This window comes from Melozone crissalis, unplaced genomic scaffold, assembly GCF_028551555.1.
Source record: "Melozone crissalis strain CALT ecotype California unplaced genomic scaffold, PUWL_Pcris_2 ptg000018l_1, whole genome shotgun sequence".
NCBI lineage: Eukaryota > Metazoa > Chordata > Aves > Passeriformes > Passerellidae > Melozone > Melozone crissalis.
The window spans coordinates 11,416,352-11,538,247 of record NW_026535796.1 but is presented as its reverse complement, the minus strand read 5'-3'; the positions used below and the strand labels follow the sequence as shown (position 1 = coordinate 11,538,247).

General features: G+C 40.3%; 2 protein-coding genes across 5 annotated transcripts; one reads left to right on the top strand and one right to left on the bottom strand.

Moving 5' to 3' along the window:
• The first annotated feature begins 3,607 nt into the window (after nt 1-3,607).
• Nucleotides 3,608-48,404, top strand: AP2A2 (adaptor related protein complex 2 subunit alpha 2). Of its 4 annotated transcripts, none has more exons than XM_054276475.1 (23): nt 3,608-3,787; nt 17,189-17,257; nt 24,752-24,894; nt 25,517-25,710; nt 27,615-27,744; nt 28,742-28,843; nt 30,200-30,308; nt 30,786-30,933; nt 31,345-31,513; nt 32,637-32,774; nt 34,027-34,209; nt 34,546-34,643; nt 34,814-35,045; nt 35,824-35,997; nt 37,895-38,058; nt 39,763-39,840; nt 40,727-40,809; nt 41,542-41,631; nt 42,403-42,526; nt 43,267-43,383; nt 43,562-43,631; nt 44,831-44,965; nt 45,723-48,404. In XM_054276475.1, exons 1-23 carry the CDS (start codon nt 3,721-3,723, stop codon nt 45,798-45,800), a joined length of 2,895 nt encoding a protein of 964 aa, XP_054132450.1. In that variant the 5' UTR covers nt 3,608-3,720; the 3' UTR covers nt 45,801-48,404. The 4 variants fall into 4 exon arrangements, with proteins under 4 accessions (XP_054132450.1, XP_054132449.1, XP_054132452.1 ...); XM_054276474.1 differs by having other exon boundaries at nt 30,783-30,933; XM_054276477.1 differs by lacking the exon at nt 39,763-39,840.
• An 88-nt stretch (nt 48,405-48,492) lies between these two features.
• On the bottom strand, nt 48,493-95,322 carry MUC6 (mucin 6, oligomeric mucus/gel-forming). The gene is made up of 43 exons (XM_054276473.1): nt 95,271-95,322; nt 89,959-90,021; nt 86,432-86,672; nt 85,682-85,808; nt 84,487-84,574; nt 83,980-84,089; nt 82,808-83,015; nt 81,905-82,027; nt 81,119-81,239; nt 80,663-80,801; nt 80,400-80,504; nt 79,988-80,060; nt 79,584-79,721; nt 78,581-78,742; nt 78,007-78,101; nt 77,218-77,350; nt 76,324-76,573; nt 75,140-75,192; nt 74,905-75,017; nt 74,002-74,153; nt 73,088-73,229; nt 72,513-72,623; nt 71,959-72,144; nt 71,304-71,543; nt 70,711-70,867; nt 69,835-69,978; nt 69,250-69,312; nt 66,871-67,044; nt 64,853-64,894; nt 64,391-64,624; nt 63,646-63,693; nt 61,992-62,280; nt 61,834-61,919; nt 59,970-60,416; nt 59,053-59,464; nt 58,328-58,540; nt 57,180-57,418; nt 55,282-55,731; nt 55,208-55,210; nt 54,505-54,772; nt 53,004-53,350; nt 51,658-51,760; nt 48,493-49,878 (listed from the first exon to the last, which is right to left on the bottom strand). The coding sequence occupies exons 1-43, from the start codon at nt 95,320-95,322 to the stop codon at nt 49,701-49,703; spliced, it is 7,122 nt and encodes a 2,373-aa protein (XP_054132448.1). The 3' UTR covers nt 48,493-49,700.
• Nucleotides 95,323-121,896: the final 26,574 nt, after the last annotated feature.

The window sequence follows — 121,896 nt, the reverse complement described above, 5'->3', positions numbered from 1 at the left end:
ATTGAGTTTTTTATTTTCTTCTGCTTTGACCTTCTACAATTTGTGTTTTTGCATGCAGCATGGCTTGTGTTACCGCTATTTACTACAGCAGAAGTTTTAGTATAACCCTGTTATTTCACAGGCTGCTTACAGGGACTAAATACCCTATCAAAAGACTTGGTAAAAAAATGGATGTGTTATATCATGATGTAGAGGCAAGGCCAGCATATCCTAGCAGTGCACTTCCCACAGAAGCCTTCCTGTGGCCTGCTTTCTCTCTTGGTTACAGTTTGGTGCAACTTGCTAGAAGCTGAACTGGAAGGTTGCCTTATTCTGCTGAACTGCCCTCTTCTTTCATTCCCTCTTGTGTAATGAAGATCTTCATGAGCATTCTTCAGCACTGAAAAGAAAAATGGAAATATTTTTCCTCTGAACAAAAGTCTTGTCAGTGAAGCAGATGCATGGTCTTCTATGCCCAGATCCATCGCAAATTTCTGTAAATTTAGAGTTTCATGCAGCCTAACTTTGTGTTTTCTAGTGTTGAAAGCAGCCCATCTGATACTCTGGCATGGCAGAAAGCATTGTGCTCTGTGTTAAGGGATAATGAATGTTCAATGTCAAGTACAGAAACACGGTTGTGTGTGTGTGGTGGAACCACGGATTCTGTTTAGTCCTGAGTTTGTTTTGGTTCCAGTAATGGCTGGAATGATCATAAGGAGCAGAAGAAAACAATAACTGGTGAGACAAATGTGAGAGAAGTAACAAAGGGAAAGGAACAATTCCTTTTTTGTAGTTTCCACAACTGGATCCTCACCAGCTGAAAACACTCAGATGAATGGTGATAGTTTTATGAAGGTCAGTGCAATTATTAAAGCCTTTGTACCAAAGTGCAATGAAATTCTTAAAAAAAATTCAACGTAACTCCCATATAAAATGGGAAGGGGGGGACAAACATTGTGGATTTGTTGGCAAACAAATGTGATGCCAAATGTTTTATGTAATAGGAAAATATTTCTTGGTACCATCTCCCCTTTAATGCTAATTTTACAATAATTATAAATGTCTTAGATAATCATGACATCTTGGGATGGATACCACTTATGGTTTTTTTTGGGCAGCCTGGTGTTTTATAGATGTTAGGCTCAAACCAAAATTGTACAGAATTACCAACTCAGTGTGTTTGCAAAGGGTTGTGCCTGGTGCAAGCTCTGTGCTTAGTAACAGCTGGGATCATATTACAATGTTTCTTTCAGCCAGGATGCATCTAGAGACCATTACAGACTCTCCTTCCTCTAGATACCTATTATTCACATAAAATTTAAAAGGATAGATATGCCTACACATTTGTCCTGATTGCAAGCCTTTATTGAGGCAAAAAGAGAACAGGGTGAATATAGTGAAGCCTCAAAAGCCAGTCAAAGGAGGTTGACATAAAATAATCAGGGTATGTGTACTGCACACTGAGCCCCTTCAAAGGAAACATTTAGCTGTATGCAGCAAAACTGGAGTCATCCACATGCGTTAACCACTTGGATATTTTCCCAGTTCTCAAGAAGAATTTGCAGCTCATGCTTAGCTTGTACTGCCACAACTATTCTGCTGGCACTATTTAAGCCACTGCTGCAAAGGCAGTTGGATACCTGCATGACTTGCAGTATTGACAGGAATACAGCCAGACAGGACTGACAGACTGAGCCTTTAGGTGTCACTGTGCTCTTAGGAGTAGAAAATAGCTCAACATTTTGGCTAGCTCAAAAAAGATTTCTTTTTTTTCTGATCACAGAAAAAGCCTCATTTGGTGACATGGGAAGTTTTCATCTTCAAAGGTGCATGGAAATTATTATTAAGCACCAAAATCTATTTGTAAAGCTGTGAAAAAGGAAAGTGGTCTTTGTGAAAGCCTACAAATAATCTGAGTTGAATAATAGACTAATTGGGCACGACTGCCTGTAGTTGCACTTGGTCTACAAAATGGATCCAGGGACAAAGGGATAATTGCGTGACTACCACATGCTGTCATCCTGCCTTTCCATAGAGACTTGCACAACTAAAAGTACTCATGTAACCATGTATCCTGAAAACACCCAGAATAGACCCTTGAGGGATGCAGCCACTGTCATACAGATGGCATCAAGTGTGTAGATCTTTATGAGAGAAAAATGTATCATGAAATTAAAGGTACTGGAGCTTGATGAATCTAAAGATGCAAGGCCTAGACAAGGAGAATTGACCATGGGAGCAAACTATCCAGGGCAACAGTGAATTTGATTATATCAGAGCAAGACTCAGTGCCTTTCTGGAAGATAGACTGTAGCTAAAAGCTAGATATTGGGCTACATTCACTGGTGTAAAAAAAAAAACAAAACAAAAAACCCAGATGAAATGGCTTGAAGTATGCTGAAATAGAGGCGAAATGACTGATTGATCTCCAGTGGCCATAAGTAGAATCCCATGATTCTACAAGTCATTATTCTCCACTAAGCATACTAATCCCTTGCATCATGACTGAAGCCCCCAGCACACTTGTGGCTAGGCAGTCTAGGCCAGCTTTGAGAACATTTGAACCTATTTTCAGCTGAAGATATTAAATCCTCTGCACAGTCCCACCTCTTTGGCATGTTTAAGACAGTTTAACTTTGAAATGTTTTCAGTCTCGGGAGTAGATGTGGTGTGGGACTGTGTCACTCTGCATGTTTACAGCCATCAGGAGGAACATGTGGCGCTGGATGTGTATGCCTGCATGCCCAGGGAGTCAGGCAGTGGGAATCTCTACATGAACACAGAGCAACCGTGCCACTCACAGAGCCGATGGCAGGCTCACAAGGGGGATGTGCCTAAGGATGGAGCTGCACACAGCAGCCTCCGGCCTTGTCAGTGCTCACAGGGACTGTGCAGGGTACGTGCAGGAGATCCAGTCCACTGTTTTGGGGTCCCTTTTGAGGAGGACCAAGGCACAGCCTCCTGCAGTCCACCCTGTGGAAAGCATGTTGTTACGGTCTATACCACTGAGAGTCTGTACCTTGCTCTTCACATTTGAAAATTAAGATTGCAGATCAATAGCCTGCTCAAAGCTTAAGTGAAGAAGTGAAATTTTCCGGTATCTTGATCGGCCGTCCCTCTCCTTCTCCCTCAGCAGTTCCATCCTCTGAGGTGCCTGAGAAGCCCGGTATTTCACCTTCAAAAATCATCAAACTTCTCGGCCATTAGGGTCACGATGGAAGGGAAGGGATTATGCTGTTTCTGAGCAGGGAGCGTGCAGTGAATTCACCCACGGACACAGCGGCTGACGCTGCCCTGCCGCCCCTCACCTCGGTCCGGGCCCGTTTGCCCTCACGGGCGGTGACTGGAAATTGCATCCCAGCAGCGGCACGGCCGATCCCTGGGGCCCAGCCTCCAGCTAGCCAGTCCTTTCGGGCCGCAGGGTCGCACGGGGGATGCCCGGGAGCGGGGGCACACCTCGGGGCACATCCCGGGGGCCGGGCAGTGACCGCGCCCGCCGCGGCTGCGGCACCGGGAGGCGCAGGGGGCCCGGCGCACCCGCGGCGCTCCCGCCTCCGCACGGCAGGTGGCGCCCGAGCAGCGCCCGCCCGGCGGCTGCGGGGGCGCGGGAGCCCCGGCGGCGCCTGCGCGCTGCGGAGGCGGCGGCGGCGGAGCGGCCTGAAGCAGCCCGCGGGGAGAGCGGGCGGCGGCTGCGGGGGTTCGGTGTGTCGCGTCCCAGGGCGGCCGTGATCGTGCGCCACGATGCCTGCGGTATCGAAGGGCGATGGCATGCGAGGCCTGGCGGTCTTCATCTCCGATATCCGCAACTGTGAGTGGCGCCGGAGCCGGGGCCTGGGCTGGGCCGCGCCGGCCGTCGCCATGGGCTGGTGCTCCGTGGGGCCGGGGCTTCACCCCTCGATCCCCTTCCCAGTGCTCCCCTCTTGCCCGTGATCCCCGCAGCGGGCAGCTCGGAGCGCTCCTGTCTCACGAAATGGCGACGCGCTCGGGGGGGCGGCGCGGCGGGGAGGGGGGGCAGCATAAAGCATTTGCCCGTGGGTTTGTGCGTTTTGGGTGGGTGGGTTGGGGTGTTTCCCTCCCCCTTCACCGCCCCTGTCACCCCCCTCGCCCGTCCTTGAGTGTCGCGGTGGCCGCCCCGGCCGAGGGGGTGCCGGGGGTCGGTACCGCCGTTGTTCGCGATGCGCCGGAGCGGTGCCGGGGCGCGGGTGGGTGTGCGGCGGGGCAGGGAGAGGCGTCCTGGGCTCCTTCCAGATCCCTGAGCGGCTCTCGGTTCATCACGTCACTGATGGAAAACAGGCCTCTGTAGGCGCCTGAGAGCAGGGCCCTCAGTGCGTATGCCTAGGCTTGGCTTAAATTGGCTTGAAGATTCTGCTTTAGTGGAAATCGGCGCTTGGGATCACTGTAATTTAAAATGGGATGGAGGGGGGTGTGAGGAGTTGCCCCCCGCCCCCCCCCGAGAGATGTGGGGGAGCGTGTCCGTGAGTGTGCAGTGGGAGAGGAGGAGTACAGATCTGCTGCTGCTTGGTGTGGGGGTTGAGGGGCATGTGTGGGGGCACACCTCAGTGCTCAGTCTTCCTTTTGTCCGAGAACTGCATACAATAGTTTAATATTAATCAGAGTTAGAGATCTAAGTGTATGATGTGGCAGGAATTGCCTGGGGAAGGGCTAAGGTCGCTGTGGTTGGTGTGATGAAACAGCTCTATTTTGTCCACCTGTGTGTCTCTGTAGATCACTTGAGGCTATTTTAAAAGCAGTGGAGGAATGGTATTAAGGTCTTCTCTCTAAAGGTATAAACTGGGTTTGGGAATTTTTTAATGTGAATTATGTTGTTCTGACTGGGCTTGCATTGGGATTATTTAGTCACACTGGCTTGAAAAACTTCAAACTGATGATTTCTAATAAAAAAAACCTGGCAAAGAAATTATACAGGTAAAATGAGACCATTTAAATGCAGCGTCTTTATAATCAGGTGATTTGGACATCGAGACGTGAACAAATTCAAGGTTGATAATCTTCCTTAGAGCAGAAGCTGTTTGAATGAGGGGGTTTTTCTTTTTCAAAACAGAGTTGCTGGTCCTTAGGTTGCTTTAGGCTTCACTCTGTTTGTAGAAGAAGAAGACCTATAAAATGTGTAGTGTAGCAGTTCCAGGTTACACAAGTGCTCTTGTGCTTTTTCTAGTTGGCCTTGCTATTTAGTGAGCATTTTCAGTGTCCTGGTGTTCTGTGCAAGCTTCGTGTGTAACATAGTTCCACTTGGTGTCATAGCAATTAAGACTTGTTAAGCTGTTCTATCTACCCAATACAATTCACAGTGATTTTTTAATCATTGTTTTCATTGATTTAGCTAGAAACAGTAGGACTTGATTCATTAGTGTTTAATGTCTTGCAGTTGGTTAAATTTGTCCATGCTTGTTTTTAGCGGAATTTACTAGAAGTAAATTCAAGAGAAGCATTTGGGCTCTTAGGTTTGTAACATGTGTTCAGGGATGTGAAATAACCAAATTTAATGTGATAGGATATAACAAATTAGGTACTTATTTCCCCACGAAGCTGTGTGGGATCAAAGCTGAAGCTACCTTCGTCCATATGGGACAACAAACCTCTCATGCTCTAGTTATCTTCAGGAGACACAAAGATGTAACCTACTGGTGATACAAATAGAATGTTAACTTTGACTCTTTACACAAATACTGGTATATCTCTCATGTTTTGTCTCTGTCCAGACAGATGTTTGGGAGCTGTAATTACTTGGGTATCTTTTTTGTCTTCATAATGAAAAAAGTAGCAGCATCTTCTAAACAACTGCAGAAGAGCTGGTATTCCCACTAGTAGGTGATGTATGAAGCTTCCAAGTAGCTGTGAATGGCATTTGAGCCTTCCCTTTAGTGGAGCTCTGAGTGCTGCCAGCTAACCCTGGGCTAGCGTACACAGAGTAAGATTCACAAAAGTGCTTCCTGGAGTATTCACAGAAGTACTCTCTGGAGACTCTGGGCTCTGCAGGTACTGCTGTTGGCTAAAGCTCCCTCTTTGCTTCTTCAGGGAGGAGCTAGATGTTGTCAGGAACAAAAAGTAGCAGCTGTGAAGGTGAACAGCATCTTTTGACTAAGGAAAGAAAGCAAGTCTTCCTTTTCTGGGAAGGGAGGGGAGCTAAACCATGTGCAGCTCATGACCTCTATTTCTAGCCTTACAATTGGACTAAATATCTGATAGTTGCAGTAACACAGAAAGTTCTGCTGGCATTCTTAATTTCAACCCAAATTTTGGCTTTGCTGAACTCCTGTATCTGTTTTGAATACTGCCACAAAGGCTTGGCAGTTTTAGTTTGCCAGTAGCCTTTCCAGATGATATGTAATGGTGAAACGTGGTGTGTATGGGGGGGGGTGTTTGCACAGATAAGGATTCTACATTGTGGATGTTGCTGAAAAAGGAAAGTGCAGTTGTGTGCTGGCTGTGCTCAGAGGGATGCACAGCATGTGATTTCAAATAATTCAAGGAACCTAAACTTCTGGGGGGTACTTCTGTAAATTTTGACTGTTTACCTTTGGAAATGCTTGATCTCCTTACATCAAGATTTATTTTTTGAATATTGTATCTACAATGTCTGCAGCATTAAATAATGCAGGATTCTCATACAGGTTGGATATATTGCTGATTTGGGAGTGATGCCTGTCTTGCCTATCTTTATACCAGTCTGCTACAGGCTTTACATAAGTCTCACTTGATAGCAGTTTTCAGTGTTTACAACTGTAGCTGATTGTGAACAAGCAGCTCGCACTACCAGCCTGTCTTTAATACTAAAAAGCTTGGTTGTCACTTCTGTGTTGTTTAGACATATTTTTGGCACATGATTTATCTATTAAACTTCTTGGTTTTTGTCTTAAATACTTCTATGTCAGATGTATTTTTTAGAGCAGACTATTTTAAAGTACACTGATTTCTCAAAAGTCTGTGATGTTTTTCATTAAAAGCAGTTGGAATACTACTTGCAGCAGCAATTGTAAAATATTTCAAGGCTAAGAGAGGCTTCTTAGCACTTTGACTTTGCTCTAGTCTCTCTGAAGCTGTCATATTGTCTTCTTTCAAAATGAAATGTTCTTTATTCATACAAAGATCAAGTGAATTTTTGAAGTATGGTAATGCAAGAAAATGAATTATCCTTCAGTTCCTTATAGCTCTCCAGAATTTTGTTTCAGGGCAGCTTCTTATTGTAGGCTCTGCATTTTGCATATGGAGGTCCTAGTGCAGATGGCAGATAAAAATGTTTTTTAGGAAATAACCCTTTTACATATCTGTCGCTTTGCCAGTAGATGCATGAACTTTTCTAGAGACTTGTTCATTTGGATTGTTTTGTAACATATATGAATTACTACAGTAAGTAGGTTTTTAGCTTATCTTTCATAGACAGCAGAGAAGAGACAAGAAAACTACAGGTTGAAAGCCAAACTGCAGTACTTGATTAGGATGGCCCAGTTAATGAGTGCTTGCTTGGTGTGACTGAGAAAATAGTCAGGTGTGGCTATGCTGTACAAAAGATTGTGGTGGAGTGGAGCTGAAAGTTCTGAACCCTGTGGTTTGGTGAAGTGCTATCCAAACTTAGGAGTTCAGGTCAGGAGGAGTCCTTATCACTGCATGGATTATGTGCCTCATGAACTAAAACCTAACAAGATCTGCATGTGTTACAAGCATATGGACTCCTGCAAGAAATATTTATTCTTAAATAGTATGTTAAGTCTTTTCTTGTGTATGTACTGCAGAGCTGCTGAAGCAATTTGCTTATGTGAGATGGTGCTTTATAAATTCTCCAGCTGTTTTAGCTGACACATAGAGCATCAGGAGTCTGTTTTCATTTTTTTTGAGTACAGCTTTATGCTTATCTCACAATGAAATACTTTTAAGTCATTTGTCACTCAACCTATTCTACTGCAGCAACAGTGCTCTCTGCTATTCACCCTGAAAACCAGGAAAGCTTGCTTTTCTCCTTTCATTTGCAGCCTGTAATGTAGAAATAGTTTGTATTACAGTAGTAAGTGTATTACTGGTAACCCTCTGCTCCACATTAAAATTGGGAAGCCAGTTCCTCTTAGGTTGATGAGATGTGTCTACACAGAGGCAAAAGCTGCTTTTGTCACAGGTTTGGAGGACAAGACAGTTCTTAGTTTCCCTTGCTAGGTAACTGTCTTAACTTTTCAGTTTTGCCCCAGAAGTTGCACAGGCAGAGGAAGGATTCCTGAGTTTGTTCTTCAAATGTTTCTTTGTATGTTTTCTTCCAAGTTACTGTTTCTTTTTCCTCAGGCCAAATTTTTTTCTTAAATAAAATCCAACAAATATAATAAACAAAGGTCCATCTCTTCTCATAGGACTTAATGCATTAAATTTTCATTGTACTGGACAAGGGATAGTGTCCTGAAGCTGAACCTCCCAAAATGTGTCTTTGCTTCACTGCATTGGGACTGGTGCATCATGTTACAGATCAGCAAGTGGGGATTGAAAAAAGATGGTTCATTAAATTCATCATATGATGATCACCTGTTTGAATGGATGGTAGGTTATGAAGTGCATTGCAGGTGTAGGTAGGAGGGGCATGTACATGGATTAAATGAATACATGGGTATGTATAGAGTTATTTTTCTCTGTGGGAACAGCCACCCAGTGAAACAAACTTCACATAGAGTGAGTTGAGCACATACAGCTGGATTTCGTTATCTGTAAGTAATTATATGTCAGTAATAAGCTGTCACTGTATAGGCTAAAGCTACTGCATTGCTCCTCTGAGGTGTGGGTTCTTGTTTGCATTGCATGTAGTGTTAAAGCAGGACTTGAAACACTTCTCTAGACAGTCAGAGACTTTTTTTACATGTATTCTTAGATTACTTACCTTTTGAAGAAATTGGAAGCAAAGCATGTTGGTTTGCTCTCCTGTCGCTTCTTCAAGGCTGTGGCAGTGCATCTAATATGGTCGGTTTCTGGCCTGAACCAACAGCCCTAAGGATGTGCTATAATAAGCACTAAGTCTTGCATCACTTGCTACTATTGCAGGAGAGTGCTTTAAGGAAAACACAATTAGCATGAGATTAGTCTGAGGAGGATCTCTAAAGCAAAACTGATGCTCTTCCCATGGCTTCTCTGTCTTGGCTTGCTCCTGGTCATTTCAAAGAGCTCTGAGGGGCTGGGATTTTTTTGTTAGTGGTTTTTTTTAATGTTTGTTTAATTTGTGCATGTTTGGCTTAGAGGAGAGTAATGGAGGAGAGATAGTAAAGAGTTAGAATCTTTCATGTGACATCCAACCTCTCTATTAGGTACCCTGGATTGCTTAATTTGAAATCCTTTGTATAAAGACTGCCCATCAGGACTGATAAGAGGAAGCTAAGGACTATTGCAGAGATTATTACATATCTGCAATAGTTAATGAGCTCAAAAGTATTTTAGGGTCCCTGAAGCAGTAGTTTAGAAGTGATAGCTAAACTAGGGTAGGCCTCAAACTGTTCTTCTTTTTGAACATGAGCTAAGGAGGTAGAAGAGAGTCCACAGTGACTTGCAGTAAATCAGTGCTAATACTGCCTTATCTTGTTGAAGGGAGTGTAGCTCTATGCTGTGAAAAGACTGGTCAAGGAAATGACTGCTTGGATGCTGCTCAGTCAAGGAAGGAGGAAGAACTCCTTTTGTACAAGCCTGACCCTGCACCTACTGTTTGCATATCGTCTTGGCCTAAAGCTTCTCTTTTGATAGGAGTCAATGTTGTTTTGCCACCTGAGCTGACAGATAGATGTTCTGTATGTCACAAAGTCACTTGGATATGAACTTCCAATACACTTTCAGTTATTCTAGGGAAAGCTCTGGTCTTAAGCTAGACCCTGTTACCTGGTTACTTCTCAAATTTTCTCATAACTTGTGGTGCTTAGTTAGGAAAAAAAAGCAATGGTAAGCATCCAAAATCATTAAACTTGTATTAAATTGTTGCAGTTTATTACATCTGGATTGAAAAGCTGCTTTTGTGCTCTTATTTCTCTTCTCTTATGAGGACAAGGAGTTAATGGATTAGTGGATTACAGTAAAGCCTGTGACTCCCTTCTGTTTCCTGAGAAGTGTTGTTACAGGGGCAAATCTCTAGTGCCACAGTGGAGGAAGAAGTCAGTTCTGTGGATAGTAGTTCCCTTACTGTGCAGAATATTAGAAATGCCCTCTACATAAAGTTCTAAAATATCTGTAGGTCACTGGTCCCTGTCTTTAGATATCTAATCACAGCAGGATGTCCCAAGACACAACGCTCCTAAACTGTCTTTGTGCCATTTGTGATCTTCAGCATGACAGGCACTTCTTCTGATCAAACAGATCTTGTGGAAGGACAGCATGCACTCCTGTTTCTATTCATAACAGGATGTTAGCACGTCAGTAAACAAAAAGCTTCTTGTTCTGCAGACTTGAACAGGTTCATTTGTGAGCAAAAGTGAAGCTATACTAACTTTTTTTTTTAAAGGTGTCCAGTATTTTATTGTAGTCTCTCTGGATTAGTTGTGCAGTGAGTTTGTAAACAATTGCACCAGCAAGCTCCTTCAGACTCAGACGGAGGTGGAGCTTGCACCTCTATTGTAGTAGCCTAGAGAGTTTAACCAAATGAAGGAATTTATGTAGACAATGTGAGGATGGGCAAGCAGACCACTCTAATGTATTGCTGTGCAACCTGTCTGCCTTTCTTTTGCCCTCTTCCCTGCTGTGCTGAAGAGCCAGCTGAGAGATTAGGGAGAGCTGGAGGATGGATTTGGTGGTTTACTTCATGAAGATCATGATCTGCATAGCAAATGGCTAATCTATCCTCTAGAGCTGTAATAGGAGTATCTGTCCTGCTGGCAGGTAAAAGTAATGGTTTAATTTACTGATATGAGCAAGTAAAAAAGCTCTCTCACAGAGGCAAAAATGGAGGCACTGATTACCTTTACATGCATATTTTCCTCTATCTCTACCATTTTTACAGTGGAGACACTATTATTTGTTTTCCCTGTCTTTCAACCAGTTTCTTTCTCTGTTCCCTGACAGCAGGGTTCAACAATGCAGTTTAGTCTTTGCATCATGCTTGCAGGCTGTTTTAGCAGTAGAAAAGGCAAGTGGGTCATTTGATTGCTTTATGCCAACTGAAGTGTGTTTAGACAGTGAATGGGTGAACTTGTTCTATACCTGGTCATGTCTTCTGCTGTCACTGTCACTTGTGGTAAAGCTGGCATGATGTAGCCTTAGCCTAGACTTTGCCATCTTGCTTTTTTGTTGTTAGGCTCCCAAACTGACCTGCAGCAATACAAGGTAGTGGCAGGAATGTGTGTGCCAGGATGAGAGCAGTTTTTAGGAACTGTCTGTAGCTGTCTCTTAAGAAGCACAGCCTTGAATCCAACTGACTCTCAAACTATCAATGTTTGTTCAAGGGAAGCTGGGTAGCAGTTTGGCAGTGCTGTCTCTCCCACCAAAGTAGCCCATCAGCTTAGATGCTCCAAATGTAGAGGCTAAGGAAAACATAACCAGAAACATTCTTATGTTTAGAAAACACTGACTCACAGCTCTCAGGGAAAATGTCTAACATCACCTTTGAAATTGAGAATTTATCATTTGTGTGAGAACTTAAGTGTTTTTCCTAAGTAAGTTTTCCTAGCCATTAAGGAATTCAGAGAAGTTCCTGCTCTTAACCTTGGTAATATTTGTATTCTCTCTCCTAAACAGAGAAGTATACTTGTCCTCTCTTCAAGGCCTGTTTGATAATTGAATGTGAACAGAGTTCATGTTATATTAGACCTATGACAGTGCCACAAAAAGTCACTTACACTACTGCTGGCCTTCAAGAAGCATGACAGAAGTGTGGCAGGCTTTTTCCATGTGCAAAAAGAGCTCCTATCCTCTGCTTTATAGTTCATGCCAGCTGACCTATAGCTGTGCATCTGTAATCATAAATTGTCAGATGGCCATAGGGCAGGTAAGGCTAAGAGTGTATCAGTTCTCACCTGTGTGTAAATTCAAAACAAGTTATTGGCTGGGCTTAATTACACTGACTGCTGGCCTAAAGCAGATTGGAGCCAGATGAATACTGGGAACAACTAAAGTTTTGTGAAGTGATTTATTTATTTGTTGCTTCAGATGTTGACAGTGTGCCTGTGTTTCAAGGCCTTGCCTGCAGAAGTCTACTCTGCTCAGTATTTGTGTAGCTGCTTATAGAAAAAATGTTTCTCTCTTCCTTTGGGAAATAAATGTATAGGCTTGGTCCGAAGTGTATCAAGTGGTTTGTATGAAAGTTAAGAACTAGTAGCAGTTCTGGTTAGCACAGGTGGGTTGTATGCCTCAAACTTACCTTTAACAGTCTGCAGTTAGTATAGCAACAAGTTAATCCTGATGGAGCAGGTCACTCTGAGTAAGCCAAAGCTGCCCACTAATTCTAACCTTGAAGCACTTCCTTAAGCTTGCAGCCCTGCTGCCAGGCTACTGTTAAGATATGTCAGGTTTTTTTCAAATGAATGGACTCAACAAATTCCTTTTCTGTAACCTCTGTTTTCTCATTCTTTAGGTTGTAATGCAGAGCTCTGAACAGAGGAAAGGAGGTGTATTTGTGCAGTACTGAAGTGCTGACTGTAGCTTGGATTACTGGGAAATACAAGAATACTAGTTGGCTCTTTGATGAGCTGCGTGACTTACGATGTTCCCTACTCTATCTTTGTTAAACAAGATGGTAATTAAAGATAATACTGCTCTGCAGACTAAATTTACCTTCTCTAATGAAGGCAGTAGGCAGCATGATGGAGTCTGAAGCCTGACAAACTGCCAGATAAGAAGTAATCACCCATAAGCACCTTGGACTGTGTGGTGGCTGGGTACCTGTGTGCTCAGTGCCCATCTTGGAGATGATGAGCAGCACTCGTACAGTGGGGCTGTAAGGCTACAAACACTACATGTCTTTGTTGTAAAACAGCAACCAAAGCTTACTGACTTGCAGATATTTAATGGTAGTCTGTTAAAATGGTAAAAGTCTGAATAAGTGAAAGTGAGAAGGATACGGCCTGAACTCATGGAACATAATCTTCTTGTGCTCTGGCTTAAATACTGTCCTACCCAGCAGTCTGTATACATGACATGACCTTTATTAAAGCCTCTCCCAGCTGAATGTGTGGTTACAGAACATTTTGTTAGTGTACAGCTCTGATAATTTCATGATACTGGGGCTGGGTAAGAGCCTGAAAGTGTGGCAGAGCAATTTCCTTTGCTAGCTCTGAAATGTAAGCCTTTATTCCTGCAGCATAGCACTCCTTCAGCTGTCATCATCTTGTTTTTACTGTCCTAAGGACTACTTGAGTGTTTCTAGTGATGGTAAAAATAAAAGATGCATATAGAAATTATTCAGTGAGTGCTGGCAAGTCAGAGTAATGTGATGAAAACTTCAGTTAATCAAACACATTTTAACAGTGCCCTTCCACACTTAGTGGGACAGAAGATCTAGCTAGAAATTTGTTCTTGTTTTATGATACTTCTATTTTCTTTTGTCCTTTATAATGGAAGCTGCCTTCCACTGTGAGGTTTTGTTTTGCTTTGTCATCCTCTAATATAAGCAGTTAATTGTGTTTGAATAAGGTTACCATACAATATAAACTGCTGGAGTTGAGGAAATTTGGGGTTAGATACTTCAGCCTGGTTTTAACTTGTCATTTGTCCTCAGCATTGTGTGATTGCCCTCAGTGACATTTAACACTTGGTGTGCTAGTGCTGTTCTTTAAAACTACAATTTCAGGCTTGCATAGACTTTAATTAGTAATAAGATGAAAACTTAATTGTTCAACGAGAACTCCAATATATGAGTTAAACTTTTTATCACCTGCTAACTACTATGCTGTTGATATTTGGTCATAGTCTGGATGAGATCATATACTGCCTTCAAAATAGAACAGTCTGAAGAAATTATTTGAAAAAGACTTTTGTTCATATGCTAAGTGATATGATAAACCTTCAGATATGAGTCTGGGTGTTCCTGTCATCTCACTGCTACAGCTGTGTGCATGGGGGTGGGATTTCCATGTTTGTGTTGCTGAGCCTGCAGACTATTTCTACGAAAGGTGCTGACTTCACAAATTCCTGAAGTATTTTAGTCAGGCTTTGCTTAATGCTCTGTTGCTTGCTTAGGACACAAAGAACCCAATTCCTAGCAGTAACTGATAATCTGTGAGTGTAGCAGGTAAATAATGCTGCTTGAAAGGTTTGCCAGGAGGTTTTGGTGGTTTTAAAAAAGTAAAAGATGGCCTTGATTTCATCTTGGGGTAAGAAAATCTAGCAAATATGTTTCTCTTTCATCACCCTATTTTTAACATTTTAAAATTATGAATATTACCACACTTGCTGAGGTTAGAAAAACAATTGCTAATAATTCAAAGTAAATATTGCAGTTCGCTTCCCTTACAAACATAGGTTAAAGATACAGAGTAAAGACCTAGTTTCTAAATTTAAAAACTCAGGTTAGCGATGTCCCAGACTGAGCTCTATATTCTCTGCCCTGTTAATGTAAATGAAGTACAAAATCTCCACACTCTGTAGTTATGTCGTAATGAGATGTGTTGTTCCCATGGTAAAAGGGAAAATAAACTCATAGCTTTAGGAGATTAAATTTTTCATCAGAAGCAGATGTATGGCTGAAAATAGGGGAAGTGTTCTAAAGTCTTTAAAAAGAAATACCTTACAAAATTGAAAATTGGGTGTTGTTTATTTACATAAACATTTGCACCCTTTTGGGGTATGTTACTGGGGCCCCTGTTCTCAGAGAGTGGGACCCCAGAGCAAAGATTTGCTTCAGTGTAGTAATGAACTCCTCATGCTGGCAAGTGCCCTAGAAGCAAACATTTGAGTATCTCTGCTGTGTGCTCAGGACAAATAATCCAATTAAGACAAATCTGAAATCTATAAAGGAAGACACTTCAGGTCTTAGATTGTACGACTTGCTGCTCATTTATACAATAAATACTGTTACTGCTTTAAAACCAGCTTTCTTTAGATTGACAAGTTAAATTAGAACAAAACTCATGTTGCATAATATATTAGTGAAAACTGGTTAGACTTTGTGATTCCAGCAGATGCATCTTTATAAATGGAGGGAACTGTACTGTGTTCTCTAGCTTTGTCATTCTAGAAGTTAATTGGAATTTCTAGGTCAAATTAAAACTGTGGACATGATCTTCTGCTTTATCTGGAAATCATGGTGCATACAGATAGCAACTACAGTTTGTTTCAGAACGGGAATTGTAAATGATTGAGCTCTGAAACTGTGGGTTGTTTTTTGTCCTGTGGAGTGCCTACCAAGGCACCCTGCCCTTAAATCTTTTGAGCAGCAGCCTTTACAAAACACTGTAGTAGAATGGAAAAATGCATTTGAAGTGAATATGTGGGGTCTGTAGGTATTTTGTTAAAAGGACAAGGCAAACTGAAGTAGTTGCTTCTGTAGTGGGCTTAACATTTCTGTTTGTACAGTGTGCTGTGGCTGCTCTGTGTCTGTTCTCTTGTGGCTGTTGTTAGAGGCAGATGAATACAAACCTATTTTCTGCATCTTATGCAAGAGTTGGTTTCAGAAGTCCTAACTTCAGTTTATTTTTTTTGAGTCTAAGTCTAGAAATTGCAAAATCTAGATTCATTTGTACGTGGCAAGGAATTCCTTTATACTTTGCTCTTAAACTATCCTAAGGCACTTGTTTCCTTGAGTTACTTAGTCACCTTTTATAGGGCCTGCTGTAAATTCCCCAAAGGAGTAGTAAAGCGAGGATTAACAATCCTAGGATGACACAGGCTTTTGGACATGCAAATGTAGGGGAATATTTAAATACTGTGAGATGTTTCTGTTGAAGAAAGGGCTGAGATTGGAGGTGCTTTGGAATCTTGGTCATGATCTGCTCTTCAAGCCTCCTTACATCCCCTACTTGTACATTCACAGCTGTAGCTGTGATCCCAGTGGTGTGGGGAAGTGTGTGGTGTGAACACAGGCATGTGATCCCCACGACTCAAAAGGTTGGACCAATTTGAATCAGGGCTAGGACACACTTACTCATAACCTTGTAGCAAATATATGTGATGAAGAGGGAAGGAAGCTGTCATTTTCTGCTGCTAGTTGATGTTTGGCACACTTGAAACTGCCTGAAACTTTTGGGAAATGGACAAAAGTTTTAGACTTGTTGACATTTTGAATAGGTACAGGTCTGAATTAACTGTAGAACTAAACGGCCAGATCTGCATTGCTGAAGTGTACTTCACTTGCTTCCCTCAAGTGGCAGGCAGCTGATCACAATGCCTGAGCTGGCTGGTTTACCCTTCTGTGCTTCTGCTCACGTAGGATACAATGGACCCAGATGTCTGTGCAATCTCAGACACCAAAAACTAAAATGGTAAAGAGTAATAAGCTGTTTTGGTTTGGACAATGCAAATATTACTTGAGTAAGTTTGCATTATCATAATTTAAACTGCAGCTGTTTCTCTATGTTACTTGAATTGGTACTAGAAATCCCAATATCTATTCTTGAAATCAAAAATTGATATGAAATACTAATGGTGCTGAGAAGCATAAGCCATCTAATAAAGTGTGAATTTTAAATATTTCTGGTTTTCAAATGACTTCCATGAGGTACATTGAAAGTCTGAACTTGTATCCTAACTGTGTGAGGTCTTGAGCCTTTGGATTCCTTGTGAGTTTACTGCGTTTCCTCTTCAGTCTGTGAAGAATGTTTTTAAAGCTGTTGAACTGGATGACTGTTCAACAGAAATAATAAATTGGCTTCTCCTTAAGGTGAGAAATAATCTGAGCTGCTTGTTTATAGGATTGTGCTTAGGAGACTCACTTCTTCAAAGCACTGTCAACTTAGTAATCACATAGGAAGTAAAATTCACTTTTCTCTGGGCAGTTTCAGGAATAGAAAAACTGGAGCATTTGTGAAAGTCAGTTGCAGTGGCATCTCAGGTTATATGCAAGTGACACTGTCTAAAGTCTGCAAAGCTTCTTGAAACTGGGAGGTCCTTAGAACTTCTCAAATTCCTGTACAAAGTGATGCTTAAGTTACCTCTGTTTGTATTTGGTTCCAGTGATGGAAATGGAGAGTTGTAACTCCTCCTGTTGTTTGTATGTTCACCACTGAATGTTTCTGTTTGGGTGAAAAGATGCTTCAGGTGGCAGAGGGATGTCCAAAGCATTGTGTCCTGATACGTGTTCTTTTCATTTCAGGCAAAAGTAAAGAGGCAGAAATAAAGAGGATAAATAAAGAACTAGCAAATATTCGGTCAAAATTTAAAGGTAAGTGGCTTGATCATACTATACTATATGTATTTCCATAAGACTTTCTTTTATGGGGTATTGCTTTTACATGCTTGGACATCTTTTGTCAACTGCTGACTCAAGCAAAATGCTGAAGCAGTCTGTTAGAATTACTGTTGGAAATGTTCTTTTAACTCTAGAACCTCCTGACAGTCCTGTGATTTTTGGCCGTAACAGAAGCAAACTCCCTCCTCTGTCAGGGAATTGGGCTACTTGTCACAAACTGTTTCTAATACTTGCCCTCCTAACCATGTGGCTGCTCAGCTTGTTTGTTTCCAGAAAGCTGCGAGGCTGTTAATAGTTTGAAGTAAGTGGGTGGACATTATTATTTCCAGTAAAACAGCATCTGTTTAAACTTTTCTTCCTTCCTCCCTCTTCAGCTCTGAGCCCTTTATGGAAGTAATGGATTAGGCTGACTTCTGGCAGAATTAAATTAAAATATGTAGTTGCTGAAGCTATACATCATGACCACAAGCAACAGCAGTACAAATTATTCATATGAAACAAAGGATATGCAGTAACTAATTTCAAGAGGCAGCAATTAACTTTTAAACAACGCAAGATAAAACTCGTGCTGTTAGCTGTATTCAAGTTGTCTATGTGGTTTCAAAGTTTAAAGATTCTGAGGGATAGTTGGGATGTTTTAAAATAGAATTATAACAGTTGTGGCTGTGGCAACTTTTGTTTAAATAGTTCTGGAGCAGTGTGTGTAGTTAGATAAGATATTGCAATGTGGAGATCATATATGTGCCTTCAGAATCTGCTGGATTTGTAGTAATTCATTTACCACAAATGAATTGGCTATCCTGGCTTAGAGTAGCATATCTGCTTGGAATACTTGATGTAGTAACAAATAACTTTTCCTGAACTTTGTATGATCTGTGGCTATATTTTAAGTAGTATGTCTCTTAAAGGTGTATGAAGACCTTTAGAAGCCTGAGTGTCATCAACAGCTTAGAAGGGAATAAACCACGATGCAAGACACTCAAGAAATTCTTCAAAATTAAAAGCCATCACATGCCTCTTTGTTTACATTTTTTTCTTAGAAAAATAGGTAAAAGTGCGTGAACAGTTAATTCTTCTCTGCTTACTCATGATCAGGGAGAAATTATCATAGGAATCTCTGGCTATGTGGAACCATAAATCAGGCAGTGGTCAGAGAGTAGAGGTGCTTTCAGCAAAGTAGTGTCATAACTTTAGCCTGCATACCTTATGTAGCATCCTTTAAGCACTATTTAAATAGTTTTGAATAAAGATGGGTATTTGCTCATTCAGTAGCTTGAGTGGAAGATGGCTAAACCTTCTTGTAGCTGATCCTCATTATGGTTTATTACTAAATCTGTATGGATTTTGAGTGGAAAATTTTAATTACCTGAAGACAATAACTTCCTGAAGCCTGAGCAAAAACATGTATGTCACAATTTAGAAAAAGTTGTGTTTAGACAACTTGTGTAACTGCTTGAGGCTGTGAGAGTGTGAGGAGCTGATAGCTGTGTTATCTTTCTGCTTCAGGAATCCCACATGGACTTCATGCTGTGTGGTTCTTCCTTGCAGAAGGGTTATGTGAAAATTAAGAGACCTTCATATGCATTTTATTCTCGGTTTAAGTGGCGATTACTCAGTTTAGCCTAGTTTCTTTTGATGCAGCTCTGACCTGAAAACATTTTTAAATAGTTTGGATTAAGACAAATGAAAAACTTAAGAAGATGTCCCTTGTTAAATAACTGTGGTGAATGCTGGTGCCCTGAGTTACTGATCCTTCCTGGCCAAAGATGCAGCTTTTGGACTGGCTCCATGGTTGTAATCAGGGAAAGGTCCAAGAAACAAGACCTTTTGGCAGAGAAGTTCTGGTGTGACACTAGTGTAGGAGTCTGGTCTGCCTCTGGGCCTTCAGCACACACTGTTGCATTACCTGGATGCTGATCCCATGTAACCTGTGAGGTGTATTCTTACACTGTTGCAGACAGAGCCTCAATATTTCTACCTTTGTTTTAGCATGCAAGTAACTGTCAGGCCTGATACCTGCCTTATGTTTGGGTAACATGGTGTTGAAAGTACCCTTGTATTTAACAAGTTGGGATAAGGTTTCACACCTCTGCACAAGCAATACTTTCCTTCAGCTGATGGAATTTGTGCTATGGCTTTGGGTTATGATCCAGCTTTTGTGCACCGAGCTCAGCAGAAATTTAGAATCTCTGTACTTAAGGTAACTGTGTCTCTTGTCATGAGGAAGCTCCATTGCTGAGGTCACTGTGTCCTTGACAGTTGCTTTAAATGCTTCTGCATTAACTGAGATAAGAAGAATGTACCAGAGAGAAGCTACACCAGTGTGATAAAGGAGAAGCTGTAGGAGTAGGGTGTGCCGAGATGCTATTCCTTCTGTTTTACACGTTCAGCCTGTAAACTGATTTTGCTCCCATGCTTGAACCAAACTGGAAGTCCCAGCATTAGAGCAGTAACTGCTTCGGGAGTGAAAAAATATCCAGTTTATTAAATTGTTGTGTCATTTTGCTCTCTCAAAGCAGAATTTGTGTTTTAATGAAGCTGCCCACAAATCTGTAAGCTGTTTCTGCGGTCAGAGGAACTTTGTTCTCTGCCTGATTCAGACTTGTTCTTTTTTTCCTGCATTAGAATTTAGTTTTATTCTGATTGCTTAGTAGGGTTTGTGTTACAAGAGTGGCTGCTAGATTTCAGACATGCTTGTATATCTTCTTTTCGGCTCATGCAAAAGTACCCCAGTGTGACTTGTTTATTGTTGGTTTTTTTCCTTTTTTTTTCCCTTTTGCTGACTTGGTTTGTCATATTCGAGCAAATTCTCTCTATTTTCCCAAAATACATGGTAACCCTTTGGAGGAAGTTAAGATAAGGCTCTAAATATCTGTTTTAAACTGAAGCTGTGTAACTGTGAACTCAGTAAATTGCTTTCCTGGCAGGCTGTGAAAGCATAGGCTTTATATTTAAGATGGTCCTGCTTAGTCATGCTGTCTTTGATCACGTGTGAAGGCAATCACACAGTAAAATCATAAAGTGTCTTCAGTGACAAACTGAATTGTTGGAAGTGAAATATGACAAGTATCAGTTGTAGGGCTGATCTTTTTTCTGGTGCTAGTAGTATGGTAAATAAATACTAGTTTATGGATTTGTATGGATTGTTTGGCACAATTATTCAGCATTTGATGTAGAGGGCTTGGACTGTCACCCCTACAGAAATACAGATCTTGTCTCAAAGTATAGCTACATTCATAAAAATCAAATTCAGTTCTCTTAGCTTCTAAGCTAGTAGTGGCCTTCTGATACAGTATATCCCTGGATTGCTGCCAACTGCATGAACGGAGGTCAGTGTAGGAAGGAAGCAAAGAAACAGTGTTGTCCATTCTGTTTTGCAAAAGCCATTATTGTGGTTTTAAAAGCTAAGATTTTAAGGCCATGTGAAAGCTAGTGAGATTAGACTTGTCAGGCTTCCTTATCTACCCCCAGTGAACATCTCAAGGACTAAACTGTTTTCCTGACCCCTCTTGCTGGTAGCAGGCTCAGAATAGTGCAGCTTTTAAGTACACTGAGTTAGATTGGGAACCAGGTGCTGTTCTTTAACTTATGTTCCAATCTAGAGCTGGAAGCTGTTGCCTGAGAACCAAACAGTCTTAAAATACTTTCTTGCCTTACTTCTTTTCAGAGGTCTCTGTGGTAGTTATGTTTGAGCAAGGAACACCAAAACATCTGTGTTCAAATGCTAGGGAGTTGATACACAGAAATTTGGAAATAGTAATTATTTCTTAGTAGTACTCATTGTTAATCAGCTGTTAATAATTTCTTTCTTAGCCAAATAACTAATAAATTTTTCAGGAAAAGCAAGTAGCCTTTGAAATGCCCACTGTGCTGAAAACCTGCTGACATGTATTGTGAATCCTTCCTGTTTCTGCTGACTTGATTTGCAGCACTTGCAAATGTTCCCAGAAGCATTTGAAAATGAGCTGAGTTAAAAGAAATGATTGTGTATTGCAATAAAGATAACAGAACATGTGACATTTCCTTCTGCTCTTGTTCGGATGTTTGCTTGGGACTGGGGGAAGCTGTACTATTTTGGCACATACTTAAGCAATGAGACTTGTTAGTAATGTTTAAAATAGAACCTTTAGAACTCTCCATAAATGCAACATGGAAGGGAGTCGAATAGTTAAAATTTCAATAAGAATCAGTCACAGACTTCTTCAAAAGACAGCTGGATTTAGACAACTACTGTGAGATCATTGACTGAAGTACTCTTTTTTTCAAATGGCTCAGATAATTAAATAATAAAAATTTTAAAAACCCCTGATATTCTGTTATTGCTGGGAACTAATAAGACTTTGAAGAAGAGTTGTAGAATTCTAATTTGGCCTAGTTTATAAACCTGCCTGAGAACTCTCACATTGCCTTCACTTCTGTGTACAAGGAACTGGAGCTTTTGAAAGCAAGCAGTGTAGCATTTTTTCTGTCTTTGGAAAAGGTGTTTCAGGTACTGATTTCTCAATATTTTTCTTTGATACCACATGGTGGAGAAGGAAGCTGCTTGTTAGTAGGATGGTGATCTGTTTTGTGCTTGATTCCATGGCGTAGCTTCTATGAAAAATTCTTCAAATACCCTGAGATCCAAGGACCTTGCTAATCTGAGCTCTTAAAATACTGGGATCTTGGAAGGATGTAATGTTTTAAATAGCTGGGTCCTAAACCTAAAAAAGGAATTGCTAAACTCTGACAAATAGTTTGTTGTGAAAGTTGATGTGGTTCATAGTATACATATTTTCATCCCTTATGTTCTTCGTTAAGCAATTGGATTGCAGCATTCTGTACTCCCCTTTCCTTTCTGGTATCGCAAAGTCACCACCAGTCATTTGAGAATATAAGAGTTTAGAATTAATACTTGTAACCATTTTATATTGCTGATGGATTGTACACTAACAGACAGCTACAGTTCAGCCTCTTGGCCTGCTGGGAATTTGGTCTTGGGGATTGGTTGGGGTGTCATCACTTGTGGTGATGTTGATGTTAAAGCTACTTTGATGTCTTTTGGTGTATCTGAATCTCAGAGAAGCAACTCATGCTATTAATGCTATCCAGTAACTATAGTAAGTCCTCATTTATGTAGAGGATGGCCACTAGAGTTAGACTGACTAAAATGGATTCAGCTTATTTAGTGCCCCCTTCTGTGAGTCACAATAGTACCTGCTAATGGCAAGGAGCATCACCTGTTCCTGTCATCTGTCTCCTAGAATAGCTGGCTTGTCACGAGGTAGAGTGTTTTTTGTAAAGACCTACTGGTTTGTTCACTGATTTTTTTCCTTTTGGATCTCATGTAGATGACCAATTAAAATCAAATCTTAAGAGTTTGTAGAAACTCTTCTTAAGCAGCTGAAAATATACTAGAAAACTAAAGCTGTCACTACCTTTCCTGTGTTTTGTTTTTGGGGGTTTTTCCTTACTTCTCCTAAGGAAAGGTATCTTTGATCTGCATTTCTCTGCCATGGTGGGATAGGAAGAAGGTTCTGCTCTTGAGTGCCATTTTATTGAGAAAATAGTACAACAGGAAGTATTTGTGCAGAATACTCCATAGTTGCTACACCATAGTTTGGAGGTCACAGCAGATAAGCAGACATGGTTGAGTATCTTCTCTTTCCTCTGGCCATATTGCTTCCAAAGAAGGGGGGGAAATATATTTCCCACTGAATGTTTCGCTCTGGTTCTTCTGACAGTAATTCCAATGTCTAGGAGAACAAAATTCCCTACATTTGTTTGCTGACTCAGCAGGAAAAGAGCCTTATGGCAGCAAACTGTAAAAGTGGCTTGAAGAAAACATGTCTGTAGAGAGCTTTCTGCAGAGCTGGCTGTTGTCAGAGGATGCTCACAGGATCCAGTACAGCAGAATTTCACTACCATGGGTATCTTCACTGGTGCTGCCTCCTGTATTGAAGTAAAATGTGACATATATTGGCTTCTGTAGTATGGCCCTGAAGATGACTCCTCTTTGCACAATGTAAAAATAGCTTTAAGGTGGAGTTTTTTGTTGGCAACTGATGCAGTGTCTGTGCCAGTTTAAAAAAATCAATGGGTGCCTAAAAACCCAAATTAGAAGGGTATCATTGTCTGCATTAAAATAGCAGTGTTTGCTTAAATTGATCTCAGTTGAAATAAGATTAAATAGAAGAATTTTTAAGGTTCAAAATAGAAAGCAACCACCAAAATGCAGCCTGTAAACATAACCTTTTAGCATTTTGTACTTCAGTGGGCCAGTGTGCTTTCTGTTGGTTCACTGTTACATGTCTTCACACCTAGATGGTAGTCTTCATTCCTTCACTAACTGTAAGTTTAGTAGTGGTAAAGTTTCCTTGGTGTTTATCCAGTGTGTGGATGTAGTGTCTAATCCAGGGGAGCTGTAGATTCATGTGGCCTGGCAAATTTAATATGCCTCTGTGTCAGTTCATGAGAAGGAAGAAGGAGCAACTTCTGTACTATTAAGATTCTTTTTTAACTTCAGATTTATGTAATAGATAGCTAAATATAAAATAAAAAGGCAGCTTAGAGCTTTTATTGGCAAGGGCAATGAGTAAGGGATATCTTATTGAAGCTTTAGTGTATGCAGTGCTGTTCCTGGCTGAGCTTGCCTGTCACCAAGAAATACGCATTTGATGTGACAGATCAGTTATTCCAGGCCCAGAATGCTGAGGTGAAGGAGCTTATATAGCCTGTTAGGCAGCAGTATATATCAGAGTTTTGCTACCCAGCAGTCAGTCTTGCCTGATTTACTGGATATCCCTTTATTTCCTGATTTGAGGTAGGGAGGGAATGTAACACAGAAAGTGTTATGTTCATAGGTAGCTCTTCCCTTCAGGAAAAGCAATGGTCTCCTGATGAACTGGAAGCTGCACTGCTCCATGTTGCTTCTACTAGCTTCTAAAATCAGCAGTACTGCAACATATGGACAAACCTATTTAGAGTGCATTTTTCTTCTGAAACTGGAACACTTGTGAAAACTCTCATTTTACAAAAGCTTTAAAATTCTCATGATACTCTCATTTCATGTATTTCTTCCAGTCTTTGGAATAGACCATTGTCACATGATCTTTGTAAAACAACTTGCTGGGGTTTTTTTTGTTGCTACTGAGTTCTCTACAGTGGTGAACTAGGAAGAGTACATTAACACTTTTACTGAGATAAGGGTTTGATAATTGGTTTAAGAGGAGACCATGTATGGAAAACAGAAATGTTCTTAACCAAAGCGGGAAAATCAAAATGGAGCGAGCATGGATGTGCTGCCTCTTAGTAAGAACATACTCTAAGGACACTGAGGATAATTCAAGGACTAGATGACAGCATTTTTTCCTGACCATCCTTTCATCACCATCCTTTAGGATATAGATAATGATAGATGGAATTATCACTAAGTAACCAAGGTAAAAGCTCAACATAGACTTAATTGTTTGTTTCCCTGCTTTTCAGGTGACAAGGCTCTGGATGGTTACAGTAAGAAAAAATATGTCTGCAAACTGCTGTTCATCTTTCTGCTGGGGCATGACATTGACTTTGGTCACATGGAAGCTGTAAACCTGCTCAGTTCCAATAGATATACAGAGAAACAAATTGTGAGTAACTTGAGCTCTAAAAAAGATAAACTGGTCTGTCTGATATCCTGCCTTAGCTGTGGAGTCTATAAAGAATTTTGCTTCATTCCCCTTGCCCTGGCTTAAAGCCTTATTTTGGCTCTAGGAATGATTCTGAAATCTAAACATCTTTGTACACAGGGAGTCTTGAACTAGTTGCAAAAAATGTGCATTCTGCATAAAATTATTACTCTTATTAAGAAACTGCCTTGAGTTTTGCATTAAAAGGTAAGTAACCTTTTAATTTTCCAAATGTCTCTTTCCATCTCCCTAGGTAAGGCTGTGTTTATCAGTTGCATGTAACTTATTAGTATTTGAATAATAAGCCAAAATCTTGATTGGTCCCCATCCATCTAAAATGATCTTTTGAGTATATGCCAGAATAGGCTGAGAAAACACTTAAAAACCAGATAATTAGGGTAACAGTGAACTTACTCAGTTTTGTTTAATTCACTTAATCTTTCTAGCCTTCACTCTGTCTAAATGCCCATTTCTGCCCATATGGAATTGGAGAGAAGTGTATGTGTCAAAGAAATCATATTTCCTGTTAATGCCACAATAAATGAAGCCAGCTCAAATAGATTTTCTATGTTGTGACTCACAGGGCTATCTGTTCATCTCCGTGCTGGTGAACTCCAACAGCGAGCTCATCCGCCTGATCAACAATGCCATCAAGAACGACCTGGCCAGCCGCAACCCCACCTTCATGGGCCTCGCCCTGCACTGCATTGCCAACGTGGGCAGCCGAGAGATGGCCGAAGCGTTTGCTGGAGAAATTCCCAAAATTCTTGTGGCTGGGTAGGTGTGACATGTCTCTTTCAAATACAACATCTATAAACTTTTCAGCAACTCGGTTCCATTGCAGCACCTTAAGCTTGGGCTCTACAGCCCTGGGCTTGCAGTGATAATGACAGTTCAAATACCTGCAGGTGCTTTCGCTTGCCTGCATGTGGAGTTGCTTGTAGGAGTGTAAGACTACAGTGAAAATTAAGAGTTTTGGTATCTTGGATAGGCTTTTATCAGCCTTGTTCTGATCTGGTTTTTGTTTTGGATAAATCTGTGGTATTTAATACCCCTGAAATGCATATGTTTTACTTTCCTTACCTCTCCTGATGAAAAATAAATGAACCTAAATAGATGTTTATACTACAAATCTTGTTATAAACTGAAGTTCTTAGGAAAATGTACTGATCTCATAAGGAACACGATAATTATGATTTGTGAGTTTTCTTACTTCCTCTACTAACCATGTAAAGAGCAATTTGTGTAAATGGCAAATAGTCACCAGCAACTTTGTTACTTTGGTATAGCTGAAAGTTTCTAAACAGACCTGGCAAATGTCTGAAACTATAGTTAAGTCAATCCAAAGTTGGACCTGTGATTGTAGGGCTAATTTATTTTGAAACTTAAAATGTCCAAGTGCAAACAGTGCATTTAAATTCTAGGGATGTGAAATGTTTTAGAATATGCATGGATCTTTTTATAACAAGTCCTATACCACATGCCACTTTTTGTATTAATGTAAGAACTGTATTCTAAATGTCAGGCCACTGCCATTGCTAGGTGCTGTTCTCCATGTAGCATACTGGAGACAATACTGCAGTGATGAGTCATGGGGTTTTAATAAGATAGCCTTAAAAAATTCTGAGAATATCACTTGGGGTCACTAATCGCAAACAGAGCACTGCACCTTCAGGTCAGTGTTTAAACTTTGAGCTGTGTTTATGTTTTCTGAGATCACTCTTCAGGGTCTCATTCCCTCTGCATTTCTAAGATAATAGATATGAAACATGTTTCTGTGCCTGTCCTGTCTAAGTGACCTGGGCAGAATGAGCATTGTCAGTTACATCTGCCAATTCAATGTAGCTCTCTTGGCTTAAATAGAAATTAGAGACAGGGGAGGAATAGGTTTGTGGTTTTTAACTGAGATTCAGCTTGATCTCGTGGAAAACTGATAAATTTATGAAGAATAGCGGGGATGAACTTCTGGGAATATAGAGGTTTCTGAACATTTAACCAAGACTGCACTTTATAAGCTGCCTCTTAAAACTCTTACTGGTAGTGCTCTGTACATTTTATAGCTGTTGTCTGTGCATCACACAAAATGCTTAATCAACAACTTTGTGAAAAGGAGTTCACTGAACTAGAATAGCTCCTTGCTTGCCACTCTTAAAATAGTCCATTTCTGTGCCAGCAGCAGGGATGGCAAGGTGAATAGATTTGTGGGTTGTGTGCTTGTTGACAGCCACCTTACATTCTAGCTGTAGGTGCTGACGCTGTTGAGTAGTTCATGATTTCTAGCTGACATGCAGGACCTATCAGTAGATCCAGCTTTGGTCACATTCATAAGGTAGTATATCTGAACTGTCTGACTTCAGTCAGCCTGGAAGAGGCTTGTTCTTGTGATCAGATGAGATGAACTTTCAGTTCTCATAAATGATGTGAAATGTCACTCCACTTTGTAAAGAATCATTACATATGTCTTGTAGCCTCTATAATAGTTGAAAACTTGACTAAGTAAACTTAGTGGAAAAATTAAGAAGAAGAAATACTTCAGCATAAGAAAACTTCAGTGACCTTCTGTTGAAAAGATGCAGCCTGGCCAGGGATGCTGAGTCAGTGTGAGATCTGGCATAAAGCTGTCCTGCAGGTATTGCTGTGCCCTAACCACTGTATTTTAAATCAGTATGTATGTCTTGCAGAGACACTATGGATAGTGTGAAGCAAAGTGCTGCTTTATGCTTGCTGCGTTTGTACAGAACTTCTCCTGACCTTGTTCCCATGGGAGACTGGACATCTCGAGTGGTGCACCTCCTCAATGACCAGCACTTGGTAAATCAGCCTCATTATGCTTCTTGGGCCTTGTGTGTAAAGAGAATGATGTGACTTCTGCTGTGTTAAATACACAATTTATTTCTTCTTGAGTCTTTCGAGCAAGTGGCTTGCTGTTGTCTTCAGGCTTTGGCAGGAAAATGGAAGGAGTTGTCCTTTTTTATTTGCTGTATTTATTAATTTTTAATAAAGCTTTGTTTACCTTTCCACTGTAGATATGAAAATAGTATGTTAAAGTTCTTTTCCTCTGGCTGTAAATTAATTAATCCTATGCCTTATTACACTAAGTTACATTGCATAGGTGTAATATTAATTGCCCTTGGCCTTTTAAGAATAGATGTGCACTAAAGATTCAAGACTTGATTGGTCATTGCTTAGACTTCCTTGTCATGTGATGTCCATGTCATTCTTACTTTGATGCTTAAAAAACCCTCTTGCTTTAGAAAGGAGACCCTGGTTTTTCCTTCAGTCCTGTTACTTTATGGAAATAAGGCTATTAATACCTGTGCTTCAGCAGTAATGAGTGCTTTAATCTGCAGTAGTAACATCCAGTACTTGTGTTATACAAAGCCCTCTCCTCATGTTGGGTTGTAAGAATTATGTCCTGGATGATCTGCTGCATTGAATTTCTTCTGCTCATGCTTCTCTTGTATAGTAAGACAATTAATTATTAATGTATTAATTTTAATACAGCTCTCTTATTTTAGATGTACTATCCAAACATGAGACAAAGCTAACACAAAAAATAGCATAAAATGCTCTGCAAGCATGGCAGTATCATGTTGTTGAAAATTCTGTTGGATTATGCAGGTGTGTAATTAGTCTAGCTGCTAGCCAAATAAGAGTTTTTTTAATGTAGGGCTTTGTAATGCGGATAAACAAATTTTTTGTGTATTAAAAACCAGTTGAATTGAAAGATGTTAATGGGCAGGGTCATAAACTGATTCAAAATTGAACATGGGTTTTTTTTGTGTTTTGTTTTGGTTTTTTTTCCTAGGGTGTGGTTACTGCAGCTACAAGTCTGATTACCACTTTGGCACAGAAGAACCCAGAAGAGTTTAAGACTTCAGTCTCCTTGGCAGTGTCTAGATTAAGCAGAGTAAGTCCAATGATGACCCTGATAATACTTCACTGTTGATTAATTTACTCAGCTTTCTAGATCAGGTTAGCTTCCTGTTCAGCTTCCTAGGGTCAGATTAGTTTACTGCACTATGAAATGTGAAGATGATTCAGTGTCACTTCGTGTGGGTGCTTCAGGTAACCTCTAAATGCTTGTTGCTTACCAGGACAGAAAGCTGTATTGGCTTGCCCAAACTTTCTTGGTTTAATCCCTGCTGTGCTCCAAGTAGTAATCGTCACTTTGTTGCTGTAATAGCAAAAAATAGTTGGATCAAAGACTGATTCTACAGACTTCACACAAACCCTTCAAAAATACAAACTGTAGCTTTAACTTTATCTAAGCTTCTTACAAGGCTAATTGCCTTTCTATTCCTTTTTTGAGCTGCTGCTAACTTAATAATAAGCATCTGATATTCTGTAAATGATGTAGGGAGTTAAGCAGGAACAGGGAGGAGTGGGGAGAAATGTCTGTAAGGTAACATTTCTGTGCTGGAAAACTGATGTCACTGTTCTGTTTGATTTTGTTTTCCCCCTCCTTTTGGAAGGTGTACAAGACTAGGGAGGCTACTACTTCACAAATGTGTTTTACACCCAGTTTTATGCAGTCTTATACCCAAATTACTTGTTTACTTTCTTTTCAAATATGAGGATTTTTTTCTAATACTTAAAAGCAAGGGAGTGCTAAGGGAAGTGAAAGGCTGTTCTGTAATAGAGCAGTAAGAATTAGGTACAATTATTTTGAGCAAAGCTAGTGCCAAACTCATGGTTACCCTAGAATAAAAGGGGTAAAATAAATCTACAAAGAGGGGCAATCTAATCTAATCCTTACCACATTTCATTAGGTATATAAACCTCTTCTGTGAGTGCTATCTCTTTTTTTGCTTTGCTGTATGGATGCTACTGAAGGTGTTAGTTGATCCTTCTGCTTTAGGTCAGACTGTCATAGCATCTTGTACTTGAATTGCAGGCTCACCTGTCAGCAGCCACCAGGCTGTTGGCTGAATCTGTGAATTGCTAGAACAGAGAAAGTCAAACTTTAGTTAAACATTTTGATGTTACAAGATGGTTGTCTTCTTTCTTTAAAAATGCAAGTAGGCTTTCAGAAGAGATTTTCTAGACTACTGTATCTACAGAACTGGATTTCCATTACTAGCATTTACTGTGGTGTACTCATAGTATGACAGCTTGCACCTAATTAATCTACTGAACTAGACATTGCTAGTGACACAATTTTTTAAGCTTCTGTCAGAGGTGACCTACAGTCTTCTTTGAGTCCTTTTGAAGCTTGTGAATCAATTAACTTCGGCAGCTGACATGCTGGCTGTTTGTTTTACAGATTGTAACTTCTGCATCAACAGACCTTCAGGACTACACATATTACTTTGTTCCTGCTCCCTGGCTATCTGTGAAACTTCTGAGGCTGTTACAGTGCTATCCACCTCCAGGTAATGCACACATCACAGCACTGGTCATCTCTCTTGCACAGTACACTGGCTCCAAAGAGCTACTGCACTGCAGTGTTACCATAGCTTGGAGTACAAGCACATTGTCTTAAGGCAAAGATACTGAAGTTTGTACTCCTGAGTGTTTCTGGTAGCTCTAAGCTACTTGGCCTTTTGAGTTATGTTGTGTTTCATTTTAACCAAATGTCTAACTGGCAGCTGCCATTTTAAACATTGATTAATACTATCGACTGTATTAAAGCCTCCAAGTAGTTGTAGTACAGATTGTTTGGCTTTTGTTCTCACCCAGATAGATCTGTAGCTTGGAATTCTTTTCCCATGTGTGTGTTGGGGATTTTAAATGTTTTTAACGTCTCAGAATAATTTAGTTAATTCGGATTGAGCTAGGGGAATACCTAAGGTAGGGATTAGGGTTTAGAGCACAGCGAAGTTGTCCAACGGCTCATTGTTCTCCAGAAGACCCTGCGGTACGTGGCCGTCTGACAGAATGCCTGGAAACCATCCTCAACAAAGCACAGGAGCCACCAAAGTCAAAGAAGGTTCAACACTCGAATGCAAAGAATGCTGTCCTGTTTGAGGCAATAAGTTTAATTATACATCATGACAGGTGAGCTGGGACAACACTTCTGTTATCAGAGAGGCTTTTAAAGTGAAAGTATGGGGCTATGTCTTGAACAGTTAATTGGATTTTAATGGGGGAGGGAGTGAAGGGGCAAAGAACACAAAGTTGCTTGCTAGATTGGAACACAACCACAGCAATGTAACTGAACAGCGTTAATGAGCTGTGTAGCTTTGGGTTTTTCTGCTTCTTTATTTGATGTTTTGTTTTGACCCCACTGCTCTAATCCAACAGAGATTATTTGCTCACAGTATCTGAATTTGCATTTCACTAGCAAAGCATTCTAGCAGACACTTTGAAGCATTTTAAGAAATCTCCACTGCAGAAATAGTATTCTGAATTGAGTGTTCTCAAACCTGTTGCTTTTAACCCTTTCACTTTCTCTCCTGTTCTGTGCAGTGAGCCAAACCTGCTAGTCCGTGCCTGTAACCAGCTAGGTCAGTTCTTGCAGCACCGAGAAACTAATTTGCGTTACCTAGCACTGGAAAGCATGTGCACGCTTGCCAGCTCTGAATTCTCACATGAGGCTGTGAAAACACACATAGAAACAGTTATCAATGCATTGAAGGTAAATATTGAAGTGTGTGGTCTGGTTTTGAGTGTTGTCTTCTCCCCTCCCTCAGTGCCCTCTCCCCCACTGTCCCAAGCTCCCTGTCCCCAATTAAGTTAATAATACTTAATAATCAAATGAGTTATTCTTTGAAGTCTGCCTCAGTTTACCTCAATCCAGCAAAATCTTGCTGTGCTGGCAATCACAGTGATCAGCTTTTGTTGACTTTTGCACCTGCTGGTAAATCTGATACCTGGAGCTGTGTCCCCTGTAACACTGGTATCTGCTCAAGTGTAGGCTGAAGATGAATGATTGTTTAAAGATGTGGAATTTCAAAATTGAGAATGCTGAGAAAACAGTTTTATTATTACCTTGCTGGTATTGCACACTGTTCCTTTGCTGTAATAGCTATGGGGAGTGGTAGAGCAGATCAGCTTGCACTAGAATTGTAAAGACCAGAAAGAAACCAGAAAGACACAATCCCAGGCCATGTTTATGTGGCAAAGCAGAAGTCAAAAGAGTAAGACTGATTTGCGTGTAAATTTACTTACATACTTGGATGTTTAAATGCTTTATTTTCTTCCAAGTTTGTGCTGTAGCATATTTATAAATTTGTCTAAGTTCAAAATATGTATTTGTTCTAGCTGGACTACATTTGTTACAAGGCATGCCTGACACTAAACCTGAGGTAACAATTAAGAATTTCAGCCAGTTATTGGTGCATTTATGGCCACTGGTACCAGTTACTCAGTGCATAGTGGACCACAAATTCACCCACCCTATTTTGTGTAATGCTGAAGTGTTCTATACAAACTCCTCCATTCTTTTAGCACCTGCACAGATTTGAATAAGTATGCTACAGAAACAAAACTTGATGATTTGAATTTTTGTGATAGTATTTAAAAGCAGGGATCTGTCTGAGTCTCCACTGAGCTTTTCCTAGATGACTGAAAGTGAGAAATAAGAAACTCACAGCTTTTATAAAGGGTATATCTGAGTTAATTCTGCATCTGAAAAATTATGCAAATTCATTTGTTTTAAATTTCACTGTGTATTATACTAAATTTCATCTCTTAAGTTGCATGTACTTTCCAAACAAAGATGAAATCATCTTGACCTTTGACTCTGTGTCTTTTTGCAGACTGAGAGAGATGTGAGTGTACGACAAAGAGCTGTGGATCTCCTGTATGCAATGTGTGACCGAAGCAATGCCCAGCAGATTGTGGCTGAAATGCTCAATTACCTGGAGACTGCTGATTATTCCATTAGAGAAGAAATTGTAAGCTATTGGTGTTTTTCTGAAGTATTTGTTTTGTAGCTGGATTTGGTACCATAAGTGTCATTTATTGATTAGGATGCTGCATAGTCTGTGATAGAGATTACTTTTCACGGTGGCTTAAAAAAAAAAACACTAGAGATTACTACTAAAACAAACAAACAAAAACCTCCTAACTTTGTAGCCTAACAGCAAAGAATTTAGATTCAGCTAATCCAGGAGACAGGGAGGAACCTTGGAAACTTAAGAAGCTGATCTTGGTCTCAGGACAGTGTATATAGAAAGCAAAATGAATTTTATATGTGAGCCACCAACACATTCTCTACATCTGAGTGTTAGGTCCTACTCTAGCCAGTTGTCCAGTAGCTTCAAAAGTTAGTGGTGAATGCTTATTTGTAGGTAGAACTTTGTATGCTCTGAGAATGTTCAGTCTAAGGGTTCCCAAAACCAATACCTTCTAATCAGCTAAGAGGCCTGATATTTGTCCCCTTCTTACCAGTAGAATAAAAGTTGAAATACTCAACTTCCAACCTTTTTAGGATGGTAAACAAAACTTGTACTTACAGTAGTTATTTAGCTTAGGTGCTGAAGTCCCTTGGTTGGAGAAGTGAATGTGGAATATACTGTTTGTTGATTTACTTCTTGTGCTGTCTGGTTGTCTCTTGTTGCTGTTGTTGGCAATGTCCCCTGACTTGGCAGATAGTGAGAATTTCATTCTGTTCCCTTATACTGATCTGTTCTTTTAAGAGTAGTAAATGCAACTGATAATAAAAGTTTTGGAGTCTCCCCTGGAGCTGATTGTTGCTTCAGGATGCAGAAATCTGAGTATCACCTGAAAAAGTCAACTGTGCTTTGGTGACTCTATTTGCCTCTGCTATCTTGAGTTTGCTTTTGCCTTTTTTTGAGAGGTTTCCAATTGCCTATTTGATCCTTTCTCAGTGGTAGTTTAGATGGTGTTTTTATAGCAAACAAAAAAATGTTCTGTAAATTGCTCTTGATCACTTAGGTACACAATTGGAAAGTCACAAAGATATGACATATTTGAATGCATTATAGGGAAAGCAAAAGGTGCCTGGCAACTGCTGTATTCTGGCACAGCATTTCAATGTTCACCTTTCACCTTGGCTCTGGGAACAAGTGAACAAGCTCATGCATCTGAAACTTGAGGCTCCTGGGTCATTGTGGGGCATCACCAGGTGTATACAGCTCGTAGCAAGAGCTAGTCAACTTTCTGTGTTCTGTTTTGTGTGCTCAGGTTCTGAAGGTTGCAATTTTAGCTGAGAAGTATGCAGTGGATTACACCTGGTATGTGGATACAATCCTGAATCTGATTCGCATTGCTGGTGACTATGTCAGTGAAGAAGTGTGGTACCGAGTTATTCAGATTGTCATCAACAGGGATGATGTGCAAGGATATGCAGCAAAGACTGTGTTTGAGGTGAGAGTAACTGTTTTCAATTCCCTTTCAAAATGAGCTAAGAATTAAGGAAGCAGCACATGACATAACAGAGGAAACTTAAGGAGTTCTATCTGTTATCAAAAGTCCACAGTACTGCTAGATGAGCCTAAGAATACTCTAAATCAAGTAATACTCACATTAGAATGTCTTCTGTGAAATCATACCACCCGTGATGTTTTTCTCATAAGTACTCTGTAGTGCCTAGATCCACAGTCTGCTCTTGCAGGAAAGTAGATGAGAAACCTGGGAATGGAAGTGACAGAAAAGATGGTTCTTTTTGTACATTGCATATCAATGATTTCTAATGTGTTACAGGCCCTTCAAGCTCCAGCATGCCATGAGAATCTTGTAAAAGTGGGTGGCTACATCTTGGGAGAATTTGGAAATCTGATAGCAGGTGATCCAAGATCAAGGTAAAACACCTTCTAAAATACTGAATTGAAGTAGTAATGCTTTTTGTAAAGAATTTAATTCCTAGCATTCCTGAAGACTAGTTTAAAAATCATTCAGCTCTTGTTAATAATGTAATAATAAGGATTATCATATCTACAAAAATTGAACAAATTTTTTTCCTTCTTTTAAGTCCCCTCATCCAGTTCAACTTGCTACATTCCAAGTTTCATCTGTGTAGTGTTCCTACCCGAGCTCTGCTTCTGTCTACCTACATCAAGTTTGTGAACCTGTTTCCAGAAATCAAAACTACAATTCAAGATGTGCTGCGCAGTGACAGTCAGCTAAAGAATGCTGATGTTGAGCTGCAGCAGAGAGCTGTTGAGTATTTGAGGCTCAGTACTATTGCTAGTACTGATATATTGGTAGGTATAGAGGTTTGTTTGCTTTATTATGCAGTACTCTATCAGCAAGTTAAACTCAACTAAACCTTACCTGATTGCTCAGAAATCTCAGGATTACAATATGGATGCTGGTTCTTTTAGTCTTCTTAATTCTGTTGTAGTCATCTTTAATTTAGAGCTAAATTCCAAGTAATTACTGCTGTAGTGGAACATATGACCATTAAGACATGTTAATCTGGAGCAGAGAAGCCAGGGAAAGCTGGCACAATAGAGGCTCCTAATCAAAAGGCTGGGGCTTTTTTTTGAGAACTTGATGGTGAGCAGGAAAAGTGTAATTTTTGTCTCTTGAAGTTCAGTGATTTAACCTGGTGCTCTCAGGTCTGAGCAGGGCATGGCACATTTGGTTTTGACATCTAATAGGTGCTTAGGTCTGGGTAGAAACTTGAGTATTCTCTGTGGTTTAAGTCTAGGTCTACTTGATTTAAGGACCCTTAAGTCTACTATGATCTAATTATTTAAATTTTCTTTTTTTAAATTTAATATCACTGTTTCAGAGAAGTGATACGCTCCTGTTTTCTTAACCAAGTGCTTTGGAAGGACTTCAGAAAGTTTTAAAGCATTTTTTCTTTCAAAAAACGATCAATCCCTCACTACAGTAAACTGCATAATAATTTTCCGTGCGAGTAACTACTCTGCTTTTGCTTTATGCAGTCTATAAGGGTGTGTCTCTTCAAAGACTCAGAAGCTTGTTTGGTTTTTTCTCTGAAGTTTAACTAATACTTTTTTATTCTATGGTAAGGCTACAGTGTTGGAAGAAATGCCTCCCTTTCCAGAGAGGGAATCTTCCATTTTGGCTAAACTGAAGAAGAAGAAAGGCCCAGGCACAGTTACTGACCTGGAAGAGATCAAAAAGGAGAGGAGCTCTGATATGAATGGAAGTGCTGAACCTGCCTCTGTCAATGCCAGTGTTGTTGTGAGTTTAAAAGCTATTATTTCACTAATTTAGATGGTGTGCAAGTGAGAAAAGACTGGTTTCATAAAGTGGCTTTTTGGGGATTTAAAACCTCCCATCTGAAACTTAAGGCTGTGGGTGTTTGCTGTAAAGCAGGGGACGTACAGCTGCTTTCCCCTCGCTGCATGGTTGGATGCAGTTTTCCTTTGGAAATCTTCTGTAAGTGGGGACGAACTGTCTGCAGCCTAAAAAACTCCCTTTTATATTGTTATTTGAAAAATGTTGCTGTTACTTTTCGAGATGTGAATTTCCTTGTTGATGAAATTGCACTGAGGGTGGGTTTATAAAATTAACATATTTAAAAGGAGTTAACTTGAATTTCAGAGTATCAGCTGTTTTTTCTGCTTTGTCTAACATGTTGTTTTGCATCTTGTTTTGGGCTATTGTTTTTAATAGAAGTGGACCACACTTACCTTCACTGGGATGTCCTTATATCAATATAAAGTTGTTACTTTTTATTTGACAGTACTATTTGAGTTCTGTTATGCTTGACAAGTCCACATGATTTTTCCTTCTGAGCTGAAACTTCTCATTTTATTGTCAGTTAAAGCTGGTAGGATCAATTTCTCCCATAATGTAACCTTTCTGGTTTTAATGCTGAGAAAAACTTGTAATTAGATTTAAGATGCCGTAGAAGATTACCTAGAGAAGGAAATACTGTAGCATGCTCCCTGCCTATTTGTTATAGCATAATAATTTACTTCTTAGTCACTGCAGTGCATAAGAGTAGCTACTCCAAGTGCAACACTTTTGACTGGACAGAAATCTCTTTCCAGCAGAAAAGTTGCAAAATTTTGTTTGAATGCCAGATTGAAGTGACTGGCAGTTAATACTGCATTGTGCTTTATGAGCTTCAATTAATGGGTCTCAGCCATGTAACAAACTGCACAGTGTTACCTTCACCAGTGGCTTTATCTTGTTTGGATTGCAAAAATGTTAAGAAATTTGAGGTCCAAACTTTAAGTTGGTCCTGGTGATTGACTACTTAAAGTCTTTTGCCAGTCTTTTGTTATACTGTATGGAGTAATTGATAACTTGGAGTTGGCTTACAAAAACAAGATTTCAGATTCATCCAAATACATCTCATGACTCATCCTCAGATTATCTGGCATAGTAGAAGCTGCTAATGTCTAATACATGGCCATTTTGATTAACAGTCTGTGCTTTGTACTTGCATGTGACTTGGGCAGATATATGCAGCCTCTGTTGCATGATTCTGTGTCCTGGCTGCTTGATTTGTTCTATTTGAGGAAAAAACATTTTAAACATTTAAATCTTGTCTCTTCCTCTAGTGTTTGCAGCTTGAACTGGCTACAGGCTCTGCTATTTTTGCTGGTTGGGTTTGCATTCCTTCTAAGATTTGCTAGGCTTCAGAAACCCAGGATTGAACTGATAGTCACTTTTAAAGATGCTGTGATGACCTGTGATTTAGCTTTGTGTAAAAGCCACTTGCTTTCTTGATGGATTCTTCAGGAAAGAAAAGCAACATGGGAATTTTATTCCCTACAGTACTTACTTTCCCTTGAAACTAATGGGAAAAGAGAAGGGGTGAAAAATTCTCATCTTTGTCATTTTTCTTCTGCAGAACCAGATTTTAGATGAATTTTGGTTTTGCTTTTATTTAACACTTAGATGGACTAACTCTCTTCAAAGGAAAAAAAGAAAACCACACGTGTAAATGACCTTAAGCTGAAATTCAGCATGGCAGCTGCTGCATTTGTGAACCTTATTCCATCCATTCAAACCTTGATTTGGGGTGGGGAGAGGCACTGTGCCATAGTGTAGTTGTCTATGCAAACGAGACAGCTGTGTTGTAGTTTTGTTGCAGTGTAACACCGGAGTGTCTTGTCTTCCTTAGTCTACTCCTTCTCCATCGGCGGATCTGCTGGGTCTGGGTGCTGCCCCTGTCACCAATTCAGCTCCCCCACCTTCCTCTAGTGGTAGCCTGCTCGTGGATGTATTTTCAGATTCAGCTTCTGCAGTTGCACCTCTTGCTCCTGGTTCTGATGACAACTTTGCGAGGTAATTAAGTCACCCTGAAAGGAATTTGAAGGAGAATTTGTCTGTTGAAACAGGATTGAAGGAAAAGCACACATAACTTGGTTTTCTTCCAGCATACTGAGTGCATTCCTGGGTGGTAGTTTTGCAGCAAGAGAGGTGTTCTTGGACACTCTGCTGGATGTGCTGTCTTTATTGAATATCTCTTCTAATGGAAAAACTGAGTCTGTACTACTCAACCTGATGATATTTGCCACACAGTAGTGTCTGGGTTTCATGCTGGTTTTACTTCTTTGTTAAATTAAGCTGCTTGTGCATCTCCATACATCTTGAAGTGGGGGTTATCTGTCCTGATATGAATACATTTATTCTTATTTTCTCTTCATAAAGTATTCTTGTCTCTCCACTTACGGCAAGCTGCTACTGAAACAGTGAGATGGATTGTATCCAGGATACTGCTTCCCATATTTTAATGCTACACTTCAGTTGTTCTACTGTCTGACAAAGGGGTGTGAAAAGGGGCATAAAGAACAAGTGGTTTTCTTTTTTTTAAAGGGGATTTGATACTACAAATACATTAGTAAGTGTAGTGTAGGTACAATGTGTTATTAACCCCATTATTATTAAAAGTCCCTGTGGCTACTCTCAAATGTTATTTAGCTAAATTTTTGGGAATGAATGGCATAAAATCACAGAATGTCTTTAAAGTCAGTTGTCTTACTGGATAAGAATGTGTTACTGTTGTCAAGGACCAAATTTTGAATGTTGGCACAACAAATTTTCAATGCATCTTAATATAAAAGACATAATTAGGGAAACTGATCTGCCTGGATCATTGGCACTTTCATCAAAATTTTATATCAGGCAATGCATTGTTGCAGGTTTGCAGTGATTAATACTTGATCCTGTGTTTCTCCTGGAAGGTCAGAAGTGATACTTGATCATACAACACAAAACCAGGGCTTTATGAAGCTACACAAGCTTGTTCATGCCTTTTTTTTTTGAGAGGGTACAAAGAGGAACCAATGCTAGTAGTTTCATAAGCAAATGTTACATAAAAAGAGTTTTCTGTCTTTGCAGAAGAAAGTGTAGCAATGCCCAACTCCTTGGTCTGTCTGTAGATTATTAAATGCTTCTCTAATGATACTGAGAAGTTGCTTTTTACAGTTTCCTGCCTTTTCTTAGTGCTGTTGTCACTTTTGTTTCTAATCTGTTGCTTGGGTAAGTCATTCTCTGTGTGCCTGTGTACTCTTGCCTATGCTTAATACTTGTGTGTTTTTAGGTACTGATTGTGCACCTGTAATTAGAAGGGTATCTAAGGTTGATGAGGCCTCTGCTTTTAAGCGCATCTTTGTAGTAGTCAATGTGCAGCTTACCTTTTTGATTTTGAACTTAAACACTTTTGCTGTCACAGTTAAACACCTGAAAGGACTTGGTTCTGTAAGAGGTTTACATTTACTGAACACCTTCAGCTGTCTTCGTGAAGGATTGCTGTTTTCTAACAGTCGGGGTGGGATGGGGGAGAGAAGTGGGGGAAAACATTGCCTAATGCCTAAAACCTTTCTAGGGTACTGAGCTAGGGCAGCTAATCAATTTCTCGTGCATTAAGCTCAGCAGTGCCATTTTTGAGGAAGGAGGTAAAAGAAGTAACTAAGCTCTAAGCTGTCTTTACTAACTCCTGCTGTCTCTGTCGCTACTGCCTTTCTTCCTTTGTGCTGCCTGAACTAGCCCTGACCTGGCTTCATCTGAGGTAGTTTCTGAGGAACCAGCTGATACTGTGCATGATGCTGATGAGCTTTTTCACAAGTAAGCAATACTAAAACCTTGCAAGGCTGGGCAATTTCCAGAATATAGTTATAAAGAAAAACTATATTGTTCATTAACTTAATACCAGCAAGACTAGAGAAACATGTACTGTCAGACTTGTGACTAGAACACCCCTGTGGATGCTGTGGATTTTGTGACAGGCTCATGAATACACAGGTTAGAGTCTTCTTTACAAGTCAGTGCTATCACACACTGCTCTAAAATGAGGCAATGCCAGTTGTATGCTAAGTTTTTGCAAATATTTGGAAATAAATGAAAAACAGAGTACTAGTCAAAAGTACTAATATTTGGGAGTGTGTTTTAAGTGCCTTGGATGCAAAAGGCAGATGTTTGCTGACCACCTCTTCTACTTTTAAGTGAAGGGTGATAGAAAGGACTGAGATCACTGGAGAATGGCCTTCCTCTCTCAAAATGGAAAATGTACATCTCTAGTTGGCTTAGGTGATACAGAAATGATAAATCAAGGAGGGTTTTTTCTTTCAGGTTTAAACAGTCAAAACTTCAAACTTATCAATTCTGCACGAACCTAATGAGTTTCAGAAGTTCTCAAGACTAAAAAGAAAAATCCTGTTGCCTGGTCCTTTATTAGACAGTGTGTGTGCATATAGCATATTGTGGTTTCCTTCATAGTTTCTCAGACAGCCTATCAAATAAAAATGTCAGTTCTTTTAGTGTCCTACAAGTGGTGGTTCTGGATGTAAAATTGTCTTTTCTAACTGCAGTTTTCTGCAAAGGCCTCTCTCACAGATTGATGCATTCTAGGTTAACCGCAATCTTCATCCTCTGTGTAAACCCTGAATTTTGTGGTTCTAAATATTGTTTAATGTGGTTCAATTTAAAACAGGTTTTCCCTCTCTTCCCCTAGGTTTGTGTGTAAAAATAATGGAGTCTTATTTGAAAATCAGTTGCTACAAATTGGCTTGAAATCTGAATTTCGACAGAACCTGGGTAAGATCTGTAGTGCTGTGGTTGGCTGTCTGCATTACCAGTAACAATGCCAGCATGATATTCCAGAATGATATTTTCAGCTACAGAAGAGGAAAATAGCATTATAGGCCTAAGCTGTTTTACAGCTCCCACTGTTGTGCATCCCTGGCTTTTGTGTGGGCTCTTACTTCCTTGAATTTTTTTGTTTTAGTAGCTGATATGAAATAAGGGGTGTTAAGCTCCAGCATTACAGCTCATGCTGCCTGTTTGTATGGCTGGTGCAGCCAGGTTTATAAATTCTTCTCAAAATTTATATCTTGCAGTATGGCTTATTGTTATGATATGAAACACAATATATTTCAGATGAGATTGAATGCACAGGATACTGGAACCATCTAGGAAGGAGATGGAATTTGAACACAGGCTAGCCATAGAATTTCTTGGTTCTCCCTTTCTGTAAAACTCTTGGTGGCATAGTAGCATCTTAACAAAATTCTCCAGCAATTGAAAGACTTCACTGATGATTTGACTGCCTGTGTGACAGCTACTGTAGGAGAGATCTAATCGGTTGGTTAAATTGCTGCATTTTGAACTGTGAGTGTCTTGGTGAGATAAACCATTTAAACTGTATTTTGTTCTTAAAAGTGGTTTTAAAGAAAGGTAGAAAGACAATGTGTTAGGGCACTGAAGCATGAGTAGTTCAATGTGATTACATGACCTAAAAATTCTGATGTCTCGTTCTTTTCTTTCCAGGTCGTATGTTCATATTCTATGGTAATAAGACATCAACACAGTTCTTGAATTTTACTCCAACAGTAATCTGCTCAGATGACCTTCAGTCAAATATCCTTAAATGTAGTAGGAGTTGTCTGTTCTTATTAGATTTTTGTGTTTTATTGCTGCACAATATAATAAATCTGTTGGATCAAGGCACGGTGTCCTTGAACATGAAGAAATGAGAAACTTGCTGATAGCTCTCTGAAGTTCTCATAGGAAGATCAAGTCTTGAGCAGGGATGAAAGATTCTTTCTCTAATGTCCTGGTTATAAACACAAATTTTACTTTTGATATAACAAGAAATTAAGCTGAATAAGAAGGTACTGGAACTGTAGCTTTCACCACTGACATGAAGTAGCAGAAGCAGAAATATGTCCTTTGAGTACTGCATTAGCAGATAAGCTAAAACTTGACATGGAGATGCATTAGCAAGATGATGGTACTTAATTCATGGCTGGTCCCTAATGCTTGGTGTTGCAAATTTAGGATTTGTGGGAGATTAAGTAATCAGGCTTGTTTGACTCAAGGCATCTCTGTCATGTTCAAAATAGTCCTGTGGCTTTTATTGTGAAGTCTCTTTGCCTTCACACCTTTTTAAGGGCATCTTTCTTTAAGAATATCCAATTAACTGAGAATTTGCAGAGTTATTGCTTGTATATGTGTCAATATGAAAAACCCCACAAACTCTTTTCCTGTACAAAAAACCGAGCTTTAAATGTTCAGTAGCACACAGAGAATGAGTGGAAACATGATGTTAATTTCTCATAGAGTTTCTTGGAAGATTTGCATTTTTTATATTATCAGTTCACTGATCTGTTTCCTTAACAACTTTTCTACGCCTGAATCTTCAGACAAAACCTGTTGACCCCACAGTGGATGGAGGTGCACAGGTTCAGCAGGTTGTGAACATTGAATGTGTGTCAGACTTCATGGAAGCTCCAATCCTGAACATTCAGTTCAGGTAAACCAAAGGATTCAAATGTTAGTGAATTAATTGGATGAAAGATGTTAAATTTGGCATGGCCCTGTGATTGAAATGCAAATTATGGACACAAAAAGCTCTCTTAGGTAGACAACTTGAAAATTTGATCTAATTAAGCTTTAAGGTGCTAGGGAGAATCCACTTGGAACAATGTGGTTTAAAACCCCAGCCAAACCAAACAGTCAAGAAGCAGCTACTGATAAAATGTCTCCATGACTTCTGTCTCTGCTATCTATATAAAACAGCAGTCTTCCTGTTTGCTTAAGAAATCTTGACAGGAATATACGCAGTAACTTCTCCCTTCTGGAAACCAAGAACATTTCTGCAAATAACTTGGCCTGGAAGTGTATGCAACCAGAAATAGACTCTTGTTCTGTCCACTCAACATCAGCTCAGCTTTATAAAATCCTGAGTTCTGGGCTGCATGCTGTTTTTCTAGTCTAAACTGGTTTTTATTGGTATGTTTTCCCAAGGATGTATTTTTGCCCCTTAGGGTGCTATCTAGAAGGATAAACCTATGCTAAAACTGAGAGAACCTTATAAGCAATTCTATTGCCATCTTAGGAGAGAAAATAAATTTATTTAACAGTGGATTGAAACTGTATATTAGAACTGTCATGTGCAGTTGATGGATTTTGATCATAAACAGTTCCTCAGTTGCTTGGTTGATTTCTGCTGAGGCTGCCACAAGCACTGTGGTTTTTCTCTTCCATCTGCAGGTACGGTGGAACATTTCAAAATCTTTCAGTAAAATTACCCATCACTCTGAATAAATTTTTCCAGCCAACAGAGATGTCTTCTCAAGACTTTTTTCAGCGTTGGAAGCAGCTGAGCAAGTAAGACTCTATACTTGGACCTCTTGTGGTGGGCAAGGGAGGAGAAAGATACATTGTGAATGTAGCTCGTGCAGTACCTTATCCCATACTCAATCCTGTAAGCCATGAGCTCTCTCAGTAGAATTAATTGCTATTGGAAATGCTGTTCATAATGTATTTGTCTTACCTTGTCTTGCAGTCCCAAACAGGAAGTACAGAATATCTTTAAAGCAAAGCACCCGATGGATGCAGAGATCACGAAAGCAAAGGTGGGTGGTGGTGATATTTTTAATTCATAATGTACAGGGCAATGGCAGGTCATGTTTAAACCCCAGCTGGCACCTAAACACCACACAGTCATTTGCTGACTCTTCCCCAGTGGAACGGTACAGAGAAGAAGGGTAAAAGTGAGAAAATGTATAGGTTGAGGTAAAGAGAGTTCAGTAGGTAAAAGAAAAGCCATGCACACAGGCAAAGCAAAGAATTAATTCAATGCTTCCCATTGGCAGGGAGGTGTTTGGCCATCCCCAAGGCAGCAGGTCTCCATCGGGTTTAACAGTTACTTGGGAAGGCAAAACAACACCACCCTGAACATCCTCCTTTCTTTTCTCAGCCTTATATGCTGTGCCAGGACATCTTACAGTATGGGATATCCCATTGTTCAGCTGTCCTGGCTGTGTCTTGTCCCAGCTCCTTGTGCATCCCAGCTTCCTCACTCGTGGGCTGAGGAGCAGAAAAGACCTTGGCTCTGTGTAACCCCCGCTCAGTGATAACTGAAACATCCCTGTGTTATCAACTCTTTTGAGCAGAAATCTAAAACACAGCCCCACACCATCTGCTAGGAAGAAAATTAACTCTATTCCAGCCCAAATTAGCACATGGTATAAGCTAACTTTATGCATTTTTGTTTATATGGCAGTTGGATCATCCAGTGAAAGTAAGTCCATGCTATGTGATAGGTCATGGCAGTGCTGAGTTGAATGGACAGCTTCTAGCTGTGGGTTGAATTGGATGCAGTCTTCAGTAGCAGCTGGAGACTTGAAGCTGTTTAAGAAAGCACCAATTCACTGCTTAAAACTGAACTGGAAGATAATTCAAGCCTTAATTTATACTTGAGGTACTGGTTGGAAAAGGAAGTGACTTTTTGGCTCTGTTAGGCAAAACAGAAGTGACTGTAACAGGAATGTGGAACAGGAACAGTGACTGTGTACAGGAGTGGCTGTATCAAAACTGGGGAAGACTGATGCTAAATCTTAACTTGCTTCTCAGTTGCTTTCTAAAAGAGCCTTATTTACAGAATAGCTCATTTATCACAGTCAGCCTTCAAAAATTTGTAGTAATGAAGTAGTCTTGAAGACTTAAAAATTAATTTCCTCCTTGTTTTGCTATTTGATGGTGACGATTTGAGTATACTTGGTATTTGTGTCTTCCTCTCCCCACATCTAAATCTTCTTGGTTTCTTTCACAGATAATTGGATTTGGATCAGCCCTGCTTGAGGAGGTAGATCCCAATCCTGCTAACTTTGTTGGTGCTGGTATCATACACACAAAAACCACTCAGATTGGATGCTTGCTGCGCCTTGAACCCAACCTCCAGGCACAGGTATCTGTGTAACTGTCTCCAGCTTAGATAAAAGTTCTCATTTGAATTAAATACTTCTGTGTATCTGAAACTCCTTTAAGGTATTTAAAAATCACTATTGCATTAGCTGCTTATGACTGCAGACTCCAACAAGAAATTAAATTGTAGCAGCTGATCCTGGCCCAGCTGGGTAAGCTGCTTCTTCAGAGCAATTCTCTTTTCCTCTTGGAAGAGATGGTTACAATATTCCAGACTGTCTTGTGCACTTTGGACCACATTAAGTATGCTTCCCTTTGCTACTTTAAATGGTTAAAAGAGTAATAGGCTAAAAGATGAAAGCATAAGCAAGTGAGTACAATGTTAGGAGTATTTTTACTAAAGCTTTTTTGACAGAGGTGTTACCAAAATTAACTGAGGATTAAAAATAGGTTTTGGGCGGTTGTGTCTTCTGTTCCCTGAAGTAGTGTTTGTACAGAGTCTTTAGACTTTTCCACAGCATTTGCTCCTCTTTAACAGATATTCTGGACAACACCTTTCTGTTAAAACCCAAAAATACTTGAGTAACAGTAATTCTCAACAAGGGTTTGAAGATAGGGTTGGTTCAGCCAGTGGTTGGAAAAAGCTGTGATGCTCAGTGGCTTGCTGCCTCTGAGTGTTTTGAGATCTTTTTCCTAACAAAGCTTACAGAGCAAGTAAGAGGTAACTGTTAGTTTTCACTGTTGACTCTGCATTCCTTTAATGCCAAACTGTTTAAATAGTATTTTATGTTCTTTTTCAGATGTATAGGCTCACACTACGAACAAGTAAAGAAGCTGTATCTCAGAGATTATGTGAATTGCTGTCAGAACAGTTTTAATATTAACCATGTCAGTTTTGGTTTTTCCACTTATATCACTGTCATCATACTGCAAATAAATGTCTTGTACATCACTGTCTGAGTACTGCAATGTTAACCAATACCAGCTCCCTGCCTTAATAGGACTCGACCCTTGTTTGAAATTAAGACTATAAAATGTACAGTACAGGGAAGTGACTTTTCCATTAAAAATGGCTTTTAGTGTGTTACATAAAGGGTGGGAGGGCTGTCTTTTGCTCCTTTTTTTTGCAGAGGTCAGGCTTTTAAACTTGTTGAAGGGAAATGGTTTTCGTTGTGGCAATCAAGGATTTCAGCTGAAAATAGCTCAAAAACCTTCTGCTTCAGTACCTTTAAGAGATACTTCCTCTGCTCTGAGCTGAAAGAAAACAGTGTACTGCTGCTCAGGAAGGTTAATTCCCATGCTAATGTAGAGTCAAAACTTTGTAAAGTTGAACATTGCCACAAGTTGTCTACTGGATGGAAGGGCAGATTTGAAGATGTGTTTGAATCTGATTAAAGTGAACATTTATGTTGAGTCGCCAGTCTTTGAATTTGAAAAATGCCACAGGACCAGAGTCTTAAAGGTGTTAATCTTGTAATATTTTACATCCTAATGTTTTCTGATCTTTGGATTGAACACAAAAGCTATTCTTAATCCTCCTGCTTATCTCCGTTCATGAGGTGAGCTTCTCTGGTAGGGGGTGAATGATTATATACTTGTTCGTTGTTTCTCAGTGAAGTTAAATATTCTGTTCTATGTTTTTTCTGTTTGCCATCAGACTTGACAAGTAATAGTCCTAATGATGTGATACAATTAACTGCAGAAACTAGTGTTGTATAAAAGAAGTGGGAAGAAATGGGCCCTTGAAGGGCTGTAAGGCGTGCACTCTTAGGTGAAAATGTAATTTTAATCAATATCTTTTCCCCAGTGTTCATTAATGTTCAGACTCAAGAGCTGAATAACTGATACCTAAGCAGTTTCCTTTCTGTCAGTGGTAAAAATGTCCAACATGGTATAGAAAACTTCTGTTGAAACTGAAAGTAGAAAACCCAGAAGTGTTCAGCTTTTCTAGAGGTTTTTACAGCCGAAGTCTTTGTACCTTGTTTCACATCAAACTCTTTGCAGCCTCTCTGCAGAAGTCAGTGGACAGGAACTTTGGCTCACGCTCCTCAAGCCTTGAGGTGCAACAGAAGCTGCTAAACCAAAGCAGGTGAGGTGGCCCACTTAGAAACCCTGGGTTGGTGTCAGCAAGAGCTACAGATCATGGTGAACAAAATCAGCTCCTGCTGACAGGAGAAGGGAACCTCAGGTCAAGATTTCCTCATGGTCACTGAAAGGAAGCCTGGGACTGCTGTGTCAGAACACATATAGGCAAACGTGCCCAGGAAAAGGAGGTGTTGAGTCATGGTGATGACACTGAAAATACATTTAAATGGGGCTGCTGTCATGCTGCCCATGCTCAGCAGGGGACAGGATTCTCCATGATTGAGTGTGCCTTGCTTTTTGTCTTCAGTGCTTTGAGCTTAAATGATGTAACTGGGAGATTTTTACTTGGTTTGGCTGAAGGCTCCTGATCGTACTTGAGTAAAAGAGAAAAATGAGGAATAAAGGTTTGGCTGTGATGTGTGGATTTTGGGGGATGTGTTTTGTTTTTCCAGAAATTGCTGGTAACTGGGTATTATGGCTGAAAACTAGGCTAAAGGCCTGGTCTTTCTGCAAAAGTTCTCTGGAACAACTGGCCCCTTTAAGGCCTTTCACATTCTTCTTGCTTAAGACTCTTAAATCATAAATATTGTCATTGAAAATCTTGGTGAGTGGTTCCTGCGGTCAGGCTGGGCAGTTGGCAAATACTGATGGAATACCTTTTATTTTGGCTTCACGATGTTCTGTGTCTCATTATTAGTCCTGTTATGTTAACCATGCTCTTGGCTACTCTGTTAAAATCTGATGTGCTGAACTAAAGGGAGTCTTAGCAAAGACAGAAGAGGAGGTTCTCTTTTGTATTTTCCAAATCCTGTTGTATATCTGTCCCCCTGAAAAATGTTCTGTGCCCTCATTAAAGGACACCTTGAGACACTGCACTACTTTATTTCACTTTGCTTTGGTTCAAGCTGTGCTAAAATGTGCATTAAAGTGTGGGAAGGAGGGGGGGTAAGGGAAAGTGTCTTTTCAGTGGTGACTGTGTTAAGCTTATGACTGTTCACTCTTTGTATTCAGTGTCAGCTCAATGAAGCCATGAGCAGAAAAGTGAACAAATTAAAGACAAATACTTGATTTTATTTTTTTTGTGAATGATGGTTAACTTACCAGTGATGTATCCTGTCAAGCAGACAAAGTAATTTCTGCAGTAAACAGTGTTATTGTTTTTAAGTGCAGTATTTTCAGGCATTGACATGTGAAAATAACTGAATAGCAAAACAGGTAGCATATGTTCATTCTTGACCTACACTCCAGTATGTAACATTTATGGTGATTGTCTTATTTGTATAAAACAAAGTTCTGTCAAATTAAGTGGAGAATTTTCATATAGAAGACTATATATTAGACTATATTCATCAGAAGAACATATTAAGATTAAATAAATGATTAGACCAGTGATGAAACTGTCCTTTTTTTGTCTGGGGGCATGAAGGCGTAAAAAATATTCTCGTGGAATGGTTGTTGTGGAGCACAATTGCTGTGATTCTTCTCTGAGAAACTGAGAAACACTGGTGGGTTTGTTCACTGGAGTCCTACCTGGTCTATGGATTTCTGCTCCCCCAGTAAGTGAGTTTGATTTTGCTCTCGTTTGGTTACAAATTATAAATACTCTATTTTTAAAAAGCCTCAGGTGTAAAATCTTTCTCCCTAGAGTGTTTAACAGCAGTAAGTACTTGAGCAGTGCTTGCTGCAGTAAACTGCTCTAATAGTGGGGTTCAGGCTAAGCAGCACACACCTGTATTGGATGCAGGGTTGATGGCACTGTAGAAGAAGAGTAATCTGAACTGCTAAATAACCTCATAAGCTTTGAATGTATGCTTCAGGTTCTTTTCTTATATTTGCTGAAAGGGAAAAAAGGGCACTCTGAGCTTTTCTGCAATCATACAGCTTTTTCTTAAATGACTTGCAACAAAGTAAAGTTCGTCTGGAGTCCCAGCAAGTAGAAATTGCTTGTGAGTGAACCACTTGTATTCTGTTAGATGCGTGTGGGCTTTGATTTCTTGGCGAGGAATGCCTTCAGCTTCATCCCAAAGCTGCTCCATGTGTATGTTAGTTACCTTTCTAGAAATGTCCCACCATACTAAGGGTGCTTGTGGAAACCTCACCATTCACCTTTGGGTCGTGCAGCACCTTGCTTTCCAGCCCTGTCATCTGTGGATGATGACACATATGCTGTGTCCACTTTCAAAGGCAGGGAACAGGTCACTTTCCTTCTCCCACTCAAGTAGTGTGCTCTTCCACAGGTCAAGTTGACTGTAGTGAACCTAATAGACTATTTTTCAGTTTAAATATTTGGTCAAATAAGGAGAAAGAAGTTAGCAAATTCAATTCCTTCTACTTTATTTGAACATTAAATTTCTGATACTGCCCAGTGCATGGGCCAGGTTTTAGCCTCTGGTTGAATAAATCACCCTGAGCAAGGCCAAACAGTTTCTTGTCTTCCCTCCTGCTCCCCACCCTCAACCTGTTCTTTATTTCTGTGCCTGTTCTTTATTTCCTCCTTTGCACCCCACCCTGCTCCTGATCAGGAATACTTTATCTGGTGACTCCATTGGTAGTCCAGGCAGCTGCTCAGGCAGTGTGACAGCAAGGCTGTCCTGTGTAATCGGTACAAGAGAACCCAGCAATGAGCTGTGGAAGGATTAACTTGTGATCAGGGTTTAATTACAAAAAATGGTATCTGCAGCCATCAGGTCTGGCTAGTGTGTACAACTGTCAAAGTCGCACACACAGCCACTAAATGCAATTATTTCTGTGGTGAGCCTTCTTCCAGGGTTATCTGGGTCTTGGCATGGCAGTTGGAATTGCTTCTTAAGAAGTTCAAGTGGCCTACAGCAGCCACATGTTGTGATGACCATCATCTTCTCAACATCCAGCCTGTGTGGAAGGGGAGGGATAATCAGTTGGCATTTGTTTACAGCATTTTAGGCTCACAGCCTTTCAAGTGAACTTCTTTCAATGAACTTCTTTCTTTCCTATGGTGAGATGTTTAGAGGAAAGAGCACAGCCCTCAGTTGAATGCTTCTGTCACCTGCAGGACTACAAATAATGTGGGAAATGATTCCATTTTAAGTTCTCATGAGGCAGAAACTCTGGTGTACTCAGCTGCTGCCTTCCATTTTAGAACAGGATGAACTTGATGATCCTTGTGGGTCCTTTCCAGCTCAGGCTAGTCTGTGATTCTATGATCTCATCATCTGTTAGGCCTCAGGCCTCACTGGAAAACGAATAGAATTTGATTCCCCTGGTCTCTTTTTGGCCTTCTGAATATTTGTAAAGTACCTAGGGATTAAATTTGTTAAAGCTGTGCACTGGACTACTTAAGAGTTTACAGAAGGTCTCTTTTGCAGATGCTGAATTATGTGTGTTCCTTTTGCAGTTCACAGAGCAAGGAAAACCCCTTTTTCCCACTGCACAGTTAGTGCTGGAATCTGAGGTGGTGGCTGTATGATGCCAGTTCTGGGTTTGAGGTGAGCTAATAAGGTAGAAGACTTGCACATAATTGCTGAATTCACAGCACAGGTAGGTGAAATGAGAGCTTGAATAGGCAGGTAAGGATTTGAGTCTGTCCTTATAGTACTGCAGTTCTCAGGCTGTAGATTACTGACCATGTTCAGCCTCCTGCTGGCCTTGGTTCTGCCTATCTCTTTGTCAGTGGGAAAGTGTATTGATAACAGGCCAGAACTCAGGTATGGGGAAAAGAGAGTTAAGGGAAAAAATTATTTTTTGAAAACCCTCTTTTGAAGCGGAGAAAAGTTTTCTTGGTTTCAGTTAAAACTGAGTTTTAACACAACTTTCTTAGCAATTGAGACAAACCTTAACTCTAAAAGTCTTCCTTCAGGTTTCACAGCCCTTTTGTGAACTCGGCATACAAGGTCAGTCGCTCAGTTTTCAAAATGCTGGGGGATGCTTGAATGTGCTTTGAAGAGCACAATTTATAGCATAAGGATTAATTTAAACTAGTTCCTAAATTAGTTCTGCAAAAGCAGAACCCTTCATTGTTTTCCAATCTTGAACATTGTACTGGCTTGGGTTGTTGGGAATGTAACTTCCCCCTCCCCCCCTCAGTAACTGAACTCTAATACTGCTGCACTGTTTACTTGTATTGAAGCCTTGGTTTCCTGTCAAATTCTAATGGGCAGCAGAACTGCACAGGCTCAGATAGTGCCCCTGTAATTATAAAATATACCTGAATTACACTACTAGGAGCATGTTATGAGACAACTGAAGTGGCATTAGTTACCTTAGATGAAATTTCTTATTTTACTATCTTAGCTATTTGAAATAGGTATTTATAGTCTAAACCACTTTTTCAGTCTTTAAAAAACAAACAAAACAAAACCCCCAACCATCAAAAACAACAAAATAGCCCTCCAAACCTGGAGTATTGATGTCTGTCTTTTTTTTAAAAGCAAAACAACAAAAACTTAGGGAAGTGAGATGACCTTCCTTGATTAGATGTAAATCCCTGTGTAATTAATGACCTTATTGTTGCTATTAACCAGTTTATACAGCAACATTGTACATTGCTGGGTGGATGCTAACCACATTTTCCTCCCTGAATTATAAAGGCACAGTTGTTCATGAATCTCCCTACTTAGAGATGGCCAAATAAGGAAAACAACTTTAGTACTGTACAGCTTCAGTTATCCTTACTTTGTTGAAGAGGAACATGATCCTTCACAACGGCTCAAAGTGACATTTGTGGAACAGCCTTTGTAAGTTATTTCTTCTTCATATTCAGCTTCTCTACAATGCTCTGTCAAATGTAAAAAGAAAAAATTTCTGCTATAATTCATCTTGGTCTTCTTGAGTGACCTTTTTTAGATGCCCAAAGCCTCCATATTTGGTTTCCTGGAAAACCATTCTTATTGCATGAGATAATTAACAAGTCATAAGTGAGTTACACAGCAAGAGAAGATTTTAAACTGGGCACTAAAGTTGCAGGAGAGGCTTACCCTAGAGGACAACAAATGAAAAGAATAAATTTTTAAGAAAACAGAAGCTGTTGGAATTACGAATAAGCAAAAAAATCCAGCTAAGAATATAGTACACATTCAGTCCAGCATGGAAAAACTAATCCTATGCTGAGAACACAAAGATGCAAAGAGAACGACCAGTTGACTCATTCTGGTAGAATTATTTCTGGTTCACAGAGTTTACTTATTTGAAAATTGCTTAATTTACTCATTTTAAGGATATATTTTTAGGTAGCCAGAAGTTCACAACTTGCCTTGCTAGGGAGAATGTGTAATGCTACGTGTTAGGTAACAATCTATGTGTCAGTGTTGTATTTTCCCCTGCCTTGAAGCACCACACTAAGCACTTTATGAAGCAGAAAGCTGACTGAAAACACAAGTTTTCCAAGGAGTTCAAAGATAGTGTTTGAAGTATATATTAAGGAGACAAAGATGTTGAAAACTGTGAAGGCAATTCATACACTGCTCACACCTGATCCTGCACAATAATCTTTTGAACACAGTCAGGTCCTCTGCTGAGAGAAAGGTTATAGAATATTGCAGGGGAGGCTCAGTTAATGCTGTAGTATGACTTTGGGATTTTTTAAATTGGAAAATAAGATAACTACTAACTGGGCAGTAGACTAAGATGCTGTATCTATGTGCCCAAGCGTGCAAAGCATGTGAGAGCTAACGGGAAGGCTGCAGGGTAATGAGGGGATAGCCTGTTCCAATAAGAAGTTTCTTATACTGCTTTTTAAGAGGACAGAGTGAAGGTTCTGTGGCTCTCCTGAAGTACATCCTGTTAGACTCTAACTCACACTTCTTAATGTTTAAAATGTTGAATAGCAGGGAACCTGTATGAAATCTAAGACGTCAGACAATAGCTCTAGAAAAGTAACTGCAGAAAGGACAAAAAAGATGAGCCAATGGATACAAACATGATCATAGCCAAAGGATACATAAAGAAAATTCATATGCTCATCAAAAAAAAGGCATTCAAAGCAAATCCATGATAGAGGAAATGAGACGGAGATACATTACCGCGTGGCACTGTTGATGGCACAACAGAGGACAGGGATGTTGAAAGTCCAGAGGTGAGAGGAGGAGATGATGTTGTGCGGGCAGTGGTCAGTGTTGTTGTTCGCAGGGAACTCTGTTCAACTGACTCTGTAGAAGCCGTCGTGATAACATGGGGAGCAAAGGTAATAGTTGTAGACAAAACAGTTGGGATCAACGCTGGCCTAGACTGGGCAGAGATACTGGCAGGGACAGCGAATGAAGATGTTTTGCCATGTGGAGTCAATGTGATGTTATGGAAGTAAGGATGTGTAGTGCTCTGAGCAGACCTAAATGTGGAAGTAGTCAGGGATGTAGGCACGGATGTTGTACTGGCGGTTGAGGCCAAAGCAGAAGAGAATGGAGACATGGCAGTGGATGGCAGCCGGGTGCTGAGCGGGCTGCTGGAGGCAGGCAGAGAGCTGGGATTTGGAGAGGTTTCCAGAGGCACTTCTGTGGAGACAGAGGTCCTGAAGGTGCTGCTGATGGAGGTGGTGGCTGTGGTCTGGTGCGTGGTCACAGGTGGCCCAATGTGTGGCACAGTTGACTGTTCAAGAGTGAAGGCTGCCAGGAGGAAGGCACAGGTAAAATTGAGAATGCCCACCTGGACGTTTCTCTCCCCTTGCTCAGACATGAGGAAAGAATCAGAAAAGCCAAAGCAGCAACACATGCACATATCCAGAGAGAGACACATTTCAGAAATGAAGAAATTAAAAACCAAATGAGGATCCACCTGTGGAAATGCAAAGGCAGTCACTCACCACATTGCCCCACTTGCCAATATCCAGTCTCCAAGCAATGACTACCTGGCAGTAACTGCCCTACTCTCCCACTGGACAGCTCAACATGATATTCTGTGGCATGCAGTGTCTCCTTGGACTCTGGTTTGGGCCAGCTATGCAGGCTGTGTCCCAGATGGACTCCTGACCACCCCATGCCCACTCCCTGGCTGGTACAAAGACAAACAGAGGAGGCCCAGGGGTGGAGCTGGCACTCTGGATCAATCACCAAAGCACTTGTGTGCCATCAACACCAGCTGGGACTCACATCTGAAACGCAGTACCAGAAAACCTGCTGGGAACAATAATGAGCTCTGTCCCAAGGAGAGCCAGTGCACAAGCCAAGAAATACAATGGGAAACCAAACTCGTCAATTGCAAAGCAAGAGAGGGGCAAGCAGCCACACAAATGCAGAACGGGAATGTGGTTTTTGAAAGAAACAATGGAGGTAGGGAGGATTAATTGAGTGACAGAAAAAAATGAGAGCTGGAAAGAGCAAGAAGGAAAAGGATGGCTAGGAAGGAGCCTTACCGGGCTGTGAGGAGCTGAGCCATGTTGAGGACATAGTTGAGGAGGGAGAAGAAGTAGGTGATGGCAGCGTGCTGGTTTTGGCTGTGGTGGGAGCAGAGGACTCTGTGACAGGAGACTCCTTTGCAGCACTGGTTGTTGGGGAAGAAGCCCTGGGCCTCAGGGTTGTAGGTGTGGGCCTGGGGCTGGTGCTGGGAGCTGCTGTGGAGGAGGATGTGGAAGTGGTGGCAGTGGATGGCAGCCGGGTGCTGAGCGGGCTGCTGGGGGCAGGTGGAGAGCTGGGATGTGGAGAGGCTGTTTCCAGAGGGGCTTCTGTGCTGCTTGGTGGGCTGGCTCCTGTGGAGAAAGAGGTCCTGGAGGTGCTGCTGATGGAGGTGGTGGCTCTGGTCTTGTGCGTGGTCACAGGCGGCCCGATGTGTGGCACAGTTGACTGTTTGTAAGTGAAGGCTGCCAGGAGGGAAGCACAGGTCAGTTATGGAAGAGGGCAGAAGGGGAAAGCAAAGATGGTTGGTTGAAACTTCAGACTGTGACCGAAAGGAAAGCCAGATCTCCTGTACTGCAGTGTCTATTCCCAAGTTTGAGGGAGGACTAGAACTGTGTCCTGTCCAAAAGCTGCTCCTTACATCCCCCATGAATAGGACAAAATGGACATGGTGCTCTACTAGGGGCAAGATCTCTCTTCCTCGAAGATGGCCTTTCTGAATGTTCATGTCTTTCCAAGGAACAGGAACTGTGTAAGGACTGCCCCTCCTAGACTGGCAGGCCAGGCTACATGGGTGTCACCTTTTCTGGGGCCATAATGAAGAGAATGGTCATTCCACCATGCTGATGCAAAAAAAAAAGTGAAAGGAGAGCAAAAAATAAAGCAACCCTGCAAGCAACCTGCTCTGATGGAAATCAAGAGATGAAAAGGGAGAGCAGCAGGAAGCACCAGGATGGATAGGAGGGAGCCTTACCAGGCTGTGAGGAGCTGAGCCATGTTGAGGACACAGTTGAGGAGGGAGAAGAAGCAGGTGATGGCAGCGTGCTGGTTTTGGCCGTGGTGGGAGCAGAGGACTCTGTGACAGGAGACTCCTTTGCAGCACTGGCTATGGTTGGGGAAGAAGCCCTGGGCCTCAGGGTTGTAGGTGTGGGCCTGGGGCTGGTGCTGGGAGCTGCTGTGGAGGAGGATATGGAAGTGGTGGCAGTGGATGGCAGCCGGGTGCTGAGCGGGCTGCTGGGGGCAGGTGGAGAGCTGGGATGTGGAGAGGCTGTTTCCAGAGGCACTTCTGTGCTGCTTGGTGGGCTGGCTCCTGTGGAGACAGAGGTTCTGGAGGTGCTGCTGATGGAGGTGGTGGCTGTGATCTTCTCTGTGGTCACAGGCGGCCCAATGTGTGGCACAGTTGACTGTTTGTGGGTGAAGGCTGCTGGAAGTAAAGCAGAGAGCTTTTGAGGATGAGGGCAGCAAAAGTTGAAATGGAGGTGGGTTAGAGGCCTCAGGTTTAGGAAATGAACAAAAACAGCAGGGCTGTGCTGCACTGAGTATTCCCTGGGAAAAAGGGAGCACTGAGATTGTGGGCCCTGTCTACAAGCTGTCTAGTTTCTGTCTTTAAAAGGGAGGAAATGGAGAGTGTTTTCTAACAGGCAACATCCCACTACCAATTCCTGGGAGAGGACTCCGTGAATATGCATTTGTCCCTTCAGGGAACAGGGAGAGCTTAAGGACAGTCCCTTGTGAGACTGGCAGTTCAGGCTCCATGGGAGAGACCAGTGTCCCAGTGCCCTACCTAAGGAGAGCCATGCCAGTGATCCAATGCAGAGAGAAGGGGGAAGGGTAAGCAAAAATTAAAACCACTCTGCAAGCAGCCTTTGCAACTGGAAACTAACAAGGGAAATGGGAGTGCAGGAGGAAATAGCAGGATTCGTAGGAGGGAGCCTCACCTGGCTGTGCGGAGCTGAGCCATGTTGAGGACACAGCTGAGGAGGGAGAAGAAGCAGGTGATGGCAGCAGGCTGGTTTTGGCCGTGGTGGGAGCAGAGGACTCTGTGACTGGAGACTCCTTTGCAGCACTGGTTGTTGGGGAAGAAGCCCTGGGCCTCAGGGTTGTAGGTGTGGGCCTGGGGCTGGTGCTGGGAGCTGCTGTGGAGGAGGCTGTGGAAGTGGTGGCAGTGGATGGCAGCCGGGTGCTGAGAGGGCTGCTGGGGGCAGGTGGAGAGCTGGGATGTGGAGAGGTTTCCAGAGGCACTTCTGTGGAGACAGAGGTTCTGGAGGTGCTGCTGATGGAGGTGGTGGCTGTGATCTTCTCTGTGGTCACAGGTGGCCCAATGTGTGGCACAGTTGACTGTTCAAGAGTGAAGGCTGCCAGGAGGAAAACAGGTCAATTGCACATGACAACAAGAGTAGGAAATGGAGGTGCTCAGAGGACTCTGATTGTGGATAGAATTTAAAATAGAATGCCAATGCTGCAGTGAGTATTTCTGGGAAAAAAGGAACACTGGGATTGGGAGTCCTCTCCACAAGCCACTGTCTGGCTTCTGTCCTCAAAAGGGAGGAAATGGATACAGTAGCTTCCAACAGGCACGTTCATAGTATTTGTTCTTAGAAGAGCACCCTGACCGGATATGCATGTGTCCCTTCAAGGAATAGGGAGAGCTTAATTATAGTCCCCTCTGAGATTGGCAGAGCAGGCTACATGGCAGAAACCAGTCCCCCAGAGCCATAACAAAGTAATGCCATACTACTGTTTCAATGCAGTAATAAAGGGGGTGTATAATAAAAATTAAAAGAAGTATGCAAGGAACCTGTGTGGCTGGAAAGGATGAGTAGAAAGGGAAGAGCAGCAGGAAGCACAAGGATGGATATGAGGGAGCCTTACCAGGCTGTGAGGAGCTGAGCCATGTTGAGGACACAGTTGAGGAGGGAGAAGAAGCAGGTGATGGCAGTGTGCTGGTTTTGGCCGTGGTGGGAGCAGAGGACTCTGTGACTGGAGACTCCTTTGCAGCACTGGTTGTTGTTGGGGAAGAAGCCCTGGGCCTCAGGGTTGTAGGTGTGGGCCTGGGGCTGGTGCTGGGAGCTGCTGTGGAGGAGGATGTGGAAGTGGTGGCAGTGGAAGAGCTGGGCTGTGGAGAGCCTGTTTCCAGAGGGGCTTCTGTGGAGAAAGAGGTCCTGGAGGTGCTCCTGATGGAGGTGGCAGTTGTGGTCTTTTCTGTGGTCACAGGTGTCAGAGCATGTGGCATGGTGAACACTTTATGGGTGAAGGCTGCCCGGAAGAAAGCAGAGGTCAGTTGAGGATGAGGACAAGAAACAAAAGAAATGTGTATATTCAGAAGTCTTAGATTGCTGTTAACAAAAAGAGCAATGCTGTGCTCTACTGAGTATTCCTGAGAAAAAGGGAAAACTTTTACTGTGGGTGCTGTCTACAAGCTGCTGTCTCGGTTCCTTCAGAAAAAAGTTAGGAAGTGGATACAGTAGCTTCCAGCAGGCAAGGTTCAACTACATCTTCCTGAAGAGGACCCTGTGTGAATATGCATGTCACTGTCCCATCAAGGAATTGGCAGAGCATAAGGAGAGACCGATCTGAGATGGGCAGGGCAGCCTACATGGCAGAAACCAGTGCCCCAGAGCCCTAACAAAGTAATGCCATACTACTGTTCCAATGCAGAAAGAAGGGGATGTAGAGCAAAAACTAAAACAACTCTGCAAGGAACCTTTGTAGTGGGAATGGAGGAGTGGAAAAGGGAGAGCTGCAGGAAGCACCAGAATGGGTAGGAGAGAACCTTACCAGGCTGTGAGGAGCTGAGCCATGTTGAGGACACAGTTGAGGAGGGAGAAGAAGCAGGTGATGGCAGCGTGCTGGTTTTGGCCATGGTGGGAGCAGAGGACTCTGTGACAGGAGACTCCTTTGCAGCACTGGCTGTGGTTGGGGAAGAAGCCCTGGGCCTCAGGGTTGTAGGTGTGAGCCTGGGGCTGGTGCTGGGAGCTGCTGTGGAGGAGGATGTGGAAGTGGTGGCAGTGGATGGCAGCCGGGTGCTGAGCGGGCTGCTGGGGGCAGGTGGAGAGCTGGGATGTGGAGAGGCTGTTTCCAGAGGCACTTCTGTGCTGCTTGGTGGGCTGGCTCCTGTGGAGACAGAGGTCCTGGAGGTGCTGCTGATGGAGGTGGTGGCTGTGATCTTCTCTGTGGTCACAGGCGGCCCAATGTGTGGCACAGTTGACTGTTTGTGGGTGAAGGCTGCCAGGAGGGAAGCACAGGTCAGTTGTGGATGAGGACATAATGAGAAGACAAATGTGGTCACTGTAGCTCCAGACTGGGAGCACCAACTTCAACAACTTCAGCATGCTGCACTGAGCATTCATCAGTTAGAGGGAGGTGGGACCAAGGACTCTGCCTTATAGCTGCCCTCTTTTTTCCTCATAAAAAGGCAGGAAAATGACATGCTGCATTCCAACAGGCATGATGCCTGTTCCTCTTTCTGGAAGCGGACCCTGTGTGTATGTGCATGTCTCCCAAGGAATAGGAGCACATTAAAGTTTGCTCACTTCAGAAATGACACGGTGGCCAGTGTGGGAGTGACCGGAGCCCCAGGGCAGTACCAAATGACAACCACATCATGCTGCTGATTCAAAAAGAATTTGGAATGGAGAGCAAATTTAAAGAAAATATGCAAGTGGTCTGCACTCATGGAAATGAAAAAGAGAAAAGGGAGAGCACGCAGAAGCAGAAGGACATGTAAGAGAGGACCTTACCAGGCTGTGAGGAGCTGAGCCATGTTGCGGACACAGTTGAGGAGGGAGAAGAAGCAGGTGATGGCAGCGTGCTGATTTTGGCCGTGGTGGGAGCAGAGGACTCTGTGACTGGAGACTCCTTTGCAGCACTGGTTGTTGGGGAAGAAGCCCTGGGCCTCAGGGTTGTAGGTGTGGGCCTGGGGCTGGTGCTGGGAGCTGCTGTGGAGGAGGATGTGGCAGTGGTGGCAGTGGATGGCAGCCGGGTGCTGAGCGGGCTGCTGGGGGCAGGTGGAGAGCTGGGATGTGGAGAGGTTTCCAGAGGCACTTCTGTGGAGACAGAGGTTCTGGAGGTGCTGCTGATGGAGGTGGTGGCTGTGATCTTCTCTGTGGTCACAGGTGGCCCAATGTGTGGCACAGTTGACTGTTTGTGGGTGAAGGCTGCCAGGAGGGAAGCACAGGTCAATTGCACATGACAACAAGAGTAGGAAATGGAGGTGCTCAGAGGACTCTGATTGTGGACAGAATTTAAAATGGAATGCCAATGCTGGAGTGTTGCTCGGAAAAAAGGAACACTGGGACTGGGAGTCTCCTCCAAAACCACTGTCTGGCTTCTGTCCTCAAAAGGGAGGAAATGGATACAGTGGCTTCCAACCGGCAAGGTTCCAGTACTTTTTCTTAGAAGAGCACCCTGTGTGGATATGCAAGTCTACATTTAATAACAAGGAGAGCGTAAAGACACTCAACTTTAAGAGAGGAAGGCTCCATGGAAGAGAGAAGAGCCCCAGATCCATAACAAAGTAAGATGATACTAGTGTTTGAAATCAGATAAAGGGGGTATGGGGAGCAAAAAATAAAACAACTTTGCATGCAACCTATGTGGCTGGAAAGATGAATGGAAAAGCGAGACAAGGGAATCACCATGATGGATATGAGGGAGCCTTACCAGGCTGTGCGGAGCTGAGCCATGTTGAGGACACAGTTGAGGAGGGAGAAGAAGCAGGTGATGGCAGCGTGCTGGTTTTGGCCGTGGTGGGAGCAGAGGACTCTGTGACTGGAGACTCCTTTGCAGCACTGGCTGTGGTTGGGGAAGAAGCCCTGGGCCTCAGGGTTGTAGGTGTGGGCCTGGGTCTGGTGCTGGGAGCTGCTGTGGAGGAGGATATGGAAGTGGTGGCAGTGGATGGCAGCCGGGTGCTGAGCGGGCTGCTGGGGGCAGGTGGAGAGCTGGGATGTGGAGAGGCTGTTTCCAGAGGGGCTTCTGTGCTGCTTGGTGGGTTGATCCCTGTGGAGAAAGAGGTCCTGGAGGTGCTGCTGATGGAGGTGGTGGCTGTGATCTTCTCTGTGGTCACAGGTGGCCCAATGTGTGGCACAGTTGACTGTTTGTGGGTGAAGGCTGCTGGAAGTAAAGCAGAGAGCTTTTGAGGATGAGGGCAACAAAAGTTGAAATGGAGGTTGCCAGAGGCCTCATATTCAGGATATGAACAGAAACAGCAGGGCTGTGCTGCACTGAGTATTCCCTGGGAAAAAGGGAGCACTGAGATTGTGGGCCCTGTCTACAAGCTGTCTAGTTTCTGTCTTTAAAAGGGAGGAAATGGAGAGAGTGTCTTCTAACAGGCAACATCCCACTACCAATTCCTGGGAGAGGACTCTGTGAATATGCATTTGTCCCTTCAGGGAAGAGGGAGAGCTTAAGGACAGTTCCCTCTGAGACTGGCAGTTCAGGCTCCATGGGAGAGACCAGTGTCCCAGAGCTCTACCTAAGTAAGGCCATACCAGTGTTCCAATGCAGAAACACAGGGGTTCGCGAGCAAAAATGAAAACAACTCTGTAAGCAGCCTGTGTGGCTGGACAGAAAGAATCAAAAATGGAATTCATGCAGGTGCCTACCAGGCTGTGCGGAGCTGAGCCATGTTGAGGACACAGCTGAGGAGGGAGAAGAAGCAGGTGATGGCAGCAGGCTGGTTTTGGCCGTGGTGGGAGCAGAGGACTCTGTGACTGGAGACTCCTTTGCAGCACTGGTTGTTGGGGAAGAAGCCCTGGGCCTCAGGGTTGTAGGTGTGGGCCTGGGGCTGGTGCTGGGAGCTGCTGTGGAGGAGGATGTGGAAGTGGTGGCAGTGGATGGCAGCCGGGTGCTGAGAGGGCTGCTGGGGGCAGGTGGAGAGCTGGGATGTGGAGAGGTTTCCAGAGGCACTTCTGTGGAGACAGAGGTTCTGGAGGTGCTGCTGATGGAGGTTGTGGCTGTGATCTTCTCTGTGGTCACAGGTGGCCCAATGTGTGGCACAGTTGACTGTTCAAGAGTGAAGGCTGCCAGGAGGGAAGCACAGGTCAATTGCACATGACAACAAGAGTAGGAAATGGAGGTGCTCAGAGGACTCTGATTGTGGACAGAATTTAAAATGGAATGCCAATGCTGGAGTGTTGCTCGGAAAAAAGGAACACTGGGACTGGGAGTCTCCTCCAAAACCACTGTCTGGCTTCTGTCCTCAAAAGGGAGGAAATGGATACAGTGGCTTCCAACCGGCAAGGTTCCAGTACTTTTTCTTAGAAGAGCACCCTGTGTGGATATTCAAGTCTACATTTAATAACAAGGAGAGCGTAAAGACACTCAACTTTAAGAGAGGAAGGCTCCATGGGAGAGAGAAGTGCCCCAGATCCATAACAAAGTAAGATGATACTAGTGTTTGAAATCAGATAAAGGGGGTATGGGGAGCAAAAAATAAAACAATTTTGCATGCAACCTGTGTGGCTGGAAAGGATGAGTGGAAAAGCAAGACGGGGGAATCACCATGATGGATATGAGGGAGCCTTACCAGGCTGTGCGGAGCTGAGCCATGTTGAGGACACAGTTGAGGAGGGAGAAGAAGCAGGTGATGGCAGCGTGCTGGTTTTGGCCGTGGTGGGAGCAGAGGACTCTGTGACTGGAGACTCCTTTGCAGCACTGGCTGTGGTTGGGGAAGAAGCCCTGGGCCTCAGGGTTGTAGGTGTGGGCCTGGGTCTGGTGCTGGGAGCTGCTGTGGAGGAGGATGTGGAAGTGGTGGCAGTGGATGGCAGCCGGGTGCTGAGCGGGCTGCTGGGGGCAGGTGGAGAGCTGGGATGTGGAGAGGCTGTTTCCAGAGGGGCTTCTGTGCTGCTTGGTGGGTTGATCCCTGTGGAGAAAGAGGTCCTGGAGGTGCTGCTGATGGAGGTGGTGGCTGTGATCTTCTCTGTGGTCACAGGCGGCCCAATGTGTGGCACAGTTGACTGTTTGTGGGTGAAGGCTGCCAGGAGGGAAGCACAGGTCAGTTGTGGATGAGGACATAATGAGAAGACAAATGTGGTCACTGTAGCTCCAGACTGGGAGCACCAACTTCAACAACTTCAGCATGCTGCACTGAGCATTCATCAGTTAGAGGGAGGTGGGACCAAGGACTCTGCCTTATAGCTGCCCTCTTTTTTCCTCATAAAAAGGCAGGAAAATGACATGCTGCATTCCAACAGGCATGATGCCTGTTCCTCTTTCTGGAAGCGGACCCTGTGTGTATGTGCATGTCTCCCAAGGAATAGGAGCACATTAAAGTTTGCTCACTTCAGAAATGACACGGTGGCCAGTGTGGGAGTGACCGGAGCCCCAGGGCAGTACCAAATGACAACCACATCATGCTGCTGATTCAAAAAGAATTTGGAATGGAGAGCAAATTTAAAGAAAATATGCAAGTGGTCTGCACTCATGGAAATGAAAAAGAGAAAAGGGAGAGCACGCAGAAGCAGAAGGACATGTAAGAGAGGACCTTACCAGGCTGTGAGGAGCTGAGCCATGTTGCGGACACAGTTGAGGAGGGAGAAGAAGCAGGTGATGGCAGTGTGCTGATTTTGGCCGTGGTGGGAGCAGAGGACTCTGTGACTGGAGACTCCTTTGCAGCACTGGTTGTTGGGGAAGAAGCCCTGGGCCTCAGGGTTGTAGGTGTGGGCCTGGGGCTGGTGCTGGGAGCTGCTGTGGAGGAGGATGTGGCAGTGGATGGCAGCCGGGTGCTGAGCGGGCTGCTGGGGGCAGGTGGAGAGCTGGGATGTGGAGAGGTTTCCAGAGGCACTTCTGTGGAGACAGAGGTTCTGGAGGTGCTGCTGATGGAGGTGGTGGCTGTGATCTTCTCTGTGGTCACAGGTGGCCCAATGTGTGGCACAGTTGACTGTTTGTCGGTGAAGGCTGCCAGGAGGGAAGCACAGGTCATTGGTATGTTGCTGGCTTATGGGAAGTTTGGTGATGTTGACTCTTCTGTTTTGAAGGTTTTGTTCTCAGTTATGGGCCAGGATGGGAGGCCTGGTTCCCACTAAATCTGGTTGGTTTTGGGTTTGGTTTTTTTTCAGTTAATAAAGGTGTCCATTGTCCTAAATACGTTCCATCCTGTCCTGATTTTCTTTCCTAAGTACTTGCTGTTGACTATTTTGAAGGTTGACCTCTAGCAAGTTATCTCCTTCTTCCTCGAACAGCTGAGTGGGGAAGAAGTATCACTTGTTTACTGGTACTTTAAAACTGGCTCGCTGCCAACTTCTCTGGGAGGGATCCGTGGGAGGGCCAAGGCTAGTGAAGGGATATGGATGCATTGGCCAGGGATGACTCTTATCTCTTTCATGACCAGAGCACTCACCTGGTACTACTTTAGTAGTTGGTGTCTTAGCTCTGGTTGGCTCCCTTGCTACAAAGAAAGGGATGAGAGAAAAGAATGATTGAGTCTTGGGAACGATTCTTGGCAAAGCATGTTGTGGCATCTCCCCATAGGAGGATGAGGATCACAAATTTGGCACGTGGGTCTAAGTGAAAACTTTAGCCTGGAGTTGAGTGTACACTATCTTGCCCACCCTCCACTGGTGACTCTTGCACTCAGGGTCAGCATTGGTCCATGAGGTCATATTTGTTGAATGGCACTTTTTATGAGTGTGCCAGGGCCTAGGCATCCTTTGGCTGGAGATGATGCCTTGGGTTATGCCTCTCACTCAAAACTGTCCTGAGCTGTAAACTGGAGATGTGTTTCCAGTTTCCCTGCCTTTTGTTCACCCCTGCCCCACTGTGCATTCTCAGGGCAGCACTGTAAGAAGAGAGAGGTGTTTTAGCTTGGATCTGATTGGTAGCTGTAGGGCAGGAACTCCTGGATGCCTGAACCCTAAATAGAGGCCTGTGCCCCAGAGCCAAAGCCCTGAAGTTACAGGGAGAAGGATACAGTCAGGGCCATGTGTGGGTCAGGCCCAGCACCTGCCGGTGTCCCGTGGCAACAGCAGGGGCAATTGAGAATGAGTACCAAAACTGAAGCCTTTGTGGGACATGCTGCTTAGAAGAGAAGGGTGGGAGCTGGAAGAAGCAGGCAGAGCAGCAAGAAGAGCAGGAGAGAGCCTTACCAGGATATGATGTTCCCAGCTGAGTTGAGGAGAGGGAAGAAGCAGATGAGGCTGAAGTGACAGGCAAAGAGGTGGAGCTTGGAAATGTCCTTGTCAGTGGAGCTTCTGGGCTGGTGGCAGGGTTGGTATCTCTCGGGACAGAGGTGCTGCTGGTGGATGTGGGAGGGGTGGTCTGTGTCTGTGTCATGAAGTGCTGCACAGGCTGTGTCAAGGTTGTTCTTAAGTGGGTGACAACTGCAGAGAGAAAAGCACATGTTGATTGAGGGTAGGTCTGAAGGGTGCCTCTGACAATTTGACATTCCCTGCCTTTTTCTAAAGCCCCTGAGGAAAGAAGAGCCTTGTTGGATGCACATGTTCCCCCTCCCAAGTATTCCACACTGGGCAAGACCATCGTCTGGAAAAGCTGAGGTAGTTGAAGCAGAGTCTTAGGCCAAAGACATCTCTCTAGTCCCTTTTACTCACCTTCTGGGTAGTGCAGAGTGGTTGCTTCAGTTCCCTCACTCTCTGTGGTGAAAGAATGAATATTAGTAATGGTTGGGAGCTGGAATTGCTTGCACAAGAAGACCAATATATATGCACCCCAACAGTACTATGTGGGAGAAACCTGGGTTTGGGAAAGAGTGTACAGCTGCCCTCTCACTACAGTAGACTTCCCACCACACACTGTCCCAGCTTGTCAGTTGCAAATGTAGCAATTCATGTTGTCAAACAGCCTCAGAGGACACTGTCCTTGTTTGTATATTGAGTGACAGACATTCAAAAAGGTTCATATTTTTGGGGGGAGTATGTCTTGCTATGAAATATATAGGGGCAGGGGGAATATGTATTCTGTGGTCTGTGAGTTTTCAAGAACTTGCTTTGAGGCACAGAGATATTTTGTCTAAATTTGGAGGAACTGTTGGAAGAGAAATTTTAGCTTTACCATCATATTTTGAGGTCAGATGCTTGCTGCATTGGCAAGATAAATTTCCATTTTAATCACACTTCTTGTCCATGACCTTTCCTTTCTGTTAGCAATATTAAGACCACTAGTAAGAATGCTTGGCTTTTTTATAAGGAGTATATTGACATATGCCTTGTGAGTGATGGCTTCACCTGACAGATGTAAGAAATTGCTATTTACCTGCTGTTGTTATTTTAGGCTGGCTGAAAGTTGTGCTCTGAGTTGTGGTTTGAATAGGTATTGAGGAGGTTGCTGTTTCCCTTTTGGTGGTGGTCTTGAAGGGTGGTGAGGTGACCCCTGCTTGTTCTGTCTCAGTTGAAGCAGCAGCTGATGAGGCAGAAGGTGATGAGGGAGCAGACTTTGGTGTAGTGGCTGGGGTTCTTTTCATTGAGGTAGTTATGGAAGGGGTAGTAATGGTTGTAGTCATGTTTGGTGTGGTAAAAATTGATGTTGTATGTTCTTTTGGGGTAAAGGTAAAAATATAATGTGAGTAACCAATTCATAGAAAAATTAAAACCAGATAAATTATAAAGAAGATATTAATATTTTAGAGATAATTCTTTATTTTTCAAATATTTTCAGTATGACTGTTGTATTCATGTTCTCATAAGCTTACTAAATATTTCTGAGGTTACATTTGTTTTCAATTGTTTCCTGTCTGTCTCTGTTCTAATTTTCTATATTTTTCTGTATTAGATTTGTTTAATATATAAGTAGTTATCTTTGTGGTCACTTTGGCTAAAGTCCATGTGGGCTTTGTCCATTGGCTTTTATTATGTTTCAAATCAGCCACACTTGCAGCTTTATGCAACTTGTATTGAAAAGCTAAATAACATCATGCTATAGCCTCCCCTTGACTCAGTGCACAAATCATCTGTCACAATGTCAGCTTTCGTGTGTTTTGACTCCTTTGGGACCTGTTTTTACCTCTGCTTTCCCTGACAGCCATGGTCCAAGGTGGTTTATTAGCTAAAGTGCATGTTGGTATGACGCTAAATGAGGCTCCACAAACCACAGAATCAGAAAGTAATTTGTGCTGGCAGAGTCATCCTCCAGAGAACAGGACTTTGGAAGCCTAGACAAAGATGCTACATTGATCCCTGTGTGACTCTGCTTTGGGGCTTGCTTACATTGTTCAGAGCCAATAGATTGGGTGCTCCTTGAACCCCATAAATGAACCAGTGGAAAAGAGGCTGAAGCTGAGCTAATAAAGCCAACTGGAGCTGGGCTTGCTCACTGCTTACAGAACTTCTAATTGTCTATCTCATTTCTCAGATGACTCAGTTTTTGGTTGCACTTTTAACCTAATGCCTATATCCTGTATCTTTTTGTGCACTTTCAATCTACACTTCTGAACATTTCTGGTTTACAAACTTCCTTTCTGGAAGCCTGCACTGCCTGCTTCACGATTTGGAGTCTAATGTTTGGAGGTTGTGTGAATTTGAAATGCATTCCTAGGAATGGTATCTCAATGATGTACAGAGGTTTAGAACAAGCTTATAATAATTTATTTTAGACAATAACACTAAAAACCTACCAGTAGTTGACTTTATTGTGACAAGAGGTTTTGAGGGTGAAGTTCTTGGAACTGTAATTTTTGCAGTTATTGTTGGATTTGTAGTCTCAGGTGATACAGTTGTTGCAGAAGAAGTACTAGGTACTGTTGGAAGTGTGCTCATGGTAGAGCTTCCTGTTACTTTAGGTTGCACTGCTGTTACTAAAAGAAAAAAAATCAAAATTGAAAGATGAGAAATAGTCCTCAATAATCTATTGATAACATATATATTAATGGAATTTTTCTAAAGTAAAACAGGTGTTTTTATAGCTATTAGCAGTAGCTACTATTAAAACCCATTACCTTTTAAATTAAACCTTGAAGAGCTGTTATCCATTGCTTCCTTTGCTATTATGTGCAATGAATGCATTAAAGAGGTATTCCTGGAAATACCTTTCTCTTGACTTTAAAGTGAATCTGGCATAAACCCTAGTTCCTACCAGCAGAGATGGAACAATATTCCAATCCCCTATCAAATAGTATCCACAATTTTATTATTCACACAACCCACAGAATAAAGTTTTCCAATACCACCTGTCTTCAGGGAAATTAATGGAATTTCTGACAAATTTAAGATCAAGATCTGTAGATTCCTTTCCTGTATCAGGCTATAGGAATTTGGTATAGTCAGTCACACCTTTCCATCAAGACTTTCTTCAATTGTTGAAGCGCTATATGGCCAGTCCCTGGTAAGATTTGGCATAAATTTATGAGAGATCCTTTTTGTCATAGAATGCCTTGGGTTGGCTTAGACTATTAAAGATAATCTAATCCACTCCCTCTGCAATGAGCAGAGATGTCTACAACTAGATCAGGTTGTTCAAATGTCTTTCCAGCCTTATTTGAAAGCTCCCAGGTAAGGGGATTCAACAGAGTCTCCAGGCAACATCTTCCAGTGTTTTACCAGCCTCACCATAAACAATTTCTTCCTTATATCTAGTTTGAATTTACTCTCTTCTGATTTAAAACCATTACCCCTTGTCCCATCAGAACAGGCCCTACTTAAAAAGTCTGTCTCCATCTTTCTTATAAGCCCCATTCTAGTAGTGAAAAGCCACAAAGAGATCTCCATGGACCTTTCTCCTCCCCATGCTGAACAACCCCAGATCTCAGCCTTTTCTCACAGGAGAGGTGTTCCAGCCCTCTGGTCATTTTTGTGGCCCTCCTCTGTCTTTCTTGAATTAAAGACTGCAGAGCTGGACAGAGCATTCCAGGTGGGCTCTCATCAGAGCAGAGGGGCACAGTGCCCTCTCTTGCCCTACTGGCTATGCAGCTTTTGATGCTGCCCAGGATATTATGGTACAAGGACATTTTTCATCATTTCACCTTATGCATGTGAAACTGATAATGCTGCTATATCACACAAAAAAGGACATTATTGATTTCATAAACACTTATCAGGACATAATATCAGTGTGTAAATTACACAGTTGGTCAACTGTGTAAACTAACCTGGTAAAGGTGAAGATGGTTCGGGTGTGGTGGTAACATTTACTTGTCCTGTTACATAAAGGCAAAACAGGGTATATTTGTGAATAAAAACATATTAAAATATCCCAGATAAGGTGCATCTCATTGAATTGGATTCCAAGAACTGTGCTAATTACTGAGCTATTCCTGAAAGTATTTAATCTTACATATTTCAGTGGTCAAATTCACATCAAAGAACTTAATTACAAAGAAATCAATACATCTCATTATTATAATGAACACTAGTAAGTTTTTCCTATCTTTGTTATGACTTTTATGCCTAAGGACACCTCAGTTTTCAGGGATAGTGGAACATGGTTTTGTAAGAAAGGGAGATCACTAGCTGAGATCCTGGTTACCCAAGAGAGAATTTTGTTCGAGAATTTTGTTCTTAATTTTTCTTAATTTTGTTCTTATTTTTTCTTAAAAAACATTTGTTCTTAATGTTTTTTTACATCTGCATGAAAATCCAAACTGTCCAGTTAGAGTCTATCCAAAACCTTATTTATTAAGATAGGCTTTCATGGAAATAAGATATATGGTAAAACCTCAAGTTAATTAAAAAAAAAAAAAAAACAAACAACAAACTAGAAACATATTTACTGAATCCAGTAGCTAAATCTGCTCTTTTGCTACGTGTTTCCCTTTTTTTCCTGTGAAATGTGTTGAACACCTCTGAGACTCACAGCTCTGCTGAGCCTGTGACTCACACAGATTAGAACACCAATACTGTATTTTACAAGCAGTATAGTAATGGATTTATTTTGAAAGGAAGTTGTGTTTAGATGAACACTCATTTATGGAGAGATACTAGAAAAATATCTTCTCTGAGTCTGTGCAAAAGTTGTAGTGTGGTTTTCAAGTTACTGTGGAGAAAGAAATGCTGCTTACCACATGGCATGCACCTTTCTTCTTCATGGTCAAAGTATTCATCATGAGAGCAGTTGTAACAGCCTGAAGAAAGGGGAAGAGAAGTTTGTTTTACATTTCTCAGAGAAAGACATTTAATTTACACTATTTATAATTAAATATATTATATATCCGTTTTTTAAAAAAAGTATCACATTCAACATCATCTATTCAGGTAAGTATTTCCAATGTTATCCTCAGAAAGAGGTTTTGTCTATGTAGGAATTTGTATAGTTTCTCCAGCTATATCCATTTGTTTAATAAAAATATTAATTTCTCTCTCCACATTTTCTTTCCTAAGTAGAGTGCATTCTTTTGATTTGGTGCAAGTCAGAATTTCTCTTCCAGACAGCCTGAGCTTGATATAATGCTAAATTCAGTACATCTACTGAGTTGATTATGTACTTAAAACACTACTAGTAAGGGAAATATCAGCAAAACTTCTTCAAAAATAACATCAATTAGATTATCATTATTGAACTGTGACATGACTGATAAAAAAAAAAAACAACAGCACTGAAACAATTATGTTACTGTTTCCTGGTTTACAGTAGTAGAGATTATTACCTTCAATATTGACATATTTGTAGTTTTGATTTGGACAGTTACAAGGCCTGTAGTGCCAGGTGCATTTGTCATCATCGTAGCCATGGGAAAAAGCATCATCAATTCCTTTTCTTTTATGAGAATTGTAATACTCACAATAGACAGCTAAAGAAAGGACAAGCAAGAGAGAAGATTTTTGTTTTTCAAATTAATAACATGATTCTTCCAAAGTACTAGAAGGAAGACAAAATCAATTAACAGTTGGAATAAAAAAACCTTCACTGCAGTGATTAGCTTCTGATGTAAATATTTTAACTCACAGAAGTCAGATTCTTTTTTGCAAGTACAGTATGATGACATTTCCACAACTTTTCATACACAGTATATTGAAATGTGGAAAAAAATCATCAAAGATGACAACTCTAACATTGATTTGTAGCATGTTCATCCTCTTTTTTCCTTTGTATTTGCTGTTTTGGAACACCTTGATGTCATTTTCCTGTTTTACAGTGTTCCAGCCAACACAGCTGTCTATATTCCCTTGACATCCTCACAGAAATTGATTTCACCATAGCTCAAATGAAACATTTTTTTTACAATTTTATGCTTTCTCTGCTGGCAAACTCACAGTGCACTATACACTTCTGCTATACACTGATAGCAGAAGAAACAATCTGCTTTCTGTGAGCACATTATTTTCTCATTATTACATGGTAAAAAGAATTAAAATATTTTGGTAAAGTACAGATTTCAAAACCTGGTGACTGAAGTTAACTCTTTGCCCACAGACAAAATGCAAACTTTGAGGTAGTTATTACTGTTTCACATGCTGCCAAATGAATATACTGATAATAAAAATCTCTTAAACCTGTTTAAGGAGAGCTTAAGGAAACTCACGACAGAACTCAGGAGTCCTCCAGTCAATGCAGATGCCCTTTTCCAAGCATGCCATGGCATAGACTGCGATGGCATCACACATGCACTGGCAGTCCCCTCCAATGTCACACCCACAGGAGTCTCGGACACAGGCCTCGTAGTAGGGCATCCGATTCACCTGCATGGCAAAAGGAAGGGATTCATTTTCCAAGATTAATTTGTGCCTATCATGCTCTGTGTATATGCATAGCCACTGCAGCATTATCCACGTTTCTCACTGGTTTTCACCACCTGAAAATGTATTGATCAATATCAGGCATCACCAACAGATTCTTGGGACTAATTCCCGATTCTTAAGTCTTCATTCTTTTTTCACTCTTGTAGTTTTAGCTAATCAGTTAATAGCATACATAGGGTTTGTGTTCACAAAAGGGCTCGTGAAGTGCAAATAAAAAAAAGAAAAAGAAAATTAACATAAATGTGAGCCATAAGCATTTTTATATGTATTTTGCTGAAACATTTTACCAAATAGAAAATCACCTGTTGGAGCGTGAGCATTTGGAAGAATACGGATTATGCTTATAAATAAAAAAAAAGAGAAAATAAATTCTTACCTTATTGTGACAGGCAGAAAAAACATGGCTGTTGATGATGGAACATGTCTTTTCTGCCCATGCTTTACGATAAGGGTTCTTGCTACAGGGGTCCACTACAAAGTACACATCCCCACAGAGGGGATTCTCTTTCCAAGAGTTGACGAATTCCAGCTCGTTTGATGCCACATACTTGCTTCGAGTTTCAAAGTCATCCTTCATGTTGCCATTATAGTTACCACACAAACCACAGATGGTTTCCTAGATTCAATGAAAGTACCAATATCAATTCAGTAAGTTACAGTTCTCACCTTTCCTTTTGGTCACTGACTGTTTCCTGTGCTTTAGGAGCGAATGTCATCTACAAATACTCTCTCATACCATACTTGTGCATGGGTTTCTCCTCTAAACTGTAAACTCTCACATTTAGAGATCAAATTCAAATGTGCAATTGCATAAATTACAAACACTTAGCCCAAAAATTTCCTGAATGCAGTACAGAAATCCCTTAAAAGTTAGCCTCTTGTGAAGATCTCTGCTGTTTTGGAGATAATGCTAAAAATTAATTGCTGGTAGCAGTTCTGGAAAATCTTTGCCATCACAAAAATTCAAGACAACCATAATCAAATGGTCAATTTGAATGGAGGGACACTTTAAGGAAATTATTCTGCAATACCTGTGTTTCTCTGGAGATCTTGATGAAGAAGTTCATGTGCTTATTCCAAATAAGAGTCATGTTGTATTTTCCTGGGATAATGATATCAAACATCAGGTGAAGGGCATTCTTTTTCACTTTGTATTTTATACCAGGATTTTCCCCAGAGATAGCGAAGGTTTCATCTCTCAGTATGATTGTCAGATTCTGGAAGAAAATTTATTTGGGAGTTACAACTTCTCAAGTTTCAGTATTTTCCTTGCTGAAGTTCAGCTGCTGTGATACTGCAGCAGGAAAACAGTACTTTTTTGATTGAGCAATTCACTGCAGAGTAAACTTAAAAATTTCCTGGCTTCTACATAGACAAGATTCTTGGAGAATGAAACACAACATGAGAATTTTAAAAACCCAAACAAACAGCTATGGCATTTCCTACTAAAACCAAGGCTCTAGGTTTAGCACATAGATCTTGTAAGTGAAATTTTCTCTTAAGATACAGCTAAAGCTTCCAATAAATGAAGAAAACCTGTTCTTAAAATCTATTCAGCTGGATAATGACAGAAAGAAGAGCTTACCCCAAGGTAAATGCTGATGGATCTGGAGCACGTAACTCCTGATTTCCCACAGATGACATTCTCAGTAACAATTTTGAAAGAGGAAATGGGTCTGTTAACACTGCAGCCATCCTAAAAAAATACCCAAAACAAACCACAAGAAGCACAAAGGCTCAGTAGACTGTGCCTGAAGTCTTCCAACTTAAAACATTAAAGTATAAGAAAACACAGGATGCTTAAAATGTCACGCGTAATTCTGTTTTATGAGGCAATGACCTCTGCTTTGCTGGTCAAACTGATGTAACTTCCCTAAAAGACGTATTTATCTGGTACAGAATACAATGACTATTTAAACATATTTTTTAAAATATAAAATTGGTTATAACTGCATGAAAATTATGTTTTTTTAGAAGTAAAATATTTTCATTCTAAGCATTGAAATAAGTATAATATATAGAAACTCAGTAAGTGGTTATAAAGATTCAAAGTACTGTATTGTTAATTGATGCATGCTAGCACATTTTTATTAGTCTCTTAAACCCAGCTATTTCTTGGTGCTGAGATGCTGCTGCAATAACCAGAAGGAAGCAGGTTACCATAGCTAATATGTATTCACAGTTGCCATCAAACACAAAACGCTGTCCATCAAAGGTGGTGATGTGGCCTTCTCCATACAGATTACAGGTGGAGGAACACCTTGTTTTCTGAACACATTTCCATTTGCCTTTCGTGCAAGTGCTGGGAGTGAGAACAGAAACCACACTCAGATTTCAAATAAATGCCATCTTCACCTGCTTATTTTTATACATATCCACTTTTATCAATAACATGTTCAATTAATTGACTTATGTATACTGAGACCAAGTTATGGTTAATATAAGAACCAGAATTAAAATTTATGGACTGCCTAGAAAATGAATTAATAATAAAGAAGAAACCTTTTTGTACTTTGTATTTTTTGTATTTTTGTACTTTTTTCATTAAAGAAAAAGTATATAAAACCCATTTATTTTTGCTCTTAATGAGATCAGAAATCACTGCTCTGTGTAGTTTGGGGAGTGTTATTTTGGTTTTTTTTAATAATAGATTAGTTACTGGAAAGGGAATAAAGTACTTTGAGAATGCTACTAAAGAGATGGGAATCTTTCTGGGGGTGGTTGCTTTTATCTACAGAAAAGCAAGATAGATTTTGCCCTCATCTTTACTTAAGTGGGTTGTTAATAATACTTGTCTTTATATCATTTACAGTCACAGGCCCTACTCATGCCTTTATTCCTGGACATACATAAGGCAGAAATTATCCCCGAAGTTGGTACAATGACTCTTATCCATACACATATTATCAAATGTTAAGCTTCTTTCTCTTATTAATTCCCGTACTCTGTCATGGTATTTGTTCCTTTCAGTTGTTGCCATTTCCTACTCTCAAGTCAGTTAAACACTTATTTTTATGTGACTGTACATTTCAGTGAAACTGAAGATTTGCAATGAAAAACCCTGTGATTCTTACCAGATATCACATTCTGTCTGGATTTGTTCACCTCTTCCATAAGCAAGGCCACCATATTCACATGGACACTCCTCAGCTGGCACACACTTGCCATCAAGATTTTCATAGAGGCCATCAGCACAGACACAGCCTGATTCACACTTTGTGGGTATCTGGGAAAGGCCAACAGATTGCAAAACAAAAAGAAAAGATTGTGAGATGTATTTTATCTTGGATGTGAATGGTGTCAAGAGTGAACCTGTGCCAAGTTGTGTTTGGGCTTGATTTTAGTTTTGTGATGTTCTTTGTATTAATATGCTGTCAGATGAACTAGTTTCATTGAAGCTGTAACTTATACTTGTGGTCTGAGATACTAAACATACCTGAAGACTCTGAAAAATTTATCTTCCATCACTACCAGTCTTTCAAAAACAGTACAACAGAATATTCTTCATATAAAGGAAGCTTATTACAATTTTTCCAATTAGTCTGTTTCCTTAATATAAGAAAACCCTATTAGGACAGCCCAGATCTTCGCCTGGCCCAGGTCTCCTGCATTCTGTGATCAACAGCAGCTAAGAGTTGAGAAAAAATAGAACAGGAAGCATAAACCCCATATTTCCATTGACATGAAGTCACAGCTTATGGAGTACCTGAGCCAGAGATTATAGCCATGTAGTTAAGCATCCTTAATGGATTTTTATTCTAATAGAATTTAATTCATTATTTCATGCAATTAATTTCTTTAATAACTTCTTAAATATATGTACAATTTTTCTGTCCACAGCCTGATATTTAACTGCATCATGTAAAATAAAATAATTCCTTTAATTTCACTAGAAGCAATGTAGTCTAGTTTTAAGTAACAACTAGAACATTCTACCTCTCTCAAAAGGACAAATATCCGAGAGCTGTGAAACTCACACATTCAATTCCAGTAGCCAGCATTTGACAGGTAGGGGCACATGCAGCTCCATACTTGTTTTCTAAATTGTCAGAAGAACATGATATGTATTTCTTAGGAGCTTTGCAGTTTTCTAGGAAAAAGGAAGAAAAATTGACATTGAGGAGAAATTAACATAGAAGAGAACAGTGAAGTAGTAATTTTAAAAAATAAAGGACAGAAAATATTTCTAAGTAAACAATATCAGACTCCTACCTGCAGGATTTTGAGGTTTGCCTGTGCAGCTTAGCCTCCCATTAACACAGTAGCTAGGAAGAAAAAAAAAATCATGAAAATCTCTTCTAAGAAAGAAATTTTGATTTTCTGCAAAATTGTTTTATTAAAAACGTTTCTCTCATGTTACGACCTCCTTCCCATCCTTTGAAGTAGAATATGAGTCTTGAATGTGTCTCTTCACTTTTTGTATTATAAAGTAACATCATTTTGGAAAGTGAATGTCTGTTATCACTAATAGGCAATTGTCACTATGAGGATGGCCTATCAAGTTATTACAGAAGTTTGTCTGGAATATAGCTAAGTGCTGTTGACAAAATCTCCTAGTAGGAATAATCAGATCTCAGCTATTATATTTTATTTTTCTCTGTAACATTTCCAAGCTGAAGGTAAGTAAAATGCTTTCTGTTCAGTTAGAATATCTGTAGTTTAGAAAAGGGCAAAAAAGTTGTCTTGAAAAATAAATTTATGCTATTAAAAATAAAGGAGACTGTACTGGTTTGGGCTGGAATGGAGTTAATTTTCTTTTTAGCAGCTCAGTGGTGCTGTGTTTTGGATTTGTGACCAAAACGTTGTTGATAACACAATGTTGTTGTTGCTGGTGCTGAACAGGGTCCCAGCATTCTTTCTCCTCAGGCTGCCCTGCCAGGGAGGAGGCTGAGAAGCAAAGTGTTTTCATTCTGAACAGAAACTGGGAGGGGACACACCCAGGAGAGCTGGCCCCACTGACCAAAGAAAGATTCCATACTATACCACATCAAGCTCAGCAATAAAAGCTCAGGTGAAGAAGGAGGGATGTTCTGAGTTACAGTACTCATCTTCCCAGCAAACAATTATGCATGGCAAATTCATGATTTCCTGGAAACATCTGAATGGCTGCCTGCTGACAGGAAGTTCTGAATCAATTCCTTACTTAGCTTTGATTGTTCATGTTGCTTTGCTTTTAAATAAGCTTTTTGCTTATTATTCATAAAGAAATTTAGTAAACTGTCTATATCTCTACCCATAAGGTTTCTTGCTGTTGTCCTTATTCTCCTCCACATCCTGCTGGAGTGAGTCAGTAGCTGTGTGGTGCTTGTCTGCTTACTGAAGCTGACCCTTGACAGAGACACGACAACCCTCTTCTCCATTTTCACTTTGTTCTCCTTTAAACTTGACACACTTACCAGGTGATCCCACCAGTCATTGTTGACTGGTCAGGCAGGATGTACTTTCTGTCCTCTAAGTAGCAAGGACAATGAGATTTATGAACACACTCATTCTTGTGGTTCAGGTACATTCCTTTAGGACACTGGCAGCCTTCAATAGGAATATCAGTTGGATGGCATTCCAGGGCTCGGTTGGAGAGTGACAAGCATGTCCTGTCACATGCCTGAGTGTTGTAGCTGAATGTTTGATTGCCAGTGCAAGTAATGGCTATAAAACAAGATAAGAGCATATGTTAAACTTCATTTACTGATTGTCTTCCTTGTAAAAGATAATGTCCTTTTGCTTATTATGTGCTGCTTATTTTGTGCCAATAGTTTCATTGCTTAATGCTTCCAGCTGCTTCTCTTCCTGTGGATGTGGAGCTCTAGCAAAACATTTTGCAGACCAAGATTTAACAGCAAACTATGCAGCTGTTCAGAAGTTTCAGGCAGGTAAAATACCTTACAGCTTTTTTGTGAATCTTGGAATTTAATAATGCAAAGGAAGCTTAGCAGAAATATCAGTGTATTTTTGAGTAACAGTGAAACCCATGCATGTGTCTGAGTTACAAAATTATAAAATAAAATCTGTAGTCAGTTTTCCCTAGTTCTTTCCCATTTTACAGGATAGCTTTATTTTTCTGGCTATTCTATACCTTAATTACCAAGTCCTGGAAACATCCACATGCTCACCTTAAAGCATATTAATAATCTTTTTCATATAGTCTTGAAATAACAACCCTGTTGAGACAGACACCAGAAAGGTATCTAATAGTTGGATATTTATTATCCAATTGCAGGTCTTATTTCTGATCACTATTTCCTCATTACTCATCTGATGGCAGACCACTAAGAGCTGGTTCAGGTACTCACTGCAATTGTCCATACTGCTCCTCCAGTTCTCAAGGATTAAACCCATGGAACTGCATGCTCGTGCATATGATCCCAGAGCAGAACAAATATAAGGAAAGGTCTCCTCATAATTACAGGCTTGGTAGACACATCTCTGAAACCCAACACACAGAGAGTACTTTGTTACTGAGGACCAGACATTTGGAAATGCTAAACCCTGAAGGTATTTGAAAGACATGTGGATGTGACATTTAGGGACGTGGTGTAGTGGTGGACTTGGCATTGTTGTATTTATGGTTGGACTCAATGATCTCAAAAATCTTTCCCAACCAATATGATTCTATGCTGAACTACAGAACTAAGTCACACAAGATACATATAACTGCATAACTAAATCTCATGGAAAATATCTGAGTAATTGCATTGCTGATGTAAATAAAATTTACTTAGTACCCTAAAAAATGCCTTTGTTCATTTGCTGCTTCTCATTTTTAATATTCAAAATGTTTTGTGTAGATTGAAAAGTACTAAACTCAATTATGCACATGGTAAAATCGACACTTTGCACAGTTAAAGTTGTTGTCATGGACAACTGCAGCATGAGCAAAAATATTTTCTGATTCACAGGGATGGGACTGGTGCCTGTGACCAAACAGACTTTCAGTGTGGTGGAGACATAATTTTCAAAACCAGACCTGTTTCCTAAGCTTCTCTGCATTGCTGATTCAATGCGTGGGACACCGTATATGAGTACAATCTGGTTTATATTTGGACTCCCTCTGTACAACATCCATCATAATAACTTCATACCTTGTAGAAAGGAATAGGGTTCACCACAGCATGGCATTTCTCAAACACTGTCCCCTTCTTGGTCAGAATGGAGCAATGAGTCTCAGCAGATATTTCTAATGAAAGTAAACAATAAACATTAAAAAGGGAAAGTTAGGGGGAAAAATGGAAAAGGAAATTTTCAAAAATTTGGTGTTTTAGGCGAACTTTCGGCAATGATGCACTGAACAATAGGACAATTCCTAGCTTGTTAGCTTTCAGACTCTATTCTTGTACAAGTAGCTCAGTAGAGCTTTTTTTTCTTTTTCACAATTTATTTTTTTTAAGACCAATAGCAATAGAGAGTTGGGAAGACAAAACCTGGATTTCAGTCTCAGTACTGCTGAGCAAACCTAAGACACCTGTGGACATTGCAGTTTCACTAGACAGATCAAACCACTCTCATTCATCATCTCAATCCCAGATCTGAATTTGTGAGGTTCAATCCTCTCAGTCTCTGTTTCTGTGCAGCTCTCTCATTTCCCTGGTATGGGCTTATGGAAGTGTCAGACAAAGCCAGCTGGAGAGATCAGTTACCACAGCATAATGTACTTACTGTTCAGTTGGCTCAAAGCGCAAGGGTCAGTCTCTCTCTCTAAGGCAGGATGGCAATTTCCTGCCCTCCAGGAATCTACAAACAGGGAGGCTGTGCCTTCAGTGATGTCCATGCTAGTCATGAAGTCATCTGTAGTGTCTCCATTGTAATTGCCACACAAACCTGACAACATCAGAAATGCAAGGGAAGGCGGAAATTAAAGAACGCGTGCACAGTGGCCCATGTTTCATGCTATCACAGTGAGACAATTGATTCAGAAGTTCTACATAGAGTGTCAATCACTACTCAGGTCAGTGAAGTAGTCAGAGAATGTTGATTATGTACATATTCAGTCACTGAGCCTCTGCCTCCTCAAGTTAAGAGTGTCAGCTTCTAATCAATGACAAAATCATAGAGAAGTTTTTGTCTTTTTTTCAGAAAAAAGTGGTTTTAAATAATGTAAAAAAGAAAGGCCATGAAAAACTTTTGAAGTTGCATGTTTTCTTATGTATATTAAATGCATAATGACAAAGAATATGCATTTAGGATTTTGTAAAAGCCAAAGCCTCTCTGTAATTCCCCATAATCAGAACGCAAAATACGCTTCTGTGGCTAATGTTGCTGCGCAATAAACATCTCCATCTGGTGATTTCCAGCTCAGAAACTTTTAGATTCTTCGGCCCATTGTGTTTACAGTGGTTGTGCACTACATTCAAAGAACTTTGTGCTCCAAGATGCAGAGACCACACAGACTTATTTGTTGCTCCTTCATTGTGCAGTTTAGCACATATTGAAAAAGGCACAGATAAAATACAGAACAGCATTGTGCTATGTGTGAAAAATGCGACACCTTTAGATTCTTTGATTAATTTTAAAGTTATTAGTGAAAAATCAATTCCGTTTCCAATGCTTTTTTTTTTCTTTGAATCTGGAAAAGAAAATTGATCTCCTAAAAGATGAATACTAAGTTATCAAAATTATACTCCCTACATTTCCTCTTTTGCAAGGGGATTTGTTTACTTACCAAGTGTTCTGCCTTTGAATTGTGATCCAACTTTCACGTAGGCCTGGAACACAGGCGACGTTTGAACTGCAAGTTCCAGCCCAAAGTTTGTATGCATCTGAACGTACATGGAGGACTGTCTGAAAACAGTGATGTCTCCTGAAGGAACAAGCACGTTTAAAAATAGAGATGTTGGTGATGCTGCAAGGTAACGATTTTAACACATATATAAATGTTCTAGCACTCTGTCTACAACTCTTCTCCCACACACAACTCTCCACAGAGGAACAGATGCAGCAGGAGAGACTTTAACCTTCCTCTAAAACCCCTGGTATTAGCAATTGAAAGATGGTGAAAGATGCTGGGTTTTGTAAAAACAGACAATTTAATTTGGATATAACTTATATTCCCCCTTTATTTTTTACCTGATCTGTAAGGCAGCCGCTTGAGTTCATCATCATCAGTAAGGAGATCATTCTGAGAAATCACAATTTTGTCCTGTAAGAAGAAGACATGGAATCAGAAGTAACTATCTTTACAGATGGTATTTATATGTTAAGTTAAGCAGCTGTACTCTTGATGATCTATGTAAAAGAAAAAAATTAATTCAAGCATTTTCTCACACTATAACATGCTGCTTTTATCTTTCACTCTGAAAATACCTTCCTGAGTTGATGCAGCAACTGAGATCTTTACTGTGTATACATGAGCAGAAATATATCTTTAGTATTTATCTTCCATAATTTTTAAGTTGAAGCTACCAGCAATGACTTTGAGCACTTATTTTGCTAATCTAGTGATAAAATCCTGGATGGAACCTGTGGAAGGAATACATACCTTTGCAGATTGGTAAATTATAGCACTAAGTGAGGTTTCAGAATGAGAATAACCAGTCTTTTCATACACAGCCATTAGGGTTCCATTGTGTGGCAGGCTGGAACTCTGGAGGGAAATGGAAAAGAGAAGTAAAAAGAGAAGCCATGTCAGTATAACAATAATTTGTAGAATAAATGTATATCTTATGAAGTCCTCAGTTTGTGTTACAATAGGAAAACAAATACTGACTAAAATATATCCATCTGATATTCTGTTGAAATTACCTTCATAAGAACATAAGTGCAAACCCCGTGGAATCGATATGGCCTCGAATCAAACGTGGTAACAAAGGAGCCTCCTTCCAGTGAACACCTTCCAGGGCAGGGCAAATCTTTGCAGTTCCACTGACCCATCACACATTTACTGCAGAAAACAAGATATTCTGTGCAAGGTTATTCTTTTCTTCATGCTCTAAAAGCTCAGCTACTTCCTAGCAATGAAATACGCTGTTTTTATCACTTATCTCCTTTTGTTTTCTATGCTTTATTTTCTTTGTATACATATATCAGTTGAAGCTGCTCATCTTAATTCAAAGTTGCTAAACTCTTGTATGGATTGTCAGTAGACTTTCCGAAACTGTGAAAGGTGCTGCCCTTCGAAAAATGTTTTTAGGCAAAATTTTCCAATGGTCTGGTAAAGGTACTTTTTATTCTCTCATGGAAGTATCTGTTGCTACTCACCAGGTCCTACAAGCTGCTTTCATTGTCTCACCAGGAGCATATGTTTTCCCATTCAGTGTACATGGACACTGGCTGATGTGAACACATGTCCGATTCTTTGAGATATCATCAAGAACAGTTCCTGCCAAAGAAGATAAACAAAACATTTTTCTCCATCTTCACTTAGCACTACAGTAATTATGGCTTGAGTGCTTTCTCAAATTAGCCTGAGAATGCTATTCTTGCACAGCCAGTGTCCATACTCTGAGATGTAACACGCAGAATATTTTCTCCTAATTAAAATTATACTGAATATTCACATGTGACAACAGCTTTTGACTACTTTGTCATATGAAAGTAAAGTCAATTGTCCTATTTTGAAATGCAAATGATAGTAATAATCACAATTTCTGTAATGAATTAATATTGAATAATTTTAAAGGGAATTTACAAAATTCCCATAATGCTGCAGAAATACTCTGAAGCATGCTACCTCTTCCTGGTGTCTGATCAATGTATATTTAAGTAAATAACTTTAAGCAGATGGCATATCTTTATCCCATCACAAACCATGACCTTGTGAGGAAAATGTATTCATAGCTCTCTTCTTGTGAAGAGTGACCAGCCATCTTGAAGGACCACAATTACTCAAGACTCCAGTTACATTATGTTACCTGAGAAAGAGCAGTTCTAGCAGCACAATGCCCTGAAATGCACAGCTAGCTCATTATTAAGCAGTCCATTCCACTTGACTGGATATGTGCAAAAACATTTGTGTGATCCATTAAGAATATGATGAAATGATACCTTCTGGACAAAAGCAGCCATAGGTACAGTGATTGGAACAGCTGTACTCTGGGTTGGAACAGGTTTTAATACACGGAGAACCACATTCCTCATAGATTTGGTTTGCAGAACATTTTCCCACAGCTGCAACAAACAGTGGGAGTGTTAAGATTTTTAAAGTGTAAACATAGAATATTTCACCAGCTACCTAGCAAGGAAAAGACCTTCTGATTTCTGACACTAACATTCTTTTATCCTGCCTCAATATTAATTTCTTCATTTGAGTACTCTTTATTCATATATTATCATATATTCACTCTGGCTTTCTTTAATTTTTCTTGCCCAAAAAATTGGAAACATTTTTTCAGAAGCTTGGAGAATGGCAAACAGGCCATACTGCAGCCTAATGAAGTACCAAAAATCAGATTTTCTGTAGTACTTCAAGGTTTTGCTTCCAAGCAGTCATTGTAAATAAGAACATCTGAAAAGGGCTACTGAAAATCATCTTTTAATAAAAGGAGCTATGGCAATTATTAGCAAAAAAGTTCAAAGGCTTTGGGGGCTATTTAAAAGTGCTCTCTCTTCACTGGCTGATTTTCCAAGTACAGTAAGAAGAAAACTGTTCGTAGAACAAGCAGCCCCCTGTAGGAAGTTTGAGAAGTTAAACAGTTTTCACTTGGTGGATGTTTATCTACTTTATTGTCACTGATCTAGGCATAGGAGCTATGTTTGGAGCTTCCTTCTTTGAGGTTTCCCTGCCCTCCTTACAGCTTTATCAAAGAACACTGCTCTCTGTAGAAAATCATTTGTTTGATTAAAGACAGTAGAGACTTTTTAAAATATTCCAGTTATTATCATTATCCCTCTATTTAAGACACAGAAAAGTTAAGCACAGTCTCTCATGAATAAACCATTTGAACTTACAGCAGAAGTTTTCAGTTCTCCAGTTGAACACCATTTGGTGGGACATGGCACATTGCCTGGAATACTCTGACAGTGTAGAGCAAGTGCAGTTGTTTTGTCCTGGCTCACTGCAGTCCTGCATATCAAGCTGGCAACGAATGACAAACCTATCCTTGGGCACACTGCAGGTTGGTGACACCAAATTAAGTAGCTGAGAGCAGATCACAGCCTGAATAAAAAGAGAAAGAATATTGTTCCTGGTGGTGTTTCCTTCATATGAAAACCGCAGCGGAATAACACTGCTAGTTATTCCTAGTAATATGCTAGATTTTCTTGTTACTTTGTTTGCTTTTCCCCCCAGAGTTTTATAATGGATATTTGACTTAAAATGCATGAGAAGTTCACAGATAGAAAGGAATATAAATTCATTGTACAATAGAAAGAACTTGATATATTGAAATAATTCCACTTCTCATTATGTTAAAAATTAAGTCACTTTCTGTGCCATCAGCCCCCCTAAAAATGGCTGAGAACATTACACACAGGAAATGTGTTGTCTCATGGCAAACATGAGACAACATGTTCCATGAAAAACATCCCAGATGAGAAGATCAGAAAATTCATTCCTCTTGGAGCACACACTTGGTGCATTTCTGGTGCCTGCATGTTTGTGTTGCCTGTGATGTGCCTACTGCAGTGTAGGGTCTCAAAGGTTCTCAGGCACACTGATTTTCTTTTCACTTAGAACTGTGATAGCTGTTGATGATGGTTGTCCCTGTTATCAGTGCTGTTATCTGGCAATATGTTGTAGGCATTGTGAATATCTTCAAATCTGTACAGCTTATACTATCAGGTCTCCAGGTGTTAGTTAAAAAGTTCTTAAAGCTTTACTGGTTTCTATGAATTTCCTGTGACAACCTGCCTGGAATCCCAGAAAGTTCTGAGCTAAATGCTGGTTGATTTTTATGAGTGATTTAAATCTAGCCTCAAAATCGCCTGTGGCCTTTTATTCAAATGTGGTTTTAATGCAAAGAACTCATTTTCTTTCTCATATCATGCAATACAGATGTTGACTGTACCCATTTTCATGGAAGTAATTTTTATGAAACCACTGCCCCTCTGCTGTTGATTTCTATTTATCTTGCCCCCTGCTAAGAATCATGCTGCAGAGAAGCCAAGAAGATCTTTCTTACATATTTTTTGTGAGGAACAGCAGAAATTGGTATCTCCTCAGACAGGCAGATCTCTGATGGATCATCCATTTTTTGTAATGCAGCAAATTTATATGTATCCAGCAATTTACCTGGAAATTAAAGGGTTATAATTTGTCAGGAAAAAGACTGATTTGTTTACTTGTTGCTGTGATGTAGCAAAACTCAGATTTTACTCTTTGACTGTTAAATGTCCTACTACTTAATTTTCCCAATGATAACAACTGCCTCTTGTGGAAGTCAGGAGAGTGTGATCCTTACCTAAACCTGTTTCTAAAAGATAAGAGTCCTTATCACTTGTGTGAGGAACCCATTGTATTATGCTTATAGAAGATAACAGAGTGTAGCATAATCATATGAGGAATGTTTGTGCCCCATGGGACTGCTTTACTCAATTCTGATACACAGCAATGCTATCACAGGATTCAATTTTCACCTTGACTCACTTTAACTCATTCTCCTCCTTTCTGAAATGTCCTTGTCTCTTACCTTCACGGACAAATTCATTCAATTCATAACCATCATAGTTCCCACACATTCCACATGTTTTCCCCATGTATTTTTTTTCAGCCAAAACCTAAAATAAAATAGAAGAAAATATTTTAATGGATCACCCTAAGTAAAATTATCTATACAGCAATAACTTTCTCAAACATATTCAGTGCAAGCACTCAATTAAAAGTGATTCTTCTCATTAATTTCAGTGACTTTTTGAAGGAAGAATTCTGTAAGCAGTGAAGTCTTTTCCCAATAGGCAAATAGTGATTTTTTGAAATTAGTATTTATTAAAAAAAATATATTTGAAGACACAGGGAACTGAGGAGGGATAACATTCTAAGATCCAGGAAAAAAAGAAAATAATGCTGAAGCCTTGCTAATGTCTCTGTTGACAGAGCACAAATTTCAGGTTTCTTCTCTAAAGAAACTTAAGAAAGAAAGGAAGGAAATCTATTTTCAGAAGAAGGTTATTCAGTTCTCTGTTGTTCTGGAGACTAAAATGGTAGTATTACTACTGGCTACAAACAATGAATTATTATGAAAATCTTAGATCAGAGAAATAAAACTATATTCTTTGTACAGTCAGATTAACCCAACACTACTATTTTCTCTTATATATGTGATAATAATGCTGATAAATCTCCCAGACAATTTTCTACATTTCCTTGTTTTAGCAAACTTAATCAATTTAGAATTCAGTGTCTTTTGTGGTAATAATACCAAGGTCACACTGAGAAAATGTACTGGGGATTCTGAAAAGAAAACCTGAGAAGATTCTGAAAAAGAGAAAAGAAACTGATAGAAGCACTCGATATTTGAAACCAAAAGACGTCCCAGGGAAGCCCAATAAAAAAGTCATAACTATGGCATACAGTATTTAAGTTCTACACAACTTTAAACATCTCTTAAGAAAAAGATTGCAGCTGCTGGAACACCCTGAGGAAAGATTAAAATGTATGCAAGTATCCACAAATCTCAGCACTGGTGGCTTTAGCTAACTACCAATGCTGCAAGGGAAAGTAATATGCAAAGTTGATTATTTCAAGAGGAATGGATACAACAGGAAAAGAATAAATATCAAAATAGTAAATACATGCAAAAGCACCCATTAAGTTCAGAGAGTTCTTGCCATTCCAGTAAATCAGTGAGAATTTTCTTCCCTGCTCTATGAGAACATTTTACTAACCATGAGGTAGTCATCATTGTTCCACATTACCACCAGTTCCATCTCCATCAGCTTGGCTACCAGGCGGATGTTGCGTCCATAAGGTGCTATTTGGATTCCATTGCTGGTGTAAGGCAGCTGAATGACACTGGAACAAGGTGAGAAGAGAAACCAATCTCATAGCAAGATTATGCAGGTATTAGTTATTTATTTTGGATGTGATATGTACCCAGTCTGAGTACTTGCAGCAACATGACACAGAATTTTTTTCCTTTTTAACACTGACATTTCAAAACACATGAAAGTTTCTGTTGACTGAAAATCCACATAAGCAGTTTCATAGTAGGATCACCCAAAAATGGGTTGCAGTGATTCTACTACTAACAATATTTGCAGAGGACTTACTATCTTCACTTGGTTTGGTTTTATTAGAGCACAGTTATTTGTTTCAAGAACCATGAAGCTGATTATAGTGAAACTAATGCTGATTATCCTGAGAAGAGTCTATGGCATTGTAATGTAAGAATTATGACTGAAAATTGACAATATCAGAGAAACCCATAAAGAGAATGTTGTACAGTATGAGTGCTTGATGGGAAGCAATATATAGGGGAGTATAGTTCAGTTAGGTGTGTTAACTTCAGTAATTTGTTAATTCATTTTTGACACAAAGCAGTTGTCAGTGCACCTGCTATATAACCCCCCTGCACCTGTTATATAACTCCCTGCCTTCTCTAAGCACTTCATGCCCCACTCATGGCAGAATCTTACCCAATACTCCTGATAGAAATGCTGCCTTTCTCAACAATGACAACAGAAGGTCCAAGCTCAATAATGATCCTTGCAATTTTTTTGTCCAGCCCACGACGGAACTGAACGTTGAAGTCTGGGCTGGTCTCATCACATACAGTTGCGAAGATGTAGTTGCAAGTCCCACTGAAGTCATACTGGTATTTATCAAAGGTTGAAAAATGCCCTCCTCCCCAGGTAGAACAGGAATCCTTGCTCAAAACTACAAAAGAGAAAGACACATAGATTTAGCATATTTGCTAATTTTAATTAGCATTTCAAATATAAATACTAGGACAAGCTATTAAGCTTCTGCTCAGATTAATTCTGTAAACAACATTCTAGCCCTCTGTTTTTTTTTATTCTTTTGTAATCTCAAAATTTTATCTCAAGTCAGGAAGTTAAACAATATTAGGAGTGACAGCAAAATTCTCATTTACTGTAAGCAGAGGAGAATTCCCTAACTTCCTAGATTAGAAAAAGCCCTTTCAAAACTTCTAAGGGTAATATAAAGATTTACGTTCTTATTTCAGTCTGCTAGATCCGTTTGCAAAGGTGACAGCTTGCTACTGGACAGAGCCTTAACATTTCAGGCACAGCATTTACCAAGCTATGGCATTACTCTATCATGATTAACTGCACAGTCAATCACCAGATATCCAAAGACAGTCTTCAAAGCCCAGCTTGTAATTCCACACTCTCTCAACTGTGTATTTATGTGACAAAGTTCCAGCCATTTTTATAAATATATGGATTGTTTTAATCAGTTTTAATTTTTAAGAAGTAGTCTGGAATGTTCATCTGAATAGACAGATGTTCATATGTGGAAATGAGTCCAAAAAAAAAAGAGATACAACTCCAGCACCTGCTGTTAGATAGTTCTCCACCTACTTACAGCATTTGAACAGTCCCTCTGAAGCTGATAATTTTATTGAAGTACCTAAAATCATGTCCTCAGTTCTGCATTTCCAGACTTAAGATTGTTACTTTCATTTTTTAATTATTTCTTCTTATGGTATCATATGAAGCTCAGGTATCTTAGCATATATCTTTGAGTTACAAAGTATCAGATAAGTTTATCAAAGTCTACATGCAATTTACATTTATTGTTTTAAAGACAAAACATCTCTTTTAACTGTAAAGGAGAGGTCAAATAACTGCACAATGCACAAATGGTTTTATCCAGGTCATGCAGAAAATACTGTTTCCCAGTGAGCAGTTACCTGTTGGCAAAAAGTACTCCTCTTCCACACTTCTGTTCTGTCCTGAAGGTCTGACTGGAAAATAGGAATTTTCTGATTGTTATCACTGATCCTTCATGCCCAAGTCCAGCTAGTTTAATATACTGTGCCTGAGAGATACTGACCACCAAACCCCAGAGTGTGCCAAGGAATGATTACCCAGGGCTGCACAATGGTCAGAGTGCAAGAGGCACCCCTTTCAACAAACACAGGAGCATGGTCACTGTATTTGTTTTTATTTAAATCTTATCAAAGAAAAATAACAAATGGGAATGTCAATAACTCAAGCAAGTTTAAATCCATATTATGTGTTTGTCTTTTGAGTTCAGCTTTTACTAAATAAAATCTAGGGTTTTTCTTTTAATTAGTCCATATCACGCTCTACTGTTTCTATTGCTGTAGGAACAGACAGCAGACAGAGACGAGTTCCTGAATATTTGAGAATTTTTTGTCAGACTAAAAGTCTTTCGGCTATTTTTACTTTACGGATGAACTCCGTGTAGCTTCTCTATGCTTATACTGAATGAGAATTCTCCTAATTCAAGCCACTCTCAGTTTCTTCTGTCTAAATAAATGCTTATTATAATAAATTTTCATTTTACATAATTATTTTTCTTCTACACCTCCACATTTACCCCAAATGGGATTAAGAAGTTCATTTGGCTACTGGAATGCAACAAGCTTTGGAGTACAGAGAATTGATTTTTAATGGTTTGCAGAAGCAAAGCATATTTTACTGTAAAACCTTAAAAATATGAATTACTAGGAAGATTGTCTGTAAATAGACTAGGAGAGAAAAAAGATCAGAATATTAGGACTTGTGTCCTTACTTATTTTGGAAAGGATCTTGTGAAAATTTTGTGTTTTCAGAAGGGCCATAGCCTTCTGTATCCTGTAGCAGAGTAACATCATATCCCATAACATATATCATGTTTGCATGATGACATTTATTCCTTCTTGCCATGGACATGGAAAACTAAATGACTATTGAATTAAATTCAAATTTAGAAGTCAGTGCCTCACATTTCTTCAGAAAAGGACATGTGAAAATTGTCGGCTCTGCCTAAGGGTTGATGTAGCTCTGCATTTTATTTCCAGCAGTGACCATTGAAAACTTGCCCAAGGGAAGACTGCCATCAGATCAGGCATTTATACTTCCACAGATATTCCCTCAGTCTCCAATTATTTTCAGTTCAGGGAATTATGTGAGGCTATTGAGATTTTTCTGCTTACCACTCCCTTGTGCTCTGGCTTCCAAGTCCTTGTCCACCATCATTTTGAACAGAACCAAAATTTCTTTGTAGTAGAAAATTCGACAATAACTACAGTCAAAATTTGCCATTGAATTTTAATTATGAGTTAACAGTTTAAGGATACCTGCCTTTCCAACCATACTTCTGATAGCTAATATTTTAAATATTATGCTAATTTCTTTTGTTTTGGCATTGCAGATTGTTTTACACAAATAAGAGAGTAGTACCTTACTATTTGTATTTTTCATACTCAGAAAGACTAGCACAAATTTACAGTAAGTAGGTGGCTGGAGTTAATTTTGCATACAGATTTGGATTTGGATGGATGCACACAAGTCATTCTTTGGAGTTCAGGGAAAACTGCTGGTAAACTACCCAGAAGTGTGGCAGCAGCTGGCACAGCTGAGCACTGAAGCAGAAATCTATCCTACTCTGACCCCACTCTGGCTGCTGGATATAAAGAAGAGAAAGAAGTATTCCTGAAGACACTCTGATTGTCCATTTGCATATAAATTTGTTTTAACCTGAAATCTTTAAAACAATTTTCACAGGCCTAATCTATATGAAGAATGAGCTTTATTTAGTTTCCTGGATTTTGCAATATCAAAAGAATCCATACCCTAAATTTTCAGATAGTATTAGGCAGTAATATGTAGGAATGAAAATCAAACATATCACACAAATTACCCCAATAGCATATTTCTAAATGTGGAAGGCTATTAAACTGCTTACAGTTTCTATCCTCAGGCATCAAAACCTCAGCATGGTACACTGAAGCACCTTCCATTTAGTTTAAACCTTACCCCAGTGAGGCAACGCATTTTACAATCTTTTTACATGCGAAGTCTTCTTTAGGAATTTCTAAAATTTAATGCTTCAAAACATATGCTCCTTGAGGCAAAGACTTATTTTTATTATGTGGTTTGTACAGTGCCTTTTGCAATATAGACTTGATACTGAATAGAGTTGTCACTCACACTTGAATGCAAACACTAAAACCAGGTCAGACACTTACTTCTTTGTAGAGATTCTTTCTGTTTTTGGAGAAGAATGGGGGACCAATAATTTCCTTCAAAAGCTGTGAAAGGAAAAAAACAACACAAGGAAGTTATCCTCTGAGCAAAAGAAGTGGAATATTTGTATATTTATTTATTTTTAAGCATGCTGCAAGCCAAAGCAGGGTCAGCACATAAGAATTGTGCTCTGTCACACAAATATGAATGACAATTATAATGGAAAATCACATAATTCCTATTACATAATTAGGTAATAGAAAATTAGTCTGTACCGGAAAAATGTTTCCAAAATTTGCCAGAAATTCAATGCAATATGAGAGCTGCTACACTTCATACTAAAATCCTATGTTCCTGTTAAAAAAAGTGGGATAAACCTTTACTTATGTTTTTGAGTTCTTGTTTCACCATCTGGGTAGAAGTAGTGGAAGGAATAGCCAAAAGTGTGAAAATATGGGGAATAATTGTCCTGTGTGCTCTTCACAAGAGCCGTGGGATCTGGAGCTGAAGACAGGAAATCCCCAGGCATAGTCGTTGCCTTTGCTGTTCACGTTAAGGCAGAATGATGCAAGCTGTCACCTGCTCCCTTCCACACACCTCTTCACAAAGCCTGGTTTGGTTAGGAGAAGCCAAGGAATGTTGAGCAAACGCTGACTGAAGTGTGATTCCTTTCCCATGTCAAACGCAGACCTGCTGCATGAGCACAACTGCTCCATGTTCTCACACATACCCAAAGGCTGTTTCACCCAGCATTTTCCTTCAGCACTGCTGAAGTGAGCTCTCAGAGTCAATAACTGGGTGGTAAAAACCTAAACAAGATGCAGGAATAAAGACCTGAGGTGCTTCAGAAATGTGCCACTCAAATTTAAATTTTCTCATGTCTGGTATTTCTAAGATAGCAGGAGCAAGTATCTTGTAGAAGCCATGCAATTCTTTATTACCTGTTTAGGATCTTTTGCAATATAGAAAATGTTGCGGCAGAAGGTTTCTTTCATCAAATAAACCAGGCCAAATCCACATAAATATCTATATATACACTACAGCTCTGCAGGGTGCTGTTGCTTCCTTGGATACTGCAGCGAGTGGAAGCCTTCAGGGAGCTCACCAGCTGGAGCAGACTCTCAGCCAATTCCATGCTGTGCTGCTGAAGGTGAGGTAGTATTTGCCATGTGCTACCTCAAGGGCTGCAGGAAAACAGGTGAGGCTCTGCCTTTTATGTAAGGCTAGGTTAAAGCACAAGAGGGAATTTTGGAACTGAGTGTTTCAGCACATCTTTTTGCTTTGGATTTCAGATTCAGACATCTCCAACATTCACAACAGTCTATACCTCAATTCTTCTATGAAGCAGTACTTGCTGAATGAAGATGTTATCTGAGTAAACAAAGTTTTTAAGAGCTAAAATACTATACTGGTAGAATTGTATACAATAAATATTTAGGCATAAGGGAAATAAATCAAGGATATAAATTCAGTGAATTGAGTGCTCCCATCCTAATTGTTCTAATAGCTTAAAATGGCATTTATCTCAGCCACTCCCAAGTTGTCTGACACACTCATCACAAAATCATTCTAATCCTACTCATGCTGCCTTGTTGTCTAGAACTGGTCAGCACTGGCCAATAATTGTTTGAGATTTTGCCAGAGTTTTAGAAAACCTCCACGGTTGGCCTGCAACTCAGTAGGCATTTCCAAAATGCAGCATGCTCCTTCCAAGTTCCTAGTGAACCGTGCATCACAGCAAGCACACCACAAAAAGGAACGGTCAGTTTGTGGCTTTCAAGCTAACAACTCTTCATGCCTAGAGTTGCTGCTGCCTTTTTTGAATGCCTGGATTTTGATACCTGCATTTGTTCAATAATCTAGTATTGGCTTTATAGTTTTCCAATCATTAAAGCTTAATCCTAAACTTTAAACACCAATGAATGGGATTTAGAAGTGTATAACTGCTGCCTTCCAAGGATATTTGCAGATTCGCAGGAATTGCATATACACCTAAAACATTACTTCCAGTCAGATCTATCTAGAGAGCTTGATGTAAAGTAAAATATCTAATGGACAAATATTTTAGATTAGAACAGACAAATCAGTTCACAAAGCTTGTCTGATAGCTTTTCAAACTCAAGCACCTAAGCATGGCAAACAAAATTTAACATGCACTTCAGGTTTTGTATTTAGATTAAATTTGAGCAGAATAATCATCCTGGATTATATGCACAGGTACAAGGATTAGATTGAAAATAACTATGGATATGAAATCCACTTTAACTTTTTGCCCAAAAACTAGCTAATAAAACAAATGCAGAGCCATTTGGTGACTATCTGCCAATCAGTCTCCTGTCAGATCAAACTATTACACTAAGTACAGTACAGTAATTATTCTCAGCATGTACATTCTTTTTCTCACACTCAACTCTGAAGAGAATAGTTAAATCTTCCTGGCAACACTATCAACAAGAAGCACACAAAATGGCAGATTGTACAGATGTAGCAAGGACTATGGCTATGCAGAAGTTGTATTTTGCAATCATTTAAGATTTTTTTTCATTTAAAAAGCTGTCCTAGTGTTAAATGAGATTTCTAAAGTACTGAAATCTTCCTTTCTGACATTTTACTATTACTGCAAGTATTCTGTTTTCCTTTGAGAAATGACATTAAATACTTATTTTGAATTATCTCAACAGAAATACTTATTTTGAATTATCTCAGTAGAACTTTATCCAGAGTTTAACTTCTCTTGGATAAAGGAAGGTTTTACTTCCAATTCTCACTCTTCTCCAGCTGGCCAACTTCCTTGAGAATGATATCTGTTGAAGTGCAGTTTCTGTGTGTGGTCAGCCTGTCTAGTTCACAGCAACAGTACAAACCAGGGAACGTGACGTACTATGAAGAAATCAGTAATTTTGTTCCTATACTCTGGTTACTTTGAAACATCCCTATGGGAAAATACAATTTTGTGTTGTACTGGCTTCAATCAAAGTATTTCACATCAGATAAAAAAATGAAAGCAAAACACTGAAATGAAATCTCTGTACTTCCAACTTGCAGAAATATTTTAAAATCTCTGTTTTGTAAAGAGTTCTGTTTTTCTCTTTTAATTGGAGACAAACAGAAATGTTGAAATGTCAGATGTTCTGGAAAGGACAAGAGCTTTAAAACAAATTACAGAAGCCTAAAATTCAACTTAACACTGAGGGTACTGCTAAAGCTGTAGCTCTAATATGAGTTATTAGTTGCACATGCTCATGATGATTTCTCTTCAATATGAAATTTTTACCTCCCTTTGCCTCTTGCAAACACAGATATGTGAACAGCATAAATCAAGGTGACTTCCTAGTTACATACTTCATAAGAAAAAGTATGAGTGTACACAAACCTCTCAAAAGGATCCATGCAGTTTTGATTATTGAAATAGGTAAAGAGGTGAAGCCTTGATTTAATCAATGAATCAGCACCTCTTATTAAGAAAATATACTAGAACTAACAGTTTTAATCAGGTTTCAAGCTTCTGCAGATTTTTTTTTAACTCAAGCATGTTTACTGATTTTCTTGTTACCACTTTCCATAAGATTCCACATCAAATAATTAAATATATCTCCTTACAATCAATATCTATATTTCTACCTAGAGACAGACTCAAGGTACAGAACGTGGATGCAGATCCATAAAGAAGAGAATTAAGTCCTGGCTTTGGTCAGACTCATTCTGAGGATACAACACTTGGATCTAGAGTTCAAAATAATGAGCACCCTGCATCTTGTCCTATTTAAGAACGTACAAATCAACATCCAAAAATTGCCTGATTTCAAATCTTTCATTGACAGAATGAAATTTGCTTGTTTTCAGAGTCTCCAATGTTGTGAGGCATTCCAAGGACTGAAATGTTGACACATCCCAAAGGAAAAAACTCCTCTGTAAGAATTTTCTAGATCCTGCTTCTAGGGCTTTTATCTTTAAATTCAACTTAGTCCTTTGTAGAAAAAATTCTGATTTGGGATGGCCAAGTTTACATATAAAGCTTGTGTCTGTGTAAGTGTCTACAGCAATTTTCTATTTGATTGCAAGTATTTCTATCAATACATCTATTATCTAAAACAGGAAGTCACGTAGATGGAAATTTTGCTCTTCCAGGCAGCAAAACTTGGGATTAGGACCAATGTTCAGGTACGTGACTTGATATTGGTTACAATGGTGCTGATACAGTGAATGGAGTTACACCTGATTTATAACAATACAGCTGAGGTTAGGAATTGGCTCTGAGAGTCTACTAAAGGGTTGAGTTGCTTATATTTTAATTATTTTCATGCTACAGTTTAAGCCAGTGATTTAAGAGCAATAAATGTCCCCATGCAATTTGAACTACATGATTCATCAAATGCTGTAAACACAACACAGAAGAAATAAATTTAACTTTGTTTCACCTAAAGCAAGTGAAGTATGCTTTCCAGCAGCTTGAAATCTTTTCTTGAAATTCTAATTGTAATAAGTGGTAAGTAAAGAGAATATGCAGAAGAGATTAAAAAGAAACAAACATCTTAAGCCATGCCAAACTATGGCAAAAAAGACTTATTATCAAAAAATCCACTGGTAACAGGACAGGAGGAATAATGAGTAAGATGGCCAAGCAGCTACAGAGCCAATGAACTTACCTATGAAATCTTCTTTCAGAAATTACAGATTCATCTGGTATACAGGTGGGTTGGATCAAAAAAGTAAGATGTACCTCTTAGAAAGAGTGAAGGATTGTACTGAATAATATATGGAGGAATACATCAAGAGTGATGTAAAATTTTTAGGCTAGAACCATTTGCCTGTTTTCCAGCATAGGATTTGTTCATAATTCTTCAAAAAAGAAATGCGAACACATAGCTCATACTTAATGCTTTTTGCAGTTCACATAACAAAGAAAAATGATTTTGATTATCACTCTACACAGAAGATATACAATATATATCTGCAATGACATCTCTAGGACACCGGATCATGAACATCTGAAAGATGAAGGCGCTTGGCAACTCAGAAACACAACAGAAGTCCATTAAAAATATTTCCTGTAAATAGGGAATGAGTTTTAGGGAAGAATCCAACAAATCAGTGACCAACTTTTCAAAATAGTGAAGAATGAATTATTTTATTTCAGCCATGTATTTATTAAATAACCTCTTGTGTTTTAAGATGAAGCAAAAGAGAAGAAAATATGTTGACTGAATTCTGCAGTTTGTGGGAAAGGAGAACAAAACCTGAACCTCATGTGATGTCATACTACAATTTTCCTCCAAGCCATGTAACAACAGGAGCCCAGGCACCCCGGACTTACCGGCAGAGTGCAGGAAACTGCAGAAGATGAGCAGTACCAGTGTTGGGAGCATGATGCACGCCCTGCCTGGGCAGTGTTCTCAGTGCTCCCCTCTGTTCCAAGCAGGCAGTGCCAACGCTGCCACTTTCTAGGCTGCCCTCTTCAAGCTTGGATGCTTTATATATAGAATTGCAATGCCCTCCCTCATTCCCACAGCTTGGAGAAATTGTAACAGCAGAGTACCCGCCAAACAGGATCTCCTCTTTATCAAGTTCAACACACCTAAAAGCCACTTAGAAAAAGAAGAAAAAAGAAAATGCAAACCTCCTCCAGTTCATTATCATTCTTACAAGGCCTTTATAATGGCTTCTATTTGTAACAGCTCAAACACTTTTCCCTGCCTTCACTGAACAAATTTGGTATTATACCCGAAAGCAATAAGACAAATAATACACAAATTATGATCACTAGCTGATAAGGAAAGGAATAATATTGGACTAGCACACAAAGTGGAAAAATGAAACACAGAGGTTTTGGAACTGCTGAAAAGACTGTGTGAATAAAAGATGGTGAGACATGAATGAACGGAGATACAGATCTCATATTTTTGCATTAACTCCTTGTTCATTAACTTCCATTCACTCTCCTGGGTGATTGGGTTCATCTCTCCCTCGTGTGACTTTTCAAGCAAACTAATAAATTTTGCCTGGGTAAAGAGGTCTATCCATGGCACAGCTGATTTCCTGACTGCAAGGGAGCTAAGTAAGCCCTTGCCCACCGCCTTAGCACTGCCAAGGACAGAGGGCAAACTGTATTCCAAAATGGGGCAGACTATTGCACTGTGGTACTTTGGAACCTTTCACAAGATGATCTCCACCTTCCCACCAACATCACAGATAACTTCTGTTACACTTGAATCTCTCCATATTAGAGGTGAAACGTTCAATGCACTGGATATGTTCAAAACATCACTGCCACCACTGATTTGACAGTAAAACAAGAACTTGCTTGATCCTGTAATTTTTCATTGGCAAAATATTTGCTTGTGGAAAACATAGTCTCAATATAAGAAAACGTTCCCTATAAAATATAAATTGCATGGGTTATCTCTCCATATGAATTTCTTCAGCCTTTCCTGTTTTCACCTATGCAATACTGAGGTGAGCCTCTGAAGAAAGTGGGAATAAATGGGGCCTTTTCCTCAGCAATCTGCCTGCACAAGAGGTGCCTGCTCTGTCATGCCCACCAATATCACAACAACCAGATCACAATCCACACCCACAGCTGCCAACACCGTGTGTGCCTTGCCGCTTCCAGCATCCAGGGGCAGTGCTTTAAGGGTCAGAGAAGGGAAGGTGAGTGAAGATCAGGCCAAGGAAGTGAAGGGATAGGGAAATTCTCAGAGTTACCTCTTCTGAGTGGTGGGAAGAAGCCCAGGAAAGACAGTGACTTAACCTAATTTCAGCCATAGCTCAATGTGGTTGTAATTAAAAGGAGAATGTTAAATTTTAATTGACATGAAGGTTTGCCTTTTTGGTTTTCATGGTTGTTTTTTTCCCCCCTCACTACTCCCCTATTCTCTCCCCAACAACAGAAGGTGAATGAAGTATATGGCTGTTGATAATAGAACTGTGACCCTAAATTTAAAATTTTTGCTGAAAATTTTCTGCATCTGCCTTATAAAAGCCCTAAAGTAAATGAACAAAATCACTTGTGACTCCTGAAAATCATGATCAAAGTGAAAAATAGTAAGTCCTCAAAACAGCCTCTAACCAGACTGATACCATGATAAATACATAATTAAGATTTCACAACAGTACATATTACATTATTTCTGGCAAATTACCTCTAAGCTCTTATTAATGAAATCGAAAACAGAATTTCATTTTTAACACTTCTAAGAAGCATCTTCTTTATGAAGATAAGGGACTGCAGTGCTCCACAGCAACTCAAACTTGATTACTGATAGTGTCAGACAGAAATTTACCTTTCTCTGATGGAAGAGAAAAAAAAAAATCATCACTGTTGTCAAATAGGATTTTTTTTTGTAATATATGTTCATAATCTTTCTGTCAAGCAGTAATAAATTAAAACAGCTGACATCAATGAGCATTTCATTACTTCCTCATTTAAAGAGCTGGGCACTTTGGAGCATCACTTTTACTATCAAAGGTGGCAGACAGAGACATCATGGAATTAAGATCACTGGTAACAGTTAATTTTCCTTTTTTATCACCATAGCTTCAAGCTTTTCTCTGTAGCCCTTATATTTACAGAAACCTTTTATATCTTTACTATATGGAGCTTACAAAATTCTCAAGAAATGCACATACTGACAAAAGCTATTACAAATATTTACTCAAAATATTGTTGTTTTCAGTTCCCTGTATTTGTAGCAACATTCTTAGCTGAACTCATTCTGTCTGAGAAGTCAGGATAAAGATATTACCTTCAGCTTTCCTGGAAGGAATTTCAGTCACTCAGTCTAAATACTTATGATTCAGCAAGTTATTATTTTATGGAGACATCCCATGATGATGTGAACGCAGTTAATCAAAAGCATCCATCTACAACTGCATTTAAGTCAGGACTCTAGACCAAGGAAAGAGCATTTGCTTGAGGACTATGAGTAGTGACTGAGTTCACAGTACACAGATAATTACTTTACATGGAAGAGCTTTGTGAAGAACTGCATGCCCAGCTGTAGTGAGATAATGATGCCTCTAATTAATGTGGATTTTTTCCATTTAATAATTATAATTGGTTTAGAACAACATCATTTATCAGAAACTGGTGTTGTAGAGGAGAGCAGAGATTGTTGTGGCCATATTTAGTATCCAGGAATGGGTTCTCAGTATTGAAATACAGTTTAGTCTCCAGCATCATGTACACTTCTGGAAAATTTTTGAAATGTCAAAGGAATTTATGTAAGCCAGATATTATGCAAATTGAGAAAGTCATAACACTTTAACTAAGTAACAGACTATCTTCTTTACAGTTTAATTACTCTAGGAATTTTTAGGTATATCAATTACAGAATATTTTGATGCTTTTATGCATATTGCTAAGAAAACATTCCACTTCCTGTAATATAGTCATTGTATATTATTTTAGCAGCCTTCATATTTCTTGGATAAATCGCTACATATCTTTATAAAGAGTCAGACCAAAATATAGCATTTGTTTACCCCTAGTCCCTGTGGGTGTATAAGTAATTTCCAGCTTTGGAAGCTTTTGCCTGTAAGTTTCCATTGCTGTCAGTGGAATGCAAAGATACAGGCTTTACAGATATAGCAATCTGACACAACAGCTGAGCTGATGGGTTTTGTCTTTGAGCTCTGAAATTTGATTTCCTGTCTAATTCAAATTTTGAATTTAAAATTGAATAATTTTAAGATAAATTGTTTTAATATGACGCTACTAAAATCATCTGTACTTTAACTTCCAAACTATTTTAGATGCCCAGCCTTCAAGTAATTGTTTTAAAATATTCATGACTGAATAATATACGTAAAATGAATATAACATTTATTGTCTCATAAATGCTGTATCAGAATTACATAAAATAAGGCTCTTGGAATCAGCTGGGTTATCTTTTATCCTTTATGACTGAGACATTCACTATGACTGCCAGGACAACCTTGGTTTCTATCTACAATCCAATGAGCTGTAAAATTTTCGTAGGACAGTTTGACAATCCAGGGTTCTTTTGGTATAGATTGTCTCAAGGTAACACTATTTATTTTCTGTTAGTGGAACTTACCTTACACAAGGTAATTCCATTGCCATTCCACTTTTTAAAAATAAGCCAAAAGCACAACATAACTGGCATTAATGTGCTAAACAGAAGAAAACGAGCTCCCATTTTTTCTTCCTGTTTCTCATCCTTGTCTTTCAGGTAATGTAGCCAGGGAGCAGAGGATCACACTGAGTGCAGCTTCCCTGGGCTAAGCTTATGGCACCTCCCAGGGGCTCCTGTCTAGTTGTGTGAGTAGCTGGCAGGCACCACACGGCCAGCTGGTTGTCTCTTTCGCCAAGATGCTTTCCAAAGAATCTGGCAGTAAAACAGATACATATTCTGAGAATGTTCCAACTGTGGTAAACAAGAAATTTCTGGCTGAGAAGTATTCACAAAAAAATCACAACCAGCTTATCCCTCATCCTCAGCCTATGTCCCAGCTTTAGAACTTCCTGGTATTTAATGCTGTGTGCCCTTCCAGCTGCTTTCTTAAACAGTGTGTATAGATGAAAGTGGACACAAACTAAGAAATAACTAACAGCACTCTTTCACTGTTCCAAAAGTAGCACGCTTATACTGTTCCAAAAGCACTTTTGAACTTAAATGACTGTAGAGTCAAGTTTTTCCCATATACCTGTTAGAAGAAAAAAAAATGTAGAAAATAGTTTAAAATCATGCCTCTAAAAGTGGTAAAGACTTCACTGATTAGTACTTAACTTTTAATTATAATTTGTTGGGGACAATGGCGTGAGACCTCCCTGTGTTGGCTTCATGCCTCTGGCACTCCCTGTGATGAATATCTCATATATGTAGCTGTGGGGACCTGGGTTGCTGCAGTTCATTCTTTATGTCCTGAGAACACCAGAGGCTGACAAAGCTGCCACTCCCACAGTTCCCTGAAGCGTATCTGCTGCCCTGAGGACAGGGACAAAATATTTCAAGTGTTTCTGGAGTAAAACCATTTTGGGGGAAAAAAATAAACCACATGAAACAAAGCAAGGCCTGCTACCATGATACTGCGTTCCCCTTCCTGCACAGGAACACTGGGAAGACAAACTCTGCTTGCTCTCAGCTCCACACCCTTCTCCTGCCTCTGAATCCTGTGTTCCTGATGCTAGACTCAAACTGGTTTGCATTCTGATCTCTGGAGTGGCTGGGGTGCCCACTTTGTTCTGTAAGAATCCTGAATTCTGGTCATTTTAGCTACAGTGCTGACAGGAGAGAACACAATAATAGGATTGTGCAAAGAAACCACAGGAGGACTGTCACCTCTATTCATGTCTGTCTCCCTTTGACTTTTTAACTAAAATTTCTCTCAAACACTACAATCATGAACAAAATTCTGTGCAGATTCTCTTAAGGCTGAACTTATCTCCTAGTGATTATGGAATCTGCCAAGGAATACTGTTTCTCTCATTTTCATTTGCTTCTAATAGAGAGAAAAAAAGATTAATGATGACTTCATATAAAGTCTAGAGACAGATCAGACTTTGTGCTGAGCTAAATCCAGACGTGGAGTGCTCCTTTTTTTTTTCCCCAAATAGAAAATGTTGAAACCAATTTGATTTTACTTTTATAATTCCTAACCTATATTTTTCCTCTGAGTTACATTAACATGGAGAACGTTTATCTGATGGACAAAAATTGGTGAAAGAACAGGTCAGGGTTTTTTTCTCTTTTTTGGCCTTTTGGCTTTACCAACTAATCAGTATTCCTTTTCTAAGGGAAATTCAGGGAGCTTCCTGAATTATACATCAGGTCTTCTCCTGGGTAGCATGCACTTTGACCAGAAAAAGAATGGAAAGCATTACTTATGAAAGCAGCTGTGGCTCATATATTTCTAGCTTAGTTAGAACTCAGTTCAGTAAGTTATTTAAAACATCCTAAATTTTCTTAATTGCTGTACTCATAATTGCCACATAACTGAGCTAAACTTGTAGTTTGTAATTAACGTTCAAGCCGGACTTGGAAAAATAAAATTATCTGCTTCTTTTTACATCACAGCTCTGTTAATTTAATAATCAGATAGATTTTGTTACCAGATATAGCATGAAAAGCAAATACATTGTGTGAACCAGGAATTCATTAAGTACAAGCTTTCACCTCTCCTGGTAAGGAAGTAAAATAGAACCTGTATTTACACAAATATTAAAGGCTGGGAACAGGATGTCAGTGGCAATTCGTGTTTAACTTGTTCTTTAATGTGTGTGCATTTTAGAACAGATAAGTCTCCAAATGATGCTAATATAACATATCTGCTAAGATAATAAAGTCAAGCATAAACTTGTGTTTACCCTTTACTTGATATATTCTGATGCTTTTTCTTTTAGCATTTTTGGTTGACTTGGATTTAAAAAAAAACAAAAAAAACCCCAAACAAACATAAACAGCCACTGTAGTCACTTTTCCAAAGTTCTGAATCTCACAGATGTCTGAATTGTGGTAGACCAGATTTGAAAATCATGATTTCTTTCTTATTCTCAAATTTGAAAACCTCTTTCCATTTCTAAAGAAATTAAGTTATTGCAAGAATGAACCAAAGGTAAGGGTGGAAAGGCAGTTTCCATGCACAGTTCCAGAAACAAAGGACAGTGTGGCCATTTTCCCCATGGGCAGAGAGAACTCAGTAGGGAGAATCATAACAAGAATGCACAGATAGAAATCATACGAGAACAAAATTTAACAACTTGCATCACTTTTGAGTGTCTTTACATTTGATTATTCAAATATTACAGAATTGCAGCTGCAGCTTTTCTTTACATCTTCTTGGTCTCTAGGGCAGACAGCTGTGTTTGTGTCATGTCTCTCTCTGTCAGCTGACTATTTAACATATTGAGACCTCACTGCATGGAGAGACTGGCAGCCAGGTAATGTTTATCTTAATATAGAATAAAGATGTCAACACTCTCATTTTCTCACAAACATCTGAAAATTATTTTTCACCTAAATAAATGCTACAAATTCTGTCCTGAAAGCCCTTTGCTTCTGTGCATGAGTAAATGTAATCAAATCTCCATATTATTATCAGTTACACTGGTACAGAAAGAACAGTTTTTGCTCATGATAAAATCCCCCACTATTTGAAAGTTCTGTGTAATTAATTGAACATGCACTTTCAATACTATTACGTTCCTAAGGAAGATTAAACATAATAAACTATGAAGAATCAGTTGGAAAATGAAAACTAAACATAAAATTGCCTTTATGTGGCAGTTTCAGTTTGACAAATGCACTGCTCAGTTTTTAAGCCCAGGACAATATAGCACTGAATTGCTGCACTGTGCCATGCAGTGATATATTTATTATCTCAAGCCTGGATTTTCTTCCCTTGGGTCAGGTGGTAGCGTCTCATATACAAATGTACAGGACAAATATAAAGGACTATTTCCACAGAGTTTCAGTAGGATCCAGACTTAACTTTAGTCCTTACACTTGTGAGTAGGGCTACTCCCTTGTGTTTTTCTTCAAAGTAATATTTAAATTAGTAAATTAGTAGTAGATACTAGATACTCTCTATGAGTTGTTCTCAAGCTTTTTTTTTTTTAGACTCTCTTTCCTTTCAGGTAAATGTTCCACTCCATTAATTACTGACTTGAAATCTCTAGTTTCTCATTGTTCAGTTTAAGAACAAGCAGAGACGCTAATCACAAAACATGCACATATGTTACCTAACTACAATCCAACATAACCAAGATATTTGTCAGATGTGTTTTTTAAGGTACAAAGAACTGATTACTAAGAAATCAAAATATCCATTGTTAAATTCATCTAATATCTTATCCAAATAAGTCAGATGACTTAAATGCTGTAACAACTGCAGTTCTTCCACCTGTTATTATTTACTATTTGTATAAATGTATATATGTGTGGTATGCATATACATATTATATGTATATACCTATAAATCCTGTTCTTTTGATTAGGTATTTAGTGAGTCCAGAGAACTGGGCTGCTGTCAGGCAGACAACTGTAAACAGAACTGAAAACTTTGACTAATCAAAGTGCTTAGCGTGGGCCAAAGCATGGGAAAAAATGGCAGGGGCAGGTTTTGTTCCACTGATGTAATTCTGGTATGACGCTGGTAATTCCATTTGAGTTACCCTCACAGCAGTTCCAAGGCCTGTGGCTGCTGAGCTCTATATGGAGTACTTTCCTTAATTTCTCAACCAGAAATCAGCAGAATACTTGCTTGTTGAGAATACAAGAACTTGAAATTGCCTGAGGACAATCTGGCAAGCTGAGCTACTCCTCTGTTTACATGTTTTCAGTGAAATAAACTAATACACCCATGAAGGCTGGCTGGCTCATGAATGATAAAACTCTCATGTACTTTTAGGGTAATATTTTCCAAGCCTCAAAAGCAGTGGAATATTCGTATCTGAAAAGTGCCTGAATGTAAAGGCAATAAAGAAAATAAATAAATAAAGTGGAACTTTAGCCATTCTTTTATCGTATTTATCTATGTTCCACACATTTCCAGAAAGAATTTCATTTAATTGCATTTCATTGATCTCACCTGAAAAGTTAGAGCTTACAATGTTTGCCTATGCTCTCACCAATTACTACAACCTTTCACGATGTGGTGGAGTGGTGCCCATATAAATGTACAGGAAATGTCATGTGTTCCTTGCCCTCACTGATAAGCCTATGTTTCTGGTTACCCTGGGGCTTGGCAGCCTCTGGACTTTTCAGTGAGAAGCAGACATCACAATGTGAGATGTTTCATACAGTCAGAAAAGAATGGGAAAACCTTCTTAGTGCTGTCCCTTCTCCTGGAAGAACTGCAAATACAGGTGCAAGGAAGTTTAATTCTTAGAGCATCCTCATTGACTTCTGCTGAGCTTGATATGAAAATGGGCTTCCCACACACCTTTATTTTGAGAATTGAGTTTCAAACATCATATTGAATTCCTACTAACTACTACTGCATCATACTTATGATTGTGCTTTCTTCCCGCAATGTGCTACAAAAAAAGACAACACATCTGCCAGGTATTGGTTCAAACTCTCATTCTTCCCCAAGGTGAGAAAGATGTAGAAGTGGGGCTCTTGTTTAAAGAGCTGATGTTTAATAAACACCATTGAATGCACTAGGAAAGCTGAGGTCACTGCTAGCACACGATGCGTGACAAGCAGTGAGCATTAGAGCAGTCCTCACTTGCTCTCAGGTAAGCTCATTGAGGTATAATGTCAGCTTACGGAAAAGGCTGCCAATTTGGTAAAGAGCATTGCTGAGGATTACAGCCTTTTGCCAGAGCTTTCTGAACAGTGAATTCAGACAAGAGAGTGCTGAAAGGCTGGTTCTGGATTTGAAACTGTATGGGAAGGTAGCACAGGTAACAAATGATATGTAATATACATGTAATGGACTGATGAGAAGGTGCTGTACAGCATTTTCCATTTGTTATCATTTCCCATATAATGAAAAATTTGTGTTCAGTTTATTATCCTCTATTTCAGTCAATCAATGAAAAGACCATGCTGTTTGTTGGAAATAAATTTAGCAGCCTTATATCCAATGGGAGACAACAGAAAGAAGTGTTTGTAGCCACTCACTGCCATCTGAGAATACCCATTTATTACAGCCTATTCTGACAGAGGCAGGTTTTCTGCAGAGGGCTGCAAGATACAAAGCGTTACAGCTCAGCAGAAGTACATTAATAACTGTGAAAACATTTCTGCTGGTTTTGTCAGTGCTAATTGTATCTTCTTCTATCTTGTTCTGTTTGCAATGACGACAAACACAAGTGAGAGAGAGAAAATGGTGTTTTACAGCAGTTTTTTTATAATGGCTAAACCTGAATGACCTTTCTCCTCACAACTGAAAGCAGTGGGGTGGCTGCTGTTGGGAGATGGAGGCTTTCTACTGTTTTCTACAATGGCATGTTGCAACACCATGATACACCAAGAAACTCAGCTAAGGCAACCCGCATCATGAGTGTCCTGGTTTTGGCTGGGATAGAGCTAGCTGCTTCCTTAGTAGCTGATACAGTGCTGTGTTTTGGAGTTAGTATGAGAACAATGTTGAAAACAAACCTCTGTTTTGGATGTTAGTTGAAAAGTCCTTACTCAAGGACTTTTCAATTTCTCACACTCTGCCAGTGAGGAAGTGCACAAGAAGCTGGAGGGAACATGGCTGGGATGGCTGACCTGAAGTGGCCAAGGGGATGTTCCACACCACAGAGCATCATACTCAGCATATAAACTGAAGTGAGTTATATGGATGGGTACAGCCACTGTTTGAGGACAGGGTGGGCAATGGATAGTGAGTAATTGTATTCTGCATCACTTGTTTGGTTGGGTTTTTCCCAAGTTTTATTATTAGTTATTAATGTAACATCAATATTAATTTTTATCATTAAGACATTTACATTTATTAAACTATTGTTATCTCAGCCCATGAGTTTGCAGGTTTTTTTCTTTTCCCTGAATCTCTCACCCCTCCCATGGCAGAGCAGAGGCAGGGGGAAGTGAGTGAGCAGCTTTGTAGTACTTGGTTAGCAGCTGGGGATAAACCCTGGCAATGGATCCTTACTTGGAAAGAACTTTGTCTTGGATCAAACAAGATAACAATTGTGAGCATTCTCCTGACAATCTGGGTTGAGGACACTAAAACCTTACATGATCATTCTTCCACATAACAATAAGTCCAATAGGGGATCCGCTGGACTGCTGAAGGCACACAATGTTATAAACCTGTCCCTGCATGAAAGTTTTTTCTAGAGTCACAGATAAAAGCAGCAAAATGCTTCAGACACTGTTTATACTGCTACACTGAGTTGTATCACTAAGGTTATAATTCTCTTTTTTTTTTTTAAACTAGATATTAGCATAATATTGTGTGTTGTTCAAGATTTAGCACTTTAATAGTGCCTACTTGCTAAATTAAAGCTTAAAGGATCAGCAGAAAGTAGTTAAATGACCATGGTTAAAATTCTCATCAGCAAGCACCAAACTCAACAGATCTCTCAACAATGACATAACCATGAATCACCACATCAGGATATCCTTGAGCCTTTAAGGTTATGAAATATTTGGAACAAATGTTCTTTAGTGGAATCAAATATAAAAATACACAAATGGAAGTTGACTCTAGGTTTTTGATTGCTTATTTTTACTGAAGATACAACCTCTGTCCTTTTCATGTTGCCTTTTCAAGTATTTGGCCCATTTTGAAGCATCTGGATTTAGAGAAGTCATGCTATTGGTTCTGCAAAAGGAAATGTCCATTCATGGCTACTAGCAAGGAGGGAAGGATAAGAAACTCTCATCATTACCAAAGCGTGTACTGCTAAGTATCAGCATCTAAAATGTCCGTATTATGAAAGAAAATAGATTTTAAAATAACCATAATGGTTTGCCCAGCTGTCTTCTGCAGACCTGGGAGACATGGAAGATCATCAAGGTGGCTCCTTCTGGATCTGACAGCAGTGATGATCCACATAAAGACCAGTAATACACTGTGAGACTCATGGCTAAAGATTGAGTGGAAATCTCACTGATTCAGGGAACTTTTGTCTGATCCCCTACACAAATGGTACTGTTCACACTCTATCTAATGTAGCAATACAAAACCAGAGCAACAGCATAAGAATTTGTGGAAATTACAAAGAGCCCTATTAACAAGGCAGTTATGAAGCATCTGTGACTTATGACTTTACATATGACATCATGCTTTGTTGATAATCTTACTTTAGGATCATCTAAGAAAAAAACTCCTGAGCAACTTTAAGAAGATTTGAGCTATATGACATTCACCTGAGAGCAGTCAGGTAAACTCAACTCCCAGTGCCCCAGAGTCAAAATCCAAACATTAAGCTAGTATACTTGTTTTTGATTCCTTAATTTTTAACAGGCTTCTACTTCAGATTTTGGAAAAAAGCTGAATTTTTTCCCTACCTCTGTGACACTGAAGTTCTGTGTACCCATCCATTAACAGGAAGAAGTTAGAACAGTAAGCTCCTGAGATGTGATTCTATCCTTTCTAATGTGACAAACCAGGACTTTTGGTGGTCCTATCTGCAATATTTTCACATGTTACATCCCTACCTAGATGGGCCAGAAGCATTAAAAACTACTACTCAATAGCATTGTCTCTAACTCAAAAAAATATGCATATGCATACACAGAACAATTCCTCAGTGGAATAAAAAACACAAAACCAAAAATACAACCCCACCTCAACTCCCCAAACCAAACCCAGCTGTAATTACAGCTTGTTTGTGGTTGGTATGGCGTGAAATACACTGCTAAAGAGCATCTCTCTCTCCCCAATGACTAGTTAACTTTTCCTTTTGGAACCTTCCATGCTATTGAACATTATACTGAACATTGATCATTCATTACCCATGAAAATCTATTATGACTGTGCTTCTATTCTGGTAAATTCAGACAGACTCAAGTCTTGAGAATGACTTTCAAAGTTCCAACAGCAATATGGGCTTATGTAGGCATGAAGGAGATGCCTGATTAAGAAACCATCTGGTGAGCTCAAACTATTTTAACCCATTAATTGAAAATTAAATGCCTTTAGGGCAGGGTCTCCTGAAAGAGAAGAGCTGATCACTTCAGCCGTGTGAAATGCAGCAGACCCAGCTACCACGCAAAACAGAACTGTTAGCCAGAAGTTGTGTCCAGCAACTCAGAACTACTGCAAAAACACAGCAAATTATAAACCACAGAATCAGGTCTCAAGATGCAGTGACTCACATGATTTTTCAGCATTTCTCTGGAAAATTATCCAAACATCATACTCAGTCTATTCTAAACAATTCATAGCCTCCTCTTAGCCGAAAAAAGTCTCACCTTTCTGGTAGCATAGTCTTACTTGAAAACGACTTAGGAATTTAGCGTCATTGCAAGCATCAGCTGTACCATTCCCCATCCTACAGCAATGCTTTGTGACTTAGGATTGTTGATGCAGCTTTCCTGTCCAAGCATCCAGGAGCCGCTCCAGCGGTACCGCACTCGCACCGCCTGAGGTGGGCCCGGGCCCCTTCACGGCAGGAGCTCCCTGCACACCCAAACTCTGCACACAGACACACAGGGCTTCCTTACCGGCTCCCTGCACACCCAAACTCTGCACACAGCCAGACAGGGCTTCCTTACCGGCTCCCTGCACACCACACACTCTGCACACAGCCAGACAGGGCTTCCTTACCGGCTCATCCCTGCGTTTCCCACAGCAGACTCCCAGATGCCTGGATCCTTGCACGAACTTGATCGCGGCACAGCAACACAACTACCAACCGGAGTTGGTGCCGGCTGAAAGATTTCCCGAGGTTTTACCCCGACAGTCTGTGCACCCAGACAGTCTGGGGTCTTCCAGCAGTCATCAGCACCTGCCGTGTCTCTGAGTGTCCCCACCTGGGCCACACGTCTCCGGGCCCTTTGTTGTGCAAAGGCCCGGCACTTCACGGCCCCTTGCCCGGGGCTCTCCCCACACAGAGCTCAGCCCTCTGCAGCTGCTCACCGAGCTCCCTGCCCCGAATGTGCTCCTCAGCAGAGGGGTACACTCGGCAATTGGAGGCCTTTCACCTCCCGGCGTCGGGATTTAACCAAAACCAGCTGCGCCTCAGCCTTCAACACTGCCCTGGCGCAAGCGGAGCCCGACTATGTGAAGGACTTGAAGCGACCTTCTCAATAAAAGTGAGTTTTCCTGAAAATCAGACTAATTACCACTAATTACCAGAAAAATTACCATTTTAAAAGATAAGAAGAAGAATGGTTTTGATTTAGAAACAAAAGGGAAGGAATGGGAGAAGACTATAAACACAAACCCACAACATCCTCCCAGCGCAGCCTTTTAACTCCGGGCGCACCTTCCTCTCAGCAAGCCCCCGTGGCCTGAGCCAGCCTGTGCACAGCCCCCTGTGCGTTCTCAGGACTCTGACCCCATTAATCCTACAGGCTCTCTCACTTCCCACGGAGCTCAGCTAAAACTCTCTTCCCACTTCCAAAACCTTCCCTTCCCTGCGGATGCCCAGCGGCTTGCATGGACGTGCCCTAATACAAGAGGCAGCTGGTGAAAAGAAGGAGGTCTTTTTCTCCTTTACTACTTAGCTGCTCTTTTTTAGGCAAAATACTGTCAAATGCACATTAAATTGCAGGCAATTCGACAGAATGCATACTCAGACTTGTAGTTTGAAAAAATTGAGTGGGGAGGTGGGCTGATGTGGTTTGCCAGGTAGTGTATCCCGCAGACACCTCTTTTGGGGTCAGTGGTCTCCTGTCATCCACAATGCCTGTGCTCAGTCTGTCAGAGCCCCCTGAACCCATCACTCTCAGGGTGAAAGTGGCTCAAAGAATGTGTGCTGGGACTGGGTACACCCAGGGCGTGTCTGCAGCAAGGTGGGAATGGCAGGTTTTGAGCAATGCCAGGGGTTTTTTTATTACCAAAATATAGATGTCTATCAGTGATGCTGGCTTGTGTAGACCTAATTGAGTTTGTTTCAAACCTGGGTCTGTTTTCTGTCTCAGTACTAATAAAACACAAAGGGCATTTATGTACATGTAGTGTATTAAACTGAGCTCATCGATTTGGTCTATTTTGATTATTGAAATTTTGATCTTCATGTTCTTCAATTTTTTGGATGTAGTTTGTTCAAAATTATATATGCTCTACTTTAAAATGCAGTTACCATTGAGGTATCAAAACCATAATCTTTTTGATGCAATTTAAATATAGCATGCTAAGAGGATCAGTTCATGAGTTCTAGGCCATAAGCAGGAAATTAAATAAAGGGATTTTTTACTAAAGTTAAAAAAAAAAAGAGAGGAAAACATACTTGTTTGTTTTTTAATTTTTCTTGATTATAAGTATTATTGTTTCAAATCTAAGAGAGTCAACAGGGACTTTGGTATCTCTGAAAAACAGGATTCTGAGTAGGTCAATAATCTCCAGAACAATAATTTTTATATCAAGAAATCTAGTCAAATTTAAAATGTTTACTCTTAACTGATTTTCCAGGACTTTAACAACGCAATCAACAGATAGAGTATGTTTACATATTGGTAGCAGTCAGTGAGTCACTATTTAGTATTTACATTCAGTGATGATGTTGATACTAGATTGTGATATCTCTGCAAGTTCCATATGGGCTTTTTTCCCACTTTTGGTCTACCAGACAAGTTTATCTCGTCTTGTACCTATGAATCTAAAGTATATTTCTATAGATATTGTATAAGGACAAAATTGTATTGTCTGAAGCAAAGCATACGTGGGGGAAATTATTGCATGACATCTTTTGGCAGTATTTCTTTGTGGCAAATGCTGAAATTATTGAAGAGTTTTTCAGAGCAAAGTGTTTCCTATCTGAAATAAGAACTTGTGGTGGGTTGACCTTGGGTGGATGTCAGGTGCTCTATCACTCCCCTCCTCAACTGGACAGGGTAGAGAAAATATAGCTAAAGGCTCATGGGTTGAGATAAGGATGGGGAGAGATCAATCACCAGTTGCTGTCACAGGCAAAAAGACTTGAGTTGGATCTGTTACTGAAGATTTACCCTGTAGTAAATCAGTGCTGGCTACTCCTGATTGAACTTCCTTGTTCTTCATGTCCATTAAAATGTATTCCAGGATTGGGTGCTCCATCACTTTCCCAGGTATTGAGGCTGACCAGCCTCTAGTTTCCTGTGACCTTCCCTTATAGGAAATATCAGGATCTCACCTTGTCTATCAATTGTTCCAAATAATTTGAACCAATCACTTGCAAATAATCTTGCTGTCAGTTTAATATTGGAAAATACTAAAAATCTCTTTCTGTGGCTTAGCAGTCTATTTTGATTTGTTAAGTGTTGCTTAAAATACCAGCATCTCCAAAATTCAAAAAATGTCCAGAATTATTTGGAGTTGCTCGGAATTGTTTGCATGCCTCCTGTCAATTATCTCTGTATTCTCCAGTAAGTATAACAAAAGCAGTTCCTTAAATAGAATCATTACTCTTAGTTAGTAACCATTAGTTATTCAAAGAGCCAAAGATAATTGCTTTGTATTCTAGTGATCTTTCCTTCCTGCTGTCTGAGGACATGACTTCTGGCATGATCCCAGCAATCCTCCCCCAGATGTCTCCTCTCCTCATTGCTTTCCTGTGCCAGGCCCTCCCTTAGTTCAGTACCATGCACTCCGCTACTGCCTGCTGTGTGATCTCCAGGCAGGAAGACAAATCACAGTGGGGCAATGAGGACAAATGTTGGTGTCTCGAGCCCAAGGCAGAGAATCTTTCAAGGCACTCTGAAATGGTTAACAGCATTCTGTAGAAGGTTCAGACCTAAATGTCTCCTACAGACCCTAGGCGGATTCCATGACTGGGTTAAAGAGGCTGTTTCACTTTTAAGGTGAGCTATTCCTGCAAGGCCTAAAATGCAATCACTAATTTGCAAGATCTGGTTTCTCTGCCCTTCCCTGAGTTGCAGAGCAAGGGGACTTCTGCTTTAGGGTAGGGAGCTGTGGTTCAATCTCTGCTATTCTCCATTTCCATTAACGCCTACTTCCAGTGGTACTGATCCCTGATCCTTTTTACTTCCTAAACAGGGTGTGGTAACACTGTTCTGCCAGGCAGGAAGAAAATTATTTGTGCCAATCCAAAGATGAGGATACTGTGAGAGATAGAGATAGCACTGGAACTGGATCTGCCTTTGCTGATTGTTTGGCTGACGAGGATTTATAGCAAGCAGGACCTGTGTCTCTCAGGGCACCCCTAAAAACCATTCACCAGCACAAACTGACACATCCTCTGTACCAGTCTGTGCTACAGAAAATTAGATATGGTTTTGTGGTTGTTTTATTCACCTTCAGAATCTGTCAGTCTGAGTGACTGGCTGTTTACATCCAATGCCAATGACAAACCTAATCAAGAGGACATCTTCTCTGAGTGCTCTGCTTCTGTCACCTACTCCATGTGGCTTTTGCAGTCTCAGCTGTGTGGGCCTTTGTGCAGGCTGAGTAGGTACCACAGAACTGCAGCCATTTCTCCTGAGAACAACTTTGTGCTCCTGTAAGGTAGTTTCTACATCTTCCTCTGTGGCAACAACTTTGAGGAAGTGCTGGCCATGTTGAGCTTTTGCCCCTTTGAAGATAAGGAGTACAGCAGCCATTCTGAACAGCAACATTTAGAAGTGTTTATTGTGTTTCTTTGGGGCTGGTTTAAAACAAAAGGCTGCCATCATTAGAGCAGTACACAATTTATTGAACTCTACAGTATTGAAGGCAAGGGTGGAAATAAACTGATTTGGTGTCACTGCCCCCTTTGAAAAGCATCTCCTCTGAGGAGAATATAATACTGTGCACTTGCTTCACCTCTGTGAAAGGAATCGTCTAGAACTACAGGTATAGGAAGTCTGGTATGATGAACAAGGAGATAATTCAGAAAGAAAATCCTTGCATTAGCAAGTACTTAGCAAGTACATAAAATATAAAAGGGCAAGATGTATTTTTACTCTTCTGGTCTATTTGCTACTAGATAAATAAGTAATTAAAATGGTACTAGTGACTTTTTAGATTCTCTTTGGGTTGTGTTTTGGGGGGTCTCCATTTTTGCTTGAGAGGCTTGGACATGACTCTCCCTTCCCAAGCAGCCTATGAGAGGGATGTCACTCCATGTCGTGATATTTCATATGAAAATGCTACCTTCAGAAATCCAAAGTCGAAATGTGTGGATGATCTCCCTAATACCTAATCACAGAAATCTATTTGAGCAGAAGTAAAAAGATTTGCTAAATGGTATAATAGCATATAATAGAGAAGTGGTGTAACAGCAAAATTGACTCTTGTCTGTCCGTGGGCAAAAGCCTCTGGGCTTCCCTCAGCGTGTGACCGGAAATCCGCTATATCATACAGAGAATCCGTGTGCCTTGGCAGTTCTGCAGTTTAAACTTGATTGCCCACCCAGAACTCCCTATTGTGATCCTCAGGGAGACTTGGCTGCTTCTGCATGCACTCCACTGTCCCTTAATTGATTAATATTGCTTCATTTATAAAGTTCCACTGGCAAGAGGTGACATTTGTATGGTTGCATTTGGATGGTGTTTGATATATTTCTGAGTACAGAATGGCTGTCAGATTTGACAGCACAGTAACAGCACTGCCCATGTTTTATATGCAATTGTGCAAGGTGATTTGGGCATTTCTGACTTTGAAAGCCAAAAAATTCTTCTTTGATCTGCACACAAATTAATTATTTAGAAAAACACCTTCACAGGTTTTCCCTTTTGGCTTTACATAGAACAGGAAAAAATTGGACTTGACATACATAGGCAAAATCTAGTGCTCTATAGGAATCCTTCCCTGGATTTACACAAGTGCCACATTTATCTACTTGTAAAAATACATCTATTCATATTGATATTTATATTTGTTGATGTAAGAACTGCACAATTGTGACTGGTACAGTCTCGATAAGTAGTAAGCAAGAGCTTTTGTGTGTGCTCTTGGCTGAAGCAGGGGTGTCTAATGATAGGTGCTTGGATTTTTCTGAATGCCTTCTTATACATGAGCAAAGAAGTTATTTGTAGAATTCTCAGCATGAAATAATTTAGTTTGCCTCATTTAATGTAAAAGTGTCCATTGTTAATCATGTGGAAAAGGAAATAAATAGCTGTGAGGGAGAGCAAATAAATATTTTTTCTTTTGCTTTAATTATTTTTAAGAAAAGCAAATACACAATTTCAGTGAAAAGCTCTATTTTTCTCCTTTTTTTTGTAACATCTTTTTTATATTTAGTGTGACCTTTATGATTTTACCAAAAGCCTTCTTAATATCCTCATGTTTGTTTATGTGGTGTTTTTAAAAGAAAGCTTGAAGCAATGAATCAAGACCTGGTTTACATTCAAATTCAAGTTTTGCGGTCACTGTCTCTTTCCTATTGGACTTTTGGAGCCAGACACAACTGCCAAAGGAGGATGCAGCTTCTGAAGTCTGAGGCAGCCTGGAGTGCCTGAGCCTGGGACACTTGGTCTTCTGGCCTGCCCAGAGCTGTGAAATCATTGGTGAGCTGTGCCTCTAAGTGATCAACAAATAACCTGCTCTAAGTGAAACAGCTGTGGGAGGAGGTCCAAGAGCTGTGAAGAATCTGAAAGAATGAGGAAGGTATCAAATGGCAATTCTCTGAGACCCCAGCCACAATACTGCCAGGGCAAGGGCAGCCTGAGGAGTGTCAGGCGTGGCTGAAGGGCAGTGGGGCAGTGAGGAAGTCTTTGGGGATGGAGATGGTGCTCAGCTTGGTTCTGTCACTGAAGGAAGGCTCTGAGGATGACTCAGATCCCTCAGATTGTTGCCTTTTCTGAGGAATCAGCATTCCTGGGTGCTGCTCTGGAATGCAGTGTGGGGAACAAGCGCAAGTTAAAAGTCTTAGAGTAGTTACAGAGCTGTCACCTCACTGGGGTCATGAAGGTGTGGTGGGATAGGTCACATGGTTGGAGTGCACCAGAGGAGTGACCCACCAAGAAAAAATTCAGCTGTTGATGCACATAATTTTCTCTTACAAACCCAATATCTTCTCAAATGAATATAATCCAGTGTGGTTTCCCACAGCTATAGAAGGAGAACTAAGGTTACAGAAAAGATGAGACAATGGTGGTCATAAATGAGGAAGTAGCAAGTATAAGAAATAAAGGATCCAAGTTTGCCAAAGGTATTGGTAAGAGAATGTCCTTACTTCAAAAACTTTTTCCTCTGTTCACATCTTAGATATTTTTATTTTTGAAATGTTTAGCAAACGTCTTGGATATATTAATGAGACAAGTAACTTTAAAAAATATTGAAAAATCTTCCAACCATGCAGAAAAACCCAGTAAATAACAATCCAAAATTATATGCCACTACAAATGCAAGATGCTGAGGCTAGAATTCCAATAAACAATAAGAAAATGCTTCAGAATATAAGTATAAATTGTGTATTTCAATATCTAGTAATGCTAAAAAGATACACAGGAGTGGGTTGCCTATTTTGCTACCAACATCTGATTGAATTTAAAGTAAATATCTTTATATACTTTTATCTTAAAAATAATAGTGTTATATTTATTGAGGACCTGCCTGTTCATATATTAGGGGGTTTTTTACATGAATGCATGAAGCATGTCAGCTGGAAATCCTGCTTGGGGTTTTTGTTTTAAATATGCTAGTAGTGTCATGGGTGAGTAATTTCTATTTGACATTTCAAGAGCTTAAGAACTACACTAGGTATCTGGAGCTGATATTGAAACAGGGTTTTAACCTCTTCCTCATGTGTTTATTTCTGTTTCTTTAACAGATAGTAAACATTCAGCAATCTTGGAATCCAATGTGATAAGATTCTTTAATTTTTCCTCACCAGCCAGGCCATCTAGCCCACAAAGTCTGATTTAATGTACAAAAAAAAAAAACCAAAATAAAAAGGAAAATAAAAGAATTGGATTTGTTTTCATAGTGATAAAGTTTTATGGACAAACTCTTGCTGTGTGTAGAGTTGGATTGAGCACACTCTATGTGGCACAGTTTTGTGGAAAAAAGGAACGGGCTCTCCCCTGCCGAGCAGTACAACTGATCAACAAATAACAAAATAACCTGCTCATTTATCAGAGCTGGGAATGCAGGGGAAGGCATTCACAGCAAGGAATTCCCAAACTCAGGCTAATGACCAGTCTTACTGCTCCTAGAAGACAGATCACAGATGGGTGTTAACACTTTTCTCAGTCTGTTGCATCTGCATGGAACGAATGGGGGACGTTTAGTTTGAATCAAGCAAGATATGCTGCATTTTTAGCATGTTTTGAAAAGGCAGTTTACAGCATCTGGAAAATGTAGACTGTAGATTTCTGTCAGCTAAGAACTGTGCTATTGCCTATTGACTAGAAACCATTTTGATGATAACTTCAGCTCAGCTGAACAAGATTTTAACTCCAAATAATAGAAGTAACAGTATTCTGCTATGCCTGTTTGTTGCTTAATAGGGTTAGTAATCCACATCTCGTTTTACTTTCTATGTGATGCAAATTTAGGAATAATGAAAAGAGGGCAGGAACAGACAGAAAATGTAATTTTCTCCAGTCACTTTAACTACCCCAATAGATGAGAAGAATGTCTATTCATAGTGTCAAGCCATACCAGGCAATCTGTTCTGGGGCATAGAATAACTCTGTTGTTTTTTTTACTGATGGGAACATTTGTCATTTGCAATTGCCAGACTGTACATATGTTGGCATTAGATAAATTCTCAGTATGCTTCTTGAATATTTTCTGCCTACCAAATGATTTGTGGCTGAAAACAAATCTGAGGAACTGCTGTCTTCTCTAATAAGCTAATCAGACAGTTCTGTTCCCTCCCCAGTCCGTGGGTGTACAAACCCATGTCTCTTACGGTTCACCAGGGTGCACCGATCACCATTAAACTGCCTCCTAGCCTGTGCAGAAATGCTCCTTTTTACAATCTTATTGATGCTGTGACACAGTGCAGCAAGATTCATGGAGGGGAAGTAAAGCAAATCAGAAGGATCACGGCCCTCTAGCTTCTGGGATAGGGCATTCATCTGGGAGGTTGAAATATATCTCTGTTAGGCCCTGCAAAAACTCCAGCTCAGTAATTTTATGTTATGCTGTCGTTTAAACCCAGGAGTAATTCTGGAATTAGCTGTGTTACACTGTCACCAGCATTATTACAATTTCACACATACTTGGGTGCAGTTTAAAAAGGATTAAATTGTCTGTCCTAGTGGACTTAGCGTAGTATCAAACTGGGGAGGTTCATTAGCAGGGTTCAAGAGAGGTTCATGGCTGTAATGCTGTGTTCACTACAGACCTTTGCAAAAACAGAAATGCTAAATGCTTACAGATCTCAATGCTAAAATCCTGAAGCAAATCACTTGAAAGACATGTTTGCACACATTTTTTTTTCTACAATGGCTGATCTAAATGGAGGCAGTGTTTACTTCTATGTTCATTTTTCCCCCAAATCCGAACCTTAGGAAACAGAAATGTGTGGTTACATTTTAAGAAGTGGCTTCTGTAATCAAATCAGTGGAGTTCTGTGTCATGGCAGATTTTACTGGCTCACAAAAAGAAAGGGAAAACTGATTCCAGCTAGTTAAATGTAATATATTATCTTGTTCTGTGTTATTTAAATAGTCCTTGTATCTGTGACTTCCATCTGTTACATACCAGGGAAAGCAGCCCATGCTAAAGTGTGGTAGAAAATGGTGTCATTTTCTTTCCATCTTCATTCAAGATCAGCTGTGTGGCTGCCTTCTACACTGATTCTCTGAGTCAATTTTGTTGCTCACATTGCTTCTAATTTTCTCATGGGTATTAATTATAACTTCATTGGCTGGAAGTAGAGTTCCTGCCCTTTTGGAATTGTCATTGTGTTGCTGTCATGATTCCAGAGAGCAAACACTGTGCTTGCTTCCCTCTGGGAGTAGCAGTTCTTCCTGTTTTAGAGCAAAGTCAGTCTCACCTTTAATCACTATGGTAGCATCACAAGATTTTCACAACCAGGATTCAGGATTATTAGCTTTTAAGGTTTGATGGCTCCTTTTTTTTTTTTTTTTTCATTTTTCCCTGAGATGTATTTGCCTCTCCAGGGAAACAGTTATTCTGTATTTCTGCCTGCTGTGTCAGGTAGAAGGAGAAATTTAAAGTCATCATTAGTCATCATTATCCTTCCATAATTCTAAAGCAAAAATGCTCTAGATTGACTTAAATACTGCAGTTTAAAGACAACAAATTAGATTGTGAATTCTTAGTGAACACCAATGAGGTATCTCATGACAGTGAATATGAAGGATAAGCCATTATATGGGGAAGTGTCTGCAAAGCTTAATTTTGGACCAGTAACAGGCCATATTTGAACCCATTCTGTAATTAGTAATTTCAAGGAACTGCATAAATCAGCTTTCCCTTTAGCCATGAGTAACTTCCTGAGACAGGCTGGTTGCTGGGGATTGCAACAGGCTCCCGGCAGTTCTGTCTGTGGCTGTAGGGACTGCGAACAATGCCAGGAGAGAAAGTTGGTTAATAAGTTACAGTGCCCTCAGGTTGGTTTATTGTGAGTGACCTGGATCATGGTGCATGCTTTACAATGAAGTAGTTCTCAGTGTCTTGTTTGGAGTGCCCACTTTGAAGTGTGGTAGAATATATGCAGTCAAAAGCCAATGGGAAGCCAGCAGCTCATGTAGAAGAGCACATTACTGCAGGAAAGTAAATAGCAAACTTTCAGAGGTCACAGACTGGTCTATTGCTTTTTTCTTTTTTCCCTGTATTCTGGAATTTGGACAGCACAGTTGGCTGAGAGAGGATCTAATTAGAGGTCACACAGGGCATGAGACTGGCAACTGTCACCCTCCTGTGGGAACAAGTTTGGGTCTGTATTCTTTGGGCTTGCCCGGGAATAAAGGGAGCAAACATGATAATGAAGAGAGACTGGCATTACTGTTTGCAGGCTTCGTGTCCTTTGCCCCTTTCTTTGGTCAATGAATTCCTACCAGGGAAAGGTCCTTCTTACTATTTTCCATTTCCTGTGCAATGTCTTTATTTTTTCAGCCCCACCATATGTTGCCAGTGAATTTTGACAGAATACTACTCCTTGATGTTTATTCAAATAGTTTCATCTTTGGAACACAATGTAAAGGTCGTCTGCTGCTTGCAAATTCTCACAAGGCTGGGACGGCAAATGGTGTTAGTTTTGCTGCAGCAGAAAATGGAGAAGTGAGTCATCCATGATTGCAAAGTTTGTTGGCATAACTGCTAGAGAGAGAGAGCTCTGTACTAAACTGTCTATAGAAATGGTTCCTAGCAAAGGAATTTCCCTTTTCTTCAGAAAAAAGGAGGTATTTGGTCAGAGTCACTTATAATAATCTTTTCAAGCTCCTCCTCTTCTGACTACCCAGCTTCATCCCTAGATGGCTGACATAGCCAATTCTCTGCTGTGTGAATTCTGCCTATGGTGATGCTTTTGCCATTTGTCTTCTTCCAGTCAACCTTTTTATCCATCTTCATTCGCTCCATGTGCTCACTTTTTTCATATTTATTGAGACAGAAATGTACAAAGCAAAGCAGGTAGCTGCTAGCACTGAGTCCTGAAGTGCATTAGGTGACACCGCTGCTTGACCTGTGCTCTTTGAGACTGGGTGCCAAGCTGAGAAGGACAACTTCCTTCTTCTAAATTTTACAGTTTAGAAATAAGATTATAATTTTAGCAGCAGTGTATTTGCCAACATCAGCTGATCTTTGAAAATCATGCTCCTAGGCAATGCAATGCAAAAGAGATTAGCATAAAATAACAGATAAATTACAGGATTTACTGTATAAATTACAATACTGTATAAATTACTGTGTTTTACCTGCCCTTTCCATCATTCAGCTACCACAGCTTCACCAGTTCAATTTATCCTGCCGTTTAGTATGTGTACTTTGCCAATGGCGTGGGGGGGACAAGTGAGGGAGCACAGTGGAGGAGTCGTGACTGCGGAGCTGCGTGAGGAGCGGTCCCTGTCCCTGTCGCAGCGGGAGCGGGGAGCGGCTGCGGCAGCAGAGCCGGTGCCGCAGTGAGTCAGGAGCCGAGGCAGCCCGGCCCGGGGAATGAATCACCGCGGGTTCGGGCTACGCCTGCAGATCGCTGCACCAGCGCCGCCGCTGGGGGATTTCGGGTTCCTCTCCAGCAGAACCGGGAGCCCCAGCTCCCGTCGCCACCTGCACAGCGGCTCCTCTCCCTTTGCCGAGAGAAATGAGGCTGGGCTGCGGGAGAGCTCGCGCTGGGAATCTGGGAGGTCTCTGCAGAGAGACCGGAGCCTGAGGAGCTGCAGACCTCCCCTCCTGTGTATGCAGAGACAGATGGAGCTGGTTGCTCAAGCACCTTTGGCCTGCGACGTTCCTGTCCCAGTGTAGTGAAGTGGAAAAAAAAAAGCCTGATAGGGTTCCATCTTCTGGGGCATTATGTTCTTCAGTCAGGCTAATTTTCTGCATATGACTTTACATTTTCATGTTATTGCCAGAACTGTTTTGTATTGTTGCTTAAATAGCTTCTACATTTCATTCCAGGTCTAACTGTGCTTCAGTGGTGGGTAAATAATAACTTTAGAGTGCAAGAATTATTCCTGGTAGTTACCTGATATGCCAAAGTGAAAGTAGTAGATGTAGTACTATTGGACAAATTCCAGATATATGGACAAAAGTAAATAGGTTTTGTTGGACACTTCTGCAGGAATATGTGTGCATATACATTTACATACACGTTTTTAAAGGGAAAAAAAAGGTAATTAAGAAGCTAATCTAAAAAAAAGTATGACTTCCCTGGTATTAGCCTAATTTATTGGCTCCACCCAATGTTGAGACATAGTAAACAAAAAGCTTCATTGCAGCTGTGTGCATCCAGCTGTGGAAGCGCAATACTTCAGCTGCAATGCATGAATGTGACTTTTTCTATATTGTACAGCTGGAAAATTATTTCAGTACTGAAAAACAGTGCTCTCTGTTAGTTTGTTTCATCAGATCCAATTTGATCTGATACATGCATTATTATAAAATGCTTTTCTGAAGAGTGTAACATAAAATCATCGTTCTCCCACATCCTTTTTGTTGGCTTACTAGTTTGCTTCTGTTCTGTCTTTCAGAGAATTTTTAAGGCTGAGACCTTAGCACCTCTTCACCAAGCATTGAAAAAATTCAGAACAGTCTTGGTAATCGGACATTTTGAGTATTTGAGTATTTTCGCAGGCTCAGTTGTAGTAATTTCTCTCATCAGTCTGTGATAGAGAAAACTTAAACCTAAGGTAGTAAAAGGGTGTTAATCTCCACTGGATTCTGTTTAGAAATGGAGGAGACTAAGAAGCAGAAATGTATGTTTGGTATTTAGGCAATGCTGTGGAACAGCTCCTGGGTATTGCAGCAATATTGTGAGGCTACATCCCTAGCAAGACATCAGTTACTTCCAGTGTTTGGCTTGGTAAAGTTATGTTGCCATTACTGAGATATAGGATAAAGCATTGAAACTCTAAGGATCTAAGGAAAAGATGTCAGCTGATGGTCTATAGATGTGGGAGTTGCTGAAAATAAATAAAGCAATTGAGACACTAGATTTTAAAATCTGGATGCAAAATCTATGGAGATATGAGCAGAAAAGAAAAGGGGCCTTAATTTTTTTTTTTCAATGGATGCTAACTCACAGATAATTTGTTTTTCCCTAGCCATTGGTTACAAGTATAACAGTATGTTTCTTACTCTCTCTCTGTTGTTAAGGGAAATCTGTTCCAGTGCCCAGCTACCCTCTGGGTGAAGAACCTTTTCCTAATGTCCATCCAATCTGAATGTCCCTTGACACAGCTTCATACCATTATGTGTTATCAGGGGTTGTAGTTACATCTAATAAGATTATTCATTATTTTTGCATCACTTGCCATCTATTTGCACAAATAGAAGAATTGTTTACAAGCATTGTGATTCAGGGCCTGAGTCCATCTGCACAGCGGAATTAAAAAAAAAAGTAATCAAAATAATTTCTGTATGCAAAAGCGTTATTAATAATTACTTAGTATCTATCAATTTATATAGGGTCTGAATTAGATGAAAATCTCTTTCTGTACCTTCTGTCTATGAACCTTTTTCTCAGGCGTAAGCTTCCAGATCTGTAGTGTGCTATTACAATGAGTTTCAATATGTCTGTCTCTTTCTCTCAGCCTCCTGGTGTGGTCAGAGGGTTACATTTATCCACCGCTGTCCAGTGAATCAGCAACACGGCACCTTAGGCAAAGCATTCTATTTTTATGTGAAAATAAAAGAGCAAAAATATCTACACAGTGGCCACAGCTTTTGTGGATGACACAGATATTTTCCCTTGATCCCTCTCCCTAATAAGAAGTAATATTGCCATCTGCTGGCAGAGGACAAGGACAGGCTGCTTCTGGTGCTTTCTTCATGAAGCTGATGGGTTCCCTTGATGA

Coding starts and splice junctions, on each gene's coding strand:
- AP2A2 (XM_054276474.1), top strand. CDS start 3,721: ATGCCTGCGGTATCGAAGGGCGATGGCATGCGAGGCCTGGCGGTCTTC. Junction 24,895..25,516: donor GATATACAGAGAAACAAATT/GTGAGTAACTTG, acceptor TGTGACTCACAG/GGCTATCTGTTCATCTCCGT. Junction 34,210..34,545: donor CAGCAAAGACTGTGTTTGAG/GTGAGAGTAACT, acceptor AATGTGTTACAG/GCCCTTCAAGCTCCAGCATG.
- MUC6 (XM_054276473.1), bottom strand. CDS start 95,322: ATGCTCCCAACACTGGTACTGCTCATCTTCTGCAGTTTCCTGCACTCT. Junction 80,061..80,399: donor TAATTTACCAATCTGCAAAG/GTATGTATTCCT, acceptor TTCTTCTTACAG/GACAAAATTGTGATTTCTCA. Junction 60,417..61,833: donor GCTCAGCTCCGCACAGCCTG/GTAAGGCTCCCT, acceptor TACTTCCAGCAG/CCTTCACCCACAAACAGTCA.